Source organism: Dama dama, chromosome 2 (assembly GCF_033118175.1).
Source record: "Dama dama isolate Ldn47 chromosome 2, ASM3311817v1, whole genome shotgun sequence".
NCBI classification, from domain to species: Eukaryota; Metazoa; Chordata; class Mammalia; order Artiodactyla; family Cervidae; genus Dama; species Dama dama.
The window spans coordinates 23,075,892-23,210,215 of NC_083682.1; the positions used below are offsets into that span (position 1 = coordinate 23,075,892).

The 134,324-nt window shown below is 37.9% G+C and overlaps 8 protein-coding genes, 1 non-coding gene and 2 pseudogenes across 9 annotated transcripts; all 11 read left to right on the plus strand.

Annotated features, from left to right (window-relative positions):
- Nucleotides 1–20,189: 20,189 nt before the first annotated feature.
- On the plus strand, nucleotides 20,190–21,140 carry LOC133066627 (olfactory receptor 8B3). Its single transcript, XM_061157896.1, has one exon. It carries the CDS (start codon nucleotides 20,196–20,198, stop codon nucleotides 21,138–21,140), a length of 945 nt encoding a protein of 314 aa, XP_061013879.1. The 5' UTR covers nucleotides 20,190–20,195.
- Nucleotides 21,141–36,407: 15,267 nt separating this feature from the next.
- On the plus strand, nucleotides 36,408–37,346 carry LOC133066635 (olfactory receptor 8B3-like). The gene has a single exon (XM_061157907.1). The coding sequence runs from the start codon at nucleotides 36,417–36,419 to the stop codon at nucleotides 37,344–37,346; it is 930 nt and encodes a 309-aa protein (XP_061013890.1). The 5' UTR covers nucleotides 36,408–36,416.
- A 3,917-nt stretch (nucleotides 37,347–41,263) lies between these two features.
- On the plus strand, nucleotides 41,264–42,214 carry LOC133066642 (olfactory receptor 8B3-like). Its single transcript, XM_061157921.1, has one exon. The coding sequence runs from the start codon at nucleotides 41,270–41,272 to the stop codon at nucleotides 42,212–42,214; it is 945 nt and encodes a 314-aa protein (XP_061013904.1). The 5' UTR covers nucleotides 41,264–41,269.
- Nucleotides 42,215–49,567: 7,353 nt separating this feature from the next.
- LOC133068071 (olfactory receptor 143-like) lies at nucleotides 49,568–50,522 on the plus strand (annotated as a pseudogene).
- A 10,019-nt stretch (nucleotides 50,523–60,541) lies between these two features.
- Nucleotides 60,542–61,468, plus strand: LOC133068082 (olfactory receptor 8B3-like). The gene has a single exon (XM_061159140.1). The coding sequence runs from the start codon at nucleotides 60,542–60,544 to the stop codon at nucleotides 61,466–61,468; it is 927 nt and encodes a 308-aa protein (XP_061015123.1).
- A 10,588-nt stretch (nucleotides 61,469–72,056) lies between these two features.
- Nucleotides 72,057–72,986, plus strand: LOC133066648 (olfactory receptor 8B3-like). Its single transcript, XM_061157934.1, has one exon. It carries the CDS (start codon nucleotides 72,057–72,059, stop codon nucleotides 72,984–72,986), a length of 930 nt encoding a protein of 309 aa, XP_061013917.1.
- Nucleotides 72,987–90,885: 17,899 nt separating this feature from the next.
- Nucleotides 90,886–91,815, plus strand: LOC133066652 (olfactory receptor 8B3-like). The gene has a single exon (XM_061157944.1). It carries the CDS (start codon nucleotides 90,886–90,888, stop codon nucleotides 91,813–91,815), a length of 930 nt encoding a protein of 309 aa, XP_061013927.1.
- An 8,738-nt stretch (nucleotides 91,816–100,553) lies between these two features.
- LOC133041133 (U6 spliceosomal RNA) lies at nucleotides 100,554–100,659 on the plus strand. Its single transcript, XR_009689169.1, has one exon. It is a non-coding gene; the product is annotated as a U6 spliceosomal RNA (small nuclear RNA).
- A 12,789-nt stretch (nucleotides 100,660–113,448) lies between these two features.
- On the plus strand, nucleotides 113,449–114,229 carry LOC133068091 (olfactory receptor 8B3-like; annotated as a pseudogene).
- Nucleotides 114,230–121,192: 6,963 nt separating this feature from the next.
- LOC133066656 (olfactory receptor 8B3-like) lies at nucleotides 121,193–122,125 on the plus strand. Its single transcript, XM_061157957.1, has one exon. It carries the CDS (start codon nucleotides 121,193–121,195, stop codon nucleotides 122,123–122,125), a length of 933 nt encoding a protein of 310 aa, XP_061013940.1.
- Nucleotides 122,126–129,032: 6,907 nt separating this feature from the next.
- On the plus strand, nucleotides 129,033–129,977 carry LOC133066663 (olfactory receptor 8B3-like). The gene has a single exon (XM_061157971.1). It carries the CDS (start codon nucleotides 129,045–129,047, stop codon nucleotides 129,975–129,977), a length of 933 nt encoding a protein of 310 aa, XP_061013954.1. The 5' UTR covers nucleotides 129,033–129,044.
- Nucleotides 129,978–134,324: the final 4,347 nt, after the last annotated feature.

The window sequence follows — 134,324 nt, forward strand, 5'->3', positions numbered from 1 at the left end:
GAAATAATATTTTGAAGAGATGACTAGGATGGCCAAAGCCATGCAGCAAGAGAGGAAAGGAGTCCAGGGTGGTGCTTGGGACCAGTCCCTATGGAAATTCCTGAAGCTTGCACAAAGAAGTCCGTGTGATACCCACTGTGCTCACGGCTCCACTCACTCTCTCCCTCTTGATGTTTGTTTGTTGTTCAGCTGCCAAGTTGTCTCTGACTCTTTGCGACTCCATGGACCGCAGCACACTAGGCTCCTCTATCCAACACTACATCCTGGAGTTTGCTCAATTTCATCTCCAATGAGTTGGTGATATTGTCTAACCATCTCATCCTCTGTCACCCCCTTTTCCTTTTGTCTTCAGTCTCTCCAAGCATCAGGGTCTCTCCCTCTTACCTTTTAGAAAGTCAGCACCAGACTTAGTGAACATGCTGAGACTGTCCCCATATGAATCTTCATTTCTCTTACCTATTCCCTTTATCCAGTCTTACCTCAAAATCACAATGAATTGTTTAAGAAGGGCAGGTGGCTTCCCACACCTCTCCACTGCTGTAGTGGTGGGAATGAAAACATCAGAGCAGAGAAGACTCGTCCAATTTCCTTCTACCTGGAGGTCCCCTAGGCCTTTGTTCTTTTCCTTTCCCTGGTCTGAAGGATATAAATGTTCTGACAATGAAGGACACAACACCCATCTATTTGTGGATTTGCATATAATGTCTTCAGGGCCAGGCAAATGCAACTGCTTTCTGTCGCCAAACCATCATCTGGCTGATAATGTGAATGCATCTCATTCTCTGTGGATCTCAGCAACCTGTTTGGAAGCTTGGAAAATGAGCCTCATTTAGGATCAAAGTTTGATCAGGCTCCTTAGGGAAAAAATTATTGAGCCTGTGTTTACATACTTCATCAATAAGATGATATTGATGCTTTTGGGATTCAATGTTCTTCTCCAAGTATCAGTTCACATTAAAAATTTATTTCTGGGGGCTCAGGGGAAGAATCTTTTCCCAAACTCATTCAGGTTGTTGGAAGAACTCAATTTCTGGGGTTTCAGAACTGAGAGCTTCATTTTCTTGCTGACTGTCAGCTGGGGTCACTCTCAGTTTGTAGAGGCTGCCTGCATTTATCATCATGTGGCCCTCTTGTCTTCAATCTGGCAGTAAATGGAACACTGAATCCTTTTTAAAAATTTAATTGAGACATATTTAAATTTATTTAGATATATTTGAGAAACAGTATCACAGGAACATCTTGAAATTAACTTTTACTACTTTTATTGATGCCTTAATTATAAAAGTAATATGTGCTTATTTTTGAAGCCATAGATGATTGACACATATATCAAGTAAAAAGTGCCTGGTCCTCTCCACCTTTTCCTCCAAAGATAAAGTATAGTTGACTAACAATGTTACTTTCAGGTGTATAGCAGAGTGATTCAGTTATACATATACATGCATCTATTCTTTTTAGAATTCTTTTCCCATTCAGGTTATTACAGAGTAGTGAGCAGAGTTCCCTGCACTATACAGTAGGTTCTTGTTGGTTATCTATTTTAAATGTAGCAGTGTTTAAATGTTAGCCCCAAGCTTCCAATCTGTCCCTCCTTCCAGCCCTTCCTTCTTGGTAACCATAAGTTCATTCTCTAAGTCTATGAGTTTCTTTCCATTTTGTAAGTAAGTTTGTATGTATCATTTGTTTTTAGATTCTGCCTATAAGCAACATCATATGATATCTGTCTTTTTCTGTCTGGCTTACTTCACTTAATATGATAATCTTCAGGTCCATTGATGTTGCTGCAAATGGCGTTATTTCATTCTTCTTTATGGCTGAGTAATATTCTGTTGTATATATGTATCACATCTTCTTGATCCATTCCTCTGTCAATGGACAATTAAGTTGCTTCCATGTCTTGGCTACTGTGAACTGTGCTGCGATGAACACTGGGGTACGTGTATCATATCAAAAACTATGTTTTTCTCTGGATATATGCCCAGGAGTGGGATTGTTGAATCATATGGTATATCTATTTTTAGTTTCTTATGGAACTTCCATACTCTTCTCCATAGTGGTTGCACCAATTTACATTCCCTCCAACAGTGGAGAGTTCCTTTCTCTCCACACCCTCTATAGCATTTATTGTTTGTAGCCTTTTTGATGATGGCCATTCTGATTGTAGTTTTGATTTGAAGTCAAGTGGGTCTTAGGAAGCATCACTACAAACAAAGCTAGTGGAGGTGATGAAATTCCAACTGAGCTATTTCAATTCCTAAAAGATGATGATGTTGAAGTGCTGCACTCAATATGCAAGCAAATTTGGAAAACTCAGCAGTGGCCACAGGACAGGAAAAGGTCAGTTTTCATTCCAATCCCAAAGAAAGGCAGAGCTGAAGAACGTTCAAACTACCACACAATTGCACTCATTTCACATGCTAGCAAAGTAATGATCAAAATTCTCCAAGCTAGGCTTCAACAGTATGTGAACCAAAACGCCCAGATGTTCAATCTGGATTTAGAAAAGGCAGAGGAACCAGAGATCAATTGCCAACATCTGTTGGATCATAGAAAAAGCAAGAGAATATCAGAAAAACATCTACTTCTGCTTCATTGACTATGCTAAAGCTTTTGACTGTGTGGATCATAACAAACCATGGAATATTCTGAAAGAGATGGGAATACCAGACCATCTCACCTGCCTCCTGAGAAATCTGTATGCAGGTCAAGAAGCAACAGTTAGAACCAGACATGGAACAACAGACTGGTTACAAACTGGGAAAGGAGTACATCGAGGCTGAATATTGTCACCCTGCTTATTTAACTTCTATGCAGAGTACATCATGAGAAATGCTGGGCTGCATGAAGCACAAGCTAGAATCAAGGTAGCCAGGAGAAATATCAATAACCTCAGATACATAGCTGATACCACCCTTATGGCAGAAAGTAAAGAGGAACTAATGAGCCTCTTGATGAAGGTGAAAGAGGAGAGTAAAAAAAGTTGGCTTAAAACTCAACATTCAAAAAAAAGAAGATCATAGCATCTGGTCCCATCACTTCTTTGCAAATAGATAGGGAAACAATGGAAACAGTGACAGACTTTATTTTTTGGGCTCCAAAATCACTGCAGATGGTGACTGAAACCATGAAATTAAAACATGCTTGCTCCTTGGAAGAAAAGCTATGACCAACCTAGATAGCATATTAAAAAGCAGAGACATTACTTTGCCAACAAAGATCTGTATAGTCAAAGCTGTGGTTTTTCCAGTAAGCATGTATGGATGTGAGAGGTGGACCATAAAGAAGGCTGAGTGATGATTGGTGCTTTTGAACTGTGTTGTTGGAGAAGACTCATCAGAGTTCCTTGGACTGCAAGATCAAACCAGTCAATCCTAAAAGAAATCAATCCTAAATATTCATTGGAAAGGCTGATGCTGAAGCTCCAATACTTTGGCCACCTGAAGTGAAGAACTGACTCATTGGAAAAGACCCTGACGCTGGGCAAAATTGAAGGCAGGAGGAGAAGGGGCCGACAGAGGACGAAATGGTTGGATGGCAGCACTGACTCAATGGGCATGAGTTTGAGCAAATTCCAGGAGTTGGTGATGGACAGGGAAGCCTGGCGCACTGCAGTCCATCGGGTCGCAAAGAGTCAGACACGGCTGAGCAACTGAACAACAACAACAATAATGAGTTGACGTTGAGCATTCTGTCATGTGACTCTTGACCTTCTGTATGTCTTCTTTGGAGAAATGTCCATTTAGGTCTTCTGTCCTTTGTTGACTGTGTTGTTTGTTTTGGTGCTTTTAAGCATCGTGAGCTGTTTATTAATTTTGGAGACTAATCCCGCCTCATTCACATCATTTACAAATATTTTCTCACTATCTCTGTGTTGTCTTTTCATTTTGTTTATTGTTTCCTCTACTGTGCAAAGGTTTTTGAGTTTAAGTAGGTCCCATTTGTTTATTTTTGTTTTTATTTCCACTGCTCTGGGAGACGGATTGAAGAAGAAACTGCAACAATTTATGTCAGACAGTGTTCTGCCTATATTTTCCACCATATACTCAGATCACATGAAATTATGTAGCTCTTATCTAGGTACCTATTTTGATAACTTCCAGTGCCAACATATGGCAAGCGTGAACATTATTGCCCTTTACCCAAGATTACCCAACAGATATTTTGAGCTTTTAAAGTCCAAAATGAGGAGAAGAAATAAAGAGAAAGGAAAAGACTCACTATCTGCTGCTCACTATCCATAGTTTTAATTTTAGTATTCTGTTAAAAGAGATGCATCTTTCAAACATGACCAATGCCAAGATAATGATCTCACCCTCAACTGCATAATTCTGGGTGAGATTTCAAGAGAGTATCATTCTCACAAAGTGATTGGAGAGAAACCAACCCAGTGAAGAATCTCATTCCTTGCTTGATTTTGCTTCTGTTTCTTCTTTTCCTTATTTCAGTCTTTAAGATTTTTATTTTTAAGACCATTATAACAGATTTTATTCTGTATTTGACCTCTACGCTATGTGTCTTTTATTGTTTACTCCACACACATTATTTTCATAATTTTAATTTTTTCTTCTCTTGAGGTACCAAGAGGTGACACTTCGAATTGCATATCCTTTCTATTCCCTTCCTGTATATCTTGCTGTGATCTCTCATGACACATTTTTCTTTTCACATTTAGTGTGAACTTATTCTTTCTGACTGTGGCTTTGGATCAAATTAGATCCACCACAACCAAAACTCTTTCATCTTCCCAACAGCATTTTCCACCTGCTCTTGTTCATTGCAAAAGTTTGAAGCTTCCACTGTAGAAGTGAGAGAAATTGCTCCCTGGGATTTGCTTTTTATTTCTTAATTTACAGTTATTTTGAAGTGTGAGCATTTTCTTTGTCTTTGGATTATGCTGTGAATATTGTTTTTTATGGAGTTTTACTTGTTCTTGTTGTTCTGTATTGCTCTTACCAGAATTATTGGGAGGTGCAGGTCTAGGCATTTGCTATTTTTTTCTTTTTTTGGTTTCCTGAAAGTCTTCTCAAAAATAATATTTTTAAGATATTTGCATATTTTAAAAAGGTATATTGTATTGATTTAGAGATGTGGCAGCCTGGATAGGAGGAGAGTTTGGGGGAGAATAGATACATGTATTGGGGAAGGGAATGGCAATCCACTCCAGTATTCTTGCCTGGAGAATCCCATGGTTAGAGGAACCTGGTGGGCTACTGTTCATAGGGTCGCACAAAGTTGGACACAACTAAAGTGACTTAGCATGACATGGCATGGCAGAGGTGATTCACTTCTCAGTGAACTCAAAAATACTTTTTTCATTTTAGCTTGTTAAAAACGCCATTCATCATTTAGATTTGTGTTATTTCAGAAAAAGTAAATATTCAGAAGATTACTAGATCTGTTACTGGAAATATGGTGGCTAGTTTATTCAAGCCAATCATCTTGTTGGAAATAACTATATTGTCATACAAAATATAGACTTTTTCCTTATAAAATTGAAAAGCTGAAAGAATGTAAAGGATTACTAGGTCAAAATAGATTATGTGAAAAATCCTTTATCTATTAAAAGAGTTGAATTAGTAAGCAATCCTTCACACACATGTGCTCACATCTTGTGCTCACAAGCCTAATGGCTTCACTGGTTAATTCTATCATACATGAAAAGAAGAAATAATACCAAGTGTATGCAAATTCTTTCAGAAAAGAGGTAAAGAGAAAACATTTTTCAAACATATTTTATGAGTCAGCATAACCTGGATATCCAAATAAAACATAGAATTACAAGGAAAATATATACCAATATTCCTCATAAACATAAGTGCAAAAACACTTATACAATATTACTAATCTAATATAGTGTTCTATAAAAATGATAATGCTTTATAATTAAGTGGGGTTCAGCACAGGAAATCAAGGTTGGTTATACCTCTGAAAACCATTCAATGTAATTCACAGTATTAACAGTATAAAGGAGAAAACAGTATCATCAGATAAGTAGATACTGAAAAAGCATATGATAAAAAATATCCATTTATCATAAAAATCTCAGAAAAACAGGAACAGAAAAGAATTCTCTGAATTTAGCAAAGGGAATTTATTAAAAAATCTAACATAATCAATGGTTAAATTAAAAGCTTTCCCTATAAGATTGGAAATGAGCGAAGAATGTCCTCTTTTCTCTATATTTGGTGAAGAGCTTAGTTATTGAAATTAGATGTGAAAATAAAATAAAATAACATCAGACTGAAAAAGAAGATAAATTAGCATTATTCTTAGAAAATATGATTATTAATGTAGAAAATTCACAAAATAAAAATATTAGAATAAGCAGATATACCAAGATTTCAAGATACAAAGTCATTAAACATAAATTAACTGCATTTCTAAATGCGAGCAACAAATATTTGGAAAATGAAATTAATAAAAATACCATTTACAGTAGCATCAAACTAAAATCACTTAGGAATAAATTTAATGACAGATGTGCAAACCTCTAAACTGAAAACTTCAGAACCTTGATCAGAGAAATAAAAAGGTTACAAATAAAGAGAGATACACCATGTTTGTGGACTGGAAGATCTGATATTGTTAACATTTCCATTTCCCTCAAAACAGATCTAGAGACTCAATGCATTCCAAATAAACACAGGGGTTCAATGGCTTCAAAATGCTGAGAAAAAGTTACATTTAAACTAGAATTTCATACCTTACTAAACTATGAAAAAAATAGGAAGCCAAAATTAAAGAAATTTCAGAAATGCAATATCTCTAAAGTTTGCATTCCATGCACCCTTTCTAAGGAAATTAATGGAGCATTTGTGCTACCAAAAATGAGGAAAAAAACTGACATAGTCAAGAAGAGTCTAAAGAGGCATACCAACTAAATGTAACATAACTTTGATGAGATCCTGGAACTGAAAAAGGACATTAAGTAAATAATAAGGAAATCTGTGTATAGTATGGACTTTAGCTAATGATAATATAACAACACTGGCTTGCTAATTGTAACAAACACATTGTAAGATGTTAATGTTAATAATGGGGGAAATAGTTTGCAGTATATGGGAATTCTTTGTACTATGCTCTCAATTTTTTCTATAAATCTAAAACTGTCCTAAAAAATAAAGTTCATTTAAAAAATGAAGAAACCAAGAAACAGGAAAATATGGGATCCAGAAAACAGAGGATCTAACATACATAAGAGGTGAAGAGAATCCTCAGAAAGATGGTAAACAGGGATCTCAAGATGTTAGATTTTCACTAGAGTAAGAGGACAGTCTATCAACACTCAAGTGGATTATAAATTTCTTAGAAAGACTTCTTAAGGAAGGCAACATTTTAAGAACAGCAGCTAACATCATATAGCTGCAGCTGAATATACTGAAAGGAGAGCTGTACAAAAGGGATAAATCAGAGAAATCTGTAGAATATTAAGCAAATGAAAGCATCTAAAAATATTCCCTTCAAGGAAAACAACAAATCAAATGAAAGTAATAATTGTATTTGATGTACCTCTGTATATAGTGTTTAAAATTGTCTTAATAATGTTAACTGCCAATATTTACCTAAAAATTTAGTTATAATCATGTTGCAGTAAAGAGAGTGTGGGTGTGTATGTGTGTGTGGTGAGAGTGAGGTGAAAAAGATTCCATAGGAACTCACACTGGAAACTATTGTGTGGTTTAGTCGTTCAGTCGTGTTGTGTTTGACTCTTTGCGACCTCGTGGACTGTAGCCCACCAGGCTCCTCTGTCCATGGGGATTCTCCAGGCAAGAATATTGAAATGGGTTGCCATTTCCTTCTCCAGGGGATCTTCTCAGGCCAGGGATCAAACCGAGGTCTCCCACATCGCAGGCGGATTTTTTACTGTCTCAGCCACCAGGGAAACCCAAGAACACTGGAGTGGGTAGCCTATCCCTATTAGAGTAATTTAAACTTGAGACAAGAAGCTTATCAAATCAATGTAACTGAGAGGGAAGGCCAGACCAGGGTTTCAAAGAAATATGTTCTCTGGGACTGGAGGCTGGATAAAGTTGAGTGAGACGAATATGTTTACATTTAGTTTATGAATTTAGTTTGTTGCCTAGGGGTGAAAAAAGCTTAGAAAATGATGACCAGAGTAGGAGCAGCGTTGAGAATCACAAGTAAATGTTGAATGCAGTTTGGGGCACTTTCACTTGAGGCACAGAAATAGACATAAAACAGAATTGTTCAGGAGGCAGGTGGGGGACAGGGTCAGGTGATACATACTGGTGAATATGAATGAGCAGAAGGAGAACAAATACTTGTCAGACTCTTTCTATGACTCAGGCAGTGTTTCATTATTTTACATGTAGTAAGTCATTTAATGCAAAGGACAATTACTCTCATGTTACAGATGTGGATACCAAGGGTGAAAGAGGTCACATAAATTGTCTAAAATCTCACAATTAGAAAGTGGAGACTCAATCTGGATTTAAATTTCAGACCATCTGACTTGACAGTCTCTACCTTTAAATGCTTTCCCACAAGTGAAAACTTCAGAGAGTAGAACCATTGACTCCCTTTGTTCTCCTGACAGTGAGGGCAAAACATATTCCCAACTACACTACATGATGTAACCGTGGCCAACTGCTCAGAACTGGGTGAAATCCTTTGTCAGCAGCAGTACAGCTGCTAGTCCTTCGGCTTGCCCCACACTTGCAGAACCTCTGTCTACCAACCTGGTGTCCACATCTGTAAGATGCTTTGTCCTCCAATCCTGGTTTTATAATCTCAAACCAATTATCTGAATTCCCATCTTCTTTTAATTAACTCTATTTAAAAGAGCTAGTCATTTTTTTCTACTGTTGAGATATAGTTGACATACAGTAGTGAATTAAGAGTCACTTTCTACTGTTTATCCACATAAACTCTAATACAATATTTTTTCCTCACATATACAAGCCAAAATATGAACTGACAAAACACTTAGCTGTCAAATGAGTTAAATTTGAAGTTAGAAATATGAATATTTCTAATATTTCTTATATGAAAATATAAGATTTTTTGGAGTTTTAATTCTGTTAATCAATAACTGAAATTTGTGTAATCTTTGTACCTCACTTCTCAAAAGAGAAGGCTCTTCTTTGGCAAACAATGTCACTAGTGGTTTTCCCTAAAAGTTCTGTTTCATGTAACATAAATTCATTTGGATTTTTCCACCAAAAATTGGATTTTTCCACCAAAAAATATCAAAAGTTGCAAATACAGTTTATATTTTTTGAAAACGGTAGGTAAGTCAAATCAAAAGGACCTTCTTCAGTGGAATGTCCAGTTATAGCTGAGTGGGCAGGTCAGCAAATCTCCACAGCATATCTATAAACTTGGACAAAATTGGCAAACACAATGATTCCAACATTCTGGAAATCAACCAATGCACACAACAATCTGAGAAATGCTGATGCATCAAAAAGTGTTTAAGTTCATGTAAGAGTAAAGGGAGTCTGTGATATTTTACAAAGGACTCCTCTCAATACCAAATTTTGACTGGATATTTTAAGGTTAAAGATAAAAAGAAGTGTGTTTAGATACTGTACTCTAGTTGCTGAATTCGTTTCTCACAGTGTTTGCAAATCTGAAACCTTATTCCATAAGTACTGGGATTGACGGAACAATAATAAATGATAGATAATAAAAATCTCGTTGTACTCAAATGCCTTTTCCTGGCTGATTTGCTTATGATGAATAATATTACGGGAAGCAAGGGACACATGCTCCATCTGCCTGACTCCACGCACCAGTCACCACCGCTGCTTCAGCTTTAGGCTCGCCGCAGCTCGACACGGCGCGAGAGCCAAGGGGGCTACATCGCAACCTCCCAAAACTCAAGAAGCAGTCCTGAGGCCCCACCGCAGCCTCTCCCGGAGACCTGTGTCTTAGCACAGGGGCAGCCTCACTCTTATCTTCTCTGGAGAGTCTCTGAAGACCTGGACGGTGCAGGAAGCAGCTGGAGGCCTGGCTCAGTCCTGAGTGAGAGCTCCCTGGTCTCTGGCATGAGCTGGGCCCTAAACGAAGCAGCCTGAGGGCTCCAGGTGGCCAGCTGGACAGGGGCGACCCCAAGAAGACTTCCAAAGGAGATGAGTGGGGGCCTATGGGCGCCCGTGACCTGGGCCACCACCGAGGCCTTGTACGGCAGCAACTGCGAGATGGACGACACAGAAGTGACTCGGGCAGATCAGCGGCCAGCGCCATCCGCCATGGCCGACAGCAGCCTCAAGCTAGACCGCCCACCAGCTGCTGGCAGCCTGGCCCCTGACGTGTCTCACAGGGACAGAGGTGCATCTTATGCTGTGGAGCCTGGGGATCCCAGGCCAGCTGAGCTGCCCATGGCTGCCCAGCTGGGAGGACCCCCATGTGGTGTCGAATGGAGCATGCGCACAAGAAGCCCGCCCACAGCCATCTGGGGGATTCTGCAAAATGGAGGCGCAAGGCCCGGGCCGGCCAGAGGACGTGGCTGAGGAGGACACGAGGGACCATAAGGTGAGTGAGTTCACACGCAAGATCCTGGAAGCCGCTGAGCACGGCCGGACCGCGGCTCCCCTTGGGGCCCACCCAGTGGATGCCCTGCCCTTGGCCTTGGCCTCTCTGGTCTGGCGGGTCTGAGTCTCACTGCCCCAGGCCTTGCTGCCCCAGCTCTGGTCTCTTTTCACACCCCAGTGTTTGGGCTCTCAGCCTCCCGTTCTCACGCGTGTGCCTCCACCATATCTTTGGGCTTCAGGCCACCTTTTGTGCTGTCTTTCACTTCAGGATCCCATCTCTTTGTGTCTCAGTCCGCCATTTTGTATGGGTCACCTTTCTGTACTTCAGTCCCCCATTCTCTCAAGGCCGCCTTTCTTGAGGTTTGTGTGTTCTCAGGTTTCCCTGTGCTCAGGACTTACTGGCTCTGCAGCTTCTTCACTCTTCTTTGTGTCTTTGTTGTTTCTAGCAGCCACCATCCTCTGTGTTGGGACTTCCCACCTCTTCAGGCCCTTTCTCTCCCACTTGCATCTTAGGCAGCGAGGACTCACTTCCTGTCCTGCTTGTGTTCCCATTTCCTCGCTGTCTACAGCCTGAGTGCGGGCACCTTTCCTGCTTGTTGTTTTTCAGTCGCCAAGTCGTGTCTGACTCTTCTGTGACCCCATGGACTGCAGCACACAGGCTTCACTGTCCCCCAGCATCTCCTGGAATTTGCTCAAGTTTATGTCCATTGCATCAGTGATGCCATCCAGTCGTCTCTGTCGCCCATTTCTCCTTCTGCCTTCAATCTTTCCCAGCATCAGGGTTTTTCCAGTGAGTCTGCTCTTCACATCAGGTGGCCAAAGAATTGGTTTCAGCATCAGTCCTTCCAATAAGTAGTTAGGGTTAATTTCCTTTAAGATTGATTGGTTTTATCTCCTTGTTATTCAAGGGACTCTCAATGAGAGTTTTCTCTAGCTAGTTTGAAAGCATCAATTCTTGGTGCTTTCTTTCTCTGCCTTTATGGTTCAGCTCTCAAAATCGTTCATGCCTACTGGAAAGACCATGGCCTTGACTATACAGAACTTTGTTGGGAAAGTGATGTCTTTGCTTTTTAACACACTGTCTAGGTTTGTCATAGTGTTCCTGCCTAGAAGCAGTTGTTTCTAATCTCCTTTCCTGATGGCTTATTCTTTTTCTCTGAGGCAGCAGAGCTTGTTTCAGGCAGTTTGTGAGGGAGGGGTGGAGCCAGATTAGAAAATGCCTTTCTTGGAAATTACAATAGGACTGGTCTTTGGCAAGGGAGTAGGGGCTCATTAAGGGGTTGCCCTGCCAGGGCCAAATGAAGAAACCTGGCCAGTAGGTTGTGAGGAGTGGATGCATCAGGCTTTGCACACAATCAAACCTGGTCTGCATAGATGATGTCCCAGCCCATGAAGAGTCCCTGGCATGCCCCACAGACACACAGATACCACCCCCCATCCATGCCTGGAAAGGGGCTGAATGTGGAGCGCTTGTTGTTGAATAGGTGAAGGCAGAGAATGATGGTTGCTGAGCCCCAGCACACTGCTAGGAGGGGTCCTGGCACCCCATGAGGTGGGAGTGGTCCTTGCTTTTACAGGTGCCTGGCAGATCCCAACTCCACCCTGTTTTTGGAGCCTTTCCTCTTTGTTACCAACTTACAAAATCTGTCCTCTTACCTTTCTTGTGTTTTTTTTTCCACCTCCTGAGAATAACTTTGATTTGGAATGATGCCTTTTGGTACCAAATGTTTAGAAACCGCCCCCCCCGCCGCCCCCCGCCCCAACTGCAGCCCTGTAGGTGCTAGCACTGTGAAAATACAGTTTCTGCTATTTCATTATAAATAGATTTTTTTTTAAATTTTAGTTATAAGAAGTCCCAAGAAAGAAAATTTAAGAAACAAGGCCACTGAGCCAAAGCCACAGTTCTGTCTCCCAGCATGGAGGAGGGAGAGTGGTGGGCCTTGGGGCCACTTTTGCTCTCTGACGGCTCTTTGTTCACCAGTGCCACTGCCCACTGAGTGGCGGCAGCAGGGGGTTTTGTTCAGGTGGGAAAGCTCACTGGGTGCTAGGTGAACTTGAGTGTTTTTTGACCTTAATGTGCTTCCTGCCAGTTTGTTTTCATATAGCCTGGTGTGTCACTGTTTTGAGCAGACCATTCCAGACCTGTTGCTAAGGGAGAACTATAACAGGCAGTGGAGCATTCTGCCCATGGAGAGGCCATTTACTGGGAGCCCAGTCAAGGTCTTGAGAGCCTCTTGTCTGCATCTTCCTACATCTTGCATCATAAGACATCTCCTAAACTGTGATTCTGCCCATTTTGTTGTTAACATAGTGCACACACACACAAGTGGTGATGTGCATTTTTACAGAAAGTTAATAATGGAGCATATCCTGTCTTTGACTAATTCTGGCCCAACTGTGCAGGTCTGGGAAAAACCATAGACTTGAGCATAGACTTGAGCATGCAGCACCACCCTAGGGAAAGCACAAAGGAGGCTATCAGCAACTGAACGAGCTTTGCAGGGTTGAAAGAAAGCATACAAGCTCAAGAATTCTGCTATAAGTTGAAATGAGTAATGTACAGCAGATATCATGTAAAAAAGATCTGAAAAAGCTTCAGACTTACTAGCAGGACTGCCAGAAGGTGAGTCTCTCCTGGAGCTAGTCAGAAGAACCAGAGGGATGTGACTGTTCAGTTTCAAAGACAGCAACAAAATATTAAAGGAATTTGAAAAATCAATATAACATGACATCAACAAAGGTCACAGTAATTTTCTAGAGATAAAGTCCAAGGAAATGAAGATATGTGATTTGCCTGATGAAGAATTCAAAATAGCTGTTTTAAGGAAGCTCAGAATGAGCTACAGGAAAACAGTGCAGTGAAATCTTGGAAACAGAAAACAAAATGAAAAGCTTAATAAAGAGGTACTGATAGAAATCATAAGAAAGAAATAAATCCTGGAGCTTAATAATGCAGTGAATGAAGTGAAAAAACGTGATAAGAGCAGCAGCAGATTAGATCAAGCAGAAGGTCTGTGAGGTAGAGGATAGGACATTTGAAATTATGCAGTAAGTAGAGAACAAAGAAAAAAAAATGAAAAAGAGTGAAGAAAGTTTATGTGAAATGTGGGATGCCATCAAGAGGAATATTATAGACAGTATTAGAGTCCCAGAGGGAGAAGAATGGAGAATGGAAAGCATTCTTAAAGGAATAATGACTAAGAACTTCCCAAATATGGGGAGATATTTGGACATCCAACTTATAAAGTTAATAGGTCACCCCAGTATTTCAACTCAAAATGGTATTCTCTAAGACACATAATTAAGCAGTCTGATATTAAAGAATTTAAGAAAATCCAGAGGAAAAACAAAGGAGCCCTCATTAGACTACCAGGAGATTTCTCAAGAGAAACCTTGCAGCCTAAGATAAAGTGAGACAATATACTCAAAGTGTTGAAAGAAAAAACTGCCCTGCCAATCAAAGTTATCTCTCTTTTTTTTTTTTTAAATTTATTTATTTTTTTATTAGTTGGAGGCTAATTACTTCACAACATTTCAGTGGGTTTTGTCATACATTGATATGAATCAGCCATAGATTTACACGTATTCCCCATCCCGATCCCCGCTCCCACCTCCCTCTCCACCCGATTCCTCTGGGTCTTCCCAGTGCACCAGGCCCGAGCACTTGTCTCATGCATCCCACCTGGGCTGGTGATCTGTTTCACCATAGATAGTATACATGCTGTTCTTTTGAAATATCCCACCCTCACATTCTCCCACAGAGTTCATAAGTCTGTTCTGTATTTCTGTGTCTCTTTTTCTGTTTTGCATATAGGGTTATCATTACCATCTTCCTAAATTCCATATATATGTGTTAGTATGATGTAATGTTCTTTATCTTTCTGGCTTACTTCACTCTGTATAAGGGGCTCCAGTTTCATCCATCTCATTAGGACTGTTTCAAATGAATTCTTTTTAATGGCTGAGTAATATTCCATGGTGTATATGTACCACAGCTTCCTTATCCATTCATCTGCTGATGGGCATCTAGGTTGCTTCCATGTCCTGGCTATTATAGACAGTGCTGCGATGAACATTGGGGTGCATGTGTCTCTTTCAGATCTGGTTTCCTCAGTGTGTATGCCGAGAAGTGGGATTGCTGGGTCATATGGCAGTTCTATTTCCAGTTTTTTAAGAAATCTCCACAGTTTTCCATAGCGGCTGTACTAGTTTGCATTCCCACCAACAGTGTAAGAGGGTTCCCTTTTCTCCACACCCTCTCCAGCATTTATTGCTTGTAGACTTTTGGATAGCAGCCATCCTGACTGGCATGTAATGGTACCTCATTGTGGTTTTGATTTGCATTTCTCTAATAATGAGTGATGTTGAGCATCTTTTCATGTGTTTGTTAGCCATCTGTATGTCTTCTTTGGAGAAATGTCTGTTTAGTTCTTTGGCCCATTTTTTGATTGGGTCATTTATTTTCCTGGAATTGAGCTGCAGGAGTTGCTTGTATATTTTTGAGATTAATCCTTTGTCTGTTTCTTCATTTGCTATTATTTTCTCCCAATCTGAGGGCTGTCTTTTCACCTTACTTATAGTTTCCTTTGTAGTGCTGTCCTTTAATCTTTACTAGAGTTGACTGGTTAACACATCACCATCCTACAGTATGTATTCTGAATTTGACTTTATTTTTATACTTGCCAATATTTAATTAGCACTTGACTTTGTAAGAGTTACTTAAAGGAGTTCTTCAAGCTGAAACAAAAGGACACTAATTAGTAGCATGAAACATAAAGTATACAAAATATTGGCAAATATAAAATAAAGTCAAATTCAGAATACATACTGTAGGATGGTGATGTGTTAACCTGTCAACTCTAGTAAAGATTAAAGGACAGAACTATTTAAAAATAGCTATAACAATAGTAACTTGCTAATGGATACACAATATAAAAAGAGGTAAATTGTGATATCAAAACATAAAATGTGGGAAAGGAGTAACATCATAGTGTTTTTGTGTGTTATCAAAATGTTATCACCTTAAGATAACACTTACCGCATTAAGATAACACTTAGGTTATCTTATGTAAGTCTCACGGTAATCACAAAGCAAAAGCCTACATTAATACAAAAGAATAAAGAGAAGGGAATAGAAACATACCATTATAGAAAATCATCAAATCATAAAAGAAGACAGCAAGAGAGAAAGAAAAGAACAAGGGAGTTACAAAACAGCCAGAGAACAATTAGGAGGGCATTATTCCTTACCTGTCAATCATTATTTTAAGTGTAAGTGATTTAAATTCTCCAGTCAAAAGAAGTAGAGTTGCTGGATGGATTAAAACAAAACAAAAAACCCAGACCCAATTATGTGCTTTCCACAAGAGACTTACTTCAGCATTAAGGACACACACAGACTGAAAGTGAGGGGATGAGAAACGTTGTTCTATGCAGGTGGAAACCAGAAAACAACAGCAGTAACCATACTTAGACAAAATAAACTTTAGCTCAACAATTGTAATGAGACAGAGATGGTAATGATACCATGATGATGAGGAAACATTACAGCTGATACCACAATAATACAAAGGATCAGATTATTATGAACAGTTATAGTCGGACAAATTGAATAGCCTAGAAGTCATGGATAAATTCTTAGAAACAGTCTACTAAGACTGGATTACAAAGAAACAGAAAAAATCTAAACAGATCAATAACAAGTAAGGAGATTGAATCAATAATCAGAAACCTCCCAACAAAGAAAACCCCAGGACCAGAAACTAGATGGTATTACTGGTGAATCTTGTCAAACGTTTAAATAAGAATAAATGCCACAACTTCTCAAACTTTTCCCAAGTGTAAGAAAGAACACTCTAAAAATCATTTTGCAACCAGAATTACCCTGTTACCAGCACCAGGTAAAGACACTATAAGAAAAGAAAACTACAAGCCAATGTCTCTGATGAATACAGATGCAAAAATTCTCAACAGAATTCTGACAGACCAGTTCAATAGTACATTAAAAAATCATGCACTATGATCAAGTGGGATTTAACCATGGAATGCAAGAGTGGTTCAACATACACTAATCAGTAAATGTGCTATATCAGATTAATAGAATGAAAGATAGAAATCATATAATATTTCAATAGCTGTAGCAAAAACATTTGAGAAATTTCAACATTCTTTCATGATTAAAAAATGACAGGGGATGGATTGTTAAGGGGGATAAGGGAACTTTTGGGAGTGATGGAAATGCTCTAGATCTTGACCATGGTGGTCCTTAATGTGACTGTATTCTTTTCAAAGTCATTGAACTGTATTCTTAAAATGAGAGTGTGTTATTGTATCTAAATTATTCCACCATAAAACTGATTAAAAAAAGAATGTTACAAGAAGAACCAGTCTGAACATCTTATATCCTCTGCCCCTGAAACATTTTCCATAAATAAAACAGATTTAGTTTTCTATTAAACCAGAGCCTAGTAATTTTTAACTACTACAGGAGTTTGAATAAATGTGGGTTGTATAAAATGGAATACCACTCAGCAGTAAAAGGACAGGCTGTTGATACAACAATTAGGATGGACTTAAGAGCATCGTGCTTAGGGGAAAAGGCCAATATCAGAAGTTATATGTTGTATAGTTTCATTTGTTGTTTTAACAACCCAACTATAGAGATGAAGAACAAGTAAGTTAGTGGTTATCGGAAGACAGAGATGAAGGTGGGAGGGGATAGGTGTGACTGTAAAAGCGTAGTTTAAGGGAGTTCCTTTATGTTAGTAAATGAGTTCTGTGTATGATTGTGGTGGTAGCTACATGAATCTATAAAAGGTCAGACAGAAACACGTACTGCGTATAAAATTGCTCAAAGCTAAATAGAATCTATAGTTTTGCTTTTATACTGCAGTATTGCTGTGGTAGGAAGCTGGGTGGATTTCAAAGAAATCTATCCATTATTTTTTCAATTTCTTGGGACTCTATAATAATTTCTAAATAAAAATTAGATTTCTTCTCACAAGTGCATGTGTGTATGTGTGTTTTAGTTGCTTAGTCGTATCAGACTCTTTGTGACCCCATGGATTGTAGCCCACCAGGCTCCTCTGCCCATGGGATTCTCCAGGCAAGAATACTGGAGTGGATTGCCCTTTCCTTCTTCAGGATCTCACAAGCATAATTGTAAGCTAATACATACTTGGGAATTTTAGTCATACTTCTTTATAATGAGGCTTATTTACAGGGATTTTTCTCATAGATTTAATTTTAATCTATTAAAAGCAAACACATATTGAGTCAAAATACCTTAAAGTAAATTTCCATAAGATTATTCTTATAGTAAATAGTGTTTTATTAAACAATAACCTCTGAAATCAATTAAAAAATCCTTTGGTTTATGTCTATAAAATTTTCATAAACTGATTATTTAAAGAGACTCAATTATTAGTGGCTCAGTCGTGTCTGACTCTTTCCGACTCCATGGACTCTACAGCCTGTGGACTTATCCAGGCCAGAATTCTGGAGTGGGTAGCCCTTCCCTTCTCCAGGGGATCTTCCCAACCTGGGGATCGAACCCAGGTCTCCCACATTGCGGGCAGATTCTTTACCAGCTGAGCCACCAGGGAGTTTGTAAAGGGCCATAGTAAGTAATCTTTCCTTAAATGTTTGTATATCTTTATGAACTAAAATTCTTAAAACTAATGTTACCTAGAATTATAATTAGTGAATTTTCAATGACATTAATTATTTGCATCTTTATAAGGGAGGGCAGAGAATCATTTCTTTTATGCTCTGGGGAATGTATAATCTGTGATGGGAAATTAACATTTACTGTCACAGATAGAGTGTAAACATACATACTGATTTCTTCCCTGCAGAGTTTATCATGATGGGAAGGTCCTTGGGGGCACCTGTACCTGCATTTCTAATCAGATTCAAAAGAATTATAAACCTTATGCAAATGCTATGTGCTCTATGACCTGGTGGTTCGGATGTCTGCCTCTGGTTTCCTTTCACAATCTCTTGGTAAATTTATAGCTACAAGTTTGATCTAAATCATAGACTGACTCTTGGAACATTGAGACTGTGAGATTTATGCTATGATTCTTTGCCTGTGAAGGAAGAAGATTCTGTGGGTACATCTGCTTGGCTTTGATATCCCCTAGGTCAGTTCTTGTTCCAGGACAGTGGAGGTGAAACATGCATAAAGGGTCAGCACTGAGTTCTTTCAATGGATGGAGAGTGAGTTAACCAAGTTTCTGTATTTCCTCTGTTAAATTCCTCTGTTGCCAAAAATGAGGAAAGTATTTATATTGAATAACTGAAAAGTCCAAAGTCAAGACCTCTGACTCTACTGCCTATATTGTTCTCAGCATACCCTCTGTGTTGGCATTATCTTCATTCTGGTAGCAAGGGAACTATAGCAATTCCAAGTGACGAATCCAGAACATAGCAATATCAGAAGAGATTTGGGTTTTTTTTCTAAAAAATTTTTTATTGAGATGCACTATACCCAAAAAGTCAGACATGACTTGGTGACTGAACAACAACAGTTATACACATAGGAAATACACATAATACACACAATAAGTTGACATTCTTGGGCTTAGTCTTGATGAGGACCTTAGAGATTCATTTAACCATGTGTTTTCTGTGAAAATGTTAAGAACTCTTATTTAGGTGATACAGGAAACAAAAACACTCCCTCTAAGTTTATATTACATGAAGTCAACATTACAAGAAAGTTTATGGCAAGGTGCTAAGCTAGAGTTAAAGGTCATTCTTTCATCTTTAATACAACCAGTATAAGTACAGGCAGAGATTGAGTGTAGAGATGCTCAGTTTATTCGTACATTGCAAAACTAACTCATTACCTTCCTTTCTCCTATCTATGTAATAGTCACAGTAGCCTGATTTAGTTATAACAAAATGTGTCAAGCAGTTATCCTTTGCACTGAATTATAACAAGGTATCTTTTGCTAATAAGTATACAGCTTGAAATGTTTTCACAAACTTAACCACTAACTTAATCAGCACTCAAATGAATTCTATTTCTCATTCTTGTCATCCTACAAAACCTAGGAAAGCACATCCACATTCCTTTATTCATTCTCTGTGCAACTAGGATAGAACAGAGGAGGGCAGTGTGTGGAAACCCTGAAATGTATGGTTAAGTATAAAATTTAAGACATCAAGGTTCACCTCAATATCTGTTATCAATTATTGACTTCCTGAATTCTTGAAGCATCTGAAACTTTAGAGACTATAAGAGACTTCCTGGTTGCAGGATACTATATGGTCTCTTCCCTGTAGGAATCCCTTCTTGAAGGAACCTGCAGTATGTAGTAGGATGATGGAAACATGAGTTGAAAATAGGAAGTGGTAAATCAGATGGATATGGAGAGAACTGGGCATACCTTCCCGCTCCTAAAGCCCATCAGCAAGTAAGCTTGTTCCTCAGCTAGTGTATCCCTCTATTTTCTAGTGAAGATAGAGTACAGTGGTTTGTCATATGCAGTTCATTCAAAAGACAGTGATTTATATGTTGAGAAGTGTGTGCCTTCAAGACACTATAAGGCAAAGAAGTGTTTACATGATTTCTGCCAGACTGAGATTCTTTTTCATAAATAAAGCTCATATAAAAGCGAGTTTGTAAAGGACAGAGCTGTGTTCCCTACTAATGAAATTTTCTTCTGTTCTCACAGATTTCTGAAGTTGAGAATGCTGGCTAGAAATGACTCCTTAGTGACCGAATTCATTCTTGCTGGATTAACAGACCGTCCAGAGCTCCAGCAACCCCTCTTTTACCTGTTTCTAATGATCTATGTTGTCACCGTGGTGGGCAACCTGGGCTTGATCCTTCTTATTGGTCTAAACTCTCACCTCCACACCCCCATGTACTATTTCCTCTTCAACCTGTCCTTCACTGATCTCTGTTACTCTTCTGTTTTCACCCCCAAGATGCTGATGAACTTTGTATTCAGGGAGAATACCATCTCTTATGTGGGGTGCATGACTCAGCTGTTTTTCTTTCTCTTTTTTGTTATCTCTGAGTGCTACATGTTGACCTCAATGGCCTATGATCGCTATGTGGCCATCTGTAATCCCTTGCTGTATAAGGTCTCCATGTCCCATCAGGTCTGTCTGGTGTTCTCTTTGGCTGCATATGTGATGGGGTTTGCTGGAGCGTCTGCCCACACAGGGTGCATGCTTAGACTAACCTTCTGCAATGTTAATGTCATCAACCATTACTTGTGTGACATCCTCCCACTCCTCCAACTCTCTTGTACCAGCACCTATGTCAATGAGGTGGTAGTTCTCCTTGTCGTGGGTATTAACATCACAGTACCCAGTTTCACCATCCTGATTTCTTACATCTTCATCCTCACTAGTATTCTTCATATCAAATCTTCTCAAGGAAGATCAAAAGCCTTCAGTACCTGTAGCTCCCACATGATTGCTCTTTCTCTTTTTTTTGGTTCAGCGGCATTCATGTACCTTAAATATTCTTCTCCTGGATCTATGGAGCAGGGAAAAATTTCTTCTGTCTTCTATACTAATGTGGTGCCCATGCTCAATCCTTTGATTTACAGTTTGAGAAATAAGGATGTCAAAATTGCACTGAGGAGATCTGTATTTGAAATCCAGAGGAGAAACATGGTCTAATTAGTAACAGCAATAATGTAAAGACATTCAATTTTTTACTTAATTTTTATTATCTATCATGATGAGATTTGTTCAAAATTTCATTACTTCTATGGATTATATTATGTGTGGTATAATAGACTTGTGTTATCATTTCTCTTGTAGCTCTTCTTGTCTCATTTTTCCTACATATCTCTTGTAACTTGTAACAGTTTTAGTAAACAACTAATGGGATCTTTATAATAGGAAAATATGAATTGATTTTTTTAAAACTACCTTTAACTTTTGGGCTATTCCAAATTGAACAAGTGTGGTGTTTATTAAATACATAAAGATAAAATTAGAGTTTGCTGATCTAGACACAAAAGTGCCAAACACTACAGAATAATTCTCTTATGAAACAATATTGTTACTGGTATAGTCAGAAGGCCTTCCTCAGTGATCAGTGCAAAGAAATAGAGGAAAACAATAGAGTGGGAAAGACTAGCGATCTCTTCAAGAAAATTAGAGATACCAAGGGAACATTTCATACAAAGATGGGCTCAATAAAGAACAGAAATGGTATGGATCTAACAGAAGCAGAAGATATTAAGAAGAAGTGGAAAGAATACACAGAAAAACTATACAAAAAAGATATTCATGACCCAGATAACCACAATGGTGTAATCACTCACCTAGAACCAGACATCATGGAATGAGAAGTCAAGTGGGCCTTAGGAAGCATCACTACAAACAAAGCTAGTGGAGGTGTTGGAATTCCAGCTGAGCTATTTTAAATCCTAAAAGATGATGCTATTAAAACTGCTGCACTTAATATGTCAGAAAATTTGGAAAACTCAGCAGTGGCCACAGGACTGGAAAAGGTCAGTTTTCATTTCAATCCCAAAGAAAAGCAATGCCAAAGAATGTTCAAACTACCGCACTATTGCACTCATCTCACACGCTAGTAAAGTAATGCTCAAAATTCTCCAAGCTGGGCTTCAACAGTACATGAACTGAGAACTCCCAGATATTCAAGCTGGATTTAGAAAAGGATTTAGAACCAGAGATCAAATTGCCAACATCCGTTGGATCACGGAAAAAGTAAGAGAGTTCCAGAAAAGCATTTACCTCTGTTTCATTGACTATCCCCAAACCATTGACTATGTCGATCACAACAAACTGTGGAAAATTCTTCAAAAGATGGAAATACCAGACCACCTGACCTGCCTCCTGAGAAATCTGTCTGCAGGTCAAGAAGCAATAGTTAGAACTGGACATGGAACAATGGACTGGTTCCAAATTGGGAAAGGAGTATGTCAAGGCTGTATATTGTTACCCTGCTTATTTAACTTCTGTGCAGAGTACATCATGCTTAATGCCAGGCTGCATGAAGCACAAGCTGGAATCAAGATTGCTGGGAGAAATACCAATAACGTCAAATATGTAATTGACACCACCTTTATGACAGAAAACGAAGAGGAACTAAAGAACCTCTTGACAAAAGTGAAAAAGGTGAGTGAAAAAGCTGGCTTAAAACTCAACATTCAAAAAAATAAGATCATGGCTTTGGGTTCCGTCACTTCTTGACAAATAGATGGGGAAACAATGGAAACAGTGACAGACTATTTTCTTGGGGTCCCAAATCACTGCAGATGGTGACTGAAGCCATGAAATTAAAAGATACTTGCTCCTTGGAAGAAAAGCTATGACCAACCTAGACAGTATATTAAAAAGCAGACATTACTTTGCTGACAAAGGTCCATCTTGTCAAAGCTATGGTTTTTCTCATACTCATGTGTGGATGTGAGAGTTGGAGTATAAAGAAAGCTGAGCGCCAAAGAATTTTTGCTTTTGAACTGTGGTGTTGTAGAAGACTCTTGAGTTCCTTGGACTGCAAGCAATTCAAACCAGTGAATCCTAAAGGAAATCAGTCCTGAATATTCATTGGAAGGACTGATGCTGAAGCTGAAACTCCAATACTTAGGCCAACTGATGTGAAGGACTGACTCATTAGAAAAGACCCTAATGCTGGGCAAGATTGAAGGCAGGAGGAGAAGGGGACAACAGAGGATGAGATGGTTGGATGGCATCACCGACTCAATGGACATGAGTTTGAGCAAGCCCAGGAGTTGGTGATGGACAGGGAAGCCTGGTGTGCTGCAGTCCATGGGGTCACAAAGAGTTGGACATGTCTAAGTGGCTGAACTGATAGTCAGAGGGATTTAAAGAAATGTCTTCATTGCAAATTAATGTAGAAACAGATTAATGAAGAAACAGATCCACATGATGTTGTCATTTTGTTCTATTTTTTGTAACACTTCCTTTGATCTTGCTTTTCTTGTTCTCTTTTAAAATGACAAAAATCTGTTTCATCTGCCACCTGCTTCTGAGAATCTCTATCAGGCAAATACATTTAGTACTCAAGAGGATACATATAATTCTACCACTGATTTCCAAACGTAGCATTAAGAGAGGGTGATTAGAGGAATAATACATGTGTATCTCAGGATCCCAATAAGTATGATGGGCAATTTGTTATCAAATTTGTATTTATTACTATCTACTTGACACAAAATATTTTGAAAAAGGCATATGGTTTTACTGTAAATTTCATCATCACATTAGGAAAATACTACACATAGTGTTAGGAGAAACATTCTAGCCATGTCTCACTTATCCACTGAAGTATCATCAAAGGTGTGTATTAATACAATAAACCATATTAACATTTTCTGAAATTACTTAAACATTGTTTCACCAATGAGATGATAAATACATTTACCTAGATGTTGCTCCCTATAGTTTTTTTCTACAATGTTTTCCCATTCATATATTTAGAGTATCATACGTAGTGGTAGGTCACAAAATTCTTGTTAATTGGATTATCTTGTTTGGATAACAATAATGAATTTATTGCTATAAATAATAATAGAATATAATAATAAATTACAATAATAAGAAATCAGAAAGAACTTTGGGGTATAATTTCTTTTGGGAAGTGAAATGTGGCAGCCATGGATAGGTGCTGCTCACCCCTTTTCAGTAGAACCATTTGTGGGGAGCATCACTGACTGTAACTGATATTCCCTTGGATCCAACATACTGTTTAGGCAGAGTCCATGTTTCCTCTAAGATGTCCTCAACCATTGACTTAGCTTGGTCATAACAGAGCTGGCCATTATCTTTGTAACATAGATCTTTTCTGATAGGCAGTGTTTGCTTAGGGACTTATCATACTATTTGAGATTTTTCTTTTTGAACTACACTGTAATCTGAGGTTTTTCTACCAAATTCTTCCTTCTCTCTCTCCTTTCGTAGGTGTCACACTTTCATCCTGGTCTGAAAGCTTTTTCACTGACACCCACTCCTTCCTATTTTATCTTTCATAGGCACTTACCACAGTAAATGTCTTGGAAGTCTAATCATTTCTTAGCATCTGTTTCTTGGAGAACTCAAAATAACATAACACTAACTGATTTTAAAACTTAGTCTTAGGATATGGTAATCAAAACAGATTGGTTTTGTTATAAATATAGACAAATAAATCCATGGAACACAACAGAATATTTAGAAACAGATCCCTACTTACATAGTTTATTGATTTTTAACCAAGCAACTACGTTAATCTGGAGGTAAAGAAAAATCTAAGCAATTGATGCTGAAAATGCTAATTAATCATGAGGAAAAGTAAACTTTGATTTCTACCTCACATCATACACAAAATTAGTTTTAAATGGATCAAAACTATATACATAAAACTGTCATGAAGCTTCTAGAAGAAAGCATAGAAAATATGTTAATATAGGCACAGATTTCTTAGACATATTCTGGAAAACACTAAACCTAAAAGAAAAAAAAAATAAAATGAGTTTCGTTTAAATTAGAGCATCTATGTATCAAAAAATATTTAGAGGCAGGCCACAGATTGGAAGAATATTTGCAATACGTATATGTGATAAAGTTATTATATCTAGGATATGTAACAACTTAATTAAAGTTTATCTCAGTGATAAAAAGACCATATCATATATTTTCAAATGATTTTGAAAGACGCATTCTAAAGGAATGTGTAAATGGCCAATAAGCACATGGAAATATGCTTAACTTGGTGCACCCCTTACGTATGCTAGATAGCTGTTCAACAGTCCCTTACCAGCTGTACTATGCTCCCTTACGTCATTGTCCAGACTTTTACCCTTGAGTGGTTCAAGCACTTGTCAGGTCTTCTTCAGGGTCTCCCTCCATGTTAGACCTTGCAGCCTCTTGTTGGAGTCTCTATTTCAGAGGTCCAGGCACCAGCTGTGGGGCATCTTCAAACCCTCCATTAATCCAAGCAGCAATCCTGTAGAGCTTCTCCTCTGAGATTCTAGAATTTGGTAATGCTTCTTAGTCTTTCTTTTTGTTCCATCAGTCCTGGAAGTAGTAGCTATTTTTTAATAGGATATTAGTCTTTATATTTTCCCCTGCTGCTTACTATACTCTGTGTCTATAGATCCAGTTCTCTTTTTAAAAAATGTCCTCTGTAGGAAGTATGTAGTATGCTATTTTTTTTTGACTGGAATTTGATACAGGGAACACATTTTATGTGATTGTGTTGGACTGACTTGACCCTCTCACAAAGCATATCCAGTCTAACCTTGATGACAGTGATTAGTCAGGAAGAGTTATTTGGCTATAGTCTTTTTGCCAAAATTGTTTAAACAGGCTTTTGTCTTTGTAGCTGCTGAATTGGTAAGATTAAATCTAAGTATTCTGGTAGTCCTATTTTCACTGCATGGGAGAGATTAGCTGAGGTTGTAGTAGAACCAAGCAAATAGAACATGGCGGGAGAGACACACCTCCATGAGTGGCTGGCCCTGTCCAACCAAATAAAAGGCCATGTATATTTGTGGCTTACCAGTTTCACACACTTTTGGGGAGTACGTTGGTTTATCTAGGCAAAATATAGTTGCAGGAATGACACATGTTGGAGTCTGAATGTGATATCCAAGTACCCAGAACACGCTGCTGGAAGTATGAGTCAGCAAATGCCTGGCCCGGTCTGTGAATCAGCAGGCTTATTTTGCAGGATGACTTTATATTCTGTAGATCAACCTGTCCAAAATGATCATTTAAAAATATTAAAATCACAATTCATATAAAACTAAAATGCTAAGGCTTTAAATGTAGTGTTTTAGAAATAATTATAACCATAGAATTTGATGCAAAAATTATTTCAATATATTAAGCATTTAGGATATTTGGAAGTATCATGTCTGTAAATTGATGAATTGCTTGAAGATACAGGTAATGTCATAGATGACTTTATTGTCCTTCTGTATGTGCTTCATGCATACTATTTTTTTGGGGAAAAAAAAAAGTTTGTTTTATTCATGTGGAATCCCTAGATAAACAGAGCCTAAAGTATATGCTAGATAGATGCTCTCAGAAGGGTAACAATAGAGTGTGTCTGATGTGATGGCATATACCATACTCTGGTCAGCGACAAGCATGGTTAGCCAAGTGAGGCATTCTCTCCTCTATTTCAACAGCTCAACCAAAGAGGTACTCCACCACCTGGTCACCAGCTAGGACAGTCACACACAAAGGGGGCAGTGCCAACTGTGGTCAGGAGTTCCACAGAGCTGCTGGGGGTGTTTGTTTCAGGTGCTCAGACTTGTGGTGCTCAGCTTATGGTGGTGGGAGGCTGGGCAGGGAATCCTGATGCTTGGGATTCCGTCTCCAAGTAGGTGCCCCAGTCTCTGTCTCCCATGTCATATACTTCCATCTATCTCTAGCCAATTTGTCCTTTTAATGGCATGTAAGGAAATGGCAGCCCACTCCAGTGTTCTTGCCTGGAGAATCCCAGGGATGGCGGAGCCTGGTGGGCTGCCGTCTATGGGGTCGCACAGAGTCGGACACAACTGAAGCGACTTAGCAGCAGCAGCAGCAGCAAACTAGATGCAGTGTGATTGCTCTAAGAATGCATAGCCTTCTGAAAATTAGACTTGTTATTTTGAAATATTGGAAATGAAAAAATGAAATTAGTTCTAAATTTGTTTTGTAAGCAAAAAGAAAATAACTCATTATTTAAATATGATTTTGACAGCAAAGTTTTCAATGGTGATAAGAATGATTTAAACTCTGTCTTTTACACATATAAAGTTTCTCATAGATGTTTATAAAAGAAATTAAAAATTACTGGTCAAGAATTGCAAATGACTATTTCAAGTACAAAGCCTGATACAAAAAAATTATATTCTGAACGCAAGTACAGATTTTTATTTAGAATTATGAATATATTTTATTTGGGTTTCTTATTTAATAAAAAATCATATAAGAGATGTTTTTGGTTTTTTGATTAATTTACGTTACTATAGCATATAATGAATATACCGACTTTTCTGATTTTACCATCAAATATGACCCTAAATAGTTCCTAAAACATGCATTTACAATTAATAAATAATACAAAATTTATGTGATCAAAAGCCAGTCATAAAATAGAATATTTTTTTCAGTATTTTTAGCTGGTTTTGAGTAGGTGGCAGATCCAATAACCTAGCCCAACAATACCAGAAATGACAATTGTTAAATAGCTTATTTAGTCAACTTTGTTCTCAAATTAGATTAGGTGGTTAGGGGGTATTCACTGTATACTTTAGGTGAATGTCTTCAGTTGTTAACGTCTTCAAGTAATTTTCTCCCACTCCTCCTCCCTGTGGTCTGAAACTCCAATTGCATACATATGAGGTTGCTTGATGTCTTAGGACTCATTGATGCTGTGTTGATATTTTTTTTTTTTAAGAAATATTCATGATTTATTCAATATGATACAGGATACAAAGTCCATCCCAGTCAATGAAAACTGCTTTTTGAACCCTGCAAATCTGCATCAGTATTGCACCTATATTTATACGTCTCTACGTATGTAGATATTTACATAGACAACCCTGGTCATTTCAACTTAGAGAAGCAACACCATTTTGAAAGCAATGATAACGTGTATCCCTGTTCTTTCTGTGGCTTCATTGCCTTAAATATATATTGAGCAATACATGGGCAGTGTTTCTTTAAATGAGGAAGAAAACAGAAAATCCACTGGTTCAGAGATGCCTAGGGTGCTTTAGAATGTGACCAGATGCTCTGGAAGGCTTTAAGCTCTTAAAGAGAGAACAATCCAATCTGTATCCATTAGGACAGGCTAATGAACTGCATTTCTAAGGCTTGACTTGGTTCAATTAAATGAGAGACAAGCTAGCTAATAAAACCATCAGATAAGCTGGCTAAGGCCACTGAGTTTATTCCACATGCAGAGAGATTCCTTGGGATGGGACAAGGTTTACCATTCCACACTTTCCAAATATACTCTATGGAATGCCAGTCCCATAAAATTGTGTTGATATTTTTGTTGTTCTTTTTTTCTCTCTGGATTTCACTTTGGGTAGTTTCTATTGCTCTTCTTTAAGTTTACCCATCAGCTCATCATTTCTTCTGATGTGATGTTAACTGCATTCAACACGTTTATTTTTACACACATTTTTTAAAAATTTTGGAATAGTTTTAAATTTGCAGAAAAATCGTTAATGTAGTGCAGAGTCTGGTTCCTCCTGCTGTCTTACATCAGGCTTCCCTAATGGCTTAGCAGTGTGATACATTCATCAGTTAATGAACCAGTAGTGACACATTATTATTAAAGTCCATACTTTATCCCAATTTTCTTAGTTTTTATCTAATGTTCTTTTTCCATCCTAAGATCCCATTCAGAATACTGCAGTGCATTGATTAATTATGTCTCCTTGGATTCCTCTTGGCTGTCACGTTTGCTCAGACCTCCTGTATTTTGGATGAGTTTGACAGTTTTTTGAAGAGTATTAGGTATTTTGTAGAATGGACTTCCCTGGTGGCTCAGCAGTAAAAGAACTTGCCTGCAATGCAGGAGACATGGGCAGGAGATGTAGGTTCCATCTCTAGGTCAGGAAGATCCCCTGGAGAAGGAAATGGCAACCCACTCCAGTATTCTTGCCTGGAAAATCCCATGGACAGAGAAGTCTGGCGAGCTACAGTCCACGGGGTCACTAAAGAGTCAAGACAAGACTGAGCGACTAAATAACAACAGCAACATTTTGTAGAATATCCCTCAATTGGGATTTCTAGTGTTTCTCTCATGATTATTTTGGGATTATGTATTTTTTTGGGATTTGGAACATTTTTCCATTTCATAGATTGTATTTTTCAGATCGTAGAAATCAGCATTTTTTTTGTCTTTCCTTAACATGAAAATTTTTCCTTGAATGTATAGCATATATTAATAACAGCTCTTTTTTCTTGTCTATTAACTTTAAAATATGTGTTATTTTTAGCATGTTTCTACAGATTGAGGTTTTTCCTCATTGGATTGAGTTTTCCTGCTTTTTGCACACTTGGTTTTAAGCTAGTTTTCAGTTAGATTTCCTGTTAAACATGAAGGTTGCCATATTTTTAAACTAAAATTATTTGTAAATTTTTCTTTTTTTAAAGAGACAAGCTTGACTGTCACTCTTGGTGATAGAAATGCAAACAAACTATGACAATTGGCAGAGCTCATGGAGCACAAGCTTAAATGTCCCAGTTGATTCTGATTATTTCTTTTTCCAGGGTTTCTTTCTTTATGTCAACTTCATTGAATTTCCTCAGGTTTGGGACATGGATTCAATATAAGTCAGGATATCCTTTATGGAAACACCCAAGTCAAATCCCGTGTAAGACTACTGACCCATCTGGTACAGCAGTGTCTCTAAGGGTGGAATGGAAAGGAGTAGATGGGTCTACCTCATACTGATGTTAGAGATTAGAGACGTATTACTGAAACACAGACTAGTCTTCCATAATAATTACTTAGTGGTCTACTGAACAATATATTGTTTAAAATGTTAAGCTCCATAAGTTTTTACACAAGTTTTATTTACTAAGTTTTTCAAAAACATTTCAAGTTGTAATTTATGAGGTCTAATTTATATATAATAAAACATAAAAATATGAGATATACAGATTAGACATTTTGCCTAAGTATAAAGTTATTTAATCATCACCCAGAAAAAGATATGGAACATTTCCATGACCCCAGAAATTTCCCTTATGTCACTTTCTAATCAATAGCCAACTCCCATGCACCAGTTGAGGTAACAATTGCTCTGATTTCTGTCACTTTGGAGTAATTTTTCCTGTTCTTAAAAATCTTATGAATAAAATCATACTGTTTATACTCTTTTTGGGTCTTCTGTCTTTGTTCAGCATAATGATTTTTGTATTTCAAGCACATTGGCACATGTGATAGGGCATTTTTTTTTTTCTGAGAAATAGCTCATTGAATGTATTTTCTACAATTTTATTATCTATTATATTCTCGTCTTGATGGAAATTTGGCTATTAAAGTAAAACCTCAGTAAACATTCTTGTACAAGTATTTTTTTTTACATGCACTAATTTTTCTGGATGATGTATAACAGTGGTGGAATGTCTGGATCAGATGCTACCTATGTGTGCAACTTTATTAGAAAATACCAGTTTGCTTTCTAAAGTAACGATCCAGTTTTTCTCTTCCAATAGCAGTATATGAAAGCTCCAGGAGTGCCACATCCAAATGTACACTTGGTGTAGACAGTCTTATTAATTTTAGCCATTCCGGTGTATATGCAGTGGTATCTCATTATAATTTTGATTTGATTTTCCTTGGGACAAAGGATGCTGAGGTACATTTTTTCAAACATATTAATATTTGAGCCTGTATCTTGGAATGATAACTTTAAACAGTTTTTAAATAAATACTGGAAAAAAAGAAATACAGCTGCCTGTGTTCTTAGATGATATGATTATCTCTGTAGACAGTCCCTCAAAATTGACAGCAAGAACTACCAAACAAACAAATGAACTCAGTGGTAAAGAATCCGCCTGCTATGCAGGTGATGTGGGTTTGCTTCCTGGATGGGGAAACTCCTCTGGAGAAGGAAATGGCAACCCTCGCCAGTACTCTTGCCTGGGAAATCCCATGAACAGAGGAGCCTGGTGGGGTACAGTGCATGGGGTCACAAAAGAATTGGACATGACTTATCAACTAAACAACAATAATGCAGCAACTAAGACCTAGAGCAACCAAATAAACAAAATCAAGAAATAAAAAAAGGAACTGATTCTAAAGTTTATATAGAAAGGCAAAAGACCCAGAATGTCAAATACAGTACTGAAGGAGAAGAGAGTTACAGGAGAGAGACTGTCCAACTTTAAGATTCTATGTGTGTGTGCATGTTAATTCAATTCAGCTGTGTCAGACTCTTTGCGACCCTATGGACCGAGGACCACCAAGCCCCTCTGTACATGGAATTTTCCAGGCAAGAATACTGGAGTGGGTTGCCATGCCATTCTACAGGGGATCTTCCCCACCCAGGGAATGAACCTGCGTCTGTTATGTCTCCTGCATCGGCAGTCGAGTTCTTTATCACTAGCGCCACCTGGGAAGCCCAAGACTCCCTATAAAACTATAGACAACAAGTCAGTGTGGTGTTGAAGGAAAAGACAGTGGATTAAAAGAGAGAATCTAGAAGTAGACCTACATAATATAGTTAACTGATCTTTGACAAAAGAGCAAAAGCAATCAATGGAGAAATGATAGTCTTCATAACAATTGGTGCTAGAAAGACCAGATGTCCCTATGCAAAAACATGAATTTAGACTAGACTTTACATCTTTAAAAAAAAAATAAGAATCTAGAACCCCACCTTAGATCTGCTGAGTTAGATTCTGCCTTCCCATTTCCTTTCTGGCACTTGTAGATTTAATTTTCTTTTTATTACAGAGTTACATTTAAAAATATATTAGCCAATGATTCTGGATGTTTGCAGTAGCTTAGCTCAGTGTGATATAATACTGCAAATTAAAATCCTATTTAGTTAATAAATATTTACATTTTATGCACCTTTATGATAGTATCAGTTCAGTTCAGTTGCTCAGTCGTGTCCAACTCTTTGTGATCCCATGAATCGAGGCACACCAGGCCTCCCTGTCCATCACCAACTCCCAGAGATTACTCAAACTCATGTCCATCGAGTTGGTGATGCCATCCATCCATCTCATCCTCATCCATCTCACCCTTCTCCTCCTGTCCCCAATCCCTCCCAGCATCAGGGTCTTTTCCAATGAGTCAGTTCTTCGCATGAGGTGACCAAAGTATTGGAGTTTCAGCTTCAGCATCAGTCCTTCCAATGAACACCCGGGACTGATCTCCTTTAGGGTGGACTGGTTGGATCTCCTTGCAGTCCAAGGGACTCTCAAGAATCTTCTCCAACACCACAGTTCAAAAGCATCAATTCTTTGGCGCTCAGCTTTCTTCACAGTCCAACTCTCACATCCATACATGACCACTGGAAAAACCATAGCCTTGACTAGATGGACCTTTGTTGGCAAAGTAATGCCTCTTTTTTTAAATATGCTATCTAGGTTGGTCATAACTTTCCTTCCAAGGAGTAAGCATCTTTTAATTTCATGGCTGCAGTCACCATCTGCAGTGATTTTGGAGCCCCCAAAAATAGTCAGCCACTATTTCCACTGTTTCCCCATCTATTTCCCATGAAGCGATTGGACCAGATGCCATGATCTTAGTTTTCTGAATGTTGAGCGTTAAGCCAACTTTTTCACTCTCTTCTTTCACTAGTATGAAACTTAATCTACTGCTGACTTTGTTAAGTTAGAACATATTGGGCTTGAGTTAAAAAAAGGAACCAGGAATTAGCAAAAGATACAGCTCAGTGAAAAGGATAACTGTTTGACACATTTTGTTATAACTAAATCAGGCTACTGTGACCATTATATAGATAGAAGAAAGGAGGGTAATGAATTAGTTTTGCAATGTTAGGAATAAGCTGAGTATCTCTACAGTCATTTCTCTGCCTGTATTTACACTGGTTGTATTAAAGATGAAAGAATGACCTTTAACTTTAGCTTAGCACTTTGCCATAAACTTTCTTGTAATGTGACTTCATGTAATATAAACTTGGAGGGAGTGTTTCTGTTTCCTGCATAACGTAAATAAGACTTCTAACATTTTCATAGAAAACACATGTTTTAATGAATCTCTAAGGTCCTAATCAAGACTAAGCCCAAAAATGTCTATCTTGTGGGACACATTTCAAGTTTGTCCTTAGTAATTTTTGGTACTCTTGTTATTTCTAAGGATCTGGTAATAATAGTTGGGACTCATTTTAGTAATGATTGGGTTTTCAAATGTCCTATGTATAATCCATATGAAAGATTTTACAAATGTTTTTCTTGTGTCTCTGCCCTCTTTATTCTTTCTCATTGAGTTCCCCTGACTCCATGACTTTAACCTCTGTGGAAATGGTCCCCAGATCTTTTTTTTATCAGATTCTTGTCTTCCTCTTGAGCATTATTTAGCCTTATTTGGGTTGTATACTTCTTTTTAGTTGCTCAGTTGTGTCCAACTCTTTGTGACCCCATGGACTATGAAACCCACCAGGCTTCTCTGTTCATGGGATTTTTCAGGCAAAAATACTGCAGTGGGTTCCCATACTTCTACTTGCTTGTCCAGCTGGAAACTGAAGATCAGCATGTTCACAACTGAATGCATAATGTTTATGAACATTCCTATTCTTTCTGAATTTTCTGTTTGTAGTAACATCATAGTTAACCTGGCACCTAGGCTAATATCTTTGGGATTTTTGTCTATTTCTATCCCATTTGTGAGAAGCTCTACCGACTTTCCTTTCAGTATCTCTTTTTTTTTTAAATTTTATTTTTTTTTCATTTATTTTTATTAGTTGGAGGCTAATTACTTCACAACATTGCAGTGGGTTTTGTCATACATTGACATGAATCAGCCATGGAGTTACATGTATTCCTCATCCCGATCCTCCCTCCCACCTCCCTCTCCACCCGATCCCTCTGGGTCTTCCCAGGGCACCAGGCCTGAGCACTTGTCTCATGCATCCCACCTGGGCTGGTGATCTGTTTCACTATAGATAATATACATGCTGTTCTCTTGAAACATCCCACCCTCGCCTTCTCCCACAGAGTCCAAAAGTCTGTTCTGTACATCTGTGTCTCTTTTTCTGTTTTGCATATAGGGTTATCATTACCATCTTTCTATATTCCATATATATGTGTTAGTATGCTGTAATGTTCTTTATCTTTCTGGCTTACTTCACTCTGTATAATGGGCTCCAGTTTCATCCATCTTATTAGAACTGATTCAAATGAATTCTTTTTAATGGCTGAGTAATATTCCATGGTGTATATGTACCACAGCTTCCTTATCCATTCATCTGCTGATGGGCATCTAGGTTGCTTCCATGTCCTGGCTATTATAAACAGTGCTGCGATTAAAGTATCTCTTGCATGTGTTTGTTTCTTGGAATTATTCACAGTAGCACAGTTAATTCAGGGCATTTTTATCATTCATTGACCATTTTCATTGCCTCTTGTGAGTCAGCTTGTCTCCAGTCTCTCTTATGCCAGGCCATTCTACCAGCTGTTGCCATATTAATCTTTCTAAGCTTGCACTTAGATGATTTCAATGCCATGTCAAAAAAAGAAATAAAAATCTCGAATGGTTCCTAATGGCTTCCGATAGTGAGCTGACCTTGATTTTGGCATTTGAAAGCTTCTTCTATTGACCTAAATCTGCCTTTTGATCTGTGCTGTCAGGGAGAGACATTGAGACATTTCTGAGAATTTGTAGAAATCCTCTTTGTGACATTCAGGGAAGATGGAAATTACATTATTTTCTCTGAATTCAGCAGCTTTGATCTGAAGTGCTCTTAGATGAGATCTAAGAGTTTAGCAGTGATCTTACATGCCTTACTGATGTCTTTCCTGTCTTACACTCAGGTCTGCCAAGAAAAACACCAGCACTACATAAGCCTTTGCCTACAGGGTAAGAATTTTGCTGTAGTGCCCAACATAGGTTCCAAGAAAGATGGGAAAGGGATCCTCATTTCTTTATTCTTTTATTATACAAATACTTATTGGGTGCCTATTATGTGCCAAGTATTGCTCTGAGGTGCTGCAGAAATAACTCTGAAGAAAATAGAAAAAAATATAGCTTAGATTCAAACGTTTGTGAGTACATAAATGTGTGTTTATGTGTGGTGGGAACATGCAGGGAACAAATAAATGTATAGTATTTCATATAGTGATAGATGCTAGAAAGAAACCACGTGGATGGAGGGGAGATTCTGCTTTTCTATTTGGGGATGTGTCCTGTTTTGTAAGAAACTAAAAGGTCTGTAAAATGGTATACTTCCAAAAAGTCAGTGTTGTTATCATGAACTAGGCTGAATATGCAAAGTACGTAATTTCTTTTTGCCTCAAAGTCTGACCTCTGGGGAAAACACTAAGAAAACAGGTCTTTTAATTTTTAATCAGGTTCCTAGGATTTCCCAATTCATAAAAACCCGTGGGTCAAATTAGCAGGTGGCTCCCTGGGCACGAGCAGATGCTATTTACACCCCCTAGTCTGGAGAGGACACTCTTGCAGAGCCGCCATCAGGAATCATGACCTGTAACTCGTGGCATCTCAGAGCCAGAGCTACTGAGGTCTGCTCTGGCTTCATCAGTCTAAAACTCGCTGAAAACAAAACAACAGAAAACTCTGTTTTAGGTTGTTCTCCCTCAAAATTCATCAAAGCCACTTGCCCTTCCATGCAAATAATGGAGAAGAGTTAATTAATAAGGTGAGCTGACCTTGATTTTGTCATTTAGAAGCTTCCAAAACTGATCCATATCTGACTTTGGATCTGACTCTGTGCTGAATTTAGCAAGGAGAGACATTAGGACCTTTCTGAGAGCTTGTAGAAGTCCTTTACCTGACATTCGGGAAGGATGAAAGTGACTTTATTTCTCTGAGCTCAATTAACCCAGCAGGACTGAGGTCCTCATGAGGTGAGTGTTGAATTTTATCTGTCCTGTTACTCGTCTTCCACACCTCATCTGTGGAAGCCTGGGACTCCCTGAAATGACACGTCTTCTCTCTGCTGAGATGACCACTGATCATCGGGTGGGCCTGGTGACTGTCAGAGCAGAAGCGGAGCAGAGAGGCTGTTGTCATGAGGTTCAGGGTCACTGAACCTAATCCCTGTAGAACTTGCTCATTAGTGTTTTTGATACACATCTTTAAAAATTCCCTCAGCCTTTATACAGAAGAGAAAACAAAGGCACAGAGGGGTGGGCTGGGGTTCCTTCTTGCATTCTGGGTCTCTCTCGTTAGAGTGGGGTTGGGTGGAGAGAGCGGGACGCTCATTTTAACGTTACCCTCTGTCCTGTTCTCCAGGTGTGTCCTAGGGAAGAATGGCCCCAGAGAATGACTCTTCAGTGACTGAGTTTATCCTGCTGGGTTTAACACAGAAGCCAGAACTCCAGCTGCCTCTCTTTTTCATTTTCTTGGCAATTTATGTGGTCACTGTGGTGGGCAACGTTGGCTTGATTATTCTTATTGCTCTGAACCCTCACCTGCACACTCCCATGTACTACTTTCTCTTCAACCTTTCCTTCATTGATCTCTGCCACTCCTCTGTCATTACCCCTAAAATGCTGATGAGTTTTGTGAGCCAGAACATCATCTCTTATGCAGAGTGCATGACTCAGCTCTGCTTCTTCTCCTTCTTTGTTATTGATGAGTGCTATATTTTGACGTCAATGGCCTATGACCGCTACGTGGCCATCTGTAAGCCCCTGCTCTACAAGGTCTCCATGTCCCATCAGGTCTGCCTCATGCTGATGGTGGGTGTATACGCGATGGGGCTTGTGGGTGCCGTGGCCCACACTGGGTGCATGCTGCGACTCTCCTTCTGCGATGGAAACATCATCAATCACTACATGTGTGACATTCCTCCTCTCCTCCAGCTCTCCTGCACAAGCACCTCCATCAATGAGCTGGTGGTTTTCATTGTGGTGGGCGTCAATGTCATAGTGCCCAGTGTCACCATCTCCATTTCTTACACCTTGATCCTCTCCAACATCCTCCACATCCGTTCTGCAGAGGGCAGGTCCAAAGCCTTCAGTACCTGCAGCTCCCACATAATCGTGGTTTCTATTTTCTTCGGATCATCTGCATTCATGTATCTCAAGCCTTTTCCTGCTGGGTCTCTGGATGAAGATAAAGTGTCCACAATTTTTTACACCATTGTGGGGCCAATGGTGAATCCTTTCATATACAGTTTGAGGAACAAAGATGTCCAAGTTGCACTGAGTAAGACTTTGAGGAAAAGGGTGTTCTAAGTGAAATTTTTTTGTACTATTTGTTAGTACTATTTGTTACTAGTAGTTAATAGTATTTGTTACCAATAATTAGTACTATTTGTTACTAATAATTGTTACAAACATTACTCTTTCCCTCCCCTGTGGGAGCCAAGGTGGTTCTTTCTCAGATCTTCACTGTGAGAACCTGCTGGGGTGTTCTGGAGGTAAAATCCAAGAAAGTGTGGCCGTTCCCTAAAACTGTGGCTCTTATGGTGTGCTGCAAATCTTTGGGGTTTCAAAGAATCAGATATGATTTAGTGACTGAATAACAATGAATCTTAATATATATTTGATAGAAACATGTTATCTCTGACTCTAATCTAGCATCATAGGATTCATGGTAGACTTTCCCTTTTGTGTATCTGTAAATTCTTTCTTTGATGGTGTTACCTACTTATTTGACTAAACATTGTAAGGAGAAAAGGGGGAAAAATAAACTGTATACAAGCAATGTACACCAGACAGTAAATGTATTTCTCACACTGGTATTGACTTGCAATTCTGAAACTATCACATGTGTACTGGGGTTGAATGAATGATAATAAATTTAGATAATAGAAATTTTGTTATAACCAAATGCCTTTTCCTAACTAATTTGCTTATGACTGGTAATGATGCTGTACACTCTCACAAAGTGTAGGGGTAGGGCATTCCTTGCTTTCCCCTTGTCTTTGACCAGTTATTAAAAACCTGCTAAAAATCTGGATGTCTCAGTCTTTATTCATAGAGAAAGAAGAATGAGAGGCTTGACTCAGATTGGCTTAAAGGGGATTCAGAGAAGAACCAGCTTCAACTGTGATTTCTAGCCTCTGCCCCTGAAACATTTTCCATAAATAAAACAGATTTACTTTTGTATAAATACAAGAATACAGTAATATTTAAATTACTGCTGAAGGTGGAATAAACTTAAATTGTAAAAAATGGAATGCTACTCAATAGTAAGGGAAATGGCTATTGATACATGCAACAAATGGCATGAACATTAAAGGCATCATGGCTAGTGAAAAAAGCCAATCTCAGAGATTGCATATTGTTTGATTTCATTTATTATCCTCCAAATGACTTGACTATGGAGGTGGAGATGAAAGAGATAGAGATGGAGAAAACAGAAATGAAGGTGGAAGGGGATGGGTGTGACTATAAAAGAGTAGTATAAGAATTTCTAAAGGTAGTGAAACAGTTCTGTATCCTGTCTTGGTGTTGTTACATGAATATATACAAAGAATCAAATTGCATAGATCTACACACATGTACACACACACAGTGTAAACACTCAGTGCATATAAAACTGCTAAAATCTCACTGTCTGCAGTCCTGAAGTCTTGTTACCATTACTAAACCAGTGTCCATTACCTGGTTTTACTGTTACACAACAATTGTGAAAGAGGTCATCATGATAGGAAGCTAGATGGCGTTCAAGGGACTCTACATTATTTTAGCAACTCCCTGTGGATCTATACTTATTTCAAAATAAATGTTAGCTGCTCATAAGCATGAATAGAAGTTAATACATATCTAGGAATTCTAAAGTCATATTTTCTTGAAATAGAAGTCTTTGAACAGTGATTTTCTTATATGCTCTATGCTTAGTCACTCAGTCATGTCCGACTCTTTGGGACTCCATGGACTGTAGCCCTCCAGGCTGCTCTGTTCATGGGGATTCTCCAAGCAAGAATATTGGAGTGGGTTGCCATGCCCTCCTCCAGGGGATTTTCCCAACTCAGGAATTGAACCCAGGTCTCCCACATTGCAGGTGGATTCTTTATTGTCTGAGCCACCAAGGAAGCCCAAGAATACTGGAGTGGGTAGCCTATTCCTTCTCCAGGGGATCTTTCTGACCCAGGAATTGAGACAGGGTCTCTTGGATTCCAGCGGATTCTTTACCAGCTGATCTACCAGGGAAGCCCCTGATTTTCTTATAGACTTAATTTATTAAAAGCAAAGACATATTGAGTCAGAACAGCCCAAACTAAATTTTCATGGAATATTGGATTAGAATTATACCTAATAGCATTTTACTAAAACAATAATGTCTAAATGCCATAATAATGTCTAAAAGCAATAAAAATATCCTTTTACTATATGTCTATAAAATGTTCACAAATATTTAAAGATACTCAAACTATCTTACAAAGCAAATAAATAACCTTTACTGAAGGGTTTATAAATTTCTACAAAAATTAATATGTTACCTGGAATGACAGTTAATGAAATTTTCAGTGACATTAGTTATTTTCATTTTTATGAAGAACAGAGAGGATCTTTTTCTATGTCCCAGGAGATGTACGTTCCCTGAAGGAAAACTAACATTTACTGTCATGATTGGGGTGTAAAAATAGACACCAATTTCTTGCCTGCAGAGCTTATCACAATGGGAAGGTCTTAGGGGAGACTTAGCCCTGGATTTCTAATCAGGTATAAAAAAATTAAAAGCCTTAAGCAAATGCCATGAAATCTACAACATAGCTGTAGCTGCCTAGTCTGTGGTTTCCCTTTACAGTCTCCTAATAGATTTATAGCTATAGCTTTAATCTGAACCTTAGACTAACTTCCGTAACATTCAGACTGCTGTATCAATGCTCTGACTCTTGCCAACACAGGGAGAAGATTCTGTGACTGCATCTGCTCAGTGTCGATATCTCCAAAGCCAGTTCTTCCAGAACAGTGGAGGTGAAATACATATGAAGTTCCCTTGGCACTGAATTTCCTCAATGGAAGGAATGTGAACTAACTAAGTTTCTTTTTTTCTCTGTTGCTAAAAAATGAGGAAAAGTATTTATATTGAATAACAAGAAACTCCAAGGTCTGGATCTCTGACTCAACTGCTTGTATTGTTCTGAACATATCCTCTGTGTTGGCTTTGTCCTCATTCTGGTAGCAGGGGAACTATAGCAGTTCCAAGTGACAAATCCAGAACATAGCAATATCAGAGGAAGAAAATATTTTTCTCCTAAAATTTTTTTTGTTGAAATATATGTATTATACAACTTTACATGTCATTATAAGAATACAGCTTGGTTTGTTTTCACTAACTTAACACCTAATTTAATCAGCACCCAAATTAATTTATTTCTCTTTCATGCTATCCTACAAAACATGTTAAAGTACATACACCTTGTTTTATTCATCCTCTGTTCTTCTAGGATGGAATAGAGCAGGAGAATGTGTAGAAACAATGGAGTATATGTTTAGGCCACCAAGGTTCTCCTCTATACCTGTTACCAATTGTTGACATCATGTCAACATGAATGAAGATCATGATTTCTTGTGGTAAAGTGTCTGTAACTCCTATAGACTGTTAACAACTTCCTTCCAGGAAGCAGAATATTGGTGTGGCCTCTGCTCTATAGGAATTCTCTCTTTCTTGAAGGTCATCATAGGGAAACTGAGATATCTAGTAGAGTGATGGAAACTTGAGTAGAAATGAAAAAGTGACTGGTCAGATGAGTAGGTTAGAGAGATGGGGATACATTCCCACCACTGAAACTTGTCAACAGGTAGATTTGTTTCTCAGCTGCCCCATCCCTTTATCTTTTAGTAAAAATAAAGTTAGAGCCATGATTTGTCCCATACAACTTATGAAAGCAAAAGACATGGGAGGGGACATAGGTAAACCTATGGCTGATTCATGTTGATGCTTGGTAGATAACAATGCAATATTGAAAAGTAATTATCCTTCAATTAAAAATAAATAAATTTGATAAAAAAAAAGTGACTTAAATGTTGAGATGTGCGTGCCTCCAAACACTATGAAGCAGGGGAGGACGTACATGATTTCTGCCAGTCTGAGACTCTGTCTCATAAATAAAACTCATATAAAAGTGATTTTGTAAGGATAGAGCTGTGTTCCCTACTAATGAAATTTTCTTCTGTTCTCACAGATTTCTGAAATTGAGAATAGAATGCTGGCTAGAAATGACTCCTTAGTGACTGAATTTATTCTTGCTGGATTAACAGACCGTCCAGAGCTCCAGCAACCCCTCTTTTACCTGTTTCTAATGATCTATGTTGTCACCGTGGTGGGCAACCTGGGCTTGATCCTTCTTATTGGTCTAAACTCTCACCTCCACACCCCCATGTACTATTTCCTTTTCAACCTGTCCTTCATTGATCTCTGTTACTCTTCTGTTTTCACCCCCAAGATGCTGATGAACTTTGTATTCAGGGAGAATACCATCTCTTATGTGGGGTGCATGACTCAGCTATTTTTCTTTCTCTTTTTTGTCATCTCTGAGTGCTACATGTTGACCTCAATGGCCTATGATCGCTATGTGGCCATCTGTAATCCCTTGCTGTATAAGGTCTCCATGTCCCATCAGGTCTGTCTGGTGTTCTCTTTGGCTGCATATGTGATGGGGTTTGCTGGAGCGTCTGCCCACACAGGGTGCATGCTTAGACTAACCTTCTGCAATGTTAATGTCATCAACCATTACTTGTGTGACATCCTCCCGCTCCTCCAACTCTCTTGTACCAGCACCTATGTCAATGAGGTGGTAGTTCTCCTTGTCGTGGGTATTAACATCACAGTACCCAGTTTCACCATCCTGATTTCTTACATCTTCATCCTCACTAGCATTCTTCATATCAAATCTTCTCAAGGAAGATCAAAAGCCTTCAGTACCTGTAGTTCCCACATGATTGCTCTTTCTCTTTTTTTTGGTTCAGCGGCATTCATGTACCTTAAATATTCTTCTCCTGGATCTATGGACCTGGGAAAAATTTCTTCTGTTTTTTATACTAATGTGGTACCCATGCTCAATCCTTTGATTTACAGTTTGAGGAACAAGGATATCAAAGTGACACTGAGGAAATCCCTGTTTAAAACCCAGAGGAGAACTATGTTCTAATTTGAAGAGTCAATATTGTAAAGCAATTCAAGTTTTTATTAGTTTTTATTGGTAGTTTTCAAGAAGAGTCTTTGTTTATCACCATGTTACTTCCACAGATTGTGTTATATTAGGAATAATAGACTTGTCTTGTTACTTCTGGTCTTATCTCATATTTGTCCCCTGTATTTCTTGTACCTCATATCAGTTTACTGAATAGCAACTTGTTTATAAAAAGAACAAATATGCTGACCTTTTTAAATATAATTTTTTAAACTTCTATCTTCTGTGTTATTCCTACTCTGTACAAATGTGATGAAGTATAAATCATAGAAATTTAAAATTACATTTTGCCTATCTAAACACAGAAGTGCCAAATACTATAGAAGCATTCTCATGCTTGTTGATAATATTGCTGGTATAGGCAACAGGATTCAATAAATTGTCTTAATACAAACTAGTATATAGCTTAAAGTGCTATCATATTCTCTGATCTGTTCCTTTTGTTCTATGTTTCTTATCAACTTACTTTTTAGTTTTCTCCTTTCTTATTCCCTTGACAAATTGCAAAATTTGTACCATAGTATCACCTGTTTTTGAGAGCCTCCATCAGCCCAGGTCATGTAATACTAAAGAGAATATATGTAGTTTCATCTTTTATTGCCAAAGATGGCATTAACAGAATACAATTAAAGGAATAATACACATGTACCTTAGGATCCCAGTAAGGGGACTGGCTGCTTTATTATAGAACTTGCATTTGTTATTATATAAAATGATATAAAATGTTTTGAAAAAGAGCATATAGTTCTTACTGCAGAGTTTGTTATTTATCATTGTAAAGGAAAATATTGCACATTAGGTTAGGAGAAATATGTTAGACATTGTTTTATTCATCTAATGAGATTTATCATGAAAAAAGTCATATGCTAATGATAATAAACTATATTCCTTTCAATGGTTCTTGAGCTTATTTAAACCTGTTTCAGTGCATTCAGGCTAGTGTAACAAAATACCACAGACTCAATGACTTATAAACAACAGAAATTTATTTCTCACAGTTCTGAAGGTTGGAAGTCTAGGATCAGGATACCAGCATAAATGAGTGAGGGCACTTTTCTAGGCTACACCCTTCTCATTATCTGCTTACTTGGTGGAAGGGGCTAGTGATTTCTGTGAAATGTCTTTTTCAATGCACTCATCTGAATTGTGAGGGTTCCATCTTCATGACTTAAGTACCTCCTGAGGGTCCCTTCTTCTAATATCATTATCACTGGGGAGGTTAGGATTTCAACATTTGATTGTAGCACCTTGTCTCACTGATAAGGTAATTTACAGATTTAAAGTAGTTGCTGTTTTCTGTAAGTTTCCTATTTCTCCAGTGCCTTTTCAGCTTGTATATTTGGAATATCAGGTGTATTTGGAGGATAAGGAATACTTGTTAAATTGTGTTATCTTGTTTGAGTAACAACAATGATAAATTTTATTGCTATAAGTAATAAAGGGAATATTATAGTAAATACAAATACTAGTAAATAAATAAATCAGAAAGGACTTTGGGGTATCATTTATTTCTTTGAGGGTGGACTTTCACAGCTCTAGACATGCTGCTCAGCTCCCAGGCAAGATAAGTAGCTGTGGGGAGCATCAGTCACTGTCTGTAGCTTACACTGCTCTGGATCCACCATAGTGTTCAGGCAGAGTCCATGCTTACTCTGAGATGTCCTCAGCCAACAGTTTGGCATGGTGGGTCACACAGGAGCTGGCCATTTTATATGTTATATATTATACATGCATCTCCTGATAGTTTTTGGTTGGGGACTTTCTATCATTATTAATGAGAATTATAGAACTGCACTGTGGCCTGGGATTTTCATTCTCTCTCTCCTTTCTTCAGTTCAGCTCAGTTCAGTTCAGTCGCTCAGTCGTGTCCGACTCTTTGCGACCCCATGAATCGCAGCACGCCAGGCCTCCCTGTCCATCACCAACTCCCGGAGTTTACTCAAACTCATGTCCATCGAGTCGGTGATGCCATCCAGCCATCTCATCCTCTGTCATCCCCTTCTTAGATGTCAGATTTTCATTGAGGTCTGAAGGCCTTTCTCATGGACTTTCAGCCTCCTATTTTAGCCTTCATAGACTTTTTTATAGTAAGTATCTTAAAAGTGAAAGATAGTGAAAGTCCCTCAGTCATGTCCAACTCTTTGCGACCCCATGAACTATACAGTCCCTGGAATTCTCCAGGCCAGAATGCTGGAGTGGGTAACTGCTCCCTTCTCCAGGGGACCTTCCCAGCCCAGGGATCGAACCCAGGTCTCCCACATTCCAGTCAGATTCTTTATCAGCTGAGCAACAAGGGAAGCCCAAGAATATGGGAGTAGGTAGCCTATCCTTCTCCAGTGGATCTTCTGGACCCAGGAATCAAACCAGGGTATCCTGCCTTGCAGGCAGATTCTTTACCAACTGAGCTATCAGGGAAGTAATAAATGTCTTGCAAGTCTGATATTTCTTGGCATTTGCTTCTTGGAGAACTTTAAGTGACACAAAGAACTTACTGATTTTAAAGCTTAGTGTAATGTTCAAATAAAGATTGAGTTTTTTGTTATAAAACAGACAAATGAATAACAGATAAAATAGAATATTCAGAAAAAGATCCTCATCTATACAGTTGTTTTTTTTTAACCAAGTAATAAGACAATTCCAGAGAGAAAGAAAAACTAAGAACCTGATGCTTGGAAATATTAACTTTTCATGAGAAAACTATTAAATTTGATCTCTATTTAACAGCATACACAAAAATTAAAGTGTATCAAAACAATAAACACAAAACTTAAATGTGTCTTCTAAAAGAAAACATAGGAAAATGTCTTCATGTAGGCATAGATTTCTTAGACATTTCTTAAACAGGAGATCCCAAAGAAGAAAAAAGAGATAAACTTCTTTGAAATTAGAATACCTATCAAAAATATTCATAAGCAAACCATATACTAGGAAAATATTTGCAGTACATAGATTTGATAAATTTATTCTAGCCAAAATACATGGCAATTTAATAACTAAAATACATTTCAATGATAAAATACAGTTTCATATATTTGCAGATCATTTGAAAGACACATCCATGTGTGTAAATGGCATGTGTAAATGGCCAATAAGCACATGGAAATATGCTTAACTTGGTGCAGCCCCTTAGATGTATACTCAGTAGCTGGACAATAGTCCTTTAGCAATTATTCTGTCTTCCCTCAATTCATTGCCCAAACTCTGCCCCTATCTTTTCTATTGATGTATAGTTGATTTACATATTCATATTAATTTCATGTGTACAGCCTGGTATGTTGATACTTTTATATGCTGTACTCTGTTAAAAATTATTATAATTAATAGTCATAATTACTATACAATATATTCTTGTTGCTTATCTGTTTTACCTAGTAGTTTGTATGTCTTAGTCCCATGCATGTAATTTGCCTCTCCCTCCTTCCCTCTCAGCTAGTGCCTCCCCTGACAGTTCCCAAGTAGACACCAGGTAACCAGGGAGCCGCTGATGTAGCCCTTAAAAGCCAACCTTCAGGGAGGGGTCCAGAGAAAGTTGCAGAAGGATGGAGTGGGGATCTGAAAGAGCCAATAAGGAAGATCCAGCAGGGTTTGCTTACTAGTAAACAACTTTTGAAACTGGGGACTTTCCCAAATGCTTCTGTTATATCTGGAATATCTAATAATACATATGCAATGATTATTTTAGTGTTGAGGGTTTTTCTTTTCTTTTTTGGTGGTGGTGGTGGGATGATGGATTTTCCCTTTGATTTGTTTTTCTCTGTTAAAATGACTTCATAAAGTTCTTTAAAAAGTAATATGTAAAAAACAGCAAACATTATTCTCAATGGTAAAAAACTGAAAACATTTCTTCTAAGATAAGAACAAGACAAGACAATTGCAATTAATAGCCACTTTCACCACTGTTATTCAACAAAGTTTTGGAAGTCCACCCATGGCAATCGGAGAAGAAAAATAAATAAAAGAAATCTACATTGGAAAAGAAGAAGTAAAACTCTCACTCTTTGCAGGTGATACACTGTACATAGAAAACCCTAAAGATACCATCAGAAGATTACTAGAGCTAATCAATACAGAGAGTCAGAGATGACTGAGCAGCTAAGCATGCAAAAGCTTTTGCACAGCAAATAAAACTAAACAAAATGAAAAGACAACCCTCAGAATGGGAGAAAATATTGCAAATAAGACAACCGACAAAAGATTAATCTTCAAAATACACAAGCATACATACATCATACAACTCACTCTCAGAAAAATAGACAACCCAACCAAAAAACCTTTTAGAACTAACACGCAAAAAAGATGTCCTTTTCATTATAAGGGCCTGGAATGTAAAATCAGGAAGTCAAGAAACACCTAAAGTAACAGGCAAGTTTGGCCTCAAGTACAGAATAAAGCAGGGCAAAGGCTAACAGAGTTTTGCCCAGAGAAGGCACTGGTCATAGCAAACACCCTCTTCCAAAAACACAAGAGAAGACTCTACACATGGACATCACCAGGTGGCCAATACCGAAATCAGATTGATTATATTCTTTTCAGCCAAAGATGGAGAAGCTCTATACAGTCAGCAAAAACAAGACCAGGAGCTGACTGTGGCTCAGATCATGAACTCCTTATTGCCAAATTCAGATTAAATTGAAGAAAGTAGGGAAAACTGCTAGACCATTCAGATATGACCTAAATCAAATCCCTTATGACTATACAGTGAAAGTGAGAAATAGATTTAAGGGCCTAGATCTGATAGACAGAGTTCCTGATGAACTATGGATGGAGGTTCATGACATTGTACAGGAGACAGGGATCATGACCATCCCCAAGAAAAAGAAATGCAAAAAAGCAAAATGGCTGTCTGAGGAGGCCTTACAAATAGCTGTGAAAAGAAAAGAAGTGAAAAGCAAAGGAGAAAAGGAAAGACATACCCATTTCAATGCGGAATTCCAAAGAATAGCAAGGAGAGATAAGAAAGCCTTCCTCAGTGATCAGTGCAAAGAAATAGAGGAAAATAATAGAATGGGAAGGACTAGACATCTCTTCAAGAAAATTAGAGATACCAAGGGAACATGTTATGCAAAGATGGGCTCAATAAAGGACAGAAACGGTATGGATCTAACAGAAGCAGAAGATATTAAGAAGAGGTGGCAAGAATACACAGAGGAACTGTACAAAAAAGATCATCATGATCCAGATAACCACAATGGTGTGATCACTCACCCAAATCCAGACGTCCTGGAATGTGAAGTCTAGTGGGCCTTAGGAAGCATCACTACAAACAAAGCTAGTAGAGGTGTTGGAATTCCAGCTGAACTATTTTAAATCCTAAAAGATGATGCTATTAAAAGTGCTGCACTTAATATGTCAGTAAATTTGGAAAACTCAGCAGTGGCCACAGGAGGGAAAAGGTCAGTTTTCATTCCAATCCCTAAGAAAGGCAATGCCAAAGAATGCTCAAACTACTGCACAATTGCACTCATCTCACATGCTAGTAAAGTAATGCTCAAAATTCTCCAAGTCAGGCTTCAGCAATACGTGAACTGTGAACTTCCAGATGTTCAAGCTGGATTTAGAAAAGGCAGAGGAACCAGAGGTCAAATTGCCAACATCCGCTGGATCATCGAAAAAGCAGGAGAGTTCCAGAAAAACATCTATTTCTGCTTTCTTGACTATGCCAAAGCCTTTGACTGTGTGGATCACAATAAACTGTGGAAAATTCTGAAAGAGATGGGAATACCAGACCCCCTGACCTGCCTCTTGAGAAATCTGTATGCAGGTCAGGAAGCAACAGTTAGTATTGGTCATGGAACAACAGACTGGTTCCAAGTAGGAAAGGGAGTACTTCAAGGCATATTGTCACTGTGTTTATTTAACTTATATGCAGAGTATGTCTTGAGAAACGCTGGGGCTGGATGAAGCACGAGCTGAAATCAAGATTGCTGGGAGAAATATCAATAACATCAGATGTGCAGATGACACCACCCTTTCGGCAGAAAGTGAAGAACTAAAGAGCCTCTTCTCTTGATGAAAATGAAAGAGGACAGTGAAAAAGTTGGCATTAAGCTCAATATTCAGAAAACTAAGATCATGGCATCCGGTCCCATCACTTCATGGCAAATAGATGGGGAAACAGTGTCAGACTTTATTTTTTTGGGCTGCAAAATCACTGCAGATGGTGATTGCAGCCATGAAATTAAAAGACGTTTACTCCTTGGAAGGAAAGTTATGACAAACCTAGAGAGCATATAAAAAAGCAGAGACATTGCCAGCAAAGGTCCAACTAGTCAAGGCTATGGTTTTTCCAGTAGTCATATATGGATGTGAGAGTTGGACCGTAAAGAAAGCTGAGTGCCGAAGAACTGATGCTTTTGAACTGTGGTGTTGGAGAAGACTCTTGAGAGTCTCTTGGACTGCAAGGAGATCCAACCAGTCCATCCTAAAGGAGATCAGTCCTGGGCGTTCATTGGAGGGACCGATGTTGAAGCTGAAACTCCAAAACTTTGGCCACCTGATGTGAAGAGCTGACTCATTTGAAAAGACCCTGATGCTGGGAAAGATTGAGGGCAGGAGGAGAAGGGGAGGACAGAGGATGAGATGGTTGTATGGCATCACCGACTCAATGGACATGAGTTTGGGTAAACTCTGGGAGTTGGTGATGGGCAGGGAGGCCTGGCATACTGTGGTTCATGGGGTCGCAAAGAGTCAGACACGACTTAGCGACTGAACTGAACTGGACTGAAGGTGAATATTGTCCTTGCAAGTGAAGAAAACTTTCTGGGACAATTCTCATATAAAAATTGTGGCCTGTTCCCTTAGTACGTCAAGGACTGATGACCACAGTGATGGATACTGTCTTCTTCCTTGTCAGAAACTTTGACCTTCTAAGGACCGTGGGGTAGAAGGAGTCCTAAGGTTCAGTGTCAGTGAGGCATCAAGGAAAAAGAAGGTGAGGGTTGAATCACCTTTGTCTCAATTCCTTTCAAACCTCAGACTATATAAGTTGAAGGTTCTGAGGAACACCACATATTTATTGTCCTTTTCAGCCCTGATCCTGAACAGAGCTTGGAGAGAAGGAAAAATGATGTGCAGAGACACTGGGAGTCTACCAGGTTTTTTTAAGCACAGAGACAAACAAGAGGAGTAAGGACAGAAAGACGAAAATGAGGAGTTTGTGGGAATAATCATTACAAGTCTTGTATTTTGGATGCTCTGATGAGTGTCTTTAGACAACACTGTGGTTATAAATGAAGAGATCCAGCTCTCACTCGGGAAACAGAGGGAAAGTCCATGAAGGTCCATTGTGAATCTGAGTTTCTGTCCCTGTTCCTACAGATCACAACTGTGTAGTAAATGAATATGGAAAATGCCTCCTCTGTGACTGAGTTTATCCTTATGGGATTGACAAACCAACCTAAACTCCAGGTACCTCTGTTTTTCCTCTTTCTGCTGAACTACACGATCATTGTGGTGGGCAATTTGTGCTTAATGAATCTAATTTGTCTAAATTCACACCTGCACACCCCCATGTACTTTTTTCTCTTCAATCTCTCTTTTATTGATCTTTGTTACTCATCTGTCTTTACCCCCAAAATGCTAATGAGCTTTGCTTTTTGAGAAATATGCTATCTCCTTTACAGGATGTATATCTCAGGTATTTTTCTTCTGGTTTTTAGTCAGCTCTGAGTGCTATGTGTTGACAGCCATGGCCTATGATCACTATGTGGCCATCTGTAAGGCCTTGCTGTACACAACAGCCATGTCCCCTCAGGTGTGTTCTCTGCTGCTGTCTGGTTCATATGTGATGGGGTTTCCTGGAGCCATGGTCCACACAGGGTGTATGATGAGGCTGAACTTCTGTGATTCCAACATCATCAACCATTTCATGTGTGACATCTTCCCACTCCTCCAGCTCACCTGCGGCAGCATTTATGCCAATAGGATTGTAGCTTCTGCTGTGGTGGGGACAGTTGTTACAGTATCTAGCTTCGTTATCTTTATTTCTTACACTTTGATTCTTTTCAGTATTCTTAATATGCCATCATCTAAAGGTTGATCCAAAGCCTTGAGCTCCCGTTTGTCCCGTTTTACAACAGTTGGTCTATTTTATGGATTTGGGCTGCACACTCATGTCAGACCATCATCTTCTGGGTTTGTGGAAGAGGGAACTTTTTCTCACTCTTTTCCACCAATGTGGTACCCATGCCAAACCCTCTCATATAACCTCAGGAACAAGGATGTCAAAATTGCTGTGAAGAAAATCCTGAAGAGAATTACAGACTGAACCAAACCACTTATGCCACCTTTTCTTTGTCGTCTTTCTTTTATTCCTGCTCTACTTTATCCTCTTCCTCTCGTTCTTTTTTCACTTCTTCCTTTGTCTTCCTCATGTCTTCTTGACAGGATTTCATCTCTAATGTCTGATGCCTATTCTTCTCTTGCCACATAATGTAACACTGTGGCCCTATTTGACTAGAGAATCATCCTCAGCCCTAAGTGATCCCATAGCATTTGGAGAGTAGGGACCAATAACCTTTCTCAACTGATGATAACACCACTTATTTCCCTTGTGACAACTCCTCCAAGGTATGCCATAGAGTAGTATACTGTTTGACCAATTTTTTTCTTTCTTGCTTTCATTACATAGAGCCCCTTCCTGTATCAGTTCTGTCATTACTTACCACTCCATTAACACAGAGAAGTAATCCCAAAATAGTGGACATGGTAAAGATGTAAAAACTTCCAGAAAATTTCTGGAGTTTCTTTTAGTAATAGCTCCTGTTCTGTATTTTAGGTGCCACATAGGTAAAGCAATTGAATAATTTGTTGAGCCATGATTCTTTTATTCTTGAGGGTACTTGAGAATGAATAAGCTAAACTATTCTACCTACCTTTCTCAATCCACACCAATAAAAATGCCTGTTTTTAGTTTATTGGTCAATTGATATGTTGTCATAAATATAGTTGAAATTGTTATCAACTTGCCTATCAGTGGATTGTAATTGTGATTAAAAGTTGCACAGTGGTATATTCGACTGTGGAATATGTTATCAAACATAAGGTCAGGATTCATTGTCTAACTGTGTAAGGGGGATTCCCTTTTGCAAAGAAAGATGTGTTTTCCACTTTTCAAAATAAAACAAAAGTATTTGGCAGAAACATTGTCTTGTTGATATTTTTTTCTTTTAGTTCATAAATTTGACTCCTTCCCTCTATTAGAGAAAATTTTAAATCTGTAGAAAATAATGTGTTCTAGAATTTTATAAATGGTCTAAAAGATAAATCTCCTTATCTGATTTTTTGCTGAGGAAATAGTTCTGTGACTTGCTCAGAATCACACAGCTAAAATTGCAGAGACCAGTTTTTGCAGCCACTATTCATCTTGTGAAAAAAAATGGAAGGAAAGAAAGAACTGTGAAGGGACAGATAGAACTTCTGGAGGGTTGTTTCTGAATGAGCTTGAAAGTGGGAATTTTCCAGTGTGGAGTTATCTCAGAAAACTAGAAATAGAAATACCATATGTCCAGTAATTCCACTCCTGTGTATATATCTGAAAAATATGAAAACACTAATTCAAAAAGATATTTGTGCCGCAATATTCAGTGCAGCATTATTTACAATTGCCATGATATGGGAGTATCCTAAACTCCATCAACAGATTGAAGAGATAAGATGTGGCAAATATATACAATGGAATATTACTGATCCATCAAAAGAATGAAAATTTCCCATTTACAGCAACATCAATGGACTTGGAGAGTATTACGCTAAGGGAATAAGTCAGGCAAAAAAAGACAAAGATGATATTACTTATATGTGAAATCGGAAAACTGTAAAAAGTTAGTGAATACAGCAAAAGAGATATAGACTCACTGATGTAGAGAACAAATTTATGTTTATCTGTGGGGAAAAGGAAGTGGGAAGAGGCAATAAAAGGATAGGTGACTAAAGACTCTACCAGAAAATTACTAGAGCTAATCAATGAATATAGTAAAGTTGCAGGATGTAAAATTAACACACAGAAATCCCTTGCATTCCTATACACTACCAATGAGAAAACTGAAAGAGAAATTAAGGAAACAATACCATTCACCATTGCAACAAAAAGAATAAAATACTTAGGAGTATATCTACCTAAAGAAACAAAAGACCTATACATAGAAAACTATAAAACACTGATGAAAGAAATCAAAGAGGACACAAACAGATGGGGAAATATACCGTGTTCATGGATTGGAAGAATCAATATTGTCAAAATGGCTATACTACCCAAAGCAATCTATAGATTCAATGCAATCCCTATCAAGCTACCAACGGTATTTTTCACAGAACTAGAACAAATAATTTCACAATTTGTATGGAAATACAAAAAACCTTGAATAGTCAAAGCAATCTTGAGAAAGAAGAATGGAACTGGAGGAATCAACCTGCCTGACTTCAGACTATACTACAAAGCCACAGTCATCGAGACAGTATGGTACTGGCACAAAGACAGAAATATAGATCAATGGAACAGAATAGAAAGCCCAGAGATAAATCCACGAACCTATGGACACCTTATCTTTGACAAAGGAGGCAAGAATATACAATGGAAAAAAAGACAACCTCTTTAACAAGTGGTGCTGGGAAAACTGGTCAACCACTTGTAAAAGAATGAAACTAGAATACTTTCTAACACCATACACAAAAATAAACTCAAAATGGATTAAAGATCTAAATGTAAGACGAGAAACTATAAAGCTCCTAGGGGAGAACATAGGCAAAACACTCTCCGACATAAATCACAGCAGGATCCTCTATGACCCACCTCCCAGAATATTGGAAATAAAAGCAAAACTAAACAAATGGGACCTAATGAAACTTAAAAGCTTTTGCACAACAAAGGAAACTATAAGCAAGGTGAAAAGACAGCCCTCAGATTGGGAGAAAATAATACAAACGAAGGAAAAAAGGATTAATCTCAAAAATATACAAGCAACTCCTGCAGCTCAATTCCAGAAAAATAAATGACCCAATCAAAAAATGGGCCAAAGAACTAAACAGACATTTCTCCAAAGAAGACATACAGATGGCTAACAAACACATGAAAAGATGCTCAACATCACTCATTATCAGAGAAATGCAAATCAAAACCACAATGAGGTACCATTACACACCAGTGAGGATGGCTGCTATCCAAAAGTCTACAAGCAATAAATGCTGGAGAGGGTGTGGAGAAAAGGGAACCCTCTTACACTGTTGGTGGGAATGCAAACTAGTTCAGCCGCTATGGAGAACAGTGTGGAGATTCCTTAAAAAACTGGAAATAGAACTGCCGTATGACCCCGCAATCCCACTTCTGGGCATACACACTGAGGAAACCAGATCTGAAAGAGACACGTGCACCCCAGTGTTCATAGGAGCACTATTTATAATAGCCAGGACATGGAAGCAACCTAGATGCCCATCAGCAGACAAATGGATAAGGAAGCTGTGGTACATATACACCATGGAATATTACTCAGCCATTAAAAAGAATTTATTTGAATCAGTTCTAATGAGATGGATGAAACTGGAGCCCGTTATACAGAGTGAAGTAAGCCAGAAAGATAAACACCAATACAGTATACTAATGCATATATATGAAATTTAGAAAGATGGTAATGATAACCCTATATGCAAAACAGAAAAAGAGACACAGATGTACAGAACACAATTTTGGACTCTGTGGGAGAAGGCGAGGGTGGGATGTTTCCAGAGAACAGCATCAAAACATGTATATTATCTAGGGTGAAACAGATCACCAGCCCAGGCTGGATGCATGAGACAAGTGCTCGGGCCTGGTGCACAGGGAAGACCCAGAGGAATCGGGGGGGAGGGACGTGGGAGGGGGGATCAGGATGGGGGATTACGTGTAAATCCATGGCTGATTCATATCAATGTATGACAAAAACCACCACAATATTGTAAAGTAATTAGCCTCCAAATAATAAAAATAAATTTAAAAAAAAAGGATAGGTGATTAAGTGGTGTAAACTATTATGTATAAAATAAACTTTAAGGATATATTGTACAACATAGGGGATATAACCAGTATTTTTATAATAACTATAAATGGAATATAACCTCTAAAATTGTGAATCACTATATTATACACCTGTAACTTATATAGTATTGTACATCTACTATACTTCAATAAAATAAGTAAAAAGAGAATTTCTGATTGGTAATTGATATTTCATTCATAAGACCTGACAGAAAAATTACATTCTGCAAACAAGCACACATTTACATTAGAATTTTGATAATTTTATTTGGAAATGTTATTGAGTAGATAAAATCACCATAATTCATCTTTAAGTATGAGAATATTTTCAGTTTTTAGATAATTTATGTTAATATGATAAAGGTTGAAAATACCTATTTTTCCTTTTTTATCATCAAACATAACAGACATGCTAGATTATTAAACCATTCATTCATGGTTTAATAAATAATTAAAAATTCAATTTAATATCTACCAAGGTCATAAAATATTTCCAACATAGTTGATTCAGTGCTTATAGCTATATTTTCCCCCATGTGTATTTGTTGTCAAAAATGTAGCTAAATGTTATGAGATAGGTAAGTTTTAAAAGAGCTTATTTAGTCAAATTAGTGTGAGTGAATTTGGTGCTCTCATTGATTTTGCTGATTGTCTTTTTATTTGGAGAATTATTTGTATAAATAGACCTATTTATAACTAAAAACTGTGATGATATATAGCTTTGTGAGTTCTTGCTAGTTTTCTTAATTAATTGCTTGGTAGACATACTTTAACACAGAATCATGTAAATATTGTATACAAAACATTTTGGAAATAAATTATTTAGATAAGATTAGATCGCTATATAGGTCTTTCATTCTAAATTTTCTCTTGCCAGTTCAATTTACCTCCCTTGATTCCTATGCCTGAAATCTTACATCAGGCCATTCAAAATATAGTATTAGCTCCTTTTGGTTTGTCCAAGACTCTTTTATTATAATTTTTTAACTATAAACACCTTTTCATGCTGAAATTTATTTTTTAAATGCATTTTTATTGAAATATAGTTGATTTACAACATTATTTTCAGATGTACAGCATATAGTGTTTCAGTGTTTTTACAGATTATACTCCATTAAAATTATTGCAAGATAATTGTATAATTCCCTGTGCTATAAAATAACTCCTTGTTGCTTATCTACTTTATACATAGTAATTTTTATTTCTTAACCTGTACCCCCCCTCTTGCCCCTCTCCCTGCTGGTCACCTATAGTTTTTCCCCTTTGTTTTTGAGCCTCTTTCTGTTTTGATGTATACATTTGATTGTTTTATACTTTAGATTCCCATATAACTGGTATCTTATACTATGTTTCTATATGAGATATTTCACTAATCATAAAATTCTCTAGACCCTTCCAAGTACTGATGCTTTCTTTATTTTTTTCAAATTTTTTATTTTGTATTGACGTATAGCTGGTTAACAGTGTTGTGATAGTTTCAGGTGAACGGCCAAGGGACTCAGTCATATATATACATGTTCCCATTCTCCCCCAAACACCCCTCCCATCCTGGTGGCACATCACATAAAGCAGAGTTCCATGTGCTATACAATAGAAAGCAAGATTATTTATAAATGCGTCAAAGACCTTAACAGATATCTAACCAAAAAGATATACAGTTGACAAATAAGCATGTGAAAAGTTGCTCAACATCATATGGCATCAAAAAACTGCAAATGGCATCAAGCAACAATGAAATAGAACCACACAGTTATAGAGAACAAATTCATGGCTGCCAGGGGAAGGGAGTGGTGGTTGGAGAAGGATAGATTGGAAGTTTTGGATTAGCATGTGCACTCTATTATATAGTAAATGAATAGACAAGGTCCTACTGTATAGCAGGGCACTACAGTTGCTATCCTATAATAAACTATAATGGAAAAGAATATGAAAAAGAATATGTATATATATATATATATATAGATAGATAGGTAGATATGTATAACTGAATTACTTTGCTATTCAAGAGAAATTAACAGAGCATTATAAATCAACCATGATTTAATAAAATGAGATACTTTTTAAAAAATGAGATACTACTACACCATGTTAGAATGGCTGAAATCTGGAATATAAACAACATGAAGTCCTAAAGAGAATGTGGAGCTACAGGAACTCTCTTTCATGGGTGATGGGAATTCTGAATGGTACAGCCACTTTGGAAGTCAGTTTGGCAATTTCTTATAAAACTAATCCTACTCTTACCATGAGATTCAGCAATTACACTTCTTGGAATTTACCCAAATGAGTTGAAAAGTTACATCCACATAAAAACCTGCACATGGATCTTTATAGCAGAATTTATTCATAATCACTTAAACCTAGCAGCTAATAAAATACCCCTCAGAAGGTGAGTGGATAAATAAACTGTGACACATCCAGTTATATTATACAGCACTATAAAGAAATGAGCCATCAAGCTGTGAAAAGACTGGAGGAAACTTAATTCATATTACTAAATAAAAGAAGTCAATCTGAAAAGGCTACATACTATATGACTCCAACTACATACCATTTTGATAAAGGCAAAACTATTGAGACAGTAAAAAGATCATTAGTTGCCAGGGGAGAGAAGGATCCATAGGCAGAGCACAGATTAATTCTTAGGCAATGAAACTACTCTGTGTGATACTATAATGGTGGATATATGCCATTATAAATTTGTTCAAACCCATATAATATACATCAAAAGAGAACCTAAAGTAAGTGTTGAGCTTTAATGGTAGTGATCTAGGAGAATTGACTCTTTTGAATTGTGGTAATGGAGAAGACTCTTGAGAGTCCCTTGGACAGCAAGGAGATCAAACCAGTTGGTCCTAAAGGAAATCAACCCAGAATATTCATTGGAAGGACGTGCTGAAGCTGAAGCTCCAGTACTTTGGCTACCCGATGCAAAGAACCCACTTATTGGAAAAGACCCTGATGCTAGAAAAGATTGAGGGCAGGAGAAGTGAGTGACAGAGGATGAGATGGTTGGATGGTATAATTGATTCAATGGACATGAGTTTAAGCAAACTCTGTGAGATAGTGAAGTACAGGGAAGCCTGGTGTGTTGCAGTCCCTGGGGTTGCAAAGAGTCAGACATGCCCTTAGTGACTGAATAACAGCAAAAATGTATATATAATCCTATACATGTATTTGTATATATGTACACACACATATATATTTAATGACTAAGTATCATATATAATATTTTTAAAGCTAGGCTATATATGTATATATTAGTATGTATAATATACAACTCAGCCAATAAAAATAATGAAATCCCGCCTTTGGCAATAATGTGGTTGGTCCTAGAGAATATTTTTTAGTGAAATAGGGCAGACAGAGAATTACCAATATTGTGTCACCACTTATATATGGAATATAAAAAATAAAAAGGAAAAAGTTAATATAATAGGACAGAAACAATCTCACAGATACTGAGATCAAAGTATTGGTTATCAGTGGGGAGAGGGAAGAGGTGAGAGATAGTCAAGGAAGAAGGGGATTAAGAGATACAGATCAGTATGTAGAAAATAAAGATATATGGATGGAGAATATAGTCAGTATTTTAATATAGCTTTAAATGGAGTATAATCTATAAAAATATTGAATCACTATATTGTGCATCTGAAACTTACAACATACTGTAAATCAACTACACTTCAATAAAAAAAATTCTGTCTTTGACTTCTTATAACTTGATTGTAAAGTGTCTTTTTCTGTTGATTTCTTTGGGATTCTTTTTGTTTCCTGGTTCTGGATATCCGTTTCCTTGCACAGATGCAGGGATTTTTCAGCCAGTTTATCTTCAAGAAATATTTTGCTTCATTTCTCACATTCTTCTTCTGAATCTCTATAATGGCTATATGGTCCAGGTGACATTTTTCATAAATCCCTTAGACTTTACCCACTATTTTTTATTCTTTTTTATTTTCCCTCCATTTACTGAATTGTTTCAAATGTCTTTTCCTCCCCAAATTTTAGACTCCTTTCCTCAGTTTGTTTAGTCTGTTGTTTTGAATTTTTAGTGAATTATTCCGTTCAATTATTGTGTTCTTTGCATTCATGATTTCTACTTGGTATTCATAAAGCTAAAATTCTCACTTTGTTCATGTATTGTTCTGTGACTACAATGAGCATCTTTATGGCAGTTAAATGAAATCTCTGACATGTAAATCATGTATCCATTTCATTAGGACCTTTTTAGGCTCTTTTGGAAAGGCTTTTTTTTTTTTTTTTTTTTTTTAAATGTAATTGAACTTTCCTTCATTTTACCTTGACTTTCTGCATTTGTGTCTGTATATAGACAAAACAGCAACCTATTTTAGTCCTCATGAACTGGTTTTGTACTGGAGAAGACCCACATCATTAAGCTTGGCTAGAAAAAGCGAACATCTTTAACCTTGTAAAAGTACAATCCACTTTGTTTTTAGTAGCTCTCAGGTATTTGGATCATTAGGATCCCATCAGGCTCCTAAAACAGAGGAGACTAAAGTCAATTCCTTAAGCAGCCCCTAGATAAATGGGGTCATTGGATGCACAGTGCACATTTCCCTTAATCAAGGAGAAGCTGTAGGAAAAGTATTTTCTACAGCTAGCTGTGTTAAGCTAAGGGGAGGTGAATTCTAGCCCTGACTGCTATCTCAGTTCTTTCTCTCACCTCAGGCAGCTAACCCATGCCATACCCTACGTCCCCTCTGCTTTCTGGCACAGGCTATACTGAAGCCAGTCTTCAGGATAGCCCCTAGAAAAGTTGGGGCTTTGTATGTGTTGTACATCTCTTTATCTCTCCAGGAAGAATCTGGGAACTGGGGGAAGTTTGTCCCAGTCATGTGGTTTTGGACCACCATAGGTATATGGCAGGAGTTTATTTTGAAATTTCTTAACAACTTCAACATAACTGGTATCGTGCTCGAACTGTGGGCAGGATCCTTTTAACTAAGTTTTGGGTTTCTTACAAAGGGAATTTGTACAGAAATTGTTTTTGAATCAGTGTGGTCATACAGAGGAGGAGATTCTAGGGCTTGGGGTCTTCTGCATGTTGCTAATGGGAAATGGTTGTTAATTTTGGCTTGTCCTTGGAGGGTTAACAGTCCCTGAAGTGAAGGAAAAACTTGAATGAAATATTAATTGCATAAGAAACAAAAGACATATTGTGGTCTAGGTGTAAATACAATCCCCTTAGTTACCTATTACACCCAGAAACTGTTCCCTGGGGAAGAGACTGAGGAAGCGGCTGCCCTTTTTATACCTGAGTACAATATACCATTACACTCACAGTATATCTTTTGTGACTTACTGTGTAGCAAGAATGATATTAACAGAGGCTGTTTATTGCTTTCTGCTCCTTGATAGAGTGAAAAGTCATACTCAAGATGATGATCTATAATTCTGAATATACTTTCCAGGGAATATCAGAGATTAATTGCAGGTGGTATTTTCTTAGAATCAAAGAAACCAAAGTCTATGAATCTGAAACTGACCTTCCTGGATCAGGGATATAGCCATAATAAGAAGAAAGAATTTGGATTTTCTGGCTATGGAGGGTGAGTTTCTGAATTCCATTTATTTTCGTGTTTTCCTTGTTTGAGATGGAGACCAAGGATCTTATACATGACAGGTTCTTTGACTCCTACTCCATCAGGTCTAATCTGTGTTAGAGAAAAGCATTAGGCTCTGAGGGTCGCTGCCTTCAATTTTGAGTTTCCCAGTTGGCACTAGTGGTGAAGAACCTGTCTGCTAATGCAGGAGACCGAGAGATACAGTTTCGATCCCTGGGCCGGGAAGATCCCCTGAAGGAGGGAATGGTAACCCACTCCAGTATTCTTGCCTGGAGAATCCCCATGGACAGAGGAGCCTAGTGGGTTATGGTCCACAGGGTTCAATTTACTGGTGAGGGGTGGGTCCAATGCATGAAGAAGAAATGGTGAGATGAGAGAAGGAAAATTCTGTCCTAGTTCAAACTTCTTTTCCCTTTCCCTTTCTTCCCCCCAACAGTTATGTTTGCATATGGCAGCTGTTCCCTTCACTCTGTAGGTTAAACTTTGGTGATTTTTTGCTGCTTAGTTTATAACGCCTTGAAAGGGAAAACTCTTGTCTCGCATCTCCATGGTAATGGTAAAAAAATTTCTATGGGTCAAGTTTTGGATAGTTCTGGTCATTCCCTGTGCACACATCACTATGTGAGAGGAGCTGCTGTGAGATTCCTCTATGTAAACCTTTTCTCCTGTGCTCACAGGTCTACTTAGAGAAGAATGGCTCCAGGAAATGGCTCTTCCGTGACTCAGTTCATTTTGTTGGGATTGACAGACCAACCAGATCTCCAGCTCCCGCTCTTCTTCCTCTTTCTAGTAATGTATATGGTCACTGTGATGGGAAATTTGGGCTTGTTAATCCTTATTGGGCTGAGTTCACACCTACATACACCCATGTACTTTTTCCTCTTTAACTTGTCCTTCGTAGATATCTGTTATTCTTCTGTGTTTACACCCAAAATGCTGATTAACTTCATATCAAAGAAGTTTATATCTTACATGGGGTGCATGACCCAGCTCTATTTTCTCATTTTTTTTGTGATTTCTGAAATCTATGTGCTGACATCAATGGCCTATGACCGCTTTGTGGCCATCTGTAAGCCACTTTTGTATAATGTTGCCATGACCCCTAAAGTGTGTTCCAGCCTTATGCTTGGTTCATACTTCATGGCGTTTGCCGGTGCCATGGTTCTCACTGCATGCATGCTGAGACTGACCTTCTGTGATGCAAACACCATCAACCATTTTATGTGTGATATCATGCCTCTGCTCAAGCTCTCCTGCATGAGCACCTATGTCAATGAGCTGGTAGATTCCATTATAGCAGGGTTCAATGTCATTGTGCCCAGTATCACCATCTTTGTCTCATATGTTTTCATCCTCTCCAACATCCTTCAAATCAGCTCCAAAGAGGGCAGATCCAAAGCCTTTGGCACCTGCAGTTCTCACGTCATTGCTGTTTCTCTCTTCTTTGGATCAATTTCATTTGTGTATCTCAAACCATCTTCTGCTGTGTCTATGGATGAAGGAAAAATCTCTTCTGTTTTTTACACCAATACGGTTCCTTTGCTGAACCCCTTAATCTACAGTTTGAGGAACAAAGATGTTAAACTTGCTCTGAGAAAAACCCTGCCTAGATGGTTTTGATCAGAAAGTATGGTTCTGTGCCGTTACTGATATGACAAGGAGATTCTGTGTTAATTAAAAATTAATTAAATATTTTTAGTTGCAGCCTTATTATTCTGTTTTTTTCATAACATGATTAAGAAAATGTGTGCCTTTTCTCAATAAATTACTTCCAGTTTTTCTATCTGGAACTTCTTTTTTCTATAATATTGTATCCCTCCATTTTTCCTATTTAGTAATAACATTAAATTAGAAATGTCATCTGTGTTTTTTTGTGATTTCAAACTTTTAGTTTTTACTGGAAAAAGAAAATGGTCTTCAAGTGATCAAATTTGAAATACCTCTGATATAATGAGCAACCAATGAAGGAAATCACCTAGATAACACTAGAGTAACACTGTTTCATTGGAGTTGTGCTTATCTACCCACTTACTTTTAGAAGCATGCATCATAATCTCTTATTTCTACTCCCATGTATCCATTCTCTGACTATGAAAAAATGTTTCCTTTAAATGCTAGATACTGGAGTTTCTAAAATGGCTTTGACTATGATTCATTTTGCATCTGTAAATATTTTAAATCTTGCTTTCTGCAAGTATTTTCTTTTTACCCTTGTGCAGTGAAACCAGTACATGTACATCATATAAATATATTTATTTCATCAATAGTAAAATGAAGTTCAGAATGGTTAATGATTTAAAGTCACAGCTTTAAAGAAAAAATTTAGGCTAAACTGTTAACCTTCTAATTTCAAGTCTACTAATTTGTAAACTGCTTATATCAAATTCATTCTGTTCTATTTGTTTCAGTAAGACTGTACTTTGAGAAAATATTTTTAACTTGTAGCTTGACTATTATTTATTACAGAATTTCTCTCATGCCACGTGTTACCTTTTTTGTTGATGCTTGCTTGTTTAGCAAAGAGTTTCATTGGTTTCTTTAGTTAGGAAAGGAAGGCTTTTTTGGCTCAACTATTGGTGAAATGATTGATTCAAATTGGGAGGTTACTTTTTCTGCAAAATTAAGAAAACTGAATTTGGGATGTTTGGAAGTGTCTGTTATTAAAAGAATAGGACCTGGGTGAGAAAGGTGCCCAGAATCATGTCATTAGGACAGACCGCCTCAGCAAGGCACATGGTCAACAAAAAAGAGACCGTGTGTGAGAAGTGTTCATGAGGCTTAGGAAACATTTTATTTTGAAACTGTATCCTTTCTGTACAGGACTGTAAATGTCTTTAAATTTTTGGTAAAACTACAAAATACATGACTGTAAATTAGTACTGCCTTGGGAAAATGAAGGTGAAAAACACCGTGGTTACATTTGGAACCACATAGAAAGAAGGCAGCAGTAATAAAATAATAAATAAATTAGTAAAATAGTTAAGAATAATTTGAATTCAAGTTAGAAAGATGAAATTTAGAGTAAAATGATGGATAATTAAAGCCCCTACCTGTTACTCTCCTCTTCTTTCTGGAAGGTCCTAGAAACATTCAGAGCTCATGGGGTTTCAAGCTTCCCTGATGGCTCAGAGGGTAAAGAATCTGCCTGCCAATGCAAGAGACTAGGGTTCAGTCCCTGGTTTGAGAAGATCCCCTTGAGAAGAGAATGACTACCTACTCCATTATCACAGGGTTTCTCTGGATAGGACACCAGCTTGTTGTTTGGTACTTAACAAAGTTAAGCCAACAGAGCTTAAGGCCCTAGGAACAACTAAATCACTCTTGATTTTGTGTGCTTCCATAAATATTTTAAGTTACTAAACTGCAAAGTGCAGCTGGCAGTATAATGACATCTTGAAAGAAATATTTTGTGAATACACAAATTTTGGCCCTGTCTTTACTGAAAAGGATGCTGAACTATTATTTTTCTTAGTTAAATATTCTACCTTAAAAGTCCTCAGTATACAGCCATTAAAAAGAATTCATTTGAACCAGTCCTAATGAGATGGATGAAGCTGGAGCCCCTTATACAGAGTGAAGTAAGCCAGAAAGATAAAGAACATTACAGCATACTAACACATATATATGGAATTTAGAAAGATGGTAACGATAACCCTATATGCAAAACAGAAAAAGAGACACAGAAATACAGAACAGACTTTTGAACTCTGTGGGAGAAGGCGAGGGTGGGATGTTTCGAGAGGAATCGGGTGGAGAGGGAGGTGGGAGCGGGGATTGGGATGGGGAAGACGTGTAAATCCATGGCTGATTCATATCAATGTATGACAAAACCCACTGAAATGTTGTGAAGTAATTAGCCTCCAACTAATAAAAAAATTAAAAAAAAAAAAAAGGCCTCAGTATAATGTGTCAAAGGATAATGTAAATATTTTCTGCATGGCTGGCCTGCATGCACATGTTCAGGAGAAACTTCCACAAAGCTGAATGGTAGCCAAAGTGAGAAAGTAGGGCTTTTCCCCTCAAATATCCCATGTCTGTCCCCTGATTACTAGTTGTTGCTCCTGAATCACACATGCAGACACAGGGGGAGCAGCCACTGTTGGTGCACCTCTCCACCGTGGCTATAATCCCCTCCTGATACAGCTGAAGTGATTTCCAGGGGCTTTAAAGGCCAGTACCCTTTATCCTTCTCATCTTTGTTTTTCTCTTTTTTGTCTTGTGGGAGTCAGACACAAAGACCAAGGCTTTTAAAAAGCAAGAAGCACATCCAGAGGTAATTAGAAAGTTCCCATGCTTGTACATAATGCAGGCTCAGAAAGACCAGGGAAGAACTTAAATTTTTACCTAAGCCTGATCTTCCACACAGAGGTAGCCCATAACAATCGAAACTACAGAAAATAAGAAAGGAGATCAAAATGGCAGAGTGGCAGGATGCTAAGCTCACCCCTCTTCAGGAACACATCAAAGTACAACTACATTTGGAGCAACTCTTGCTGATATTAACCTGGGCACTAGCAGAACAGCTGTTCTACAACCAAGGCTGTAATGAATGATCCACATGGAATCTGCAGGAAGGGGAGGGAAGTCATCAGGTCAGAGCACATACCCCTAGCCTGGGACAGAGAAGAGGAAGGGGATATCACAGGCTAGGGAATCCTCCCCGAGGAGGGAAGATTTCGGTCCAGATTTCAGGCACACCAGCCCTGGGGTTTAACAACAGGAAGATGAGCCGCCTTATCTGGTTTGACAACCAGTGGAGGTTTACCTGAGTTTGTAAGAAATGGAGACCCTGCTCTTGAAGGGCCTCTGCCAGCACTGCTCATAGCTCCCAGTCATAGCACGGAGACAGCAGACTGAAAACTGCCTGGGACTCTGGGCAGCTGGTAGGGGCCACTCCAACACTCCCAGCAAGCCTTAACTGAGCTTCTGCTCAGTCCCTCTTGTCCCTGTGGCTGCTGCCCGCTAAGGGGAGGCCACCATTGCTAAAGAAAGTGTGCACTCTTGGGCAAAACAGAGGTGACTCGGACACTGAGCTTGCAATTGAGCCATTGTCAGCTCATATGTCTCTGCACACACTGCAGGAGGAGTGAAGTTAGCTCCAGAGAGGAGAACATTATCAACAGAGCGTACATCGCTCTGTGGACTTAGGAGGGAGCAGGGCCAGTTCAGTGGTATGGCCCCAACCCTCCAGTCCTGCCCAGATTCTCACTGAGACATACACACCGGGGAAAAAGAGAAACCAGCCCAGAAGCACAACCCCAAGCTCTCAGGCCTTGGTCCTCTCCCAGAAAAAATCAGACTGCCATTACAGACAGGAGAAACCCAGTTCCTCAAGGCTCGTTCTAGCACCTAGGCTGCATCCTACTCCTGATAAGGTGGTGAAAGCCACTGAGAATTGAAGCTCTTGCTCACCCCTGGCTCTGGCTCTAACCCCACCAACTCCAGCCCTACATCCCACCAATGCAGTGACTGCCATCACACTTCAGGGGAAGTCACACCCTGTCTTCAAGTACCAATGGAACTTTCTCCAGGATACATCACATACTAGGCCTCAGGACTAATCTTAACAAATTTAAGAGGATAAAAATTATATCAAACACCTATTTCGGGCACTCCAGTATGAAACTACAGGAAGAAAAATGGGAAAACCACAAACACATGCAGACTAAACAACCTGCTACTAAAAAACCTAATGGGTCAAAGAAGAAATTAGATGGGAAATCAGAAAATGCTTTAAGACAAATGCAAATAAAAATGCAACTTTTTTATTTTTTTTTTTGCAGTTCTAAGAGGTATGTTTATAGCTGTACAGGTATGCCTTAAAACGAAGAAGAATCTCAGACAAACAACCTAGAAATTAGAAAAAAAGAACAAATAAAGTTCAAAGTCAGTGGAAGGAAGGAAATAATAAAATTCAGAGACTAAATAAATTAGAGATTAAAAATATATAAAAAGCAATTAAACCAAGAGCTGTTTTTTAAAAGATAATAAAATTAATAAATCTTTACCCAGGCTCATCAAGAAAAAAAGAGAGAGCACGCAAGTAGAATGAAAAAATGAAATAGAAATAACAACCAATAGCAGAGATACCAAAAATCATAAAGGTATATATACAAAAAGCAGTTATATGCTAACAATTTGGCAACCTAGAAAAATGGACAACATTTTGAAGCATAGAAACTCTGGAGACTGAATCAGGAAGAAGGCAATCTGAACCAACTGATCACTAATTTTGAAATTGTAATTAAAAAAAAAAATCCCAGCAAAGGAAAAATGTTTAGGATTGGACAGATTCAAATGGGAGTTCTACCAAGCATAGAAAGAAGAGCTAATACCTAACTTCTCAAACTATTTCAAAATATTGAAGAACAGGGAACACGCCCAGGTTCATTCAACAAGGCCAGCACCTCCCCATTCCAAAACCACAGGAAGACACTACAAAAAAAAGAACATTACAGGCCAATATGTCTGAGTAATATAGATATAAAAAATATTCAACAAACTATTCTTAAAGTGATGGATCATAAATCATGACCAAGTGGGATTAATTCTAGAAATCAATTAATGGGCTACACTACATTAATAAAAGGAAGAATAAAAATCAAATGATATCTACATAGACACAAAAAATTTTGATGAAATTTAACATCCAATCATGATAAAATTTATCATTGTTTGTATAGAGAAAATATAACTTAATAAAGGCCGTGTATGATAAACTCACAGATAACCATGGTATTCAACAATGAAAAACTGAAAGACTTTCCTTTAAAGTCAGGAACAAGATATGGATGCCCACTTTCACCACTTCTATTTTACATGGTATTGGAGATCCTAGCCACAGCAATCATACGAGAAAAAAAATAAAATCACCCAAATTGGAAGGGAAGAAGTAACACTGTCCCTGTTTGTGGATTGACATAATACTATATATAAAAAAACCTAATGTCTCCGCCAAAAAAACTATTAGAACTAATAAATGAATTCAGTAAAGTTGAAGGATACAAGATTGATATATTAAAATCTGTTATTTTTCTGTACAGTAAAAATGAACTATCAGGAAGAGACAGCAGGAAAACAGTCCTGTTTAATGATGCATCAAAAAGAATAAAATACCTAAGAATAAACTTAGTCAAATAAGTGAAAAACCTATACTCTGAAAATTTTAAAACAATTAAATGGAAAGATATTCTGTGTTTATGGATTGGAAGAATCACTATTGTTAGAAGTCTGTAGTAATCTACAGTTTTAATGCAATTCCTAAGAAAATACCCATGGCATTTCCAACAAAAGTAGAACTCATAATCCTAAAATTTATATGGAATCACAGGAGACCCCGATTATCCAAGGCAATATTGAGAAAAAAATAACACAGGTGGATGTATCACATGCCCAGACTTCAGATTATACTATAAAGCTACAATCAAACAGCATGGCCCAGGCACAAAAAATAAATACATAGATAAGTGGAACAGAATAAGTAATTCAGAAATAAACCCACATTCCTTTGACCAATTAATCTATGACAAAGGAGATAAAAATATACAGGGAAGATAAGACAGTCTCTTCAGCAAGTGGTTCTGGGAGAAGTGGACAGGTGCATATAAAACAATGAGATATGAACATTTCCTCACACTACATAGAAAGATAAACTCAAAATTATTTAAATACCTCAATGTAAGATCTAAAACCATAAAACTCCTAGATAACGTAGGGAAATCTCTTTCTGCATAAACCTTTTTTTTTTTTTTAATCTGTCTTCTAAGGCAAAAGAAAGAAAAGCAAAAATGAATGAATGAGACCTAATTAAAGTTAAAAGGTTTTGCACCATAAAGATGATCAACAAAATGAAAAAGCTATCTACTGAATGGGAGATAAATTTGCAAATGATATAACCAAAGGGAGTTAATATCCAAAATATATGAACAGCTCATACAACTCAGTATCAAAAAAACCCAAACAACCCAATCAAAAAATGGACAAAGGAACTGAATAGACAATTTTCCAAAGAAGATACACAGGTAACAACAGACACATGAGAAGATGCTCAACCATTAGTGATTATTAGAGAAATGCAAATCAGAACAATGAGATATTACTTCATATCTTTTAGAATGGCAGTCATCAAAAACCCCCCACAAATATCAGATGTTGTTAGAATGTGGAGAAAAGGAAACCCCCCCTGTACACTGTTGGAAGGAATATAAAGGTGAAACCACTATGGAAAGAAGTACAGAGGTTCCTCAATAAACTAAAAATAAAACTACCATATGACCCAACAGTTGGGTATATATCTGAAGAAAGTGAAAAGAGTAGTCAGAAAAGATTAATGCCACTGAGTGTTCATAGCAAAATTATTTTCAGTAACAAAGATTAAATAGATTAAAAATATGTAATATTTAATGGTCAGTGATGTGTTCAGTATATTGCATGTGTAGGTGCAAAGTTGCTTCAGTCATGTCCATCTCTTTGCAACCCTATGAACTGTAGCCTGACTGTCTCCACTGTACATGGGATTCTCCAGGTAAGAATACTAGAGTGGGTTGCTATGCCCTGCTCCAAGGGATCTTCCCAACCTGGGGATCAAGCCCATGTCTCTTATGTTTCCTGCACTGAAAGGCAGGTTGCTTACCACTAGCACCATCTGGGAATCCCAGGTACACTATATTACCCGGCCATTAAAAAGAATGGAATTCTGCCATTTGCAAATATATGGTTGTTCCTAGAGAATATTTTGCATGGGGTTGCTAAGAGTCGGACACGACTGAGCGACTTCACTTTCATTTTTCACTTTCAAGCATTGGAAGAGGAAATGGCAATCCACTCCAGTATTCTTGCCTGGAGAATCCCAGAGACTGGGGAGCCTGGTGGGCTACCATCTATGGGGTCGCACAGAGTCGGACATGACTGAAGTGACTTAGCATCAGCAGCAGAGAATATTATATTTAGTGAAATAAGACAAAGAAAGATGAATACTGTATGGAATATAAAAAATAAAAGAAAAAATGAATATAACAAAACAGAAACAATCTCATGGATACAGAGCCCAAAGTATTGATACTGGTGGGGAGAGGAAAGCAGTGAGGGTCAATGCAGGAGCAGGTGATTAAAGAGATACAGACTGTTATGTATAAAATGAATAAACAACCAGGATGTATTATACAGGTAAAGAATGTAGCCAGTGTTTTATAGTAGCTTCAAGTGGAGTATGATCTATAAAATAATTGAATCATTAGATTTGTATACCTGAAATTAATATAATACTGTAAATCAACTATATTTCAGGAAGAAATTCTGTCTGACTTCTGGTAACTTGATTGTAATGTGTCTTACTGTGGATTTCTTTGGAGTTACTGTATTTGATATCTTTATTGTTTCCTGGTTCTGGATGTCCATATCCTTTGACAGATTTGGGGACTTTTCAGTCAGTTTTTCTTTGAGAAACTTTTAGATCATTTCTCATATTTTTGTCCTTCTAGGATCTCTGTAGTGCCTAAATGGTCCATGTGATACTTCCCATAAATTCCTTAGAATTTCAACAGTATATTTTATTTTTTTTCTTTTTGCTCCATTTAATAAATTATTTCAAATGTCTTTTTTTTTTTCTTCAAATTATACAATCCTTTCCTTTATTTAATCTGCTGCTTTGACCATCTAGTGAATTTTTCAGTGCAGTTATTTTGCTTTTTGATTCGTTATTTCTGTGTGGTACTCTTTTTTTTTTTCCATTTATTTTTATTAGTTAGAGGCTAATTACTTTACAACATTGTAGTGGTTTTTGTCATACATTGACTTGAATCAGCCATATGTGTTACTCTTTAAAGCTGAAATTCTCACTTTGTTCATGTATTGTTCTGTGACTAGGTGATGCTTTAGTCATTAAGTCATGCCTGATTCTTGCTATCCCATTGACTGTAGCCTGCCAGGCTCCTCTGTTCACGGAGTTCTCCAGGCAAGAATAGTGGAGTGGGCTGCCATTTCCTTCTCCAGCGGATCTTCCCAACCCAGGAACTGAACCTGTGTCTCCTGCATTACAGGAGACTAGAGTGAGCATCTTTATGACGATTAAACGAGCCCTTTGTCAGGTAAATCTTATATCTTAATTTCATTAGGGCCACTTTGTAGTGTCACTTTCTTGTAAAGCGGAGGGCTTGTGTTAATTGGACTTTCTTTCATGTTTCCTTGACTTTCTGTGTTTGTGTCTGCACATAGGCAAACTAGCAACATATTTTACTCTTCATGAACTGGCCTTGTACTGGAGAAGACCAACATTAATAAGCCTGGCTGGAAAAAGTGGGCCTCTCAATCTGGCAGTAGTACAATCCACTTGCCTTGTTCTTAGAAGCTTCCAGGTATCTGGAGAATGTCAGGGTCCCATCAGGCTCCTAAAAGAGAGGAGACTAGAATCAATTCCTCAGGCAGCGTCCAGGTGAGCACAGTGCGTCTTTTCCTTCACTAAGGAGAAGCTGTCGGAAAAGCGTTTTCTACTGCTGGCTGTGTTAAGTCAGGGGAGGGTTCATAGTGAATTCTAGACCAAACTGCTCTCTCTCTTCTCCCTCACCTCAGGTAGCTAAAGTCTGTCGTATCCCATGTCCCTTCAGTTTTCTGACACAGGCTATACAGAAGTCAATCTTGTGAATGGCCCCAGGAAAGCTGGGGTTTTGGATGCATTGTGCACCTCTTTCTCTTCCTAAGGAGAATCTGGGAACTGGTGATTTTGTCCCAGTCACATGGTTCTGAACCACCATAGCTATATGGCAAGATGTATGTTGAATTTTTTAAATAGATTCAACATGACTGGTATCACACTTGAACTGTGTGCAGGATCCTCTTAAACAAGTTTTGGATTTCTTACAAAGGGAATCTGTACATAAATGGCTTTTGAGTCCATGTATTCATGCAGAAAAGGAGATTCTAGCATTTCCTGTTCTGCCATCTTGCTGATGGGAAATGGGAGTTAATTTTGGCTCTTCCTTGGATGATGAAAATCTCTACAGTGAAGGGAAAACTTGAGTAAAAGATTGAGTCTATAAGGAACTAAAAGACAGATTTTAAATACAGTCCCCTTAGTTCCTATTACACGTAGAAACTGTTCCCTGGGGAAGAGACTGAACAAGCTGCTGCAATCTATAACAGAGTGCCTTATACCATTACACTCAAATTAAATCTTTTATGGTTTACTGTGTGGCTAAAATGATAATAATAGAGGCTGTTTATTGTTTTTTGCAGTTTGATAGGACTCAAAATCATAAACATGATTATGATCTGTAGTTCAGGAAAGCTTTTGAGGGCATATCAGAAATTAATTACAGGTGACATTTTGTTAGAATCAAAGAAATTAAAGCCTCAGAACCTGAAATTACCCTTTAAGGACCAGGGAGATTATACACAATAAGAAGAAACCCTGGGGATATTCTGACTTAAAAGAGGGTGAGTTTGTGAATTCCGTTTATATTCATGTTTCCTTTGTTGGAGATGGAGAATGAGGACCTACAATATGACAGTTCATTTCCTGTTTTTGCTGTCCTAAGATTCAGCTGAATCTTGCAGGGAAATGTGTTTGAAGAGAGAGCAGGGAATGTTAGAATTACTAAGGGACACAGGTGATGCAGTTTCTCAGTAAATTCCCTTTCCATGGATGGAACATTCATTCTTCTAGATTTATAAGTTTTATTTTGTGACATGGTGAGTTAACTTAACCTCTCTTAGACTGTGGTCCCTTCCCCCCACCACCATCTTTTTTTTTTTTTTTTAATGTAGAGATAATCTTCTTGGTTCCTACCTTGTAAAATCTTATATGCATTGCAGGTGAGTACTAGGCTTTTGGGATGACTCCCTCTAAATTTACTGGTGAGGGGAAGGCCAAGTGAATGAAGAAATTGTGAGAAGAGGCAATAAAAATTCTGTTCTCATTCAAAATTCTTTTTCATGAACCTTCGGTTTTTTCCAATACTTATCTTTGCATATGCAGTTCCCTTCACTCCATAGGCTAACTTTTAATGCTTTTTGCTACTTAGTTAAAAAAGGGTTTATAAGGGAAAATTCCTGAAACTAATTTCCATGATAATGATAAGTTCCGTGAGTGCAGGATAGGCTATCATAGTCATCCCAGCACATACACTGTCTTGTATAGCAGATGTTATACAAAACCCTGTTTTTCCTCTTTGTGACCCTTTTCTCCTGTGCTCTCAGATTCCTTTAGGGAAGAATGGCGCTGGGGAACGGTTCTTTCATGACTCAGTTTATTTTGATGGGATTGACAGACCAACCAGATCTCCAGCTCCCGCTCTTCTTCCTCTTTCTAGTAATGTATGTGGTCACTGTGATGGGAAATTTGGGCTTGTTAATCCTTATTGGGCTGAGTTCACACCTACACACGCCCATGTACTTTTTCCTCTTTAACTTGTCCTTCGTAGATCTCTGTTATTCTTCTGTGTTTACACCCAAAATGCTGATTAACATCATATCAAAGAAGAAGATTATCTCTTACATGGGGTGCATGACCCAGCTTTACTTTTTCAGTTTTTTTGGTATTTCTGAATGCTATGTGCTGACGTCAATGTCCTATGACCGCTATGTGGCCATCTGTGATCCACTCTTGTATAATGCTGCCATGTCCCCTAAAGTGTGTTCCAGCCTTATGCTTGGTTCATACTTGATGGCAGTTTTGGATGCCACGACCCTTATTACATGCATGCTGAGACTGACCTTCTGTGATGCAAACACCATCAACCATTATTTGTGTGACATCCACCCTCTGCTCCAGCTCTCATGCACAAGTACCCACATCATTGAACTGGAAGTGTTCATTGTGGGAGGCATCAACATTATTGTGCCCAGTCTCACCATCTTTGTCTCTTATGGTCTCATCCTCACCAACATCTTCCACATCAAGTCCACAGAAGGCAGGTCCAAAGCCTTCAGCACCTGCAGTTCCCACATCATTGCTGTTTCTCTGTTCTTTGGATCAAGTGCATTTATGTATCTCAGACCATCTTCTGTGTCTGTGGATGATGGGAAAATATCCTCAGTCTTTTACACCAATGTGGTTCCCATGATGAATCCCTTAATTTACAGCTTGAGGAACAAAGATGTTAAGCTTGCTCTGAGAAAAACTTTGAGGATGAGAAAGTTTTGATCAGAAATGATGTTTGTGCATATAGTTACAGGACAAGGAGATGTAGTGTGATTAATTGCTTTTAGTTTCAGTCTTATTCCTATAAATATTTTCTTTTAATAAGATTAAGAAAATTTGAGAGTTTTCTCCATACTGTATTTCCAGTTTTTTAGTCTGGGATTTCTTTTTCCCTATTTGCATACTACTTTTTTTTCACATTTTTTAACTGTTTTTTGATAACTTTAAAAGATATATGTAGTATCTGTGTTATTTTTTATTGTCATTTCCAACTTAAAAAAAAAAGTTTTTGAAAGAAAATGGTCTCCAAGTGATCAAATTTGAGATACCTGTGATATACTAAGAGATCAGTGATCAAAGTGAACTAGATAGCACTGGTGTTGCTGCTGCTGCCGCGTGGCTTCAGTCCTGTCCGACTCTGTGCGTCCCCATAGACGGCAGCCCACCGGGCTCCCCCGTCCCTGGGATTCTCCAGGCAAGAACACTGGAGTGGGTTTCCGTTTCCTTCTCCAAGGCATGAAAGTGAAAAGGGAAAGTGAAGTCGCTCAGTCGTGGCTGACTCTTAGCGACCCCATGGACTGCAGCCTACCAGGCTCCTCCGTCCATGGGATTCTCCAGGCGAGAGTACTGGAGTGGGCTGCCATTGCCTTCTCCGCTGGATAGCACTATTGTAACGTTATTCTATTGGAGTTGTGCTTATTCTCCACTTGCTGTCAGAAGCATGAATTAGATACTGTTTCACCCCTGTCTTTCCATTTTCTGACTGGGAAGACTATGTCTCCTTTAAATGCCAGAGATTGAAGTTTCTATAAAGGCTTAGATTATAATTCAGTTTGCATCTCTAAATATTTGCATCTAGCTTTTGGCAAGTGTTTTCCTTTTACTATTTACAGTGAAACTATTACATGTCAGATCATATAAATATATTTATTTCATAAATGGTAAAATGAAGTTCAGAATGGTTAATGATTTAAATTCATAACTTCATAAAAAATTCTAGACTTAACTGTTAGCCTTCTAATTTCAAGTCTATGACTTTTGTACTTATATTAACTTTACTCTATTCTATTTGTTTCATTAAGACCATACTATGAGAAAATATTTTTAATTTGAAGATTGACTATTATTTTTTCAAGGGGGATATATGAATTTCCTTCATGCTATGTGTTGCTTTTATTGTTTTTTAGTTTAGGCAAAGTGTTTCATGGTTTTCTTTGGGTGGGAAAGGAATGCATTTTGGACTAGTATATTGTTGATGATTGACTCAAATAGGGGGTTACTTATTATGAAAAATTAAAAGAACTGAATTTGGGGTGTTTGAAGGTGTTTCTTTTTTCTGTTTAATTAAAAGGACAGGATATGGGTGAGAAAGGAATCCAGAATCATGTCATTAGGAGCTATTTCAGCAATGCACAGCCAACAAATAAGAGGTTGTTTGTGGAAAGTGGTCATGAGATTTAGGAAACAAATTTTATTCTGAAATTTTGTCCATCTACACAGAACTGTATGTGTATTTCATGGCCCACAAATCTTTGATAAAGTTGTAATGTGCATGACTGTAAAGTAGTAGTGCACTGGGAAATGATGGTGAAAATGCTATGGTCATATTTGCTATGGTCACATTTGTAACAAGGGAGAAAGAGGGAAGCTGGAGGTGATAAAATAACTATGGGCATTTGAAACTCAAGTTAGGAAGAAGAAATTTAGAGAGTAAATTGATGGATAATGAAAGATCCTACCTATGACATCGCTCTTCTTTTTATAGGACCCTAGAAATATTATGATGCTCAGCAGTGTTTCATTGGATAGGACACAAATTTAAGTTATTTGATTTTTTTCAGTTAAACCAACAGAGCTGGAGAACCTGGGAACAACTAAATCATTTTTGTTCTTGTGGACCTTCATATCTATTAATATTTCCTTGTGTGTGCTTAGTCGCTCAGTCATGTCTGACTCTTTGCAACTTCATGGACTGTAGCCCACCAGACTCCTCTCTCCATGGGATTCTCCAGGCAAGAATACTGGAATGGGTTGCGATTCCCTTCTCCAGAGGATCTCCCTGACCCAGGGATCGAACCTGCATTGTAGGTGGATTCTTTACTGTCTCAGCCACCAGGGAAGCCCCTAGTACTTCCATACAGATTTTAAATTACTAAACCTCAAAGTGCAGCTGACAGTATAATGACATCTTGAAGGAAATATTTTGTGAATACACAAATTTTTTTCACTGTCTTTACTGGAAAAGATGTTGCTTTTTAATCTTTTTTTAAAGGCAAAAGTGCTACCTTAAAAATCCTCAATGTGATGTGGCAAGGGATAATTTAAATATTTTCTCCATGGATGTCAGGCATGCAAATGTCCAGGAGAAGCTTCCATAGAGCTTATGGAACCCAAGCTGGGAAAGTAGGACCTTTCCCCCTCCAATATCCAGTGTCTGTACTCTGATTTCTAATTGTTGCTTCCGAACCAGATGTGCAGACACCGGGGGAGCAGCCACTATTGGTGCACCTCTCCACCGTGGCTACAAGCTGCTCCTAATCCAGCTGAAGTGACTTCCAGGGAATTTAAAGGCCAGCACACTTTTACCCTGTGATCATTATTTTCTCTTTTTGGTCTTTCATGAGCCAGATGTTAAAGATAGGACTTTTAAAAATCAAGAAGCCTATATAGAGATAATGAGAGTGTCCCCGTGCATGTACTTGAATGATACATGCTCAAAAAGACCAGTAAATAATTTAAATTTTCTCCTGAGCCTGATCCTCTGCACGGAGATTGCCTATAATAATCTAAACTACAAAAATGAGGAGGGAATTCTAGATGGCAGGTTGGTAGGATGCTAAGCTCACCCCTCCTTAGGAACACATCACATTACCACTGCATATACAGAACCTCTTGCTGAAATCCACCTGGGCAAGAGCAGAACAGCTGTTCTACAACCAAGGTTGTAAAGAATGATTCGTATGGAATCTGCCAGGAAGGGGAGAGAAGCGATAAGGTTGGGACCTATACATCTCACCTGGGACAGAGAAGAGGAAGGGGATATCACAGGCTGGGGAATCCTCCTGGAGGAGCAAGGATTTGGGGCCAGAGTTTAGGCACACCAGCCCTGGGGTTTAAAAACAGGAAGTAAGCCCCCTTTCTGGCTTGAAAACCAGTGGAGATTTACCTGAGTACTGCAAGTAACTGAGACCCTGCTCTTGAAGAGCATGTGCCAGACCTGCTCACTCCCAATCACAGCATGGAGGCAGCAGATTGAAAACTGCCTGGGACTCTGGCCAGCTGGCAAGGATCACCCCAGCATCCCCTCTTCCCCAGCTCTAACTGAGCTCCTGCCCCAGCCTCTCATGTTCCTGCGGTTGCTGCCCACTAAAGGGGAGGATACCATAGCTAACAAGTGTGCACACTTGGAGGGATGGGAGGTGACTTGGACATTGAGGCTGCAACTGAGCCACTGTCAACTCATGTCTCTGCAGGCACTTCAGGAGTGAAGTTAGGTCCAGGGGAGAGAACACTGTCAGCAGAGTGCACATTCCTGTCCATATTGGGAGGGGGAAGGTTCAGTTCTATTCTGTGGCAACAACCCCTCACCACTACCCAGCCACTAACTGAGGTGATGTTGTTGATATTTAGTTGTTAAGTCATGTCCAACTCTTTTGTGACCCCATGGACTGTAGCCCACAATGCTCCTCTGTTCATGGGATTTCCCAGGCAAGAATACTGGAGTGGGTTTCCATTTCCTGCTTCAGAGGACCTTCCTGACCCAGGAGTCAAACCTGGGTCTCCTGCCCCTGGTAGATTTTTCTTTTTCTTTCTTTCTTTCTTTCTTTTTTTTAACCACTGAACCACCAAGGAAGCCTTTAGCACACTACGGAAAAAGCAAAACCAGCCCAGAAGTGCAACCCCACACTCTCATACCTTGATCATGGCCTGGAATAATTCAGAAACTGCCATCACATACAGGAGAAACCCACTTTCTCAAGGCTCTTGTTCCAGCTCCTCCGCCCACATGCCTATCCCCTGATAAGGTGGTGAAAACCATTGAGAACTGGGAAGCCCTTGCTCACACATGGCTCTGGCTCTGGTCCCACCAACTCCAGCCCTACATCCTACCAATGCAATAGCTGCCATCACACCCCAGGGGAAGATACAGTACATGCTTACTTCAGATCCAGTTCTCCCACCAAAGCCATTGGACATACATAGACTTCATAGGGACACTCCCATACAAGAAACCACTTTCAAGACTGGAATATGTAATTGCTTTACCTAATGTCTACAAGGAGATCCAACCAGTCCATCCTAAAGGAGATCAGTCCTGGGTGTTCATTGGAAGGACTGATGCTGAAGCTGAAATTCCAATACTTTGGCCACCTCATGCAAAGAGTTGACTCATTGGAAAAGACCCTGATGCTGGGAGGGATTGGGGGCAGGAGGAGAAGGGGACAACAGAGGATGAGATGGCTGGTTGGCATCACCAACTCGATGGACATGAGTTTGAGTAATCTCCGGGAGTTGGTGATGGACAGGGAGGCCTGGTGTGCTGTGATTCATGGGATTGCAGAGAATCAGACACGACTGAGCGACTGAACTGAACTGAATTGAACTGAATGTCAGAAAGAAAAAGTTAAGAAAAATAAGAAGTTATAAGAATTTATTTCAGACCAAAGAATGAGAACAAGTAAAATCCTTATTAAAACCCTAATGAAAAGTAGATAACTAATTTACCTGATAAAGAATTTAAAGCAATAGTAATAAGAATGCTAATGAAACCAGGGGAAATAATAGATGAACACCATGAGTATTTTAACAAGGAACTAGAAAAAAAGTTATAGATCAAGTGTACAATAACTGTAGTGAAAAATACACTAGCAGGAATTAGCAGCATTTTAGTGATAAAGAAGAATGCTTAAATGATATGGATGACAGAATAATGGAAATCACACAACGAGAATAGCAAAAAAGAACAACAGATTTAAAAAATATGAGTAGTTTAATGGACCTCTGTGACAACATCAGGCTTATTAACATTCATGTTCTAGTGGAAGCAGCAGGAAAAAAGAGAAAATGTAAAAGATGTATTTAATGAAATTTTCACTAAACATTTGAAGTAAACAGCTATCAAGGTTTGGGAATTACAGAGAGTGTCAAACAAGATGAACCCAAAGTGAAATACACTATGGCGTATCATAATTAAAATGGCAAAAGTTAAAGATCAAAATAGATTTTTAAAGGCAGCAATAGGAAAACAAAGAATCTCATTTGTGGTAACCCACATAAATCTATTGTAAGTTGATTTTTCTTAAGGGTTTCTGCAGGACAGAAGGAAGTAGCACAATATTTAAAGTGCTGAAGGGAAAAGCAAAACCAAAAACAAACCAAAAAACCCTGCAGCCTATGATACTCTTCCAAGCCAAGTCTATCATTCAGAATTGAAGTAAAAATAAAGAGCATCTTCAACAGCAAACACTAAAAGGATTCACCAATACTAAACCGACTATAGAAGAAATGTTAAAAAGTCTTCTTTATTGAAAAAGACTCAAGAAGAATAAGAAATTAGAGGAAGGAAAATTTCTATTGGTAAAGGCAAGTATATAGTAAAGCTGTGGATCAACCACTTTAAGCTAATATAGTGGTTAAAAATGAAAATTGTAAAATCATGCCAAGATATGGAAGAAACCTAAATGTCCATGAAGGGCCAAATGGATGAAGATGTGGTAAATACACTCAATGCAATACTGCTCAGCTGTTAAAAAGAATGAAGTTTTGCCATTAGCAATAAATGAATAGACTTGGAGGATATTATACTAAATGAAATGTCACTGAGAAAGACAAACACTACATAATATCATTTATATTTTAATCTAAAAAATACAGCAAACTAGTAAATATAAAAATGAATCAGACTTACATATATAGCAAACAAACTAATGGTTACCAATGAGGAATTAGAAGATGGAGGAGCAAGAAAAGGGTAGGGGACTAAGAGATATAGCTAGTATGTATAAAGTAAATAAGCTATAAGAATATCCTGTACACACAGGGACTATAACCAATGTTGTATAATAAATATAAAAGAAATATAACCTTTAAAATTTGAATCACTCTGTTGTACACCTGAAACTTACATAATATTGTAGATAGATATCAACCTCCATAAAAAGTTGAAAATTATAAATTCAGTCGTAACTACAACCAATGGGATAGACATAAAAATGTAAAATACAACATCTAAAACACAAAAAATGTGGGGGAAGCAAGTAAAAATGTAAATATACTAGAATTTGTTTGAACTTAAATCACTAGCATTTTAAAATGAGTGGCTATAGATATAGGCCAACATATATGAAACTGGTGGTAATCATAATAAACAACCTGCAGTAGATATTATAAAAACTAGAGAGAAAGGAGCACAAACATAACACTACAGAAATCATCAAACCACAAAGGAAGAGACCAATAGAAAAAGAGCAGAGAAGACATTCAGAAACATCTAGAAAACAAATAACAAAAGATAGTAAGTAGATACATATTTAAGTGTCAATAGACTAAATGCTCCAATAGGAAGACATAGGGTGGCTAAATGGATTAAAAAAACCAAAACAAACAAACAAAAAAAGAGCCTTCTCTGCCTACAAGAGATTCACTTCAGATCTAAAGACACACACAGACTAAAATGAGGGATAGTAAAAGATATTCAAGTCAAGTGGAAAAAAAGAAATCGGGGGGCCAAGATAGCGGAGGAGTAGGACGGGGAAACCACTTTCTCTCCTACAAATTCATCAAAAGAATAACTGAATGCAGAGCAAACTTCACAAAACAACTTCTGATCTCTAGCTGAGGTCATCAGGCGCCCAGAAAAGCAGCCCATTGTATTCGAAAGGAGGTAGGACAAAATATAAAAGATAAAAAGTGAGATAAAAGAGCTAAGGATGGAGATCCGTCCTGGGAAGGGAGGCTTAGGCGGCAGTGCTTGGGGTAGGATCCAGGCCTGAGTGCCCTGAGGACAATCGGAGGGAGCTTCTGTGAGTTGCCAAGTTGAACTGTCGGAGACTGAAAGAGAGAGAGTAAATTAACCAGCCCGAACACACTGCCGGCCGTTCGCAGAACAAAGAGACGGAGAAAGTCCAGAGAAGAGCTCGCAGGCTGCGGAACGGCCCAGCCCCGCCGGAGGCAGGAGGCAGGGGGGAGGGGAAGGTTGCAGCGAGACACAGGGCGCAGGCACCCGACCTGCGTGGGCAGGGACTGGGGCTGGGGACGCGGAGGGCAGAAGGCGCACGCACCCGACTGGCGCCAGTGGAAACAGACTGGGTCCGCGGAAGGGAGTGGGCGCACCACATCTGGGGAGAGTGCGCCCACCAAGCCCCTGGCTGCCTGGACCACTCTGACGGGGAAGGCACAGAGAGCAGGCGCAGCTTTTAGCTCCGCGCTTTTGTGGAACACCAGAGGGCTGGAACCGCGCCCAGCGCCGGGCGCGCTCCATATAGAGCAGCCGGGAGCCTGAGCAGCGCAGACGGAGAAAGCAGCGCCAGCCCCTCCCTGCAGTGCCAGCCCCTCCCCGCAGAGCGACGGAACTAGCTACCTGAATAAGAGTCCACCTCCGCCCGCCTGTGTCAGGGCAGAAATGAGGCTCTGAAGAGACCGGCAAACAGAAGCCAAATAAACAAAGGGAACCGCTTCAGAAGGGACTGGTGCAACAGATTAAAATCCCTGAAGAAAACACTGACTACACCGGAAGGGGCCTGTAGGTATCGAGAAGTGTAAGCTGGAACGAGGAGCTATTTGAAACTGAGCCGGACCCACACTGACCGCAACAACTCCAGAGAAATTCCTAGATATATTTTTACCTTTTTTTTGTAAGAAAAAAAAATTTTTTTTATTTTTTTATTTTTTCTTTTTGCTCTTTTATTTTCCTTTAAAATTCCCTATTACTCACCCATTACTCCTTAACTTTCATTTTCATAGATTTTTTACGATTTTTTTAATTAGGGAAAAAATTTTTTTTTCTTTTTTTTTTCTTTTTCTCTTCTATTTTCTATTTTTATTTTTCTCTTATTTCTTTTAAAGTCCTCTAGTACTTCTCTACTACTCCTTAATTTTCATTTTCAATACACTGTAACCTTACCAAAAAAAAAAAAAAAAAGAAGAGAAGCCCTATTTTTAAACCGAAATTCAGTTCCCATTTTTATTCAGGAGTGTGTTGATTATTCTCTCCCAATCTTGACTCTCTGTTTTCTACCTCAGAACACCTCTATTTCCTCCTTTCCCCTTCTCTTCCCAATCCAATTCTGTGAATCTTTGTAGGTGTCTGGGCTACGGAGAACACTCTGGGAACAGACAACTGCGTAGATCTGTCTCTCTCCTCTTGAGTCCCCCTTTTTCTCCTCCTGCTTATCTCTATCTCCCTCCTCCCTCTCCTCTTCTTCATGTAACTCTGTGAACCTCTCTGGGTGTCCCTAACAGGGGAGAATCTTTTCGCCATTAACCTAGAAGTTTTATTATCAGTACTGTATAGTTGGAGAAGTCCTGAGACTACAGGAAGAATAAAACTGAAATCCAGAGGCAGGAGACTTAAGCCCAAAACCTGAGAACACCAGAAAACTCCTGACTACATGGAACTTTAAGTAATAAGTGACTGTCCAAAAGCCTCCATACCTACAGTGAAACCAACCACCACCCAAGAGCCAATAAGTTTTAGAGCAAGACATACCACACAAATTCTCCAGCAACACAGGAACATAGCCCTGAACGTCAACATACAGGCTGCCCAAGGTCACACCTAACACATAGACCCATCTCAAAACTCATTACTGGGCACTCCATTGCTCTCCAAAGAGAAGAAGTCAAGTTCCACGCACCAGAACACTGACGTAAGCTTCCCTAACCAGGAAACCTTGACAAGCCAATCGTCTAACCCCACCCACTGGGTAAATCCTCCACAATAAAAAGGAACCACAGACCTCCAGAATACAGAAAGCCCACTCCAGACACAGCAATCTAAACAAGACGAAAGGGCAAAGAAATACCCAACAGGTAAAGGAACATAAAAAATGCCCACCAAGTCAAACAAAAGAGGAGGAGATAGGGAATCTACCTGAAAAAGAATTTAGAATAATGATCATAAAAATGATCCAAAATCTTGAAAACATAATGGAATTACAGATAAATAGCCTGGAGACAAAGATTGAAAAGATACAAGAAATGTTTAATAAAGACCTAGAAGAAATAAAAAAGAATCAATTAAAAATGAATAATGCAATAAATGAGATCAAAAACACTTTGGAGGGAACCAAGAGTAGAATAACGGAGGCAGAAGATAGGATAAGTGAGGTCGAAGATAAAATGGTGGAAATAAATGAAGCAGAGAGGAAAAAAGAAAAAAGGATCAAAAGAAATGAGGACAACCTCAGGGACCTCTGGGACAATGTGGAACACCCCAACATTCGAATCATAGGAGTCCCAGAAGAAGAAGACAAAAAGAAAGACCATGAGAAAATACTCGAGGAGATAATAGCTGAAAACTTCTCTAAAATTGGGAAGGAAATAACCACCCAAGTCCAAGAAACCCAGAGAGTCCCAAACAGGATAAACCCAAGGCAAAACACCCCAAGACACATATTAATCAAATTAACAAAGATCAAACACAAAGAACAAATATTAAAAGCAGCAAGGGAGAAACAACAAGTAACACACAAAGGGATTCCCATAAGGATAACAGCTGATCTATCAATAGAAACCCTCCAGGCCAGAAGGGAATGGCAGGACGTACTGAAAGTAATGAAAGAGAATAACCTACAACCTAGATTACTGTATCCAGCAAGGATCTCATTCAGATATGAAGGAGAATTCAAAAGCTTTACAGATAAGCAAAAGCTGAGAGAATTCAGCACCACCAAACCAGCTCTTCAACAAATGCTAAAGGATCTTCTCTAGACAGGAAATGCAGAAAGGTTGTATAAACGTGAACCCAAAACAACAAAGTAAATGGCAATGGGACCACACCTATCAATAATTACCCTAAATGTAAATGGGCTGAATGCCCCAACCAAAAGACAAAGATTGGCTGAATGGATACAAAAACAAGACCCCTATATATGCTGTCTACAAGAGACCCACCTCAAAACAAGAGACACATACAGACTAAAAGTGAAGGGCTGGAAAAAAATATTTCACGCAAACGGAGACCAAAAGAAAGCAGGAGTCGCAATACTCATATCAGATAAAATAGACTTTCAAATAAAGGATGTGAAAAGAGACAAAGAAGGACACTACATAATGATCAAAGGATCAATCAAAGAAGAAGATATAACAATTATAAATATATATGCACCCAACATAGGGGCACCGCAATATGCACGGCAAACACTAACGAGTATGAAAGAGGAAATTAATAGTAACACAGTAATAGTGGGAGACTTTAATACCCCACTCACAACTATGGATAGATCAACTAAACAGAAAATTAACAAGGAAACACAAACTTTAAATGACACAATGGACCAGCTAGACCTAATTGATATCTATAGGACATTTCACCCCAAAACAATCAACTTCACCTTTTTCTCAAGTGCACAGGGAACCTTCTCCAGAACAGATCACATCCTGGGCCATAAATCTGGTCTTGGAAAATTCAAAAAAATTGAAATCATTCCAGTCATCTTTTCTGACCACAGTGCAGTAAGATTAGATCTCAATTACAGGGAAAAAATTGTTAAAAATTCAAACATATGGAGGCTAAATAACACGCTTCTGAATAACCAACAAATCATAGAAGAAATCAAAAAAGAAATCAAAATATGTATAGAAATGAATGAAAATGAAAACACAACAACCCAAAACCTAAGGGACACTGTAAAAGCAGTGCTAAGGGAAAGGTTCATAGCATTACAGGCTTACATCAAGAAACAAGAAAAAAGCCAAATAAATAACCTAACTCTACACCTAAAGCAATTAGAGAAGGAAGAAATGAAGAACCCCAGGGTTAGCAGAAGGAAAGAAATCTTAAAAATCAGGGCAGAAATAAATGCAATAGAAACTAAAGAGACCATAGCAAAAATCAACAAAGCTAAAAGCTGGTTTTTTGAAAAAATAAACAAAATTGACAAACCATTAGCAAGACTCATTAAGAAACAAAGAGAGAAGAACCAAATTAACAAAATTAGAAATGAAAATGGAGAGATCACAACAGACAACACTGAAATACAAAGGATCATAAGAGACTACTACCAGCAGATCTATGCCTATAAAATGGACAACTTGGATGAAATGGACAAATACTTAGAAAAGTATAACCTTCCAAAACTGAACCAGGAAGAAATAGAAGATCTTAACAGACCCATCACAAACAAGGAAATCAAAACTGTAATCAAAAATCTTCCAGCAAACAAAAGCCCAGGACCAGGATGGCTTCACAGCTGAATTCTACCAAAAATTTAGAGAAGAGCTAACACCTATCTTACTCAAACTCTTCCAGAAAATTGCAGATGAAGGTAAGCTTCCAAACTCATTCTATGAGGCCACCATCACCCTAATTCCAAAACCAGACAAAGATGCCACAAAAAAAGAAAACTACAGGCCAATATCACTGATGAACATAGATGCAAAAATCCTTAACAAAATTCTAGCAAACAGAATCCAACAACATATTAAAAAAATCATACACCATGACCAAGTGGGCTTTATCCCAGGAATGCAAGGATTCTTTAATATCCGCAAATCAATCAATGTAATACACCACATTAACAAATTGAAAGATAAAAATCATATGATTATCTCAATAGATGCAGAGAAAGGCTTTGACAAAATTCAACACTCATTTATGATTAAAACTCTCCAAAAAGCAGGAATAGAAGGAACATACCTCAACATAATAAAAGCTATATATGACAAACCCACAGCAAGCATCACCCTCAATGGTGAAAAATTGAAAGCATTTCCCCTGAAATCAGGAACAAGACAAGGGTGCCCACTCTCACCACTACTATTCAACATAGTGTTGGAAGTTTTGGCCACAGCAATCAGAGCAGAAAAAGAAGTAAAAGGAATCCAGATAAGAAAAGAAGAAGTGAAACTCTCGCTGTTTGCAGATGACATGATCCTCTACATAGAAAACCCTAAAGACTCTACCAGAAAATTACTAGAGCTAATCAATGAATATAGTAAAGTTGCAGGATATAAAATTAACACACAGAAATCCCTTGCATTCTTATATACTAACAATGAAAAAAAAGAAAGAGAAATTAAGGAAACAATACCATTCACCATTGCAACAAAAAGAATAAAATACTTAGGAGTATATCTACCTAAAGAAACAAAAACCTATACATAGAAAACTATAAAACACTGATGAAAGGAATCAAAGAGGACACAAACAGATGGAGAAACATACCGTGTTCATGGATTGGAAGAATCAATATTGTCAAAATGGCTATTCTACCCAAAGCAATCTATACATTCAGTGCAATCCCTATCAAGCTACCAATGGTATTTTTCACAGAACTAGACCAAAGAATTTCACAATTTGTATGGAAATACAAAAAACCTCAAATAGCCAAAGTAATCTTGAGAAAGAAGAATGGAACTGGAGGAATCAACCTGCCTGACTTCAGACTCTACTACAAAGCCACAGTCATCGAGACAGTATGGTACTGGCACAAAGACAGAAATATAGATCAATGGAACAGAATAGAAAGCCCAGAGATAAATCCACGAACCTATGGACACCTTATCTTTGACAAAGGAGGCAAGGATATTCAATGGAAAAAAGACAACCTCTTTAACAAGTGGTGCTGGGAAAACTGGTCAACCACTTGTAAAAGAATGAAACTAGAACACTTTCTAACACCATACACGAAAATAAACTCAAAATGGATTAAAGATCTAAATGTAAGACCAGAAACTATAAAACTCCTAGAGGAGAACATAGGCAAAACACTCTCCGACATAAACCACAGCAAGATCCTCTATGACCCACCTCCCAGAATATTGGAAATAAAAGCAAAACTAAACAAATGGGACCTAATGAAACTTAAAAGCTTTTGCACTACAAAGGAAACTATAAGGTGAAAAGACAGCCCTCAGATTGGGAGAAAATTATAGCAAATGAAGAAACAGACAAAGGATTAATCTCAAAAATATACAAGCAACTCCTGAAGCTCAATTCCAGAAAAATAAATGACCCAATCAAAAAATGGGCCAAAGAACTCAACAGACATTTCTCCAAAGAAGACTTACAGATGGCTAACAAACACATAAAAAGATGCTCAACATCACTCATTATTAGAGAAATGCAAATCAAAACCACAATGAGGTACCATTACACACCAGTGAGGATGGCTGCTATCCAAAAGTCTACAAGCAATAAATGCTGGAGAGGGTGTGGAGAAAAGGGAACCCTCTTACACTGTTGGTGGGAATGCAAACTAGTACAGCTGCTATGGAGAAGAGTGTGGAGATTTCTTAAAAAACTGGAAATAGAACTGCCATATGACCGAGCAATCCCACTTCTGGGCATACACACTGAGGAAACCAGATCTGAAAGAGACACGTGCTCCCCAATGTTCATCGCAGCACTGTTTATAATAGCCAGGACATGGAAGCAACCTAGATGCCCATCAGCAGATGAATGGATAAGGAAGCTGTGGTACATATACACCATGGAATATTACTCAGCCATTAAAAAGATTTCATTTGAATCAGTCCTAATGAGATGGATGAAACTGGAGCCCATTATACAGAGTGAAGTAAGCCAGAAAGATAAAGAACATTACAGCATACTAACACATATATATGGACTCTAGAAAGATGGTAACGATAACCCTATATGCAAAAAGAAAAAGAGACACAGAAATATACAGAACAGACTTTTGAACTCTGTGAGAGAAGGTGAGGGTGGGATGTTTCAAAAGAACAGCATGTATACTATCTATAGTGAAACAGGTCACCAGCCCAGGTGGGATGCATGAGACAAGTGCTCGGGCCTGGTGCCCTGGGAAGACCCAGAGGAATCGGGAGGAGAGTGAGGTGGGAGTGGGGATCGGGATGGGGAATACGTGTAAATCTATGGCTGATTCATATCAATGTATGACAAAACCCAGTGAAATGTTGTGAAGTAATTAGCCTCCAACTAATAAAAAACACACACACACACACACACACACAAAGATTAATACACTTTAATTAACACTTTACTGTAAAAAAAAAAAAAAAGAAAGAAATCGGGGAATTCAATACCCATATCAGACAAAGAAGTCATTACAACAAAGTCAATAGTAAAAGACAAAGAAGGACATTAAAAGGATCAATGCAAGAGGAGAATATAATATTCAGAAACGTATATGGACCTAATATGCTTATGTTGCTTCAGTCGGGTCCGACTTTCTGCGACCTCATGGACTCTAGCCAGCCAGGCTCCTTTGTCTCTGGGATTCTCCAGGCAAGAATACTGGTGTGGGTAGCCATTCCCTTCTCCAGGGGGTCTTCTTGAACCAGGGATTGAACCCAGGTCTCCTGCCTTGTTGGTAGATTCTTTACCTTCTGAGCCACCAGGGAAGCCCTTGGAAAAAGGTACAGAGGTTCATCACAAAACTGAAAATAACAATCAGTATATATCTGAATGAAACAAAAACAGTAATGTGAAACAATACATGTGACCAGTGTTCACAGCAGCATTATTTTCAATAGCAAAGATGTGGAAGCCACCTAAATGTGTATCAACAGATTAATTGTATATATATATATATATATATATATATATATATATATATATATATATATCACACACATACATCATACACATACATTTAATGGCTCAATAATATATATATTATATTCATCATGAAAAAGAATGAAATCTTGCCATTTGCAGTCATGCATCTTGTCCTAGAGAATAGTATATTCAGGGAACTAACACAAAGATCAGTATGGTATGTTATTAGTTATATGTGTAATATAAAAAAATACAAGAAAAAAATGAATATAACAGAACAGAAACATTCTTACAGATATAGAGACCAAACTGGTGGTTATCAATGAGGAGAGAGAAGGGGTAAATGAAAATATAGGAGGAGGGCATTAAGATATACAGACCAGTATATATAAAATATATAAAGAAAAAGGATATGCAATGAATATAGCCAATATTTTTATATAGCTTTAAGTGAACTATAATCTATAAAAATATTGAATCACTATGTTGTACACCTAAAATTGACATAGTATTTAAATCAAATATACTTCAATAAAAAATCTTTCTTTGACTCCTGATAATTGTAATGTCCCTTGTAGTGGATTTCTTTGGGATTTGGAATATTTTTGTTTCCTCGTTCAGAATGTCCAGTTCCTTGCACAGATTTGGGGATTTTTTTTCAGCTAGTTTTTCTTTGGGAAATCTTTTAGATTATTACTCACATTTTTCTCTTTTGGTGATCCCTGTAATGCCTGTGTGTCATGTGATGTAATACATTCCATAAATCTTAGACTTTTGACATTATTTTTCATTCTTTTATCTATTCACTCCATTTACTGAATTTTTTGAATTGTCCTTTTTTTCCCCTAAATTCTATAATCCTTTGCTTTGTCTGTTTAGTCTGTGGTTTTGACCTTCTACTGAATTTTTCAGTTAAATTATCATGTTTTTGACTTCATGACTTTTGTTTGGTACTCTTTGAAGAAAAAAGTCACACTTTGTTTATGCATTGTTCTGTGACTACATTGAGCATCTTTATGACAGTTAAAGGAATTCTCTGTCACTTAAGTAATATATCTCCATTTCTTTAGGTCCACTTTGTATGCTCATTTTCTTGGAATGTTTCTTTTTTTAAATGTAATTGAACTTTTCTTTATTTTTCCTTGACTTTCTGCACTCATATCTACACACAGACAAAAATAGCAAACTATTTTAATCCTCATGAACTGGCCTGACCCTATTAATAAGCCTGGTTATAAAAGGCAGACCTCTCAATCTTGTCATAGTACAATCCACTTTCCTAGTTTTTAGTAGGTCCCTGGAGTCAGGAGAATGTCAGGATCCCATCACACCCTTAACGTGGGAGAGTAAAGTCAATTCCTCTGGCAGCCCCTAGGGAAGTTGTGTTAATGGCTGCACAGGGCCCCTTTTCCTTTGTAAGGAGGTGCTGTAGAAGTATTTTCTACTTCTAGCTGTGTTAAAGCAAAGTGAGGAGGGTGGCTACAGGGAGTTTTAGCATAAACTGCTGTCTCTCTTCTCTCACCTCAGGCAGCTAGATTATGCCGTTTCCTGTGCCTGTCCTGCTTTCTGACACAGGCTATACAGAAGCCAGTCTCCTGGATGGCCCCTAGAAAAGCTGGAGCTTTGGATGTATTGTGCATCTCTTTCTCTTCCCAGGGAGAACCTGGGGAATTGCGATTTTGTCCCAGTCACATGGTTTTGGACCTCCATAGGTATATGGAAGACATATCTTGAATTATCTTAACAGCTTCAACATAACTGGTACTATGATTGAACTGTGCTCAGGATCCTTTTAACTAAGTTTTGGATTTCTTACAGAGAGAATCTAACATAAATTGTTTTTGAGTCAGTGTGTTCATGCCAGGAAGGACATTCTAGGGCTTGCTGTACTGCAGTCTTGTTGATGGGAAATTGTTGTTAATTTTGGCTGTTCCTTGGGGGATGCACTATCCTGATAGTGAAGGATAAAATTGTGTAAAATATTGAAGCTAAAAGGGATAAAGACAGACTGTAAAGACAAACCCCTTAGTTCCCTATTACACCTAGAAATTGTTCCCTAGGGAAGAGACTGAACAAGCTGCTTCCATGTCTATAACTGAGTGCGTTGTATCATTACATGCACACTAAAATCCTCTGTGACTTAGTATGCACCAAAAATGATTTTAGAGTTCATTTATTGTTTTCTGCTGCTGGATAGGACAAAAATCATAACCAAAATTACAATCTATAATTCTGAAAAATTTCTAACGTATATCAGAAATTATTTACAGGTGACATTTTCTTAGAAAAAATGAAACCAAAGAAATTATTTACAGGTGACATTTTCTTAGAAAAAATGAAACCAAAGCCTGAGAACCTAAAATTGCCCTTCTAGGACCATGGGGGTAAAATCACTAAGAAGAAAGGCCTGGGATATTCTGGCTTAAGAGAGTGAGTTTCTGAATTAGATTTGTATTCATGTTTTCCTTATCCAAGATGAAGACTGAGATATGACACAATTGAGACTCAGATATGACAGTTCATTTCCTATTTGTGCCATCCTGAGATTCAACTGAATCTTGCAGAGAAAACTGTTTGAAGGGAGAGCGGGGAATGTTCAGAAATATTTAAAGAATAAAGGTGATACAATTTCTTACTAAGTTCCCTTTCCACAGATAGAACACTCTTTCTTCTACTTTTATAGCTTTTATTCTGTGATACATGGAGTGACTTATCCTTTCCTAGACTTTGGTTGCTCTTGTGTTTCTTTTTCTTTCTTTCTTTTTCTTTTCTTTTTTATAATTAGAAGCAATATTCTTGGTTCCTACCTTATAAATTCTTATCTGCACTAGAGGCAAAAGCCAGGCTTTGGGGGTTGCTGCCAAAAGAAGAGGAGAAGTAAGAAGAAGGTCCAAGTGAATGAAATAATGGTGAGATGTGAGAATGAAGATTCTGTCCTGGTTCAAACTTCTTTTCCATTATCCTTTTGGATAAAAAGCTAAATTTTGATGCTTTTTGCTACTTAGTTTATAAAGCATTTATAAAGGAAATTCTTGTCACTCATTTCCATGGTAACAGTAAGTAAATTCTATGGGTTCAGTTCGGACTATCCAAAGTCATTCCCAGTGCATATATCACTTATGTGAGGAGATGTGAGAAATACTCTTTTTCTTCTATGAGACCCTTCTCCCCTGTTTTCACAGATCCCCTTAGAGAAGAATGGCTCCAGGGAATGACTCTTTCATGACTCAGTTCATTTTAGCGGGATTAACAGACCAATCAGTTCTTCAACTCCCCCTGTTTCTCCTGTTTCTAGTAATGTATATGGTCACTGTGATGGGAAATTTGAGCTTGATCATCCTAATTGGGCTGAGTTCACACCTGCACACACCTATGTACTTTTTCCTCTTTAATTTGTCCTTCATAGATCTCTGCTATTCTTCTGTTTTTACACCTAAAATGCTGATCAACATCATATCAGAGAAGAAGATTATCTCCTACATGGGGTGCATGACCCAGCTTTACTTTTTGTGTTTTTTTGGTATTTCTGAAAGTTATGTGCTGACATCAATGGCCTATGATCGTTATGTGGCCATCTGTAACCCACTATTGTATAACATTGCCATGTCGCCTAAAGTATGTTTCAGCCTTATGTTTGGTTCCTACTTGATGGCATTTTTTGAGGCAACAACCCTCATTGGATGCATGGTGAGACTGACCTTCTGTGATGCAAACACCATCAACCATTACTTGTGTGACATCTACCCTCTCCTCCAGCTCTCCTGCACAGGTACCTACATCATTGAGCTGGAAGTTATCATTGTGTCAGGCATCAATATCACTGTGCCCAGTCTCACCATCTTCTTCTCTTATGGTCTCATCCTCTCCAACATCCTCCACATCAAGTCCACAGAAGGCAGGTCCAAAGCCTTCAGCACCTGCAGTTCCCACATCATTGCTGTTTCTTTGTTCTTTGGATCAAGTGCATTTGTGTATCTCAAACCATCTTCTGTGTCTGTGGATGATGGAAAAATATCCTCTGTCTTTTACACCAATGTGATTCCCATGATGAATCCCTTAATTTACAGCTTGAGGAACAAAGATGTTAAACTTGCTTTGAGAAAAACTCTACGTGTGGCAGAGTTTTGATTAGAGACATATAGTTACAGGACAAGGAGATTCTGTGTGTTCAATTAAATATTTTTAGTCATGGCCTTATTTCTATTTTTTTAAATAACATGCCTAAGAAAATTTAAGACTTCTCTCAATGATGTATTTACAATTTTTCTGTCGGGACTTCTTTTTTCCCCAAATGATTTGCACAATATCTCCTCCAGTTTTCCTTTTAGCTAATAATATTAAATTATAAATGTAACTCTGTTATTTTCTAGTTTCATTTCAAAGTTTTAATTTTTACTGAAAAAAATTGTCTCCAAGTAATCAAATTTGAGATACCTTTGATATAATGAGACAGCAATGATGAAAATCAGCTGGATACCACTAGAGTAGCATTGTTTTATTGGAGTTGTGTGTATTCTCCACATGCTTTACAAGCATGTATCAGATGTTTTTAGTGTTTTTACTCCAATTTTTCTATTATCTGATTAGGAAGACTGTGTCTCCTTTAAATGTCAGAGATTGGAGACTTCCTTAAGATGTTGACTATAAATTTATTTTGCATCTCTAAATATTTTACACCAAGCTTCTTTGGGCAAGTGTTTTCTTTTTACTTTTGTTCAATGAAACCAGCAAGTGACAGATCATATAAATATATTTATTTTATAGATGGTGAAATGAAGCTCAGAATGGTTAATGATTTAATGTCACAGATAAATAAAGAAAAGATCTAGACTAAAATGTTAGCCTTCTAATTTCAAGTCTGCTACTTCTGTAGTCTGCTTAAATCCACTTCATTCCACTCTATTTCCTTCAGTATGATCATTATTGAGAAGACATTTAAAATCTGAAGCTTAACTTTTGTTTATTCCAGGGAAATACATGAATTTCTCTCATGCTGTTTGTTGCTTTTTTGTTGTTTGCTTGTTTAGGCAAAGAGTTTCATGGTTTATTTGGGTGGGTAAAGAAGGCCTTTCGGGCTAGTGTATTGATGAGATGATTGACTCAAATAGGGAGTTTTATTTTTATTTTTTTTTGGAAAATTAAGAAAACTGAATTTGAGATTTTTTTAATTAAGAGAATATGACATGGGTGCGAAAAGAGTCCAGAATCATGTCATTATGACAGACCTCAACAAGACACATGTTCAATAAATAAGAGGTCTTGTGTGGGAAGTATTCATGTGCATTAGGAGACAAATATTGTTCTGAATATGTATGCCTTCTTAATGTACAGGACTATAAATGTATTTAACTGTCTATAGATCTTTGATAAAGCTATGATGTACATGAATTTAAATTAATAGTGCTTTGGGAAATAAAGGTGAAAAAGCTGTGGTCACATTTGGAACCAGGAAAGAAGAAGGAAGCAGGTACAAGTAATAAAATTGTTAAGAGCATTTGAAACTCAGTTAGGAAATAGGAATTTAGAGAAGAAAAATGATGGATAAAGAAAGTCTATACCTATGATTCCCCTCTCCTTCCTGGAAGGGCCTAGATATATTATGGAGCTCACAGGGTTTCTCTGGATAGGATGAAATCTAAAATTATTGGACTTTTTGAAACAGTGAAATCAACAGAACTGGAGAACCTGAGAACAACGAAATCACTCCTGTTTCTATGGGCTTCCAAATGCTACTTCCTTATGCATTTTATGGTGCTAAGCCTCAAAGTCCTGCTGGTAGTATAATGATAACTTGAAAAACACTTTGGCGAAAACACTAAATTTTGGCACTGACTTTACTGAAAAGCATGTCAAATTTTTTTTAAAGAAAAAATACTACCTTAAAAATCCTCAATATGATATGTGAAAATATAATGAAAATAATTTCCAAGATACTTTAACAATATTACTATATATCATTTTCCTAATCTCCACCCAATATTTGGGTGTTGTGAAATTTCACATAGATGATTTGTTGAATTATTTTTGTTTTTAGTTGTTTGGCATAGCTAAATCCCTGTCTTATGGTTAAAATGACCACTCGTCTCCCATCTCCTGACCTCTAATATCAACATGCTTCTTTTTCACTGAAAAGGTTATATTTATTTAAAATAGTTGATCTTGGTTGGAGTTTCCTTTTGTTTTTTTACTTTCTGTTTCTAGCTTGTTTCCCCTATAATAACAAATGTGTGTCTAAGCAAGTTCGTGTGTCGAGCCATTTGGAAACGTTTCATATCTCCATCCACTCACTCTGTTATGTATTTTATAAATATTTGAGGTCTCCCAAGGGTACAGCTTCCCTGGTGGCTCAGTATAAAGAAACCACCTGACAATGCAGGAGACTCGAGTTCAATCCCTCAGTCAGGAAGATCTCCTGAAGGAAGAATTGACAACCCACTCCAGTATTCTTGCCTGAAGAATGTCATGGACAGAGGAGCCTGGCGGGCTACAGTCTGTGTGGTTGCAAAACAGTTGGCACGACTTAGCAACTGAGCAACAACAAAAACAAAGGGTGGGTTAGTGTGGTCACTAATGTTTAATTTCATGTGCCTAAAAATTCAGATAAAATGTGTTCATTTTCAGAGAAGGTAAACTGTCTTCACAGTTAATTTTATATTTGACTTATTTGAAAAAAAGTAATAAATGTATTTAAAATTACAGTTTGTAATAGTTAAGGGTGGCAATTTAAATTTAAGATAGGCAAGTTTGCTGATAGCTGATCAATTTAAGCACTTTTTATTTAACAATAAGCCTGTCTATCATTTGGATTTCCTTCAAAAGGAGGGAAATCAAGTCAGAGTATTTTACACGCACAGCATAGTTTTTCTTAATCATTTTTGCTTTATTGAGTAATGACACTGACATCTTTTGGGGGAAGGAATTGAAAGGTTGCTGCTGAGCCATGAAAGATGCTGGGATTCTTGGCCTCCAGAGGAGAAGAATTCAATTCGGGGCCAGGGATGAGGCTAGATGGCTCAGAGCTTTTGTTTAATAAAGTTTTATTAAAGTATACAAGATATAGAGAAAGCTTCTGACATAGACATCAGAAAGGGGCAGAAAGAGTGCCCCCCTGCTAGTCTGTAGCCAGATGTTATATAGCTACTGCTGCTGCTGCTGCTGCTGCTAAGTCACTTCAGTCGTGCCTGACTCTGTGCGACCCAATAGACGGCAGCCCACCAGGCTCCTCTGTCACTGGGATTCTCCAGGCAAGAATACTGGAGTGGGTTGCCATTTCCTTCTCCTAGCAGTCTGCTAAGTGGAGAAAGGAAATGTCTCAAAACTCAGAGACTAGCACCAAGCCCCTCATCCACAACATGCATTTTGAGATAGCATTGGCACAAGGTAAGTTGTCCTGGGCCATAAAATGATTGACATGAATCTTGAAGAAAGGCAGGTTTCCAAGCAAATACATTCTCATTAACAAAGCTTAAGAGAACATTTGCATGAGTAAAACATACTGGTTTGTCAAGTAGGTTTTGAGTCTTAGGTGAACTGACTTGAAGACAGAGTCTAGGGTAAATGTATAGTTCATTAACATAGATTAAAACAAACATTTCCATAGAAAAACGCATTGGTTAAGTCAAAGTTTAAGAAAAGTTAAGTTCAGGTGGAACCAGGTGTCGTCAAGGCAACACAGAACTTTAAAAGAAACCTTTTTTAACATTTGTATAGAGAAGGGGAAAAAAACCCTAACATTTATAGTTTGTTTCCTCCTGCAGCTTAAGAGTGGAGAAGGAAATGGCAACCCACTCCAGTATTTTGCCTGGAGAATTCCAGGGAGGGAGGAGCCTGGTAAGCTGCTGTCTATGGGGTCGCACAGAGTCGGAAATGACTGAAGTGACTTAGCAGCAGCAGCCGCCGCCGCTTAAGAGAGAGAGAGAAAAAGATGTCTGACACTTGCAGCCTATTTCCTCCTTTTGGAGACACCTAGCCTACCTGCCTGTTACCCTCTCAGAATGGTTCTAATGAAGTTACCACAGCTGAGAATCAATTGGGTAAGCCGTGGGATTCCCCTGTGCTGCTGTAAAAGGACAGAGATGTGTCTGAGTCAGTGTGAAAACTTCATTTGTAAGTTTAACAGAAAATGGTCCTCCAAGTTAAAGAGCAGAAAGTTTGTTCCCTGGTTACATCCCAAATTTGTTCAATGTAAATGTTCTCTGAGAGAGCTGATATTAATTACTCAAGATTGGGTTTGGAATGAGCATGATGAAGGGTCACTGTGGTTAAGGTTTGATGGAAATGAGAAGTAAAAGGAATTTTGAGTTCTTTATCCATTTATTTCCTGAAACTGCACTATATTGAATTTCATCCTCTATTTTCCTTCACAGGGATTACACACATACACACACAGTGTTTTCAAGTCTTGTATTTGATGAGATCACTGTCTATTATTGCATGCTGTGGAGCCCACTTTTAATATTTTCAAGCACATTCAGGTAGATGGTTCCAGCTCCAGCTCCCAGAGTGAGTGAGAAGTACTTGCTGAATCTAACAAGAAGGTATAGTTATTGCTTCAGACATTAATTTGCCTCGATTAAAAACCCAACAACAGCAACCATTTTTTTTTAACCCACTGAGTCCCTGGTAATGTGTTGCAATATGCTGTATTTGAGACATTAAGATGACGATGTAAGAGACTGATAAATGACAGATTTTGATAATGCAACATAATAGAATAATATCTTACACAGAAATGAATTCTAAAATTCACCTTATATAATCAGCATTGCTCCTGACATTTGATTATCTGTTTTATGACCAGAATCCCTTGGACAGCAAGATCAAACCAGTCAATCTTAAAGGAAATCAACCCTGAATATTCCTTGGAAGGACTGATCCTGAACCTGAAGTTCCAAAACTTTGGCCACCTGAAGTGAAGAGCCAACTCACTGGAAAAAACCCTGATCCTGGGAAAGATTGAGGGCAGGTGGAGAGGGGGCAACAGGGGATGAGACTGTTGGATGGTATCATCCACTCAATGAACATGAGTTTGAGCAAGCTCCAGGAACTAGTGAAGGATAGGGAAGTCTGATGTGCTACAGTCCATGAGGTTGCGAAGAGCTGGATATGACTGAGCGACTGAACAACAAGAATGACCATACATTTTCCTCAAATTTCAAAATAAAAATATGATATTAATTTAAAAAGGAATTATTAACTAATTAATTATTAGGAATTGTTAAAGATTGTTAGAAAAAATTGTCATTAATTTAAAAAGGAATTATTAAAGGCTGTTAAAGGAATTATTCTACTAGAATATTTTCACTTACTTCAGAATATTTTAAAGCCAGTCAAATTAACCTTGCATTTCAAGAGATACTCACTGTAACCCCACCCCTGCTTAGGTGTTGTGAAAGGAGGAAAACTTATCCAAATATATCACAATCCCTAGATAACAAAATGTGTTAAAGATCAATATACAAAGATAAATTGGACATAAATCTTGTTTCATTGAGAAAGTGATGTTTAAAGTGGATATTTGCAAAAATAGTTTTGGAGGGATTAATGGCCAATACAAAACCCCTAAGGTGATGCTTTTATGTGTTTGAGAAATAATAAGGGCTACTGTACTGAATGATGGAGTAAAGGAGAGAGTTAAAGGAGATGAGGACAGGGATGTAACAAGAGGAAGATCACCTTGGATCTTAAGGGTTACTGTGAAAATCGGACTTTTTCTTTGAGTGAAATGGAGTCCAGAAAATTAAAAATAAATTGATTTAAGATTTTTAAGCATGATTCTAATGGGAGTAATAAACTGTAGAAGGCAATGAATAAATGAGAGATCTACTTAGGAGAGGTTTGTAGTAGCACTAGTAATAGTAACAGATTATGGTTCTCAAATCAAGGAGGTGGTGTCATAGATGTGATATACAGGATGATGTTGTTGTGTAAACGTTGTGTTAGTCGTTCATTCGTGTCTGACTCTGCAACTCCATGGACTGTAGCCCACCAGGCTCCTCTGTCCATGGAATTCTCCAGGCAAATATACTGGAGTGGGTAGCCATTACCTTCTCCAGGCAAGTCTTCCTGACCCAGGGATCGAATCTGGGTCTCCCACTTTGCAGCAGATTCTTTACTGTCTAAGCCTTATTTTATGTATATATATAAAATAAACATAAATGTAGTCATGTTTTACTGAGTTAAATTTAATTTAATTTTTTTTTTTTTTTGGGAAAAATACACCCTAAGTAAATCAGTGGACAATAGTAGGTTAGGAAAAAATTGAATTTAACTGTAAGTAACAAGTATAGGATTACTATCCATTGTATTCTGTAACTGGGTAACAAATGAGAATTGACCTCATGGAAAATGGTGGGAGGACATAGGTGTAAGTCACAGAAAAGCAAATTCAAACAATTTAGAAGTTAAGGTAAAGATTCTCAAGTTGAATAATAGAGGAATGTAATTTAGAAATGTTTGGGGAAGAATGGCAAGTTTCATTTATTCCCTGTGAGAATGGAAATTGTTATAGCCTTTGAGAAAATTGTGGAGAATTCTGACAAAATGTGGTCCATGGCAGAAGGGAAAGGCAAACCACTTCAGTATTCTTTCCTTGAGAAACCCATGAACCATATGAAAAGGCAATAAGATAGGACACTTGAAGATGAACACCCCAGGTCAATAGGTGCCAAATGTGCTACTGGAGATCAGTGGGGAAATAACTCCAGAAAGAATGAAGAGACGGAGCCAAAGTCAAAACAATGCCCAGTTGTGGATGTGACTGGTGATGGAAGTAAAGTTCGATGCTGTAAAGAACAACATTGCATAGAAACCTGGATGTTAGGTCCATGAATCAAGATAAATTGGCAGTGGTCAAACAGGAGATGGCAAGAGTAAACATAGACATTTTAGGAATCAGTGAAGTAAAATGGACTGGAATGGATGAATTTAACTTGGATGACCATTATATCTACTACTGTGGGCAAGAATCCCCTACAAGAAATGGAATAGCCCTCATAGTTATAAAAAGAGTCCAAAATGCAGTACTTCGTACAATCTCAAAAACGACGGAATGATCTCTGTTCATTTCCAAGGCAAACCACTCAATATCACAGTATTCCAAGTCATGCTCCAACCAGTAATGCTGGAGAAGCTGAAGTTGAATGGTTCTATAAAGACCTACAAGACCTTCTAGAACTAACACCCCAAAAAGATGTCCTTTTCATTATAATGGGGACTGGAATGCAAAAGTAGGAAGTCAAGAAACTCCTGGAGTAACAGGCAAATTTGGCCTTGGAGTACAGAATGAAGCAGGGCCAATGCTAACAGAGATTTGCCAAAAGAATGCACTGGTCATAGCAAACACCCTCTTCCAACAACAGAGAAGACTCTACACATGGACATCACCAGATGGTCAATACCAAAATCAGATTGATTATATTCTTTGCAGCCAAAGCTGGAGAGGCTCTGTACAGTCAGCAGAAACAAGACCGGGAGCCTACTGTGGCTCAGATCATGACACCTTATTGCCAAATTCAGACTTAAATTGAAAAAAGTATGGAAAACCACTTGGCCATTCAGGTATGACCTAAATCAAATCCCTTATGATTGTACAGTGGAAGTGACAAATCATTTCAAGGGATTAGATCTGATACACAGAGTGCCTGAAGAACTTTGGACAAAGGTTCGTGACATTGAACAAGAGGCAGTGATTAAAAAAAAAAAAAAATCCCTAAGAAGAGTAGCTAAAGGCAAAGGAGAAAAGGAAAGATATAAGCATATGAATGCATAGTTCCAAAGAATATCAAGGAGAGATAAGAAAGTCTTCCTCAGTGATCAGTGCAAAAAATTAGAGGAAAATAATAGAATGGAAAAGACCAGAGATCTCGTCAAGAAAATTCGAGATACTAAGGGAAAATTTCATGCATGGATGGGCACAATAGAGGACAGAAACAGTATGGATTTAACAGAAGCAGAAGATATTAAGAAGAGGTGGCAAGAACACACAGAGGAACTATACAAAAAGATCTTCATGATCGCTCACCTAGAGCCACACATCCTGGAATGCAAAGTCAAGTGAACTTTAGGAAGCTTCACGATGAACAAAGCTAGTGGAGGTGATGAAATTCCAGTTGAGGTGTTTCAAATCCTAAAAAATGATGCTACGAAAGTGCTGCACTCAGTATGCCAGCAAATTCTGAAGACTCAGCAGTGGCCACAGGACTGGAAAATGTTTCGTTCCAATCCCAAAGAAAGGCAGAGCCAAAGAATGTTCAAACTACCGTGCAATTGAACTCATCTCACACGCTAGTAAAGTAATGCTTAAAATTCTCCAAGCCAGGCTTCAACTGTATGTGAACTGTGAACTTCCAGATGTTCAAACTGGATTTAGAAAAGGCAGAGGAACCAGAGATCAAATTACTAACATCTGTTGGATCATCAGAAAGCAAGAGTTCCAGAAAAACATGTACTTCTGCTTCATGGACTATGCCAAGTCCTTTGTTTGTGGATCACAACAAACTGTGGAAAATTCTTAAGGAGATGAGAATACCAGACCATGTAACCTGCCTCCTGAGAAATCTGTCTGCAGGTCAAGAAGCAACAGTTAGAACTGGCCATGAAACAACAGACTGGTTCCAAATCAGGAAAAGAGTACGTTAAGGCTGTATATTATCACCCTGCTTATTTAACTTCTATTTAGACTACATCATGCAAAATGCTGGGTGGGAGGAAGCACAAGCTGGAATCAAGATTGCCAGGAGAAATATCAATAACCTCAGATATGCAGATGACACCAACCTTAAGGCAGAAAGCAAAAGAGAACTAAAGAAACTGTTGATGAAATTGAAAAAGGAGAATTTAAAAGCTTGCTTAAAACTCAATCTTCATTGCTCACTTCGGCAGCACATATACTGTAATTGGAACCTTACAGAGAAGATAGCATGGCCACTGTGCTAGGATGGCATGCAAAGTTGTGAAATGTTCCATATATTTAAAAAAATTATTATTTGCCTGATTTTATAACTGCCACTTGTCTGGAGTTTGCCTTTGGTTTTTCATTTTTGGTTGTTTGTTTTAATCTCACTTGATGCCATAGCAAACCACTAGTGGAATCTTCATTCCTGACCAGATATCAGGCCCTGAGCCTTTGGAGTGGGAGCACTGACTCCAAGACCCTAGACTACCAGAGAAATAACTCTAGGGAGTATCAAGTAGTGAGAACTCACACAAAGGAAACCAGTTGAATACAAGACCCGGCATCACCCAACCACCAGTAGCACCTTGTGTGGAATGCTTCATCTAAACACTAAACAAAACAATAATACAAACCCAATCATCATCAGCCAGGATTACCACCTCACTCAGCCTTACCCATCAGAGGGGGGAAAAAAAACCTTAGCAGAAACCTATACAAAGCTTACACAAACCACTGGGCCAACCTTAGGAGGACAGAAACCAAAAGAAAGAAAGAATTCAGCCTTGAAGCATGGGAAAAGGAGATCTCAAACATAAAAAGTTAAAAAAACATAAAGAAAATGCAGAGAAATACAACACAAATGAAGGAGCAAACTAGAAACACAGAAGTTCAAATAAACGAAGAGGACTTGGCAAACTACTTGAAAAATAGTTCAGAATAATGATAGTAAAGATGATTAAAACCTTGAAAACAGAATGGAGAAAATGAAAAAATCAATGAACAAAGACTAGAAGAATTAAAGAATAAATATACAGAGACAAACAACACAATTACTGAAAATAAAAATACTCTAGAAGGAATCAATAGCAGAATATCTGAAGCAGAAGAATGAATCAGTGAGCTGGAAGATAAAATGGTGGAAATAATTTCTGAAGAGCAGAATAAAGTAAAAAGAATGAAAAGAACTGAGGATAGTCTCAGAGATTTCTGCAACAATATCAAATGCACCAACATTCGAATTATAGGGGCCCCAGAAGAAGAGAAAAAGAAAGGGTATGAGAATATTTTTGAAGAGACTATAGTTGAAAATTTCCCCAACATGGAAAAGGAAATAATCAAGTCCAAGTGGTACAAAGGGTCCCATAGAGGATAAACCCAAGGAGAAACATGACAAGACACATACTATTCAAACTAAAAAGACTGAACAGAAAGAAAAAATATTAAAAAAACAGCAAGGGAAAAGAAACAATTAACATACAGGGTAAACCCTATAGGTTTAACAGCTGATCTTTCAGTAGAAACTCTGCAGGCCAGAAGTGAATGGCAGAATATATTTAAAGTATTGAAAGTGAAAAATCTACAACCAAGATTACTGCACCTGGAAAGGATCTCATTCAAAATTGATGGGGAAATAAAAAACTTTTCAGACAAGCAAAAGTTAAGAGAATTCGGTACCACCAAACCAGCTTCACGACAAAGGCTAAATGAACTTATATATTCAAGAAATACAAGAGAAGAAAAGGATCTACATAATCAACCCCAGAAGATTAAGAAAATGGCAATAGGAACATGCATATCAATAATTACTTTAAATGTAAGTGGATTAAATGCTGCAACCAAAAGACACAGACTGGCTGAATGGATAAAAAAAAATAAGACCCATATATATGCTGTCTACAAGAAACCCACTTCAGACTTAAAGACACATGTAGACTAAAAGTGAGAGGATAGAAAAATTTATTCCATGCAAATTGGAAGCAAAAAAAAGTTGGAGTAGCAATACTCATGTCAGACAAAATAGGCCTTAAAACAAAGAATATTACAAGAGATAAGGAAGGACTCTTCATAATGATAAGGGGCTCAATCCAAGAGGAAGACATAACAATTGTAAATATGTATACACCCAATATAGAAGCACCTCAATACATAAAACAAACACTAACAGACATAAAAGGAGTAATTGGCAGTAACACAATGATAGTAGGAGATTTTAACACCCCACTCACACCAATGGACAGATCATCAAAACAGAATATTACTAAGGAAACACAAGTCTTAAATGATACATTAGATGAGATGGATTTCATTGATATCTTCAGGACATACATCCAAATGCGGAAGAATATGCCTTCTTCTCAAGTGCACATTAAACATTCTCCAGGATAGACCACAATGGGTCACAAATCAAACCTCAGTAAATTTAAGAAAATTGAAATTGTATCAACCATCTTCTCCGGCCACAAAGCTATGAGACTATATATTGATTACAAGAAAAAAAAAAAAAAATGAAAAAACACACACACACGAAGATTAAAGAATACATTTCTAAATAGCCAGCAAGTTACTGAAGAAATCAAAAGGGAATTCAAAAAGTTTCTAGAAACAAATGACAATGAAACATGATAACTCAAAACCTATGGAATGCAGCAAAAGCAGATCTAAGTATGAAGTTTATAGCAATGCAATGATATCTCAAAAAGCAAGAAAAACATCAAGTAGACTACCTAACTTTACACCTAAAACAACTGGAAAAAGAAGAACCCCCAAAACTAGTAGATGGAAAGTAATCATAATTATCAGAGCAGAAATAATTAAAAAATAAATGAAAGAAACAATAGTAAAGATTAATAGAACTAAAAGCTGGTTCTTTGAGAAAATAAACAAAATTAACAAACATTTAGCCAGACTCATCAAGAAAAAAAGAAGAGTCAAATCAACAAAATTAAAAATGAAAAAGGAGAGGTTACAAGAGACAATGCAGAAATACAAAGAACTATAAGAGACTACTATGGAAAACTATATGGCAATAAAATGTATAGCCTGGAAGAAATGGACAGATTCTTAGAAAAGTTCAATCTTTCTAGACTGAATCAGGAAGAAATAGAAATTATGAGCAAACCAATTTCAAACACTGAAATTGAAGCTGTGACCAAAATGTTCCAAAAAACAAAAGCCTAGGACCAGAGGGCTTCATAGGAGAATTCTATCAAACATTTAGAGAAGATCTAATGCCTATCCTTCTAAAACTCTTTCAAAAAATTGCAGAGAAAGGAACACTTCCAAACTCATTCTACAAGTCCACCATCATCCTGATACCAAAACCAGAAAAAGACACCACAAAAAAAGAAAACTACTGGCCAATATCACTTTTTAACACTGAGGCAAAAATCTTCAACAAAATTTTAGCAAACAGAATTCAGCAGCACATCACAAAGCTCATACACCATGATCAAGTTTGGTTTTTTTCCAGAAATGCAAGCATTCTTCAATATACACAAATCAGTCAATATGATACACCATATTAACAAACTGAAAGATAAAAACCATATGATAATCTCAATAGAGGCAGAAAAAGCCTTTGACAATATTCAGCACACATTTATGATTAAAACTTCAAAAATGGCCATAGAAGGAACCTACTTCAACATGGTAAAGACCATATATGATAAGCAAACATTATTCTCAATGGTTAAAAACTGAAAGCATTCTCCCTAAGATAAGGAGCAAGACAAGGGTGCCCACTTTCACCACTATTATTCAACACATTTCTGGAAGTCATAGCTACAGCAATCGGAGAAGAAAAAGAAATAAAAGGAATCCAGATCGAAAAAGAAGGCATAAAGCTCTCAGTGTTTGCAGATGACATGATACTGTACATAGAAAACCCTAAAGATAGTATCAGAAAATTACTAGAGCTAATCAGTGAATTTAACAAACTTGCAGGGTATAAAATCAACACACAGAAAACACCTGCATTTCTATATACTAACAATGAAAAATCAGAGAAATTAAGAAATCAATCCCATTCACCACTGCAACAAAAAGAATAAAATATCCAGGAAGAAACTTACCTAAGAAGACAAAAGAACTGTACACAGAAAGTTATAAGACACTGATGAAAGAAATCAAAGATGACATAACTATACACAAGGTGAAAAGACAACCCTCAGAATGGGAGAAAATAACAGCAAATGAAATAACTGACAAAATATTAACTTCCAAAATATACAAGCAGCTCATACAACTCAATACCAGAAAAACAAACAACCCAATCAAAAAATAGGGGAAAGACCTAAACAGACATTTCTCCAAAGAAGACATGCAGATGGCTAACAAACACATGAAAAGATTCTCGATATCTCTCATTATTAGAGAAATGCAAATCAAAACTACAGTGAGATATCACCTGACACTAGTCAGAATGGCCATCATCAAAAAGTCTACAAGCAATAAATACTGGAGAGAATGTGGAGAACTTTTGGTGGGAATGTAAATTGATACAGCCACTATGGAAGATAGTATGGAGATTCTTTTAAAAACTAGGAATAAAACCACGATATTACCCAGCTCCCAGGCAAATACCCTGAAGAAACCAAAACTGAAAAAGACACTTGTATCCCATTGTTCATTATAGCACTATTTACAGTAGCTAGAACGTGGAAGCAATATAGATGTCCATTGATAGATGAATGGATAAAGAAGTTGTGGTACATATACACAATGAAATATTACTCAGCCATAAAAAGGAACACATTTGAGTCAGTTCTAATGAGGTGGATGAACCTAGAGCCTATTATACAAGTAATAGGTAAGTAAGTCAGAAAGAGAAAGATAAATATTGTATTCTAACACATATATATAGAATCTAGAAAAATGGTACTGAAGAATTTATTTACAGGGCAGCAATGGAAAAACAGACATAGAGAACAGACTTATGGACATGGGGAGAGGGTAGGAGAGGGTGAGATGTATGGAAAGAGTAACATGGAAACTTACATTACCATATGTAAAATAGATAGCCAATGGTAATTTGGCTCAGGAAACTCAAACAGGGGCTCTGAATCAACCTAGAGGGGTGGGATGGGGAGGGAGATGGGAGGGAGTTTCAGAAGGGAGGGGATATATGTATATCTGTGGCTGATTCATGTTGAGGTTTGACAGAAAACAACAAAATTCTGTAAAGCAAAAAAAAAAAAAAATTCTGTAAAGCAATTATCCTTCAATTGGAAATAAATTAAAAACAAACAAACAAAAAAACACCTCAACATTCAGAAAGCTAAGATCATGACATCCAGTTTCATCAGTTCATGGCAAATATTGGGGAGACACTGGAAACAGTGACAGACTTTATTTTTTTGGGGTCCAAAACCACTGCAGATGGTGACTGCAGCCATGAAATTAAAAGATGCTTGCCCCTTGGAAGAAAAACTATGACCAACTTAGATAGCATATTAAAATGCAGAGACATTGCCGACAAATGTCTGTCTAGTCAAAGCTGTGATTTTTCCAGTAGTCATGTATGGATGTGAAAGTTGGACCATAAAGAAAGCTGAGTGCTGAAGAACTGATGCTTTTGAACTGTGGTGTTGAAGACTCTTCAGAGTCCCTTGGATGACAAGGAGATCCAACTAGTCAATCCTAAAGGAAATCAGTCCTGAATATCCATTGGAAGGGCCTGGTACTGAAGGTGAAACTCCAATACTTTGGCCACCTGATGTGAAGGACTGACTCATTTGAAAAGACCATGATGTTGGGAAAGATTGAAGGCAGGAGGAGAAGGGGACACAGAGGATGGGATGGCTGGATGGCATCACTGACTCTGTGGACATGAGTTTGAGCAAACTCTGGAATCTGGTGATGGACAGGGAAGCCTGGTGTGCTGCCATCCATGGGGTTCCAAAGAGTCCAAGGCTTAGTGACTGAACTGACTGACTGACTTACTTCAGAAAAATATTTGGTTTATATAACACGCAGAAAGACAACCCTCTGGGATGTTATTGAAGTAAAAGAACTGGCATAAAATGATGTACGTATACTGGTGTTTATTTTGTCATTGCTTTTGATGATAAAAACTAGAAGTATATAAAATCTGTCTATGTGAGATGGTTGGATAAATTATGTTTACAGTATAGAACACTGAAGAGGTTTTGATGAAGTTGTTTTAAATGGTCAGAAATGCTCTTCAAAAACAAGAGGTCAGATACTCTTTCAAATGATATTTCTTTTAAATAAAGGACATAGCCCCTCTCAATGTATTTGAGTATATCGAACAAGTAAGAAAATATGAGAGGGTATGCCAGGTTTAAACATGTGTAACTGGGTTGATGAACTGGAGGGTAGCTGTGAAAGGAAATGGATTGCTATGTAAAAGGGGAAGGAGGAGGATCCTGGGAAGAGGGCAAATAGGAAGCACTGCAAATATTTCCCCAGTTAAAAACAAATGCACTGCCAGAATCTCTTATAGAACTATTTTGGAGTTGTGTAGTCTATTGAAGCCTCACAACTTCCAGGAAACTTGAACAGTTAATTATGGTTGATTTCAGTCATTTCACTGTAGTGCAGCTACCCATGCACCCACACAACTCTACGGCTAACCCACCTGCATAAGTTCCAGTTGAACTTTGTAAGAATTCTTATGGGAGCCAGGTGGTAAATAGGACATTTTCCTACAAATATCCAATGTCTGTTCTCTGATTATTGATTGTTGCTTCTGAATCAGAGGTGCAGAGAAAAGAGCAGCCATAATTGGTGCATCTCCCCACCATGACTTTGCCCCTCCCTCCCCCCTCCCCAGCCCAGCTGAAGTGAGTTTCAGGGAATTTAAAGACCAGTACCTTGTATCCCTCCCATCTTCATTTTTTCTTTCTTTTTTTTTTTTTTTTGTCTTTTGGGAGCCAGACATTAAAGACTGGGACTTTTAAAAAGCATACTCACAAAAAATTAGAAAGTCTTCATGCATGTACAGTGAGAAGTGCAGGCTCAGAAAGACCAGAGAAGAACTTGTTTTGCTTAAGCCTGACCCTCAGCACAGAGGTTGCCTATAACAATCAAAACTACAAATATAAAAAGGGAGATCAAGATAGCAGAGTAGGAAGACAGTGGGTTCACCTTCCCTGAAGAAGATATCAGACTACAACCACATATAGAGCAGCTCTTGCTGAAATCAGCCTGGGGACAAGCAGAACAGCTGTTCACAACCAAGGCTGTAAAGAGAGATCCACATGGAGTCTGGTTGGAATGTAAACTGACACAGTCATTATGCGAAACATTATGGAGGTTCCTCAGAAAAGTAAAAATAGAATCACTGTATGATCCAGCAATTCCTACTCTGGGTATATATCTGAAGAAAATGAAAACACTAATTCCAACCCCATTGTTCATAGCAGCATTATTTATAACTGCCAAGATGTGGAAGCAACCTGTGTTCATTAGTAAATGAATGGGTATGAAGTAGATTTGGAATATATATGCAGTAGGTACTAATCAGTCAAAAAAAAGTTTGCTATTTGCAAGACTGGTGGACTTGGGAAGTTATTATGCTTAGTGAAATAAGTCATATAGAGAAAGATAAATTCTACATTTTTCACTTATAAATGAAATATAAAAATTTAAATGAATGAATAACTATGCTGTTAATATAACTAATGTGAGATTAATATAACAATGTAAATCAACTATGCTTTCATTAAAAATTGATTAATTAATTAAAAAACATTTCTAGGATTGGAGGTTACTGCCTGTGTTTTCTTCTAGAAATTTTATGGTTTCAGGTCTTTCACTTAATTCTTTAATCTGTTTTGAATTAATTTTTGTGTTTGGTGTAAGATAATGGTCCAATTTTACTCTTTTGTTTGCCACAGATCTTTGTTTGATTCATTTTTGGTAGGTTGTGTGTTTCTAGGAAAATCTCTTCTATACTCTTGGTATATTTCTTAAAGCAATTTTTTTTAAGTTAGTTCCAATATTATTTAAGACAGAAGTCCCCATCAGAGGGAGCTGTTTACTTAGATTATTGCTGAAACAATTTCCAACTGAGACTAATTCTCTTCACTGATAGGAACTGTTTCATACCTCATAACCCTATTCCTTAATACACAGGGACAATTAACACATTATTTTTTTTCACACAAGGTTGTAGTTCTGATACAGAAGGAAAGCTTATTTTAGGATACTTGAAATTTTAAGAAACCTGTCCCCTAAAACCCAGGGTTCTCTCTTTCCTTTGCCAAGAGTTATGTTTTAGACTATGTAGACAATTTATCTATATGAACGAGTAAATCTAAGAGAAAACCTTTTTCCTATAAGTCATTGATAAGGCTGTTGATACACATAGTAGGGTAAACCCCAGATAATTGCAATTCTCTTCTAATAATACATGTACTGTAACATTGTGGGATTTGCTAGGACACATTTCTAAGTTCTGTTATCCAGAAATGCAATTATCCATTGCCTTTGCAGCCAGGATTTCTATTCTTTTTGTCTGTTTAAAAATTCAAAATATGACAAGATTTGACTAAAAGAATATCCCTCAATCATGGCTACTTGCTTTGAAATGGGGAGTTTTGGTTGTTAAAATGATTCTTGTGAAGAGAGCCTGGTGTCTCTCTCTCTCTCTCTTTTTTTTTTTTCATTTATTTTTATTAGTTGGAGGCTAATTACTTTACAATATTGTAGTGGTTTTTGCCATACATTGACATGAATCAGCCATGGACTAAACACTTCTGGAGTTTCCTAGCAGGATATCTAATTGCAATTCACATAATTAATAATTTTCTATTTATTTGGATTCTTTTCCAAAATGCTACATCATGATTTTCCAATTCTACCTAACTGTGTGAGGATAGCATTTTCAAAATCCAATGTGATATACTCTAATGATCCTAAACATAGATCTTAGGTTGTAGATACAAAGAATGAAGGAAAAAATTCAAAGTGAAACCTAAAATTAAAATGTCAAAATGTGTAATCTTTGAGTGAAGATTACTATAGACTGAATGTTTGTGTCCTCCTGAAATTCATATGTTGAAACCTAATCCTCAACGTGATGGCCTTAGGAGGTGAGAACTGTGGTAGTTGATCACATAATAAGGATAGAGATTTCATGGGTGGGATCAGTGCTTTTATAAAAGAGACAGCAGAGAGGTCTCCTTTCTCTTTGGTCCTGAGAGGATATAGCAAGAAATGGCAGGCCGTGAACCAGGCAGAGGGACCTCACCAGACTCTGAATCTTCCAATGCCTTGATCTTGGACTTCCTTGGATCCAGAACTTTGAGAAATACACTTGGGTTTTTTATAAGTACCCCAATCTGTAGATTTTACTCTGTGTGTGTGTGTGTGTGTGTGTGTGTGTTAGTTCTCAATCATGTCTGACTCTTTGCCATCCTATGGGCTGGAACCACCAGGCTTCTCTGCCCTGAATTCCCATGGAATTCTCCAGGCAAGAATACTGGAGTGGGTTGATATTCCCTTCTCCAGGGGATCTTCTCAACCCAGGGCTCAAACCTGGGTTTCCTGCATTGTAGGCAGATACTTTAACATCTGAGCCACCAGGGAAGCCCCAGATTTATTTTATTGTATTTTTTATTTATTTCATACTATGTCTTTTAATCTTTTCAATATTTCTCCCTTTAGAGTTGCCTTGCAAAAAATATCCCATAATTGTGGTAGCACAGGTCATTGTTCTGGGTTTTGAATTGTGAGCACTTCTTATTCTGTGCAGTTTGACAAATTTCAGAGAGTCTGGTACTTACTTTTACTACTAAGGGGACCCTGCTATATAGGTAAAAGTGATACGGTTTTTCCCTATAAATGTTGTTTATTTGCTAAGTTGTGTCTGACTCTTCTGTGACCCCATGGACTGTAGCCCAGCAGACTCCTCTGTCCATGGGATTTCCCAGGAAAGAATGCTGGAGTGGGTTGCCAGTCTCTCCTCCAGCGCATCTTCCTGACCCTGGGATTGAACCCACATCTCCTTTGTAGTTGGATCCTTACCACTGAGCCACTAGGGTAGCCCTACTAAATATGTGTGTGTGTAAATAAATGTGTATGTATTCTTTAGGCTTCCTTGGTGGCTCAGACGATGTGTGTGTGTAAATAAATGTGTATGTATTCTTTAGGCTTCCCTCGTAGCTCAGAGAGTAAAGAGTCCTCCTGCAGTGAAAGAGGTGTGGGTTCAGTCCCTAGGTTGTTAAGATACCCTGGAGAAGGAGAAACCCGTTCCAGTATTCTTGCCCGGAGAATTCCACGGACAGAGGAGCCTGGCGGACTATAGTCAATGGGGTCACAAAGAGTTGGACAGAACTGAGTGACTGTTCTCTCTATTCTGTTCTTTAGCTCCATGATTTCTGTTTAGTATTTTTAACTTTTCTGTATCTTTGTGAAATTCTCACTTTGTTTATGTATTATTCTCTGATTACAGTAAGCATGATACATTTTTGAATTCTATATCAGGTAATTTACATATCCATTCTATTAAAGTCAGTTTGGAGTGCTTAATCTCTTTTGGAAAATATTTCAACTAGTTTTCATCTTCATTGACTCTCTGCTTTGGTGACTGCATGTTACACAGAACACCCACCTGTCCTAATTTTCATGGGCTGGCCTTGTGCTGGAGAAAACACTAATAAGCCTGGCCAGTGTGGACCGCTCAACCTCTGTGTCAGTTCAGGCTTCTCTCTTTGTTCTTAGTGGGCTTCCAGGTATTCCAAGTATGCGTGGTCCCCTCAGTGGTCTAAAACAAGCAAGACCGAAGCCAAGTCCACATGCAGCCCCCAGATATGCTGTGTCCTGAGATGCATGGTGCACTTCCTTCCTCTCCAGGGAAAAGCTATAAGAGAGGGGTCTTCAATATTTTGTTCTATGCTGATCTGGTGAGGGGGAGCTATAGTGACTTCCAGCCCTGGGTGGTTCTCTTTCACCCAGGATAGTCACAGAATTCTGTATCCTGGGTCCCCTACGCTTTCTGACACAGGCAGTCTTGAAGCCTGTCTTCTGGACTTGGGGCATTGGCCACATAGTGCATATCTTTCCTTCCCCAGGGAGAAGCTAGAACTGGGGAGTTGGTCCCAACCTGAAGGTTCTTTGGAAGAATAAGTACTTTGAAAAGAGGATTTCCTGAATTTCTCCAACAGCTTCTGTATAACTGGTTTCACACATTACTAGGAGCTGGACCTTTTTAATGACTCTCTGGATTTCTTACAAAGGAAATCTGTACCTGAAATGTTTATGAATCAGTGTGTTCATGGGGGGGCATGGATAGATGGTTCTAGGGCTTCCTTTTCTGTCATATTGCTGAATAGGTAATAGGAATTTATTTTCGGCTTTTCCTTGGGGGATGTATAATCTCTATGAAAGTGAAAGTCACTCAATTGTGTCTGACTCTTTTCAACCCCATGGACTATACAGTCCATGAAATTCTCCAGGGCAGAATACTGGAATGGGTAGCTATTCCTTTCTCCAGGTGATCTTCCCAACCCAGGGATTGAATCCAGGTCTCCCACACTGCAGGCAAATTCTTTACCAGCAGAGCCACGAGGGAAACTCAAAATATATTTTGTCTGCACCACGTGGCATGTGGGATCTTAGTTCCCCGACCAGGGATTGAACTCGGCCCCCTGCATTGGAAGCTCAGAGTCTTAACGACTGGACTGCCAGGGAAGTCAGTAATACCTATAGTGAATGGAAAACTTGAGTAAACATTTGAATCCCTAAGTGACGAAAAACACATATTTGTAAATAAAATCCCTTCAGGTCCCTATTACACCTAGAATGTTTTCCTGAGGAAGTGTCTGATCAAGCTTCTGCCCTGGGATAATTGAGTGTATGACATCATTACACTCACATTAAGTCTTCTGTGGCTTCAGTTCAGTTCAGTTCAGTCGCTCAGTCGTGTCCGCTCTTTGCGACCCCATGAATCGCAACACGCCAGGCCTCCCTGTCCATCACCAACTCCCGGAGTTTACTCAAGCTCATGTTCATCGAGTTCTGTGGCTTACCAAGTGGCAAAGATGACAATAATAAAAATTCAATTTTGCTCAAAAATTATGAGCTGTAGTTCTGAAAGATTTATGGTACATATCAGAAATTAAGTGTAGGCTACATCCTCTTAGAAGCAAAGGAAAGAGTCTCAGAGCCTGAAGTTGCTCTTCCAAGACATGGGGGTAAGAACTCAGATAAGGAAGTTTCATGGTTTGATGGCCTAAGGAAGGTGAGTTTCTGAATTCCACTTATATTAATACCCTCCTTTTGTGATGAGTGTTCAGGGAGCTAAGATAGATGACTTTCTTTTTCATTTTTGTAGTCCTGGGATTCAGTGAAACTGACAGAAGAAGACATTAAAAGATGGGTGCTGGGAAAGTTTAAAGACATTATTTCACTAAGAGAATGCATTATCTCAATCAGTTCCATCATGGACATCTCACTCTTCTGTATTTATGGTTTCTACTTTGTGACATGGAGCAGTAAGTTAATCCCTCCTAGATTCTAGTCCCTTAGTTTTGGTTTAGAAAATCTTGATTCCCCCTCCACCAAGTCTAATCTGTGTTGGAGGTCAGTACCAGGTTGGTGGGGTTGCTGCCACCAGTTTTACTGGTGAAGAGACAGGTCATGTGAAAGAAGAATTGATGAAAGAAAGAAGGGTGACTATGTCCTGGTCCAAACTTCTCCACAATCCAGCAGTCGTTTGCATAGGAAAGCAAAATGCTTCATGCTGTAGGTTAAGTTTTGATACCTTTTGCTCATATAGCTCATAAAGACTAACAAGGGAATGCCCATGTCACTCAGCTTCATGATAATGATAAAATAGACCATGGTCCACATTAGTCAGATCTCAGATCTTGCCAGTGCATGCAACATTCTTTTGAGAACAGATGTGGGAAAGTTGAATTTTTCTCTGCGTAGTTCTTTCTCCTCTGTCCACAGGTTCTCTTAGAGAAGAATGGCTTCTGGAAATGGTTCATTTGGGACTGAATTCCTTCTATTGGGATTAACAGACCAACCAGATCTCCAAGTCCTCTTGTTCTTCCTGTTCCTAGTAACATATAACAGTCACTGTGTTGGGAAACTTGGGCATGATAACTTAAATTGGGATGAATTCACATCTACACACCTCCATGTGCTTTTTCCTCTTTAACTTGTCCTTCATAGATCTCTGTTATTCTTCTGTGTTTACACCAAAAATGCTGGTTACCTTCATATCAAAGAATAATATTATTTCTTATGTGGGGTGCATGACACAACTTTACTTGTGTTTTTTTGCTATTTCTGAAATCTATGTTCTGACATCAATGGCCTATGACACAATGTGGTCATCTGTAACCCACTTTTTTAGAACGTTATCATGTCCCCTAAAGTGTGTTCCAGCCTTTTCCTCGGTTCCTACTTGATGGCATTTTCTGGTGCCATGGCTCACACTCTATGTTGACACTGACTTTCTGTGATGCAAACTGATGATGCGAACATCATCAACCATTTTTTCTGTGACATGCTCCCTCTTCTCAGCTCTCCTGCACAAGTACTCATGTCAATGAGCTGGTACTTTTCATTGTGGTGGACATCAATATCATTGTGCCCAGTCTCACCATCTTTGTCTCTTATGGTCTCATCTTTTCCAGCATCCTCCACATCAAGTCCATGGAAGGAAGATCCAAAGCCCTCAGCACCTGCAGTTCCCACATAATTGCTGTTTCCCTGTTCTTTGGATCAGGTGCATTTGTGTATCTCAAACCATCTTCTGCTGGGTCGAAGGGTGAGGGAAAAATTTCTTCTGTCTTTTATACCTATACCATTCCCTTGCTGTACCCCTTAATTTATAGCTTGAGGAACAAAGACATTATATTTGCTCTAGAAAAAACCCTGAGTATGAGATAGTTTTGATCAAAGAGTATCTGTCTGAGCAGTTGGTTATATGACAAGAAGATTCTGTGCTGCAATTATGTATTATTTATGGCAGCTTTTTAATCCTATTTTTTCCTTAACTTGATAAAGGAAATTTGAGTCTTTTTTATAAGTAATTTCTAGTCTTTTTGGAGTGGGTCTTTTTTTTTTTTTTCTCTCACGATTACCAAAATATCTTCTCTGCCCTTTTTGTTCCTGTTTAGTAATAGCATTAATTAAATCATAACATTGTCTCCATCTTTTTATATCATTGTCACTTCTGAACTCTTTTTCTTTTTCCTTTGGAACATTATGCGTGGTTTACAAATAATGGCATTCTATAACTATAGAGTGACTTTGTATCATCGAGGGTGTTTTTATCTACCGTTTGCTATTAAAAGCATGAATTAAATATTTCTACTCTTTTCATGCTCTTTTCAAGAATGCCAGAGTTTAAAGGTTCTATGGTGACTGTCAAGGATATTCCATTTTACATATATAAATGTTATGCTTCAAGCTTCTTTTCGCAGAGTTTTTTTTTTTTTTTTTAACCTTTGCCCAGTCAATCATAGACATAACAGTTCATCAAACTATATTTATTGTATGCATGGGAAAGTTAACTTTACAAAGAAAACCTGATTTCAAGTTTGCTTCTTTGTAATCTATTTTGCTGTTACTTTCTTCTATTACTTTTATTTAAGTAATGGTAGAATATGAGGAAACACTGCTAATTTCAAAAGTGACTCTGCCTTGTCCCAAGATGATAAATGAATTTCTCTCAATGTGGCTATCACTTTTTAAAGTTATTTTGTAGAAAAATAGCTTGATTGTTCTTTTTGTTGGGACAGAGGAAAACTTTGGGGTTAATATATTGGGGAGCAGATTGGTTCAAACAAGGAAGTTAGTTTTTCTGAAAAAAAAATTTAAAGAATTGAATTTAGAAGGTTTGCAACTATCTGTAATTCAGGAACAGTATGTGAGAAAAAGAATGTGAGAGAAAGGAGCCTAAATCATGCAATATGTCAGGACTGAGACAGACACATGGGCAGTAAATAAGAAGTCCCCTTGGGAGTGGTCATGATACAATTTCAATCTGAATTTATATCCCATTGAGTATCATAAATACATTCCGGTGTCTGTAAAGCCTTGATAAAATTATAATGCACAGTGTCCATAAATTGGTGGTGTTTGGAAATGAAGATGGAAAAGGTATAGCCATGTTTGGGGAAGCAGGTAGAGAGAGGACAGCTCTTCAGGAGATAAAATTGTTGTTCAATAGCTTAAGTCACATCTAACTCTGTGAACCGATGGACTCTAGCCTGCCATGGGATTTTCTAGGCAAGAATACTGGAGTGGGTAGCCACTTCCTTCTCCAGGGGATCTTCCCAACCTGGGGAATTGAACCTTTGTCTCCTGCACTGACAGGCAGATTCTTTACCACTGAGCCACCTGGGAAGCCCCAGGAGATAAAATAGCTAGGGATAACTGGAACTCAGTTTAAGAAAAAGGAATTTAGAACAAAGAATGGTTGATAATGGAAGCTCTTACCTATTGCTTTCTCCATTCTGGAAGGCCCTAGATATATTGTGGAGGTTACATAATTTATTTGGATGATAAAAGCATAATTTACTTGAATTAAAAGAAAAAATAAACTAAACCCACAGGACTGGAGGACTCGGAAATGACTAAATGGCACCTTCTTGTTGGCTTCCACGTGCTATTTCCATTTGGATATTTAGGTATGAAAACCTTGAGCCGCAGTTGGTATAGCAATGAGAAATTAAAGAAATCTAAAAATATTGGATGAATGAACCAAGTTGTGACCAGGACTTCTGGAAAGAATCCTGAATTATTATCATTTTGGGGAAAAAAGGTTAAAAAAGGCAACTCTAAAAATCCTCAACTGAATGTATCAAGTGAGAATTTAAATATTTTCTAGGATGCCTTTGATGATATTCACCATTTGCCACATTCTTAGTCTCAACTCACTGTTTAACTATTTTAAAATTCAGCATAACTGGTTTGTTTGTCTGTTAGTTTTTTGGATGTTGTGATTGTTAAATCCTTCCTTAGTTTAAAAAGACCACTCATTCCCTTCCCCTGATCCCAATATTAACACAATTTATTTTAACTTTACAAGTTCTAATCATGTGAAATATCTGATCTCGGCTGAAGCTTTCTGCTTTTCCCCCTTTCTTTTACGTACTCTTCATTTTGAAAAACTTGTTTTCTTTGCTGAAAGAAAAGTATATATAAGCAGGTATAAATAATATCCAAGTGGTATTTGGAAATCTGTGGACATCACAGAGATGTGTCCACTAGGTTATATGTTCTATCATAATTTGAGGTGGCCACAAGAGTGGCTGAAACCCAGTTACTAATCTTTCATGAACATCAAAATGCAAATGAAATGTGCTTTATTTACAGAAAAAAGAAAGTTTCTGAAAGTAATTTGTCTTTGACTAATTGGAAAAAATTAATAAAATTATTTAAATAGTAATTGTTATAATAAAGAGTGGTGATATTTCTAAGGAGATAACTTAGCAGAGAGTTGGGCAATTTGAACACATTTTAGTTAGAAATAAGTACTGTGTCTATCTATTTGGACTTCTTTCAAAAGAGGGAAATCAAGTTGGGTATTTCACTTGCACAGCATAGCTATTCTTAGTTGTTTTTGCTTTTTTAATGTATGTGAATGGAGCCGATGAGTAACAAGGGAAACTGTTGAAATTATCACAATTGAGAGTCCATCAGGTAAACCATGGAATGTGACTGTACTTATGTCTTAAACAGAGCTGAAAACTCTGGTTTTCTAGTTTTAACAAAAATGGTCCTCTGATTCACAGACCAGAAAGTTCCTAAATTACACCCTGAAAAATGGTAGAGATTAACGACCATTAGTTAAAATGGTAAAGCAGAAAGAGAGTCACAGATGCGGAGAACAAACTTATGGGTACTAAGAAGGGAAGAGGCTTCCCAGGTGGCTCAGACAGGTAAGGAATCATCCTGTAACATGGAAGACCTGGGTTCGATCCCTGAGTAGGGAAGATCCCCTGGAGAGGGAATGGCTATCCACTCCAATATTCTTGCCTGGAGAATCCCTATGGACATAAGAACCTGGTGGGCTACAGCTCATGGGGTCACAGAGAATCCCTTGGACAGAAAGGAGATGAAACCACTCAATCCTAGAGGAAATTAACCCTGAACACTCATTGGAAGGACTGATGCTGAAGCTGAAACTTCAAAACTTTGGCCACTTGATGCAAAGAATGAGCTCATTGGAAAAGACCCTGAATGCTGGGAAAGACTGAGGGCAGGGGGACAAGGGGACGACAGAGGATGAACTGGTTGGATGGCATCATCAACTCAATGGACATGAGTTTGAGCAAACTCTGGGAGATAGTGAAGGATAGGAAAGCCTGGCATGCTATAGTCCATGGGGTCGCAAAGTGTCAGACAAGACTGGGAAACTGAACAACAACAAAAAAAAAGAAGAGGAGGTGGGATGAATTAGGACATTGGGACTGACATATAAACACTACTATGTATAATACAGATAACTAATGAGAACCTTTTGTACAGCACAAAAACCTCTATTCAATTCTCTGTAGTGATGTAAATGGGAAGGAAATTAAAAAAAAAAGAATGATTATAGCAATATCCAATTTAAATATACTTCAAGTCTTTTTACATGTGATTTCAAATTTTCTGCTAGCCAAATTAAAAAGATAAAAGAGAAAGATGTGACATTAATTACAATAATGTTTCCTGTATCTCAATAGACCCAAAATATTATCACTTCATCATGCAACCTATATAAAAATTAGGACATTTTTACCTTTTATTGTACTAAGCCTTCCAAGTGTTCTCAGAACAGCCAAGATCAATGTGGCACTAAATTTTTAATATTAAGAGCCCTTGATCTCTGTTTAGATTTCATTAAATTTACAATTGAAGAGATAGAATCCCATACTCAAGTTGTTCCAAACATGTATCTGGGCTGTCTCTAGTTGTGGCGAGTGAGGGTTGCTCTCAAGTTGTGGCTTGAGAGCTCAGTAGTTGCCGAACTTGGACTCTAGGGCATGGGCTTCAGTTGTTCTGGCCCGAGGGCTCAGTAGTTGTGGTGAATGGACTTAGTTGTACCAGGACATGTGGAATCTTCCTGTATCAGGAATTGTACCCATGTCTACTGCATTGGCAGGTGGATTCTTTACTACTGGACCAACAGGGAAGTCCAATGGCCATACATTTTCTGTCATTTAAAAATAAAATATCTAATTTGGTAACTTTTTCATACTTTTGTAGTTTTATTGAGAAAAAATTGACTGTATACATTTAGTGAAAGTGAAAGTTGATCAGTCATGTCTGACTCTTTGCAACCCCAGGGACTATACAGCCCATGGAATTCTCCAGGCCAGAATGCTGGAGTGGGTAGCTTTTCCCTTCACCAGGGGATCTTCCCAACCCAGGGACTGAACCCAGGTCTCCTGCATTGCAGGTGGGTATTTACCAGCTGAGCCACAATGGAAGCCCAAGAGTACTGGAGTGAGTAGCTTATCACTTCTCCAGCAGATCTTGCTGACCCAGGAATTGAACTGGGGTCTCCTACATTGCAGGCAGATTCTTTACCAACTGAGCTATCAGAGAAGCCCAGTTTTAGGGAACATGGTTCAAGATGGTGACATAGGAAGATCCTGAGCTCACCTCCCTCCATGAATGAAGTGATTCTACAGGTATATATGAAACAATCATATCTGAAAATGATTGGAAAACTTGCTGAGCACTTTCTTCACCTTGTAAGGTGAGAAAAAGGTCACACTGAGGTCAATAGAACAGGCTGAGATACAGTCTCACGATAAACTCTACCCCAGTACAGAAACCAAAAATGGTGAGGATACTCACAAACCTGAGTTTTTTGCACTGTTCAAGTTCTGATATAGAGGAAAATTGTTATTTCAGAACCGTTTAAATTATAAGAAAGCTTTCACCTGAAGACCTAGTGTTCCTTTACTCCTTTAATAAGAATTATTTTCTAGAATGTGTAGAGAATTGATGGATTAGAAAATCTCAGAGGGAATATTTTTCCTATAAGTGAGTCATTGATAGGCCAGTTTATTGGGATTCCCTGGTAGCCCAGCTGGTAAAGAATCCAAATGCAATGCAGGGGAAACTGATTCTATTCCTGGATCAAGAAGATCCCCTGGAGAAGGGATAAGCTACCCACTCCAGCATTCTTGGGCTTCCCTGGTTTCTCAGAGGGTAGAATCCATCTGCAATGAGGGACACATGGGTTCGATCCCGGGGTTGGGAAAATCCCCTGGAGGAGGGCATGGCAACCCACTCCAGTATTCTTCCCAGGAGAATCCCCATGGACATAGGAGCCTGGCAGGTTACAGTCCATGGGGTCACAAAGAGTTGGACAGACTGAGCAAGTATGCACAGCGCCAGCACTGATTGGCTAGGACTCATTTCTGAATCATATTGTCCAGAAAAGCAATTGCTCATTGCCCTTACACCCAGCTTTAATATATCTGGCTTCATGCATGAACTGGGTGAAAGACTCTCTTGACAATTTTATGAATCTTACATATTTGATACATCAATTGTTTTTGCATCAGTTGTTTTTGTAGGAAAAAAGACTCGGGCTTCCTCTTCATTTCTGCAATCTAAATGAACAGAAAATGGAAGATTTGACTCTTCTTTGGGGAATGGACAATCCCTAAGTGAAGGGAAAACTTGAGTTAACTATGGAATCTCTAAGGGACTAAGGACAGATTAAGGTACAGGATGCAAATGCAATCCCTCCAGGTCCCTATTATACACAGACTGTTTCCCTGGGGAAGAGCCTGAACAACTTCAGCCACATTTATAACTGAGTGCATTATAGCATTACACTCACATTAAATCTGTGACTTACCAAGTGGCAAAAATAATATGAAGAAGAATGTTTATTTTTCTCTGCTGCTTGAGTGGACTGAAAGTCATAAACAGAAACTGTGTTCTATATTTCTAAAAGATTTTGAAGTCAAATCAGAAAATACACGTGGGCTGCATTCTCTTAGAATCAATGGAACCAAAGCTTCAGAACCTGAAATTATCCTACTAAGACCTGAGGGTAAAACCAATGATAAGAAAGCCCTGGGGTTTTCTGGAGAAAGGAAGGTGAGTTGCTGAATTCCATTTATTCATGCCCTTATTGTTTGAAATGGAAGTCCAAGGATCTAAGATACCACAATTTATTTCCAATTTTGCTCCTGAGACTCACATAAAACTTAGAAAAATGTCTATTCAAGGCATGGATCAGTGAATGTTCAGAGACACTAGGGGCCTAAAAGGTTGCATTAGATCAGTCAGTAAGTTCCCTCTCCATGGATGGAGGTTTTACTCATCTACAGTTACAGCTTTTACTCTGTGATGTGGGGCGAAGTTAACCTCTCATAGACTCTGGCCTTTTAGTTTTAGTTAAGAAGCAATTTTCTTTGTTCCCACCCCACCGGGTCTAATCTGCTTTAGAGACCAGCACCTAATCGTTAAGAGTCTGTGCCTATAGTCTTACTGGTGAGGGGAGATTCCAAGTGAAAGGAGAAATGTTGAGATGTGGGAAGAATGAGTCAATCCTGGTCCAAACCTCTCCTTTATCCACTCTGTTTTTTCCCCAAGCAGTCAAGTCTGCACAGGGCAGTTGTTTCCTTCCTTCTGTAGGCTAAGTTTTGATACTCTTTCCTACTTAGTTAATAAAGACCCGGAAAAGTGAAATTCCCTGTCACTCAGTTTCAGGATAATGGTGACACAGTTCCATGAAAGAGTAGGTAAGACAATTCAGTGAGTCCAGCCTGGGTTACTCTCAGATTCCCAGCCCAAACACCACACTTGCAAGAGGAGATATTGTGTGAAAATTGAGTCATTGATCTCCATGTAACCTTTTTCTTCTGTGCTCACAGATCATCTTAGAGAAGAATGGCTGCTGGAAATGGCTCTTTTGTGACCGAATTAATTCTGTTGGGATTAACCAACCAGCCAGATCTCCAACTCCCTCTGTTTTTCCTGTTCCTAGGAATCTACATGGTCACTGTGCTGGGAAATTTGGGATTGATAATCTTAACTGCACTGAATTCACACCTACACACCCCCATGTACTTTTTCCTCTTTAACTTGTCCTTCATAGACCTCTGTTATTCTTCTGTATTTACACCCAAAATGCTGATTAACTTCTTATCAAAGAAGAATATTATTTCTTACCTGGGGTGCATGACCCAGCTCTACTTCTTCTGTTTTTTTAGCATTTCTGAATGCTACGTGCTGACATCAATGGCCTATGACCGCTATGTGGCCATCTGTAAGCCACTTTTGTATAACATTGCCATGTCCCCTAAAGTGTGTTCCAGCCTTATGTTTGGTTCATACTTGATGGCATTTTCTGGTGCCATGGCTCACACTGGATGCATGCTGAGACTGACCTTCTGTGATGCAAACACCATCAGCCATTATTTCTGTGATATCCTCCCTCTGCTCGAGCTCTCCTGCACAAGTACCTATGTCAGTGAGCTGGAAGTCTTCATTGTAGTGGGCATCAACATCATTGTGCCCAGTCTCACCATCTTTGTCTCTTATGGTCTCATCCTCACCAACATCCTCCACATCAGCTCCACAGAGGGCAGGTCCAAAGCCTTCAGCACCTGCAGTTCGCACATCATTGCTGTTTCTCTCTTCTTTGGATCAGGGGCATTTATGTATCTCAAACCACCTTCTGCTGTGTCTATGGATGAGGGGAAAATCTCTTCCGTCTTTTACACCAATATGATTCCTATGATGAACCCATTAATCTACAGCTTGAGGAACAAAGATGTTAAACTTGCTCTGAGAAAAACTCTGAGTAGGAGACAGTTTTAATTAGAACTGTCTCTGTGCACAAGTAACTTGAGTTTTTAATTTTAATGGCAACCTTCTTACCATATTTTTATTATCTTTTTAAAATATAGTATCTTAAAGAAATTTAAGTCCTATTTAAATAATTTATTTCCATTTTTATATATTTTTCTTACTATTTTCAAAATATATATCATCTCTTTTTCTTGCATAAACATTAAATAGTGAATATATTATCTTTTTTTATCAACATTTTGAAATTATTTTTCCACTGGGGAAAGATGAATGGCCTCCAAATAATGACTTACATAACACTAGACTGAAGACATATCACTAGGGTTATTTTTAATCTATCAACTTGCAATAAGAAGGATAAATAAGATACCCTGTTTCTACTCTTATCTTTCCATATTCCACTTGGCAATAATATACCTTCTTGAAATACCAGAGATTGATGGTTCTAAGAGTATCAAGGATAATCTCTTTCCCATATGTAAACCTTTAGTGTTAAGCTTCTTTTGGCAAAGAGTTTTATTTTCACCTTTGTAAGTAATACTGACACATAGCCAATCATCAAAATACATGTTTTGCATAGGTGGGAAAGTGAAGCCAAGACTGGATAATGATTTACTTAAAGTCACACAGCTTTAGAAAGAAAAATTGTAGACTAAATTCTTATCATTTTGACTTCAAGTGTATTATTCTTCAGTAAACTCCATCATTCTTGATTACATTATTCTATTTCCGTGAGCATGAAATATGAGAAAACATTCCTGATTTAAAGTTGACTCTCCTCTGTCTCAGAGTGACATATGAATTTCTCTCAAGCTGGGTATTCCTTTCTTTTCTTTTTAGCAAAACAGTTTGATTGTCTTTTGCTGTTGTTGTCAGAAAGAGAAAGCCTTATGAGCTCATATATTATAGAAATTATTTGCTCAAAAAGGGAAATTACTATTTCTGCAAAATTAAAAACTTGAATGTGGAATGCTTGCAAGTGTTTGTACTTCAGAGAGCAGGGCACGTGCAATAAGGATGCTCAGAAACATGTAATTATGTCATGACTCAAGGAAGCATACGGCCAATAAATAAGATGTCCCAGTGTGGGACTTGGTTGTGAGATTTAAGTACCCGGGCTTCCCTTGTGGCTCAGCTGGTAAAGAATCCACCTGCAATGCAAGAGACCTGGGTTTGATCCCTGGGTTGGGAAGATTCCCTGGAGAAGGGAACCCACTCCATTGTTCTGGCCTGAAGAATTCCATGCACTGTACAGTATAAAATTCCATGCACTGTACTGTAAAGTGCATGGAATTGCAAAGAATTGGACATGACTGAGTGACTTTCACTTTCATTTTTATTCTGAAACTGTTCCCTGTTTGCAAAGTACTGTAAATATATTTTGCTAGTCTTAAATCTTTGATTCTTTTAAACTATTTGCATAATGAGCACACATTATTAGTATTTTGGAGAATGAAAGTGGAAGAGCTATGGTCTCATTTGGGGAAGTGGATAGAGAGAAGGCACCAGTTACGGGAGGTAAATTGTAAGGAGTAATTGCATAAAGAAAGGAACAAGTTGGTGGGAATGCAAACTAGTACAGCCGCTATGGAAAACAGTGTGGAGATTTCTTAAAAAACTGGAAATAGAACTGCCATATGACCCAGCAATCCCACTTCTGGGCATACACACTGAGGAAACCAGATCTGAAAGAGACACGTGCACCCCAATGTTCATCGCAGCACTGTTTATAATAGCCAGGACATGGAAGCAACCTAGATGCCCATCAGCAGATGAATGGATAAGGAAGCTGTGGTACATATACACCATGGACTATTACTCAACCGTTAAAAAGAATTCATTTGAATCAGTCCTAATGAGATGGATGAAGCTGGAGCCCCTTATACAGAGTGAAGTAAGCCAGAAAGATAAAGAACATTACAGCATACTAACACATATATATGGAATTTAGAAAGATGGTAACGATAACCCTATATGCAAAACAGAAAAAGAGACACAGAAATACAGAACAGACTTTTGAACTTTGTGGGAGAATGTGAGGGTGGGATATTTCAAAAGAACAGCATGTATACTATCTATGGTGAAACAGATCACCAGCCCAGGTGGGATGCATGAGACAAGTTCTCGGGCCTGGTGCACTGGGAAGACCCAGAGGAATCGGGTGGAGAGGGAGGTGGGAGCGGGGATCGGGATGGGGAATACGTGTAAATCCATGGCTGATTCATATCAATGTATGACAAAACCCACTGAAATGTTGTGAAGTAATTAGCCTCCAACTAATAAAAAAAAAAAAAAAAAGAAAGAAAGAAAGGGACAAGTAATTTACACAGAAAAGTGTTGGATAATGAAAACCTTTACCCATGGACTCACCCCTTGTGCAAGACCCTAGATACTGTTGAGATCACAGAATGTCTTTATATAAGATAAAAACTTAAGTTATTTATGATTTAAAATGTTAAAACAATGGGACTAGATGACCTTTGAACAAGTAGATTTTTTCCTGTTTTGTTGGCTTCTGTGTGCTACATTTATATGGAGTTTTAGGTACAGAAACATCAAATTGAAGCTGGGAGAATAATGACAATGTGAAAGAAATATTTGGAGAATAAAGCAAGTTATGACATGAATGTTGGATTATTTTTTGAAAGCAAAAATGTACTACTTTAAAAATCTTCAATATGCTGTATCAGTGACACTGTGATCATTTTCTAAGATATTTTGAGTAATATTCATTAGTTAACACTTCAGTATTTGTGTATTTTGAAATTTGGCAAAGCTGATTTTTGACTTGTTTGTGTTTGAGATGTTCAGCATAGCTTAATCCTTGGCTGATATTTTTAGATGATCACTCATATTTTATCTCTTGATTGCAATATGAACATGATTGATTTTTCCTTAACAAGTTATATTTACATAATATTGTTGATCTTTCTTAGAGGTTTTTTTTTGTTTGTTTGTTTAAACTCACGTTTCCCTCTATAAACTTTTTTTTTGAATGGAAACAAATGCATCTAAACAAGTAAAATTAACTGGGTCATTTGGAAACCTATAGAATACAGATGCAGGTACTTTATTATGTATTTTATAACAATTTGAGTAACCCTAGGAGTGAGTTAAACCTGGTCACTAATCTTCGCTTTCATGAGCCTCAAAATTAGAATAAAATCTGTTCACTTACATAAAAGAACTACTCCTTAAAATGAGTAATTTATATCTTTGGTTAATTTGAAAAAATATAAATAACTTAAAATACAATTTGTAATAATTACCTGTAGTAATGTTGTAAAGGAGGGAACTTTGTTGATTGTTCAACAAATTATTCATGTGTTAGTTAGCAATGGAACTGTGCATCTCTGTGTTTGGACTTCTTTTAAATGGAGGGGGAATCAAGCCAGAGTATTTTAAATGTTCAGTTCAGTTGCTCAGTTGTGTCTGACTCTTTGTGACCCCATGGGCTGCAGCACTCCAGGCTTCCCTGTCCATTGCTAACTCCTGGAGCATGTTCAAACTCATGTGCATCGATTCGGTGATGCCATCCAGCCATCACATCCTCTGTCGTCCCCTTCTGCTCCTGCCTTCAGTCTTTCCCAGCATTAGCGTCCTTTCTGATGACTCCATTCTTTGCATCAGGTGGCCAAAGTATTAGAGCTTCAGCTTCAACATCAGTCCTCCCAGTGAATATTCAGGACTGAGTTCCTTTAGGACTGACTGGTTTGATCTCTTTTTAGTTCTTCCTTTCTCGAGTTATGTGACTGGCACTGACAGGTTTTGAGGGAAGTTACGGTTCTGCTGAAGGTGTTCAATCTCAGAGTCAAACTTGTAAGCCCTGGGTTTCTCCTGTGCCCATCAACCAGGACAGAACTTTTTCTAAATTGGTGTGAAATTGAATTCTTTTCCAAAATGTTGCATCATGAATGTATATCTTCTTTCCTAATTTAGCTAGACTAGTGATTTCAAATATTATACAATATATTGGGAAGATTCTAAACAAGACATAGAGAGCTAAGAAGATGTTTCAAAAAACCCCTACATTTAAAATTTCACATGGCATGATTTTAATTTTCGTTCATCAGAAATTCAGTGCCTAGTGGTTTCTTCCATCTCCCTTTTAAGGGTTGCCCCACTAAAAACAAACAAACAAATTCTATAATTGTGGTAGCCGCACAGATCATTATTTTGTTTGTGGATACCCTCTTTTTTTGAAGCATTTCGAAGACATATTTTTGAGCATTTGATGCTTTTCTATCAATAAGGGAGAGAACACTATTAACATAGAATGATATTCTTCTCTCTCCTACTCAATGTAAGTAGTATGTTTAAAGATAGACTGATGTAGGTTTATTTTTCACACAAAAACATATATATTTCTAAAGTGGGTTGAATCTCCCAAGACAATTGGATAGTCTTTGTTAAGTAAACATTCTCCTACTTTCTTTTTTATGTTTTTGAGAAGGTTAAAGTTTTGTATCATATTTAAAGTGTGCAAGATCAATCAGAATGGTACATTCATGGCTTCTCATTTGACTCAATTTCTTCTTGAATTTTAACCAAGCCTTAATCATAGGTTTGAGAATTATGTTTTTACTACATAGCTTCAATTTTCAAGTGGGTAATGGAGAACCACTGAAAGTTTTTGAACTAGGGAGGGACTGAACTGTGTTTTCAGACTTTATTCTAGTAGCATTATTCATGACCAAATAAGAGTGAATATGTGGGAAAATGTGAAAATAATAGTTAGGAGCCACTATAGTTCAGCATTACACTAGTTCAGTTTAATCATAAAGCCAGAAGTTGTATGGTGACTGGGGGCAGGTGGGTACAGGTCATTGTGGTTGTAGATGTTGTGGTTTAGCATAAGAGAAGTTTTGAATGTATTCTGAAAGCTCTTAGATAAAAAGAAGATGAGTTTCAGAAGTATTCATTGAATTCTTTCTGTATACTCAGCAGTGTTCCGGCATTGTTCTTAGTTTCAGGATCCAAATTGTTAACAAGATAGAATAGATGTTTGTCCTTATAGAATACAGTTTATAGAAAAGCATGAATTAAAGGGGAAAAGTCTGATGAGTATTATGAAAGAGAATTTACTGAAATTTGAGAACATGATTAAAAAGAGCTGACGTTTATCGACACTCATATGCCTATACTGGCCCAACCATTTTACTTAGTTTTTTTTTTTTTTTTTTCATTTGGTTAACACAACAGCTCAATGAAAGAGATGCTATTTTTACATTCCTTATTTTGCATAGGAGAACCAAGAGATTCAATAACTTATCCCAAGTGTTATAGTGTGTAAAAGTGGAAGAAGGAAGGTAGGATTCACAGCACTCTCTCTAACTCCATAATCCATACTCTTTTCTATGATGAGGAGAATTGATAACTTCAGTTACTGAAATGTTCCAGAAAATTAGGCAGCAGGAGAGTCTGGTAGAAATTTCAGGAATATGTTAAGAGTATAAACTATAGAAGGGATACACTATATTGCAAATTATTTCAGAGACATCTCAGAAAGAGAACAACTGAAATTAGTTGCTGCAACATTTGATGTGTTCAGATAAATAAAGAAAGAAACCTGGGAGTAGGTCTTTTGTGGAAATATGTCCATTTAGTAAATGTGAATAAAGAGGGAATGAGACAATGTAGTAGCTTTCCCCTCAGAGGTGTAGATAATGAGGAGATGGGCATTCACGTTGGATCTACCTGAGGGATATACAGTCCCCAGAGTAAAGTAAAAATGAGTAATAGTGAGCCCCTAAGGAACTAAAGACAGATCATGAACCAGGATCCATAATTTCCTTATTCCATATTGGACATATAATCTACACCCTGGGGAGGAGACCAAGCAAGCTTCTAACCTGTTTTTCACCAAGTACATTACATCATTGCACTCACATTAAATCTTCTGTGTCTAATCAAGTAGAAAGTATAATAATAAAAGGATTATTTTTCTTCTGTTGCTTGAAAACACTGAAAATATCAGAAATTATAGAAGCTCAGAAATATTTCTAGGGCATAGGTGAATTAATGTCTAGATCCTCTCCCCTGAAATCAAAGGGATCAATGTCTAGATCCTCTCCCCTGAAATCAAAGGGATCAAGCCTGGAGAACGTGAAATAACATTTCCAGAACCAACAGGGTAAAGATGTAGGGTAAGGAAGACAGTCCTGCAGTTTTAAGATCAAAGTTGGGTGAGTTTCTGAATTTAATTTATAATACTTATTCCTTGTTTGGTGTTCAGAGCCCAGGGACCTATTATATGTCCATTATTTCTTATCTTGTGTAGCTGAGACTCAAGTAAAACTTCTAGAAGCATCTATTGGAGAGGAATCAGAGAATATTAGAGGGGCTCAAAGGACATATCAGTCAGGAAGTTTCCTCTAAATAGGTAGATCTCTCACTCTTCTATCTTTATGATTTTTACTCTGTGACAAGGTTGGTAACAATTCTCATAGACTCGGGTTCCCTCATCTTGATTTAGAAACAGTGCTCCTGGTTCCTGCCACATAAGGTCTAATCTGCATGAGAAGCCAGCGCCAGGTTGCTAGGGTCACTGCCTCCAGTTGTACTGGTGAGGGAAGAGTTCACAGGAATGAGGGAATGTTGGGAAGAGAGTAGAAGATTTGAATCCTTGTCCATCCTTCTTTTCCTTGGGTTTTTCCAGAGGGTATATTTGCATATGGTAGCTTTTGCCTTCCCTCTCTAGTAAGATTGTGATATCCATTGCTATATTTGGCTTATAGAAACTCTAATTAGGTGAGTCCACTTCACTCTGTATCCTGATAATGGAAAAGGCAGACTGTATGGGATCAGGTCAGGATAGTGTCAGGCATTCACAGTGTGTATACTGTTTTGTAGAATGGGACACTGGATGAGGTGAGTTGTTCTCTAATGGAACCCTTTCTCCTGTATCCACAGAGTCCTTTAGAGAAGAATGGCTCCTGGAAATGGGTCTTTCGTGACTCAGTTCATTTTGATGGGATTAACAGACCAACCAGATCTCCAGCTCCCCTTGTTCTTCCTGTTCCTAGGAATGTACACAGTCACTGTGATGGGGAACCTGGGCTTGATAATCTTAATTTGGCTAAATTCACATCTACACACCCCCATGTATTTTTTCCTCTTTAACTTGTCCTTCATAGATCTCTGTTATTCTTCTGTGTTTACACCCAAAATGCTGATTAACTTCATATCAAAGAAGAATATTATTTCTTACATCGGGTGCATGACTCAGCTGTACTTTTTCTGTTTTTTTGTCATTTCTGAAATCCATGTGCTGACATCAATGGCCTATGACCGCTATGTGGCCATCTGCAACCCACTTTTGTATAATGCTGCCATGTCCCCTAAAGTGTGTTCCAGCCTTATGCTTGCTTCCTACTCGATGGCCTTTTCTGGTGCCATGGCTCACACTGGATGCATGCTGAGACTGACCTTCTGTGATGCAAACACCATCAACCATTATTTCTGTGATATTCACACACTGCTTCAGCTCTCCTGTACAAGTACCTATGTCAATGAGTTGGTGGTTTTCACTGTGGTGGGCATCAACATCACTGTGCCCAGTCTCACCATCTTTATCTCTTATGGTCTCATTTTCTCCAGCATCTTCCACATCAGCTCCACAGAGGGCAGGTCCAAAGCCATCAGCACCTGCAGTTCGCACATCATTGCTGTTTCTCTCTTCTTTGGATCATGTGCATTTATGTATCTTAAACCATCGTCTGCTGGGTCTCTGGATGAGCAAAAAGTCTCTTCTCTCTTTTGTACCAATGTGGTTGCTATGATGAACCCCTTAATATACAGTTTGAGAAACAAAGATGTAAAAACTGCTCTGAGAAAAACTGTAGGTGGAATACAGTTTTGATTAGAAACAACACCTCTTTGTGCAGATAATCACAGGATAGAGATATTGTCCGGAGAAGGCAATGGCACCCCACTCCAGTACTCTTGCCTGGAAAATCCCATGGACGGAGGAGCCTGGTAGGCTGCAGTCCATGGGGTTGCGAAGGGTCAGACAGGACTGAGCGACTTCACTTTCACTTTTCACTTTTATGCATTGGAGAAGGAAATGGCAACCCAGTCCAGTGTTCTTGCCTGGAGAATCCTAGGGATGGGGTCGCATAGAGTCGGACATGACTGAAGTGACTTAGCAGCAGCAGCAGCAGAGATATTGTCTTTTTAATTTTAATGATCTTATTAACAGTCTTATTATCCTGTTTTGTATCATATGAAAGAAATTTTTGACATTTCAATTTACTTATCACAGAGTACACTTCTCTCCTTGTTTACCATTTGCATAATTTCCTTTCCTCACATGTTCCCATTTATTAATACTATTAAGAAGAACATTTACTATATTTATCATTCATTATAATCATTTTATTTATCATATTATTTATTATAATATATTTTCTGCATTAGTCTGAACTTATCTTTCCCTGTGAAAATAGAAGACTGGTCAACAAATCATCAAATTAGGGAACATTAGGGTGACATAATTGATGCTCTTGAACTGTGGTGTTGGAGAAGACTCTTGAGAGTTCCTTGAACAGTAAGGAGATCCAACCAGTCCATCCTAAATGAAACAAGTCCTGAATACTCGTTGGAAGGACCGATGCTGAAGCTGAAACACCAATACTTTGGCCACCTGATGGGAAGAACCGACTCATTTGAAAAGACCCTGATGCTGGAAAAGATTGAACGCGGGAGGAGAAGGGGACAACAGAGGATGAGATGGTTGGATGGCATCACCGACTCAGTGGACGTGAATTTGAGTAAACTCCAGGAGTTCGCGATGCACAGGGAGGCCTGGTGTGCTGCAGTTCATGGGGTTGCAAAGAGTCGGACATGACTGAGTGACTGACACTGAGGGTGACGTAATGTCACTGGGGATGTCTTATCTGCCAGTTGCCATTAGAAATACAAATCTGAGAATGTTTCCTCTTTCCATCTTTCCAGAATTCCTTGAGCAAGATTATATCACTTTTAATTTCTAAAGTGGAAGACTTCATAGTGACTGTTAAGTATAACCCACTTTGTATCTGTAAGCACTGTGCATGCCTCCTTTGACAAAGGATTTTGTTATCTGCATGTAATGGATTGTCAAAATGTATTCATTATATGGTCATTACATAGAGTGGTTAATGATTTATTTGCAGTCATTTGCATTTTTAATGAAATAGTCTAGAATAAGTTTAGGTTTATGATTTCAAGATTACTTCTCTCAATATACTTGGCTTCTATTGTATCGCTTTAATTTTGTTTATGTAAACTTGGCACGAGAAAAACTATTCTAGTTTTTAATCTGAGTATGCTTTGTTTCAGGGTGTTACGTGAATTTTTCTCAGAGTGTATATTGCTTTTTTGTTATTTTATTTAAATATTTGAGGAAAAGAGTTCATCAGGAGTTTTGTTATAGTTGTTTATGGGAAAGATATTGCCTTTGGGCTAGTATACTGGGGAGAAGATTGGTAATTAAGAATGTTTCTTCATTCACAAAATTTTAAAAAATTAGTTTTTGGAATGCTTTAAGTGTTTGTAATTCAGAGAACAGGGCATGGGAGAGAAAGGAGCCTAGAAAGCTCTCATGAGGCTGGACCTCAACAGACACATTGCCAATAAATAAGAAGACCTTGTGGAGAGTTGTCGTGAGGCTTAGGACATGCATTTTAACCTGGATGTTTATTCTGTTCCATCTGGTGAATATATCCAGTCCATAAAGTTTTTCTAAACTTATAATGCACAGTGACCATACAGCATTAGCATTTGCAGGAATAAAGGTGAACAAGCTGTGGCCATAATTGTGGAAAACCAGAAAGAAATAGGATACTTTTTCATAAGATAAAATGGTGAGTAGTAAATTAAAGCTCAAATTAGAAAGATGGAATCTAGAAAAATATGATAGAAAACAGAAACCTCTATGAGTCTCCTGTTTCTAGACAGCCATAGAAATATTATAGAGATCATGGGATTTGTCTGGATAGGATAAAAGCTTAAAATGCTTGATATTTAAAGAAAAAAGTTAAACCCACGAACCTGCATTCATTTGGTGTAACCTGGGCACAACTAAATCACTCCTGCTTCTGTTGGTTTCCATATGGTACTTTCTTAAGGCATGAAATCATAAATCAGTATGCAGTTAGAACTATGAGAACTATGACAAGTTCAAAGAAATATTTGGTGGATGAATCAAATGTTGTGACAGTGTCTTTTCTGGAATAGAATGTTGGATTATTTTTCTTTTGAGAAAATAGGGGGAAATGGTTATTGAAATGCTTGCCTTACTTGTGGCAATTTTTAAAGATAGCTTTAATAATATTTTTAAATTTTTCTTGTTTTCTCACCTCCTCTGAAGAGTTAGATATTGTGAATTTAGCAACACTGATATGCTTGCTTTTGTTGTATTTTTAGATGTTCAGCATTGACTGAACAGTTTTTAACAGTTTAAACAATATTAACAGTTTTTAACTCCTTGCTATATCCTTGATTTATCATTTTCAGTGTTACTCATACCACATCCCTTGATCTCAATATCAGCATATATTATTTTCACATACAAAGGCCTAAATTTATAAATAGTTGACCTAGTTGGCAATTTTTTTTTCATTTACATCTTACCCATTTTTTATAAAGTTGTCTTCCTTATTGAAAAAGAAGTGTATCTACACAAATACGCATATCAAAACAAGTGGTTAACTAGCTGTTGGCTGTTGCCTAGACTTGAAAAGTAATGCAAAGCCTGTAGGTTGAAATGAAAAACCATGGCTCTAAGGATACTTATTCCAACTGTGTCTTCAATCAAAAGTAATTCAACCTTTTTTCTTGTTACAGTAGTGTTCAAGGCAATATAGCATCAGTTTCTTTTCATTCTGCAAAGCTCTCCAGATAATTTTTACCAAGCGGAATTCATGATTGGCAGCTTTAAGAACACTTAAGGATTTACCACCTGAATAAGTGAAACTCCCACCTTATTGCTTCTAGGACCACAGAGTGAGATTGGTTGGGGAGTTTCTCATCATGCCTTGTGCACCTAACTTCCACCAGATCTAATGCTGTGACAACTTCAGGAACCAGCTGCCCTGAAGAAGGAGAAGACCAAAACAACAGCTCTCAATTTGTAGCCTGGGGGATTTTTAGATTCCTTTATGTGTGACAAACATTTAGGGGAGTCTTTAAGAAAAGAAGCTATGGACACAGAGAGGGGGAAGAAAAGGGTGGGACGGTCGTAGAAGGTAGCATGGAAACATAGACACTACTACGTGTAAAAACAGATAGCCAGGTGGGAATTTGCTGTATGAAGGAGGGAACTCAAACCGGGGCTCTGTGACAACCTAGAGGAGTGGAATGGGGTGGGAGGTGGGAGGGAGATTGGAGAGGGAGGGGACATATGTATACCTATGGCAGATTCATGTTGATGTATGGCAGAAACAAACACTATATTGTAAAGCAATTATCCTTCAATTAAAAGTAAAAAAAAAAAAAAAGAAGTGTATCTAAAGAATTAAATAATATTTACACTATTTGGGAGCCCTTGTAGGCATACAGAGGTGCAGTCACTCTGTTTTGTATTTTAGCATTAATTGATGTGCCAAAAATATTTTAAAGTTGGTCACAAGATTTCCATTTGAGGAGCCTCAAAATACAATTCGTTTCATTTTTTAAAAAAAATAAACTTTCTGTCAAATTAGATTTCATTCTATCAGACTATTCTGTATAAAATAATATAGAAGTTTAAATAATACTTTTAAACTTTACATTTGGCAATGGTTTAAGGAATCAACTTAATTATCACTTCTTGTTAGCAACTGAAGCTCTGCGTGTCTGTTTGGACCTCACTAAAAGAGGGGAATCAAGTTAGGATGCTTATGTGTATAATATGGAGGATATTATTGCAAAACTTGAACATTGCAGCATTTTAAAAATTTCAGGTAAAGAAATAAAGAGACCTGGATTAGGAATCTTATGGAGATATGTCCACTTACGAAATGGGCATAGAGAGGGACTGAAGCAGTATCCTAGCTTTCCCTTCAGAGGTGAAGATAATGAAGAGATGGGAATTCACTTTGGATCTACCTGAGGGATGCACAGTTCCCAGAGTAAAGCAAAAATGAGTAAAAAGTAGGTCCATGAGAACTAAAGACAGATCACACACTGGGCGCACTGGGATCTATAACTTCTTTATTCCATATATATATATATTCTACACTCCAGG

Coding starts and splice junctions, on each gene's coding strand:
- LOC133066663 (XM_061157971.1), top strand. CDS start 129,045: ATGGCTCCTGGAAATGGGTCTTTCGTGACTCAGTTCATTTTGATGGGA.
- LOC133066627 (XM_061157896.1), top strand. CDS start 20,196: ATGCTGGCTAGAAATGACTCCTTAGTGACCGAATTCATTCTTGCTGGA.
- LOC133066648 (XM_061157934.1), top strand. CDS start 72,057: ATGGCGCTGGGGAACGGTTCTTTCATGACTCAGTTTATTTTGATGGGA.
- LOC133066642 (XM_061157921.1), top strand. CDS start 41,270: ATGCTGGCTAGAAATGACTCCTTAGTGACTGAATTTATTCTTGCTGGA.
- LOC133066635 (XM_061157907.1), top strand. CDS start 36,417: ATGGCCCCAGAGAATGACTCTTCAGTGACTGAGTTTATCCTGCTGGGT.
- LOC133066652 (XM_061157944.1), top strand. CDS start 90,886: ATGGCTCCAGGGAATGACTCTTTCATGACTCAGTTCATTTTAGCGGGA.
- LOC133068082 (XM_061159140.1), top strand. CDS start 60,542: ATGGCTCCAGGAAATGGCTCTTCCGTGACTCAGTTCATTTTGTTGGGA.
- LOC133066656 (XM_061157957.1), top strand. CDS start 121,193: ATGGCTGCTGGAAATGGCTCTTTTGTGACCGAATTAATTCTGTTGGGA.